The sequence below is a fragment of the Melitaea cinxia genome, chromosome 4, assembly GCF_905220565.1.
Source record: "Melitaea cinxia chromosome 4, ilMelCinx1.1, whole genome shotgun sequence".
Taxonomy (NCBI): Eukaryota; Metazoa; Arthropoda; class Insecta; order Lepidoptera; family Nymphalidae; genus Melitaea; species Melitaea cinxia.
In genome coordinates, this window is record NC_059397.1 from 1,265,510 (window position 1) to 1,409,688 (window position 144,179).

The following is a 144,179-nucleotide window of genomic DNA, read 5'->3' on the forward strand; positions in this document are numbered from 1 at the left end:
TACGGATTAACTTTATTATAGGCAACATAATAGCATTAATACCTTAATACAATTGTACTAGCTGGGAATCGTGGTAATTGGAGTGGGACTCTAGTAAGATTTTTAGTAATAATATACAGTAAGTATTCAGACAATAATATGTTGCAAAAATTCCAATTTAATCGTTACTAAAAGAACTAGTCAATAGTAACTAATCTATAGAAATATTGAATCACGTTTTACAAAATAGAGCAATTGAACTATTAGTTTATTAATTGAGGGTATAATAAAATTAACCTAATTCACATAGGGTTAAATATTTGAACAACGCCATCTATTGACAACTAATGGTGTAATAACCGTTAATTACTTGAACCGACCTGCGACGCTTGAAGGGTTAAGCTCTGTCATTTTTCATACGGCTTTGTACCCTTGCGGCCTTTATCGGTGTCATTTGTACGCGATTTAAAGTATTTATTTACATTATCAGTGTTAAACTTGATCATTTGTTTGGATTGGGTATAAAATTTATCGTTAGAAAAACAGTGATCAATCATGGTTAATATTTGAATGTTTTAATGTTATTTAAGTTTTTTAACAAATAGAATTAGTAGCTTATCTTAGTGCTTCTATGACTAGACCTAGTATCGTCTATAGTCTATTTGCGTTAAGAAAACAGTCACTCATCGCTGTCACATAGCTCAGCCAGGCCATTGATCAATTGAATTGTAGGTAGTAAATCAAAAATATTATGTAAAGAAAACAAAGTGTCTGAGTAAGGCATGATAATAATTACGAAGTTATAAACAATGTTACTAACGTTTTGGTTTTGCTTGTAAGATATTCAAGGTATAGTTGGCTATATCTTTGAAAATATCTTTGGATACTCATGGTTAAGAAAATATCCTCTTAAAATATCAACCTTCAATATATTCCTACTTTCCCTATCTGAAGAAGAGTCCTTTACATTGCAGTAGACTTTTCAAAGAATTATTCAGTTCAGATGAGCTAACTACCCGCTACATAAAATATTATTTGCCCTAGTAAAATCAACGAATACTCTGTTTGATATAATTTACAAATAATAACTGGATAACGTTTTCGAGAAATAAAAATGCAAATAACCATTCGATAAAATAACGAAAAGACACTCACACAGCCTAACCTCGCGACGATGAAACTTTTTTAGCCTTTATAATAACAAAAAAGCTGAAACCTCCGAAAAAAAGAGCCGGTCCTTGAAACAATAGACCGAGGCGAAATTTTTATGGTAAAAAAAAAACTTTTACCGCAGAATATTCATTGGCCAAACTTCTTTGTAACCAAATAAACTCTCGGTATAAATCTCCATAATATCTGAAATTAAGTCCGGTCTTAGTTGATTGGATAAAAATTAGACCGATTCCTTTTTCTCTTTGACGATATTTTTTTTCACGAGAAATTGTTGGTTAAAATGATTTTAATGGTATTTTGCCTATTATCTTTATTTTTTATATTTTCAGACAATGCGATGCCATTGATGACTGCCAATTCTTGATGTTTCTAATGACTTTAATACACTTTCAGCACTTGTCATTGGCAAAATCATCGGCAAAAAGCTGATGGAGCCATAGTCTTTAAAGAAGAAGAAGATGTTTCAAATGAAGTAATGATTGATTGATGATTGACATGATGTATTCAACAAGATACCTATTTTTGTGTCGTTGTACAATAGTAGTAATCACTTTACATGCAGCTGTTACGTTTTCGTATATCCTTTTGAGGAATATTATTTGGCAATTATTATTTGTAAGGCTAAGGTCCAGTTAGGGTGCTTCAGATTATTATTATAACATTTCCAGACTTACCTTAACGAAGAATATCGGTTCAGTCTTAGCTAACCAAGATTTGAAATACCATTTCATAAGATGGTTTAAAATGAAAGAAAACACAACAATAATAAAAACTATAACAATGCAATCTGTATAGATATACATTAATACTGGAATTATAAATACGTGTTACTTATTACGTCTTTTGTTTACATTAACAAAACGCTGTTCTCTTGACTCCAGAACATTAAGCACGTTAACGCTAGTTTGAAGGCGTGTTAGCGACGTATTTTTAAAAAAGAAAAATTTTCTACGAACACGAGCGGTTATACCGTGAATTATGTCACTTAAAGACGTCGATTATGAATATTTCCTGCACCACCTAACATCTTTCGACCTATTTAGGTCAATACTTTAAGCTTAGTACTTCTTCAACCAATTTCAAAATAATTGTGTTTGCAGGCAAACGAAGAAAAACCGACTTCAATTATATCGACAAGTAATACAACCTTGTACCTTGGTACGTACTTTTTAATCAGCATCAAGTAAGTCATTGAAACGGTCCTAAAATATACGTACAACATTATATCAATCAAAGAGTACTTAATGAAAAAAAAAAATAGATTGTGTTTTTATATTTATATTAAATTATTTTTTAAAATGTAATAGTAAATATAGAATATCAGTGTTTAGAGGACGGAGACAAGCTATATACATTCATTTAAACTATATATAATTTTTAATCTGTGTACAAAATAAAACCCCAATATGAAAGAAGTATAAAGCAGCTTGAAGACAGAAGTCTTTGAGAAATGTGTCCTGCCTGTTTTAACATACGGGGCGGAGACGTTTAATAAAACAGGCTATGCTTGGGGTCTCTCTCAAAGATAGTATCAGAAATGAGATTATACGCAAGAAAACGAAAGTTACCAACATAGCTTACAGAATTAGCCAGTTGAAGTGGCTTCAGGCTGGTCACCTGTGTCGCAGGACCGATGATCTGTAGTGGAGACCGCTTGTTGGCAAACGCAGTGTAAGACGTCCTTCGGCCCGCTGGACCGACGATCTACGAACTTAGGGAGGCCTATGTCCAACAGTGGAATGCGATAGGCTGAACTAACTGACTGATAAAAATGTTACACATTACGCACAAATTTTTTATTTTCATTTTTATTTGTCGCATCTCGTCTTTATTCAAGGCTGCATTTTTAGAAATAGAAAAATATGATATTCAAAACTGAATATCGAATAATCCACACATCACTCCTATATTTTTATTTATACAAAATTGAATAGAAATTCTATAAAATTTCATAGTTACAAAACCAGAGGTCAGCTGTTGGTTCGCTGGTCGCCGCATTGTTGCAAGCTGTGAATAATAAAAGTTCCCTTTTGTTTGGTTTGCGTTTGCCAGCGTCTAGGTTAGATAACACGGCTTATTGTTCCCACGTCTTCTATCCTTTTAAGGTATTATTGCTGTGTAAATGTATTATTTTATATAATCTCCATTTGTATATGATGTAAAAAAGCATTAATAAAATTTAAAATATTCTTAAAATTTTATAGCGAAATGGTGAAATCTTTTTCTACTTTGTTGTCTCGTTCTGGTGCCTCATTGATATCTATACAAATAAATAAAATAGGAGTGTCTATTTAAATGCGCATGGATATACACTATGCGTATACACGGTGCACATATACCAAAATAACATTTTTTACTATTTTTGTTTGTCTGTCTGTCTGTCTGTTTGTTTGTGCCGGCTAATCTCTGAAACGGCTGGACCGATTTTGACGGGACTATCGCTGGGAGATAGCTGATTTAATAAGGAGCAACTATGGCTACATTTTATTTTGGAAATTTATTTATTTTATAACTCTACGAACTGAACAATAACTTTTTGTTAAATTTAACGCGGACGAAGGCGCGGTTAAATAATTATTAAAATGACTATAGCGTTTAACAGCATGGTTCAATCAGCTCAATAGAATTTTTAAATTAATATAAGTATTATTGTGTTAATAAACTGTTACAAAAAGTCATTTTACAGTCAATCTGTGAAGATTTAGTTTTAGTTCAGTTTTTTAGTATCAGCAAGTAAATTGTTAATTATTTATTGAATATACTCGTATATGTTTCAGATGATAATAAAGTTCCACCCTGCCGCAATTCTTTCATTTAATTTAATAGTTTTCAATAAAAATTTCGCCAATGGCATGTAGAAGTTTACCCTAGTTTAGTTAATGTCAATAGAGTAGGTCACTTTTTAACAAAAAAATAAACGTTTAAATATTTACAAAACGAAGAAAATTTCTGTAAACATCAAGTTGCCATTATCAGAAAATACAATATTAAAGTAAGAACATTTCAAACTTCCTCGTTGGCCCAAGTGACAAATTGCCAAACAAAACGTTACATCTCGTAACGATCAAAACAAAAATCACCCATTACACAGGGACGTGCTCTATCGCTCGAAATGGAAACTTGTTATCAAAGCGAAAGTTATTAAAACATCTCTCAATATTTTATACGAGGTATCTCGCCGGGGGTCGATAGAGAACTTCCCGAGGACAATTCGTCTAAAAGTTGGCGGCGTACAATAAATCAATGTGTCGAATAATTGCTCCTCATCGGAGAAACTTGGGAAGTCGAAATCAAAAGTTACTAATCACCGACTGAGTATTAATAAGGCGTGGAGGGAAATACATTCCGGCGAAGTTTGTGAAGGCTTCCGAAGTTGGGGCCTTCGAGACCCCGTTCACGGGCTTAGATTGAGTGGGTCGCTTTTACCGTTTTTATAGATGATTTCGTTAATCGATTTGAATGTTGCATGTGATATTTTAAGTGAATACATTATAAATATATAGTTTTTAGTTTGGGTTGTCTGGAAGAAATGGCTAAATAGCCATAAGTCCGCCCATTGTACTTCACAGTCTGTAAATGTTTTTTAAAATGTGTTTATTGTTTAGTAAATGTAGTTGTGGATTACAATACAGTATAAATAAATAAATAAATAATATTGTTTTCGTTTCCAAGTATTAGATTTATCCTCCTTACAAAAAACACATACACATATCGAGCTAGCACTGTCCTAGCACTCTTAAGATTTCAGGTGGTTAATTAATACTTAAACAATTTAAAAGGTGAGAGTTAAAAATAATATTGAATTGGGATACTGCAGGAAATATTTTGCGCAAGGTTTGAAATAGTCTGACTTGGGAGGTCCTAATCTTACAGAAGCTCTAGGAGATAGGGTTAGCAACACGCTTGCAGTACCTCTAGTGTTGTAGGTGTATATAAGCTTTTTTTTTATACAAGTGATATACATCCACGGCCTTATGAACCCGTGTCCTTTTTTATTCTAAAAACATGCAATTTTTATTTTTATTTTTTTTTATTTCAAGGTAGGCGTTACACAGCAACATCGCTGTTCAAGTTAGATTAACTTAATGTCTCCAAAAGAGACGTGAGCCCACCGACCGGTTCTTATTCTAATGTATGGTACAATTTAGGTGTATATAAGTTAAGGTACCGCTTACCATCAGACAGGACTGTACGCTTGTTTACCACCTTTGAAGTAAAACTAAGGACATGAGTCTCTTCATTGCACAGCGGTGGAGCTTGGCGCATTCTGCTCCATTGTTGTCCAATGGTGATATATTTACTATCCTTTATCGAGCTTCATGTTTAATCTAAGGTTCTCTTTTGCTTTTTAATTTTTTTTAGGTAAGAATTAAATAATTAATTCAATTATGTTTCAACTTTAAGTAAATTTATAAAATTGATAAGAAATTATTTTATTTATAAACAAAATATATTTACTTTTAAATGTTTAGGTAGTGTGTAAAATGAAGAAAAACATTCATGACAGTAAAATTTGTCTGATCAAATTTAGAAGGTATCTCATTACACCGCAGACGCTGGTTTTCTTTTTAATCAATCGTAAACGTCAAAGACTCGGCGCTTTTCAGCTAGGGACGCAATTAAAAATTGCTTTGTACGCGAGTGGCGCGTGTGTCCCGGCCTTTACGAGATTAACGCAAAACCGCCTGCAGGAGCGCGCCGCCTTAATTAAATTTTAAATTTCAAACATTCACGCTCTGTGCGACAGCGCGGGAAAGGATTGTCACGTTAGTCGATGCGCCATTTTTGTTTTGTTGCTTTTTTGGTACTAGGCCTAAATTTGATAAGTGTTTATTTTATGGATGATAACAGTTATTAAGAAAGTGGATAGCTGAGGTATAATCCACCATGTTATGGTCAGCTGACTTTATTTTTACTTCAAGATATTAGGTAAACTATAATCCGACTAATTTTAAGGTGGGAGGAAGTAAAAAAAAAACTTTTTTTTCTCCATGCTTGGGAAGCTGCCCTGCCCGGAGTTGCAGGTGACGGTTGCGAATATTCGTAAGATAAATCCCTTATGCATTTTACGAAATTTCGATAGGAGGAAATTGGTCATAAAAATCTGTCACTGGCTCCCGGAACATTATGTCTGGAAGCAAATAATATTAGCACTAACGCCAAGACAAGGACAAATATCTATATAAAATTGAAAATATTTTGTATAATAGGGATTCAAATCCGCGTTCGTCAGGTGTCTGAGCTGTGAACACAGAGCCTACCTGACAAAATTTAATGTATGCACTTTTAATATAATTTCTTTACATAGATTACATAGAATTACTGTTTATTTAACGTTATTTTTTCGAAATTTACAAGAAACATATAAATAAACTATGTTCAAACTTTCACAGATATAGAAAATTTTATACGAAAATTTTGATTGCATTTACATTTTATAGCAATAAAAGACGACGCGACAACAAATAGCCTTTACACAGGAGGGTAGTTTTATATTTATATATGCGACTTTTAATGTTTTCGAAATAATCGTTGGGAAATATCTTTGTTATAATTCACTAGATTTATTTTGTTTTATTTTATGACTTGCCTATTGACGTAGTGCATGCATTCTGCCTCAGGATTGCGGATTCGATTTCAGCCCAAAGTTAAGTTAGGGTTATTAAAATATCTATTTATATGTTTGTAAAGAAATAGATAAAACTTTTCTTTGGTTTGAATGTTACGTACTGGCCGTAAAGCAGTGCTGTCAATGCAAATGGAGAGATTTCATTTAATGTCGTTTTATAATGTTCTAATATATATCTAATATAAATGTCGGTTTATAATGTTCGGATCTTATTGACAATGAAATAAAACGGTGTGTTGCTCTGTAAACAAAGAACTATTTCTTTGCATGTGATCTGTCACACGAAATGTATTTACGACAGCCGGCTGTTACCAAGCCTGAAAAGGCCTGTGAATTAAGTTGCTTAAGTTTGGAAAAGACTATTGTGCGTTTAGATGTATATACAAATACTACTGCAAAAGCTAAAATGGGTTCCGAAATCGTGAAAAGTATTGGTTTTCAAGTTTGAAATTATTTTAACATAATTGTGTTTTCTCTCAAACAAAAAAAAAAACAACTTAAATAATTAATAAACTTTTAATAAACGCTCCACACTCAACGGATCTCCCAGTAGGATTTTCTGTGGGGCCCGGATCACATCGACAAATAATACAATATAGAGACGAAAAAATAGTCAAATAAATACGCTTTATCAAAGATAACTCAAAATGTAGTTATCACATCTCGATCAAATTTAAATGGGACAAGCATCAACTTTTGATTAAAGCAAGAATCATCAAAATTACATCACAATCACGTTAGACGTAGTGAAAAGTAATGCGGTATAATACAACGTAGGTCGATGAAAAAATAGTCAAGTATATACGCATTATTAGATATAACTTAAAGTACTTGTCAAATCTCAATTAAATTTAAACGACACATACCAAAATTTTGATTAAAAAAATCATCGAAACCCAGTCAAAAGTTCTGAGGTAGGTCTATACATTAAAAAGTCATCGGTTAAAATATAAGGTATGTAACATAATATTTGTAAATGGTAATTATATATTTCTAACTTTGGTTTATAAATTGGCTGATATGTGAAATAAAAAAAAATTGCACACCTAAAAATAAATAAAACAATTTAAGTGAATTATTTTAAACTACAAAAAAAAAACCTCGAAAGTTAAATTAATACACGATACAAGAATAATTTAATTAAAACGGTTTTTTTGTTTTTAATAGTAAAATGCTTATAATTACTTAACAAAACGCCACTCAGACGTATCTCAGACGTCACAGATAAACGCGCTTTTGAGACAATGCGGGGCTAACGCGTAGAGTGCGTTAATCACTAGAAGTCACGTATGCCATATATAATTTGTAAGGTATCATTAAAAAGTAAGGTACGAAAATGGATTATTTTTTATACATTTGCTACAGAAGTACGAAATATTATCAACAGCTTTCTGTATAAGAGTATTAACTCTACTATCGCGTAATTTGTTTCTATATTTTCAAGCGACAAAAGCGCTGTTTTTTTAAACACGTACAAGTATATCTTAAGATAAATTCTGACATATGTGAATCAATAAATTTGGAGACAACATTTTTAATTTTTTTCTGTATTTTTTGACATAAATTATAGAATGTGTTCTAAAATATTGTAAAATTAAATTCAAAAATTTCTTTTGTCGAGTAGGCCTTAGCGGCATTTTGAAACATCGATTTTTAATATCTAAGATTTTTATTTTTGTGTTACCCACATTAGGAATTCTAAACATTTTGAATATCATATCAAAAATTGACCGCTCCAGCGGGGTTCGAACCCGCGTCTCCGACTTACCGTGTCGGCGCTCTAGCCAATTAAGCTATGGAACGATGCACCCGCTCGATTTTTAAAATATACTTTGATAAACTTAATAATGTACCACTTTAACTTAGGTTCTACTGAGAAGAATCGGTAACACAATCAGATACTACCTACCTACATTGCTTTACGTGTCAACTACGAGAGATTGGTGGTGTACGCTGAGTGAGGATTGCGGAAAACCGGGATGTCTGGCGTGAACTTGAAGAGGCCAATTTCGAGCATTGGACTACGACAGGTTGATCTGAGTGACTGACTGACTATAGATAAAAGCTCACTCAAGTGAAGACAAGCTTTTTCTTAACTAAAATTAGACCTTGTTGTCCAAGTTGTTTAACTGAGGTAGGGCACAGCAGGAATTTCCTGCTCAAATTATGGAGCAGCCCGACTGGGGTAGTACCTCGACCTTACAGAAGATCACAGCTAAATAATACTGTTTTCAAGCAGTATTGTGTTCCTGTTGATGAGTAAGGTGACCAGAGCTCCTGGGGGGATTGGGGATTGGGGATTGGGTTGGTAACGCGCTTACGATGCTTCTGGTGTTGCAGCCGTCTATAAGCTACGGTAATCTCTTACCATCAGGCGAGCCGTACGCTTGTTTGCCGACCTAGTGATATAAAAAAAAGCAATCACAGAACATGTTCTTTGAGTTTACATAGGTATTCCAAATAAAAAGTGATTTTATAATATCCTAAATCTCTTTATTCCATTATGTATTTGATGTCTATATTCAAAAATGTCAATGTATCAACGTTCACGTTTACTAGTAAATATCAGCACCAATCATTACCAAGAAACGAACAAATCATTCGAATCGTAAGATCGATAAAAACTTTTAAAAACGTCAACTCAATACCGTTAAGTATATTACGCATACCTGTACAAGTAAAATGCGACACACTCATACATTTACACAAAACGCAGCGAAAGGAAACCCAGAGGCTGACACGTAGCGTTGGCGTCACGCTGAAAACATTCTAAAGTTTGTACTGAAAGCGCAGCCTCGAGCCACGTACCTATTGAAAAACTAAAATAATACAGCCAGCTTCGACCGGTCTCGTAATTACGGAAACACATTGAAATCTGCTGTGAGATGCGAAAATATTCATATTTATTCACGTACGTGTTAACTGTTATTTTTTATGATAATTTTTTTAAAGTTCATATAAAATATATATATATGGATTTTTGAAGTAAGACTTCTTTACGCATGCTTGACTTGGGGAATAAGCTGGTGAATGCGTGACAAGAGCGTTACGAAAAGTGTGGTCGGGTGAACGGAGCAAGAGAGCGAGGTGTGAGCACAGACCTCCTTTCACTTTTTCTCTCATAGCCAGTTACGTTTCGTGTATCTAAGACACAGTGCAGGCTTATATTGTGCAGGAAAATCGGTAAAGAAGTTTTACTTCAGTCGTGTGGTCTAAAGCACATTCGATTTTATTTCTTGTGGAAAAGTAAACGTAATGTATTTATTATAATCGTTTTCATAATATCAATTCATGAAAAGTTAAGTCGATGTGAGTGTACCGGTGTTCAACAGTGGTTTGGTGAATGAATACACGTGTTTAAGTTTTTTTTTTTAATGTTATGTTGGTCACGATATTTTTCTTCATTAATGAATTTCGACAACAGACAGGATAAGTTTGTTTTTAAATCTTCCCTGCAAAATTAGATAGACATCAATGATCATCGCTTATACATTCGTTAACTGTATTCACCGAATTACCTCGGTTTTTAAAATGATACACATAATCACAGACAGCACATAATATATTGAATAATTTAGATATTTTTACTCTTTACCCAAATGTACATTCCTTTATTGTACTGTGTGGCTACGGTACTAAAGAATATAGCCACACACTCTCTTCCCGTGGGTGTCGTAAGAGGCGACTAAGGGATAACACAGTTCCGCTACCACCTTGGAACTTAAAAAGCCGACCGATGGCGGGATAACCATCCAACTGCTGGCTTTGAAATACACAGGCTGAAGACGGCCAGCCGCGTCTTCGGTGCGACAAAGCTAACCCTGCGGTCACCAACCCGCCTGCCCAGCGTGGTGTTATTTTTGGTGTAAACTTGTGGAGGCCTATGTCCAACAGTGGACTGTATAGGCTGTAATGATGACATTCCTTTAATTTTAAATTCTTCAAAGTATTTTGTTTTTATTTTAAGTTCTTCCTGTCTCTTTGTAAAGTGATAAAGGGTTGTCTTTACTTTGTATCTTCTAAATTATATAATCATTACAAAAAGTTTGTCCAGCACTAGGACTATAATAATGTCTCAAAGACCTTGATTCCTTACGTCAAAGAATGTAACACGTTGCCATATAGGTCAAGATCCCCGCAAAAGTCACGCTTTGAAAGCTAAGTGTTGCTTTTTAACTAATTTGTGTTGCTAACCTAACTTTAACGTAGCCTTCAAAACATACAGCCACTCTATCCGGACCTATCATATCCCTCATACCGATACATATTACATGCAGGTTACAGATCAACGTATAGTGGAATCGTCGCTCGTTAACCTCTCTCTCGCTCCGAAGTTGAAACGTTGAGGGTGCCTTTAGCGAATGAAAACAGAATTGCAATGGGATTGAATAGTAGTTTGCAGTACGGGAAGTAGTTGTTCTGCGGATATGTGAGGCCTTTGAGGGGTTTTTGTTTTCTTTTCATTCTTACATGAATGCGAGAACGGTTTGAATTAAATTAATATATGGATATTATACTGTTAGTGTAATAAATTTTTGGAGTTCACTCCATAAATCGGATTTTCATGTAAGTTATGAAATAATATGAGGAGTAAAATCTACAGGATGAATGACCTCGTTACGTTTTTGGCAACGCCATCTATCGGAACTGTTATTTGATTACTTTAGTATTGGTATTTTTTATATGGTATTAATCTTTCTCTTAGACTAATAAGCCTTTTGTGTGTCTATTTAGACAGTCGATCTGAAGGAGTAAACTCCAGTCGTGCGTCAAAACTGACACACACACTTTTTTTAATTCCTTTTAATTCCTATGTTCATTTTCAAACTTTGTAGCTTATTAAAACGGAAACTGCTACGTTTGATTTTCAAGCAGTAAATTTGACTGATTGAAGCTCTTTTTGTAAGCTAGGGTTAAGTAAAATAAATATCATAAAAATTCTTAGAGATTTTCATGATCACTAAAACTACCCAACCAAAAATAACCTTACTTGTTTTTTGTTTTGTAATAACAGAATTGTATTACTAAGAAAAAAATTATGAATCATTTCTAATCATCATACTGACATAGTGATTTTTATCTCGCCAAGCATTCCTTAATGAACACACTATTAAAACACTGTTTATGCTACTAGAATTATTCTAACAATGAAATGTTTTTGAAATATAAAATTTTATATAGAAAACTAGCTGACCCCGAAAACGTTGTTTTGCCATATATTTTATTAACCTAATAGATGTTGTTCGATTCTCAGACCTACCCGATATGCACACAAAATTTCATGAGAATCGGTCAAGCCGTTTCGGAGGAGTTTAACTACAAACACCGCGACACGAGAATTTTATATATGAGATTATAAACCGGAAACTCAACAAACGGTGCAACGTAATCGTGCATTCAATGAAACGATTCGGCGCCGAATATTCAGAATTCATGCCTCAAGAAGCGATACACGAACAATTTCACTAATTCGTCCAAATTCCCGAAACTAGTACTTCATACAAAGTTATACGGATTTATTAAACTCGAAAACAACGAACTCGGTGTGTTTGTCTTTCCCAGTCGAAACTGTTTAAATTCTCGTGCCATCTGTTGCCACGTTGCACCAAACTTTACGGAGACTTTGTTACTTCTTCGCCTATGATTTCGGGTCACCTCGGCTTATTTAAAATTTAAATGATTTTATAAATAAAATACATATGTTTAACCTATACATAGACTGATCTTAACGTTTGTATAATTAATGTATTTTTGTTTGTGTTTTGTTAACATTTGACAGGTATTGTCAGTTTGATCCTTTTGATATTGAACGAAATCGTTTTACAGCATTGATAGCTTTTAAAATATTTAGATTTTTTTTTTAATTGTATTTCAAAAGCGAGTACTAATACTACAAATACTATTAACTAAAATATTTTAAAGGACTAGTGCCTATAGCAAGTGTTAATGTTATGTAATGACATTACATGTTTCGATTATACTCGTATACTTATATCTACAAAAATACTAAAGTATAAATAAATGCAATTTTATCCAAGGATTTTTTTTCAAATTATTTTCGATGATTTATAACAAAAAAGTGTGCGTGTAATTCATACACGGCAGACACGTGAAACTTCTGAAAAATGAATGAATGAATCGTAGGAAGGTAAGGTCGATGCGATTTTTTCTATCGACGATAATCACGGTCTCGTGAAAAAGGTCGTAAGCGCCATGCAAAACGCGTTTTGAGCAGTAATCTATTCTATCTCATTCTCTCCTATACATTTATGTGTTTCTTTCTTTATTGTGACGCACAAAGATTCTAAGGTTTCACTTAAAAAAAAAAAAAAATTAAAACACTATCTTAAGTAACACTTGAGCTGACTAAAACTAATTTCACAATCCGTGTACAGCTCAACGAAACTCAACGGCACCAAGCTTTTCAAAGCACAAACTCACTTACTCAATTGTGATTAAGCGGGATATCTGTGTAAAAAGAGGTTGTTTAAGTAAGTTAGTCAGACGACTGCAGCGGCTAGCTAATTCTAATTAAGTTAGTGCGATACCGAGGTCAAGATAGGGAGATAAAAATTGAATTATGGCTCGCTTCTTACCGCGCGTAACTGTTCTTATTATTTAAGAAAAAAAATATTACAGCAAATGTCTTTATTACGTAATTGCTGTTGTATGAAATTATAAGTTATTCGTGTGTTTAAAGGCAAGGCAGGATATTATTTATTACTTTCTAATCTACATTTTTGAAGTAAAGCTTTTTTACCCACGATTGACTTGGGGAGTAAGCTGGTGAATGCGTGACGAGAGCGTTACGAAAAGTGTGATCGGACGAGGCGAACGGAGCAAGAGAGAGAGGTGCGAGCACACATTTTCTCTTTCTCCATAGCCAGTTTCGCTATATCTAAGACATAGTACAGGCGTATTTTGCAGAAATTTTACTTCACATATGTGGTCTAAAGCACACTCGTTTTTAACAAATTTACAATTTATTTTTGATATTAATTGAACTATATTTTTAAATTTTGTAACACTGAACGAAATTATATAATTGTGTTTGCTCGCAAACGAAAAAAAACCGACTTCAATTACATCGACGAGTAGTACAACGTAGATCGACAAAAAATAGTCAAGTAACTGCGCGTTATCAAAGATTACTCAAAAAGTAGTTATCAAATCTCAATAAAATTTAAATGTCACCATTGTCGATGTAATTGAAGTCGGTTTTTTTCGTTTGTCTGCAAACACAATTATTATATATGATGTTTTCTTGACTACCGTCGAGCATTACTGTGACTGGGCCATATTATATGTATTTACAAAAAAATGTATAAAAAATATATATTAAAAAATATTTGAATCTCTCGTTTTAAATACAATAATAAAACGAAATGAACATTACACAAATTAATTGTAGCTTCAATATCTAAGTTTAACTTATTTATAAGTAGACAGGTTAATCACATACAAAGACATCGTTTATACATATCAAATAATAGTCACGTATAGCCCGAGCCCACGAAACTTGGGAAACCGCTAAGCACATCATTTAATTCAAAGTAAACACAATAATATTTCATTATACATTCGAAACGTACCACATGTCACCGTCAGTTGGGTTAATTATAATCAAATACATCTTATTAGCTTGTTATTCGAAATGTCAATTAGGACGCCTTTAGACTGACGACTTCTGAAAATACATAAAAAATTTAAAACTTAAATAAAATTTCAATGACGATTAACATTATCTGTAGGATGCTGCTGCTGCCTCTATATAGCTCCGCGTCGCTTATGTTTGCTGAGGCTCAAATGGATTGGCTATAAAGTATTAATTTGTATAAAGGTTGCTTCATTATTAAGGCGGTTGAGGGACAGCGGCAATGGCATCCTCAGGATGATTGCTTCACGCACATATTGCCTGATCCAATACAGAATTATGTGTACAATAATAGGACCCACAACGACTCATTGTTACGTGTGAGATTGTCCTTATTGTATTTTATTATTTCATTTATAATGTTATCGTTATTTTTCTTTTCTTGCATTCAGCCTGTCCCGCTATTGGACATAGGCCTCTTTCTCCATGTAGGAGAAGGGTTGAAACTTAACCCACCACGCTGCTTCACTGCGGGTTTGCGGATATGTTCCCAACTATAAGTAACGATCACTATCAGGTATTTATGATAACAACCAGAACCCATGGCCTACCATGCTCTCCAAGTCACGACGGAGAGACCCACAAAAACAGATATCCAAACCGGAAAGAAATATTTGTACAAACACAAATATCGGGAATCGAACCCGTAAGCCGTCGGTGTTTTAGGCGACTACTCGCAAGACTTCAACAATGCGGTGTTTTATTTTCTACTTATTGTAACTTTGATGTAATGGAATTTAATTATTAGTTATTTAAAATAACTGATTTATATCGCTGACTATTGACATTACACTATTTATTTACTACGAGTATAGCGTTTAATTATATGTTTCATTATGTCTTTGCTTTCTTCTTTTATGTATAATGTTTAAGTTTTTTCATTTATTTACTTGCCCTTTACTTTTGCTATGCTTCCTGTAAAATACTTTTGATTTTTATGGACTTGCTGTCCGAAATAAAAGTTTTTATTATTTTTTTATTAATATAAGTTCGGACATATTGTTATACATGTCATAAAAGTAATGAAAATATCTGTAAACTGAGTATTTATATTCAAAAAAATACACCAACAAATTATTATCAAAAATATTACTATAAAAGACTATCTCGACATTTATTTAATTACTCATATACATATGTGTCAGAGCAGAAGGTCTGTAGCACTTCAGACCGAGGTCTGCAGTTGCCCTTAATCATAATCGTGTTGTGTGATGTGGTAGCGTGATTGCTTTCTAATTTCGATTGATTAACACTTGAACATTAAAGTGACATTAAACTGTTCGTACTAAGAATGTTTACAATTTTAAAGTTTATACAACCGTTAAGTAATTATTGGCCCTTTTTATCTGATATTTTAAAACTAAAACTAAATATATAATAACTAGCTGACCTCGTAAACGTTGTTTTGCCACATATGTTATAAAGCCCTTTAATCCCCCCACCCCCCCTCATAACTAAGAGATATGAAAAGTAGATATTGTTCGATTCTCAGACCTACCCAATATGCACACGAAATTTCATGAGAATCGGTCAAGACGTTTCGGAGGAGTTTAACTACAAACACCGCGACACGAGAATTTTATATATTAAATATATAATTTGTGAAAAGAGAACGACATAAGGATACAACGAATATATAGACAATGAATATTAATCAGCTTTAATTTAGTTAAAATATATCAATTTTCATATCACACACGAATATGCTAGTATTATAAATGTAAAAATCACTTTATCGGTCGATCTTTCTGTCTGTGTACAATGTCCAAATGTTCCGAAGTGTTGAAAATGGATAGAGTTTACAAAGAGAAGTATATAGACTTTTGAATACCGTCTTTTGTATCTTTTTTATTTGGGATGTGCAGGAATATGTTAATATGGTATGAGTATGTTATCAGCACAAAAATGAAACAGCATGAAAGAGTATCAATTGTGTATTTCTAGTTCAGTAATAATACTAATCATTAGTGTTTGATTCAGTCAAAAATTTTCATCTGTGACGATGTTGGTGTCACGACTAATAATGTCTTTAATGTAAGTCTGTATTTTTTATATAAGACTTTATTGTGAATACTGTTTGTCAACCTAAATAAATAAAAAAATAAAAAAAGATTCATTTCAACAATCTTTATATGTTCCAATGGTAAACAAAAATTCTTAACATATGAACGAAAATAAGTGTAACTACTTTGGTGTTAGATCATCAGCACTTGAGAACTATGCAGCGCTTATAAGAACTTCAAAATGTTTGTAAGCTTTAGGTATCGACTCATGTGTTTTAGTCAATGGGCCATCTCTGCCCAAAGTAAATGATCACTTGCTCTATACTCTACTACTTACAACAGAAGTTGTACTTAAAAAGTCTAACAGCGCAATTAAAACTAAGTCAGTTAGAAGTCAGTTAACCGCAATCTTATCATGTAATCCCAGCGTCCCTAGGTCTAAACACCGGCTGATATACTGAGGACTTAGAGGGGATAAAGCGGCATTCGCTTCGTAGTACTAACCTAACGTTAATTTCTATTTGAGGCTATGCAGTAGGCGACCATTATTTGTTGCGACTTTAAAACTGCTCTTTCTTATATCTCAATAATTAAATCTTCGGTTTCTAGTCTGCAGATGGGTTTGAGTGAAATTTACTGTTGCAGCTATAGGTTATCTTAATGAACACGTTGGTATACGAAGTTTGGGAGCGTTATTGCTGAATTTGTCCTTTATTACAGAAACTTTTTTGAGTGCTGCTGGTCATTGAAGTCTTTTTTGTAGATTTCGCATTAAGTACGACACGTTTTATTTTGTAATGATATTGCTTAAGAACTTGAAAAGAGACAAACTTACAAAAGTTAAGAAACATATCCAACTATTCGTAGTGAGATGGAAACGCAAAAGCAATTTCAATAATTTTCCTTTCTAGTGGAGGAAGTTTTCGCACAACAGTGGAACAGTTACATATTGTTATAATACGAAGAAACACTTCAGCTATAAATTTGGTATCTATAGTTTTGGCAATGCTTAAAACTGACGGTGAATCTTCGCTCATGAACAATTTCATGACTCTGATATCTTCATCAGAGTCTTTATAACAACGTCCATGTCCAATGTTAATTTAAAAGTCCCATTCACGTTTAATAACTGAGATATAAAGCGTCTGAAACTCACTCCCAGATTATCCCATGATAACGAGGCGTCCACTCTGTTTTCATTACTACAATACTAGTTTTCTCGCTCTAATGGCCCATAAACATCACCGCAAATAGAGCGGGAAGGAACAAAGTTGTTCGCAATAATCTTCGTCCATATAACCTTTCTTGGGCAGATGTATAGACCCTAGATGAGCATTGTTTTCATTAATCGTGCATTCTTACGGTGTGTAGTTAAAATGTCACAGCAGGGTTAACGTTGCGGACTGTATTGTATTGTACTAGAAAAATCTATAAATTTTACGCTGGAAAAGGATTTTATGCGTATAAATAAAAATGTACTAATACTTTATTTCTTATGATTTTTAACTTCAAATTAAAAGGTAGGAAAATATAATTTTTATAATTATACTTCTACGAAATCATTTTCAGAGATAAAGAAAAAATAATTTATTGAAACTTGAAAACTCAGCAACGCTAGATACGATTTTAAACCATTATTAGAATTTGTTTGTATTATTTTTTTGTCTAATACCCCACATATGTGTAGTTACGGGTATGAATAGTTATGGGTGCTGTAAAGGAATCACTATAGGCGGCGCCGCGGTCTCTTAAGACTGAATAAAAATTCATCATATCTTAGATTTCGACCGGACGTAAATCGTCCCATATCTTAATTGGCTAAGAGCGCCGACACGGTGAGTGAGATTCGGGTTCGACCCCCACTGGAACGGTTGGTATTTTTGATATGATATCAAAAATGTTTACCGTTATTAGAATATGTATATTATACTCATAAAGTATTCTTAGTTCTTAACGATTTTAATGAAAGGAGGGACTAATTTTATTTAACTTACCATGTTAAAAAGAAAAACACAATTATATATATGTTCATATGATTCTAACCATAAAAAAAAATACTTTTCAGAAGCTCATCTTAACGAAAAAGAAATAAATTTTTAGCTATATACTAACGCCGCTAAGCTATATTGATTAATAAAATTTAACTGAGGTAAATATTTTGTTCAAAATCAGGAGAAGCCCGACTGGGGAAGTACCTCGATCTTACAGAAGATCACAGCTAAATAATCCTGCATTCAAACAGTGTTATATTCCTGTGATGTATCAGGTGACCAGAGGTCCTGGTAGAATCGGGGTTAGAGTCGGCAACCGTGCTTGCGATGCTCTGGTGTTGCAGGTTTCTATAAGCTACGGTCTTCTCTGTCTGTCAAAGAATCTTGGGCTATGGTAATAAGATATTACAATAATAAACACGGATAGGAATGTAGATGAAAAATGTGATTTATAGCAATTATTGTTAAGTGTTTAATACATCTATGCCAAATGTTGAAAAAGATTGCTAAATTTCTTCATCAAAAGAAAAAATAACATGTTATAATTGACCTTGTTTCAGTTTAATTATCTGTAGAGGTATGATAAGTTTATAGTATTACTAGCCGTCCGAACTCGGCAAAGAGCTGTCTTGCCGCCAAACGTTTTTAAAAAAATAAGGGTTTTTGGTGGAAGGGTAAAAATTAAGAATTGTATATAATTTTTAATGTCAAATCATAATGAAATAAAAATAAAAAAATAAAATGTAAAAAAATAAAATAAAATAAAATATTTAGGGGTGGGTCACCCTTATCATTTAGGAGTATGAAAAATAAATACTGGATGGTTCTCAGATCTACCCTATATGCACGGCATACGTGCAACGGTCATAGTGGCTGTGGCGCTAGCGGTCGCGAGCTTGATCCCAGCACATGAAAACATGTATTGGCCATATAGATGTTAGTCATGGTCTGGGCGTTTGTGCTTGTGTGTTATTTGTGTTTCTGGACCTCCGACACAGAACCGAATCCTACTGGAGCGGTTGAGTCTAAAGCATTTATTTACTTATTTATAGTTAAGTAAACAAAATTTACGTCATCCGTGGAGTATCTAGTTCATCTATAGCTGTCTTTAAACTCGTAAAGTGAGTTTTCGTTGGGATAATCTGACAAATTTTACGCGTCTTTGATTACTCTATTAAATTCACGTGCTAGCCTTTTACTTCTTCCGAGTTATAGTTTTACTTATCACATAAAATACACACATTATACTTATTACATGCCAACTGTTTATTTATTTCCTTGCTATCGTCTTTTTTATTATATATAAAAAGTATATTATTACACACAGGAAAATTATTTTATTCATAAAACCTCTAATTCCTGGAATTCGAACAGGAGAATCACTTTACAAAAACATCGTACTTATAGGAATATTATTACCAATAATGGTATTATTGGAAAACATGAAGATTTACGAAAATAATTATAATACATTTGAAAATTTGCTATCAATAAAATTGTTGATATTTATTTCGACGGAAAACACTCAAACAATATCGCTGTTTATGGTGAAGCTTGAACTGAAAGTACACAATAATTACTTCAAAAGTTTATGCACGAGCCAGGATTAGAGGATTGGCGAGTTCCACACTGAGTTGAGCTACGGATCTATTTTATTGACCATTAGCTGGATAAACGGGGCACTGTCGTCGAAATAGTTAGCGAGTTCACTGTTGATATTATGATATTTAGTTAATGATCATACGGCTTTTTGAAACTAGATTGAGCGTGAATTTTAATGATGTTCAATTAAAAATCGGTCCGCTGATCGTGGCCGTGTATGAAGCCGCGGATTAATCGGTTAGGTTAATTATAACGTTAGTTTTAATCGCTTTCCATTATTTTATTCAGTCGCTCGGTAATTTCTGTGACCAATTTTAATTAGGGTATTGATGGTATTTGTATTTATTCAGCTTTTAATGAATTTGATGGATCATTTTCATTATTCTATATTTATATTGTCAAGTCGTGTATAAAATTTGATACGGCTTTGTTCTTTAAAATTATATTATTTTAATTATATAACTAAATTTATTTTAAGTAACGTCTCATATTTAACAACCCAGGATCATCTTACCAATAAACTTGAATATTACTTATACAAATATTTGTTATCGAATCCGTGACAGCGCTAACTATTCGAGACAGTATTTTCAAACTTTATTATGTCTCATATTTTATTTTAATAACCAACTTTACACTTAGGTCTAATAATCAGGACCTAATAAATTCTGCGCAAGGGTTTCTTAATTTCGTGGTTTCATTTGTCACCGAGTGTGCGACGATTATGGCAAAGTTCCAGTATATTTCATTATTTAATGTGTAGTTTTGTTCATACAGCTTCATTATATAATAATTGGATATGTATTAGTAGCTTATTAACTGGCTGTAATATGTATAATTTTTAATCTGAAACTTCTTAAGGCGCTTATGGTAAAATTTTAACAGACGAAACGCAATAATAATAATATTAGCGTCACGAAGATGTGCAACGTTTTTGTCGAACAACAGAGCCACCTTGCGTGTACAGTAGAAACTGCAAAGATTGTGAGATTAATATCGATAATATTACGTAGCAAGACTAGATTTGTATAAATATAAACGAGACTTACAAAATAGTTTGTCCTAGAAGTTTTACTTCTGACATATCGTGTTCTTTGTACGCGCGCACTTTTTTTTCTTTTAAGACTTATTCATCTGAACTATTAGTAAAATGTGCAAGTATTAAACGCACATATTAGAGCCTTGTAGATAAGTCACCGGGACATAAATACTCATATAAAAAGTATGAATGAGTGCAATTCACACGGCAGAAGTGAAACTTCTGAAAGGTCGTGGGAAGATAGGCCGTTGCAGTTTGCTCCTTCGACGATAATCACGGTTGCTTAAAATAGGTCATAAGCGCCATGCAAAACGTGTCGCTTACTTGTTTTGAGCAGAAATATATTCTATTTCATTCTCTCTTGTATATTTATGCCTTTTTTCTTTATCATGAAGCATTTTTGTTTCATCTAGTTTCAAATCACAACGATTTTTAAGAAACAATTCAAAAATCGTAACGAACGTGACGCCGATATAATCCTACTATATATAAAAGTTTATGTAAACATATTTTTATGCGTAAACAAAACACTTGAACAGTGTATTATCACTGAAGTGTGTTTTCGTTATTACTCATATCCATAAAATTACACTTAAGGCAACACAAACAAATGGGACCTACGTTTTTTATTTCCTTTTATTCTACTTTATAACGTCAGTTCGCAACATTTCAGCTAACGCAGCAAGGTGTAGTGCCAGAATCACATGTTATGAAATAAATACGGGAGGTTCCTTCATACCGTTCTTCATTTGTCATACCGCACCTGCCAAGCCTCGCAGTGTTAATAACCGTCCATGGCAACGTTCCAGTATAATATGAGAAGTAAAATATTTGGCTTTGTTCTAGCTGGATATGAAATAGAAACAAGGGACGGTGCGATATTATCTTAGACTTATAAGATTAAGGTGCTGAGATCGGTCTGAGAGCGTTCGTTGTCAGCGTTGACGTCGGCTTCACGTTCGTTCTCTTTATTGTGGATTAAATTTACCTTTTCAAAGTCTTCATTAAATTACGTTTAAACGAATTTAGAATCAGAATAAAGAAATTTTACATGTTTATTTAGTTTTAATAAGCTATAATTTATTAAAACAGCATAAGAGCAAACTTTACTGGGTTTACTTTGAACATGCAAATTACCGTAAAAAATTTAATAACATCAGGTTTGGTGTATTTTTTCACTCAACAGCCCTCACTAGACGCTTCTTTAAAAACGCAATACACTAGCACAAATCCTAAAAAGTGAGAAACATTTGTACAAAAAAAAAAAAAAAAAAATTTAAAATATAATAACTTTACTCCAGTCAATAATAACTTTCTACATAAACTGCGATTACTATATAGAATAAACTCAGTTTGCTGCATTGTGACGATTTTACATGATCTGTGGACTGGAGGTGGAGGTTTTATGCCATTGTCCCTCCTCTCGTTACGATTTCCAAGGACGCCTGAAAGTAAAAGTTTTCCAGTCAATCTAGAACGTAAAATTTTATCGTAGAACTTTTTATGCGTCCCAGAGGTCCCTTCCGAATGACGAGTAAAGATTTTTGATTTTTTTTTCTTAGTTTCGGTTTAATTTAAATTTTCTCGTACGTGACTTTCGTTTAACTAAATTTGAAGACAATTATGCAGTGTTAGGTAAACTCTTTTGTTTTTTTGTTTATGGTTGGTTCGTTTTTTTTTATTGTATTTTTTTTCTAGCTTAACGTTAGTATTTTTATTCAGTGATTTTTCCATTATTGTTTATTTTTTACCGGTTTATGAAGAATTTTATTTATTTAAACCTAAATGATTACCTAATTATAATTATCTAAGGGTTTTAGGATTTGTTGTATAAATTTGGTTTTTTATATATATTTTTTTTTTGATAGAATAAAGCTTGAAGTATTTATTTTTTCATTACACTCTGGTTCTGTTTTGATCAATGTTTCTTAATTTGATTTTGATTTAAACTACACAACGCTTTACGCTTCAGCCTGTAATATCCCACTGCTGGGCATAGGCCTCTTTCCTCATGTAGGAGGAGAAGGATCAGAGCTTAATCCACCACGTTGCTCCAATGCGGGTCGGCGGATATATTTTTTACTCTGAGTAACGATCGCTATCAGGTGTACATGATAACATCCGGGAACGACGGAAACTACATATTTATTTTTTATTTTGATCGTTTCAATTAAGAGTGAATAGGCATCTTCTAGGAAACTGTCAGGTCAGATCGCAGTCAGTATGCATGTTGAATTAATAGAAATACACAATAAACCATATCATTGTGTTAATAGCAAGAATAGACGTATTAGAATAGTGTAGATACTATTAATAGTAATACCGTCTCGACAGAAATTATTAGTTATTTAAGATAGTAAAGAAAAACCCCTAACCCCGTAACCTCATTTAAGGAGCATGTTAGGGACGTAATAAGTAAAAAATAATAATGTATTTCTTTGATTAAAAAAATCCTAATGTATTTCATTGATTAAAAAAATCATAATGTATTTCTTGATATAATAATGTATCTCTTTGATTTATTACAGTAATTTTAATCTTTGACTTATTTTTAAATTATATTTCTTTCATTTGACATAATTGACACATTCGACTCTTTTTATGACATTTTTTTTTAATTCATATAATTTTTATATCTAAGTGATTTTTTTGTCTCTTTTTGATAGTTAATTTAATTTGTATTCTGTTAATTGATTTAAAATTACGACTTTTCAAATGACATGTCTGTTTAGTATTGTTAGTGGAAACTTTATTGATAAATGTGTTTTTGTAAGAATATTAATTGTATGTGATGTTTATATTGTTTGTTTCCTAAATAAATAAAAATAAATAAAATGTTTTTAAATCCAAGCTATGCTCAAACAAATCACATATAATTACACGCAAAACCGCCTGCCTTAATACCATCCAAACTCTCGGTCATCCATTTCCTCTATAGGAGAAATTCGCCCGAGTTGGCAACAACTTTAGTCCATCGGAGACGCTTTTTGTTGGACACTAGTTACTCCCTGATTAATTTCTGAGTTTCATGGCTTCATCAGAAGTTGAAATCGAAAGTTTGTCTTTGTGATGAATAATTATAGTATTTTATGGTTGTAAAAGTTGATGTTTTAAGCTAATTTTAGATTTCTAGATTGTAATAAATGTATTATAACTGTGAAAAAGTTAAGTTACTAAATTTTTATCATTAATTTTTTTGTACATTACGTACTTTTCTTCTGATTTTAAACTCTTTTTTGTTTGGAAATAACATGAAATGTATAAATATAGCACAATTAGATCCAAATTTTCAGAATGTGTTTAAAAATTCGTTTGCAACGTTACAAAATTACAAGTTCGTTGAAATGCATCTGACACTATCTAATATCATTAAAAAAGATATTTATTATTTGTAATCCGCCAACCCGCATTGGAGCAACGTGGATTAAGCTCTGACCTTTCTCCTACACGGGCAAAGAGGCCTATACCCAGCAGTGGGATATTACAGACTGAAGCTTATTATATGTAATTGATAAATTATAAATATATGAAAGATTTTTTTTTAATTTAAGAATATCACTATTATGACGTAACCAAACATTAGTCTACGATCCACGAGAAATGAGCTGCAGAAAAAAATACCACCATCGCTACCACAAATAACACTAAACATTCAATAAAAATGCGAACACAAAACGACACTTTTTAATCACAGCACTCCAACCCCACAGCGCGCAGTTTTCGAGGTTTACATGAATATGTATAGATCAAGTTTCGCGCACACCTGGGCTAAAATCTTGGATCGTATTTTAAATATTAAACTGGGGTGCGATGTTTAATTTTCCCCGGATTAACGGATGTCTGATTGTGAATTCAGTTTTTGGTTTTGGTGTCGTTTTTGGGACAAGTATATTAAATTCTTATTATTATCAATTTTTTTTTTGTACGAGATGATTGTCTGTCAAAGTTTCAGTCTGATTGACATTTAGGGATGTTCCACAAAACTAACATTTTTTCAATAATCGAACACCTATATTCTTTTGAATTATAAAAATTAATTTATTTTGATTTTAATAATAATATACCTATTTAGCTGTAACCGAGTTTACGTAAAACCGAATTTGGCAACAATAAATATCTCATTCATCGATAAATAATTAATAAATCATTTTACAAGTACAGTACATTTACAGTACATCATTATCATTACAGCCTGTCACAGTCCACTACTGGAAATAGGCCTCCACAAGTTTACGCCAAAAATAGCGTGAACTCATGTGTTTTGCCCATAGTCACCACGCTGGGCAGGCGGGTTGGTGACCGCAGTGCTGGCTTTGTCGCACCGAAGACGCTGCTGCCGTCTTCGGCCTGTGTATTTCAAAGCCAGCAGTTGGATGGTTATCCCGCCACCGGTCGGCTTTTTAAGTTCCAATGTGGTAGTGGAACTGTGTTATCCCTTAGTCGCCTCTTACGACACCCACGGGAAGAGAGGGGGTGGCTAAATTCTTTAGTACCGTAGCCACACAACACACACATTTACAGTACATTTTACATCAATTTAGCAAAAACACAAAATTTAAGTAAAATTACGAACCTTTTTTGAAGTATTATTTCTTTGAACAAGAGAAAACTAAATAAATGTTGATCCACTAGTTATTGCAGTCATTTAATAATTACCTTTATTTAGTAAAATCTAGTGTCACGCTTATGCTGTTACAATTAACTATTTTAACGGTGCATTACATAGCAACAAATAATTTTAATGTTAAAAATATACAAACTATTTATTTAAGGCAGCGCCATCTATCGGCACGTCGAGCAAATTAAACGTGCTAGTTTCATTACCAGCCGCTGCGGCATGCAGCGCTAGTGCATTTTTATGCAACGTAAACTGTATAAATTTTACAAAGGCAAATAATTGCAATATTTGTTTATTTATTTTTTCTTATTTGTTTTTATATTATTTAATTTTATTTTTAATGATTTACTCTGATCAAACAATATTGATTACACAATTTTAATCCATTATATTTAAATATACTTTTAACTAATATAATACTCGTATTTTATCAGACAGAATGTTCCATTTTTAATTGTTTATTGCTATGGCTATTTTAGAGATAAATAAATAAATAAATAAAAAATTTCATTTAGACCGGTTTCGACCGGTTGTACTGTAGAATTAAATTATGCATGCAGATGCTCCATCACGGTAATTTGTCACCTTTGACCTATGTAGGTCACAGGTGACGAATTGCTTACAGCCATATCTTTGTTAATGTAATTAGATTGTAAAAACTTATGGAGTGTGACTGCAATAGCCACTATCTTGAACCATTGATCTTAAGATATCAGTTTGATTTTGCATAGTAAAAAATATCAAGTTTTTATCACTTTTTTTTATACAACTAGTGCTGAATGGGCGATGACCGCTGCTTATTGACGCCCGCAACACCAGAAGCATCGCAAGCGCCCTACCGACTCTGGTCACCTTACTCACTATATATTATAGGAACAAAACACAGCTTGAAAGCAGTATTATTTAGCTATGATATTCTGTAAATTCGAGGTACTTGTTCACTCGGGTTGCTCCAGTTTTAAGCAGAAGGTTTCTGCTGCGCCCTACCTCAGTTGATATATTATTTACATAAGGATATAGGTATTATTGTACTAACAAAATTAAAGAAATAAAATCTTAATTCAATTAGGCTTCAAAAGAAATTTGAATTGTAATTTTATAGTGTTTATAAGGTTTTAATTACTTGTCGTCAATGAAAAGAATTTCAAAAGTTCGCCGATATGATATACGTATGATTACGCTGTGCTGTGTGGTTACGGCAGTAAGGAATATAGCCTCCCTTGTCTTCCCGTGGGTGTCGTAAGAGGTGACTAAAGGATAAAACGGTTCACCTACCACTTTGAAACTTAAGAAGCCGACTGATGGCGGAATAACCATCCGACTGCTGGATTTGAAATACACAGGCCGAAGACGGGCAGCTGAGACTTCGGAGCGACAAAGCCAGCCCTACGGTCATCAACCCGCCTGCTCAGCGTGGTATGGGCAACACACATGAGTTCAAGCCATTTTTGGTGCGAACTTGTGGAGGCCTATGTCCAGCAGTGGACTGCGATAAGATAAAGTGAGTGAGTGATAATTACGCTTTGGATATTAAAAACTTTTTAAAATAAAATTCACACCTAGTATCGTACGAAAAGGTTCGCTAACATAATTGTAGTTGTAAAATTATATTTTAAAGATAATTTTTCGTGTAATCTTTTATGCATTTTACAAAAATCCACTAAGAACCGACCATATCCGGATCATTCCAGGCCAGCAACATAAACTTTTAATGGCGCTTGACGCTAGAAAATGGGGTGAAAGTATATTAAAGTACTTTATCCGGATTCTTGGTCCATATGGAGTCAATTCTCTGAGGTCTTCCATGCGAAAGAAACATAATGGTGACATAAGTAACACGCTAAATGTTTGATGGTAAATATTCCTAATTTTATATAAAAAAAAAAAACTTAATATCGTAACTTCATTTCATTTTTGTTTTTAAGCTTTACTGGTGTTTGTTGTAAAACTTAAGTAAAAATTACAAAAGAGACGTAAATTTTCACGAATGTTCGTGAATTAAGTGAGTTAATAATAATTAATTCTTCTTCTATAAGTTGATAAAAATTGACCAATCGTAAAATTTAGTATAACCAATAGTATTTTATATAACCGTAACACAAACTTATAAGAAAAAGTAGTCTCAATCGACTTTTAAGAAAAAATACAATTAAGAATTTTACGTCCAAATAAAATGGAGAACCAACTTGAAAACAACCTCATAATAATTTTAACAACATCTTTTCTAAGTAATGAAGCATAAAAATCTAATTTCATTACAACTTTATTCAATCAATACGCGACTTAAGAGATTAAAGTAGTTAACGCCAATGATTAAGACCGAAGCAACACGAGCGAAGCTCGCGTCAATAAAACTAAACTAAACAAGAGTAAAATTAAAACTCATAAATTCCGACGTGACTGTCAAATTTTAGACACGTGTCAAATTATCGAACATGACAGCGGAGTGAATCAGTTTGCTTTGACGCCACGAAACACTATTGACCATAAGGCTTCATTTGAATTAGCACCTAACGATACTTCAAAGTTTGAAACGCTACGCACGAAAATAAACCTTACTCGTATCGATATACAATTAAATTTTAATCAACAGAATGATAGCTCATAAGATGTTTTAGATGTTTATAAGACGGTAGCATGATCAATAAATGTTTCAATTTGCCTTTTATAATTTAGAACCAGACGACGGAGTTACGTTGAATGCACGCGCGCAGTCCTTTAACCTTTTTTTTCATTTCTCTACAAACCAGTTTGAGATAGTATTTGTCATGTTCGAGCACGATTGATTTAATATAAGCCGAGAGGAATAGATATTGGGTGTAAATTGTCTCAAGTGTAAAAGATTTTATTGTAAGGACGTCACCATTTTTGTATGGTTGTCATCGATGATCTACGTAAAATCGCCAATAGAGGCTGGATGAGGACTGTGATGAACCGAAAAGTTTGGCACGAACTTGGGAAGGCTTACGTCCAGCTGTGGACTGCGGTAGGTTAAAGCGATGACTATAATTTTAATATCATCCATCCCCTTGAAAGTATCGTAGTCCTTACTTATAAAATAACTTTATACTAAAACTTTTATAAATATGAATTTTAGCTTTCTAATAACGACATTACACCATAATTAAATACGAATAATAGTAATTTACATAATCACTTCAGCCTGTAATATCCCACTGCTGAGCATAGGCCTCTTTCATCGTATAGGAGAAGGATCAGAGCATAATCCACCACGCTGCTCCAATATGGGTCGGCGGATATATTCCCTACTATGAGTAATGATCGCTATCAGGTGTACATGATAACAACCGGGACCGATGGGGGGGAGACCTACAAGGACTGCACAAACACCCAAACCACGGCAAATATTTGTATGGCCAATACAAATGTTTGTCATGTGCGGGGATCGAGTTCGCAAGCACCAACGCAACAGCCACAAACCAGTGCTGTGACCTTTCCAACGCGGCGTCAAGAAAACGATAAATATACATTTATATATCGCGGTATTTGCTCTTAGGGAGTTAACTTCACTCGCATCTGAGACAGACATACATACTTTTTTATAAATGCAGAGTAATTTAACATCTACTCATAAATATAAAATCGATCAACAAATCAAACTCTAAAAATCAACCAATTAGTAATAACTTAAAATGTATATAAAAATCTCTCGTAAGAACATTCGATTTCTAATGAGTCATTGAACACATAGATAGGATTCTCGTGAGCCATTAATTGATTGAACTCCGTTAAAGTACTTCAAAAGCAAAAAGTAAATGAATCGACAATGTACAGAGTCAGCTTTGACTGGTTAAGATTCGTTGAATAAGAATCATTTGTTGATTCAAAGGATGTACGCTTAATTAACTTAATTTGTACCGTTTCTTGAAGTAATTGTTTGTAATAAATTTATTAAACGAAGATGCGGTGTAATTTTACTAATTTTCATAATATTCCATTATTTTAAAATTTTGAAATATTTTGTCATGTAAAATGAATGTAATATACTTTCCCTTCACTTCACTTCAGCCTATCGCAGTTCATTGCTGGACATAAGCATCCCCAAGTTCGCGCCAGACATACAAAATAAATAATACAAATACATATTTTACTGTACATCAAAGACAAATAAAAAAATAAAAAAGTTATAAAATACAATAAAAAATAAATTAAGTAATGTCGTATAGGTAATCATCTTGCCAAAGGGCGATTATTTAGTCTTTAAAAAGACACGCTTTACATTCTCATTTATATGTATAAAATATGTGATGGAATAATACGTAAAACGAATAAATCACAAAACACGATATTGCTAAGCCCGAAAATCAAAGAAATTTCTAATGAGATGTATTGTCTTGAAATACCAAAGACAAAAAGTAACGAAAACCAATTACGAGCATAATATACAAATAACGTTTAAAATAAATAAAATTGTATGCGATCCTGTATCTCGACTTAAAGGTTAACTAGCTCTGACACTTGATAAAATGCAAAATTGTTGAACATAAAGTGCAAGATAACTTCGGTCATAATCTTTATCACTTACACTGTCTCGGAGACAACGCAGCATCCTATCTTATCATTCTTCTCGTCGCGTCTCGATGCCCCTATCATTGAGCTAGATTTCGTATCTTGAGGCTATGGAAGCTGCGAGTTTTGTTTCGAATACATTTTTTTAAAATTGTGTTTGTTAAAGGAAAATTTTGTGCGATCTCGTTTTTGATTATGATGATAAATGTTGCATTGCACTATAAAGTAAGAAATCTTGAATAAATTTAAAAATAATTTACATGTTATAACGCCACTATGTTTACTATCAGAATTTGAGTTATAGTATAATACTAGCAATATATTATTATCTCATCGATGTGCAGTTAATATGTAATAGAATTTATTTCAAAATACTAAAACAATTAGCTTTACTATAGGATACAATGATGTGATTTGATAACTTCAAAAAGAACTCAAGTATTTATTACCTGCATCACATCACTACTGCAGTTACACTTGCTCAGCCCAATTCCTAAATAAAAAAAAAAAAAAAACGATGCGTTATGCTCACTAAGTTCCATATTTAAAAAACAAATAGTTTACTTGAATGCAGTAGCGGGGCTTAAATAAATATACATTAAAGATCAGTATATTGCGCATCCTATCCGCTGGTTTCGAAGCTCCATACGACGTCTTTATTGATCGCCCACCACACAGCCTAATACGAGAATATCCGTTAGGCAGGGACGTGTACAAATGGTGCATCCAAAATTGCCCAACGAGTGATATGTCTTGATACGTTATCGGTTTCTGACTATCATCGATAGCGTTGATTATAACTATCTCCTATCGTCCATCATTGTAATTGCCTTCTTTTATCGTTGCTATGAGTATATCATTACACGAAAGATTTTCGAGTTGAAATTTAATCTTCTCGTTTTAATAGCATTCTGGCTTCGAGGATAAATGTTGTTACTTAATCAAGTACAGCTTTTATCGAAGTTACTATTTTAATGTAAATCTGACATTTTTTTTATTGATAAACTATTTTGTGTACGACATTTAATGAGTATATTTTATTTAATTGACTTTTAACAATTTCTTTGCGTGCAACACAGTATTCGTTTTTTAATAACAACTATCATTTTTTGTCAGAAGTAAAAAAAATAGGAGTAAATGACACCAGGTGATAACTCTGTCGAACAAAACGTAGAATTCAATTACATCGACAAGTAATACGTAGTCAGTAAAACAGTAAATTAAATAGGCATCATTAGAGATAACTCAAAAAGTACTCGTTCGATCGATTAAATTCAAATGGGACAACATGAAAAGCACCAACTTTTGAATAAAAACGAAATATCAAAATTGGTCTACCCAGTAAAAAGTTATGAGGAACAAACTAAAAAAAACCAATAGTTTTCGTAAGATTTTTGATAATCTGAACTATCTACTTTATTAATCAATTAGAAATTAACAATATGACATGATCTGTATTTCATCAATTACTGTTTAGTTAAAACGTGTTTTGAACAAAAATAAAAATCTAAAAAACTTTCTAACAACGGTTCCTTTGCATATTCTTCGTATTTTTTTTCCTATCAATTGAACTGTTTACTAACCATCTGCGTCTTAAAAGCCTGAATCGATCAATTGACCGCGCGGAGGTCAATCGATGGACCGCACAATTAGTGGACCGGGACAATTGATCGGCTTTAATCTAAAATTAAGTATTCGCAACCAGTTAATTACGCTCTTCCCGCGTTGAATAATTCTTGTAATCTGATGTAGTTTCTTTTTCTCTATCGTTTACTGTATTTTCTTGCTTTTATTTATCCTTTTCTTTGCATATACTAGGGATTCTTTGCTTAGCCTTTGGTATGATATTATTCAATCTTCAGCTTAGTAGAGTGATAAGTGGTGAAGTAAGTAACAAATCTTCTTCTAAATAGAGAAGGTGCCTTTACCTAGAATTTTAATATTACTGGCTGGTTGATAAGGTTGATCGATCTGTGCAATCAGGTACAACAATACTTGGATATGTAAAAACTATTTTTTTCTTTGATTAGTTAACCCGGTGATTTCCTACCGCTACATATATATTTTTGTGAATAATGTCGATGTTTTTAAATTTTATTTTACACAAACCAATTATGAATAAAAAAAGATTGTCCAATTTAGTAGAGTCGTTAATATGTTATACGTATACAGATGTTTTAGCGAATAATTCTTTTTTATATAGATTATTAAATAGTTCTTTTTCATAGTTCTACCAAAATTAAAAAAAAAATCTCTATTCAAAACTAAAAATAATAGAAAAAAAGAACCGTCTGAACATAGTTGTAAAAACGTTGCTGGATAACTGTAAAAAAAAAACTAAAACAATAAAAGAAATTCAAACGTAGATAGGACTATATCTGTTAATCCTGACTTTCCACCTCTAGGCTGCATCGCAGACACCTCTCACAATGGGAGGGAAGACAATAGACCTGTCTGCACGCGTTACTCCGGCACAATACGCACGTTGCCGAGTTCAATGCTGGTTATGCCGTAATGAACACGACTGGTGACTAGTGCGTTTGAGAAAAAAAATTGAAATGCTCTCTGTGATATATTATATTTGTAAAGTTTAACTTATGTGCGATATAATTACAGTAAATAGCGTTAATATATAAAGATTTATACATGACCATGTCGTACGAGTATGTTATTTAGAAAATATTTTTTAAATCTTGTGTCTTTTTTCAATTAGATAAGAGTTTTCTTTAGAAACTTGAACTAAACTTATTTAATAACTAATTTGTTCGTGGAGGAGATAGTAGTACAGGGGGAATAACATTGCTTTATGTTCCATGATTTAAGATTTGATACATGCCCCGATTTTGGATATAATACAAGTATATTAGTTTCTATGTACATTTATTACGAATAAAATATTTATTCATTCATGTTAATAAAAAAATATTACAATTTTGTATATAATTACGTATGATGAAAATGTATAAACTGTAGATAACATAATAATAATTTAAAATTATTGGAAATATACAATCACATAATATTTCAAAATCTAAATCCACGCCCGCAATTAGTTAACAGCATTTATTGAAACTGGTAACAAAGCGTCGAAATGGAATTTAACTAAAAACTTTTTATAATAGAACTTTTTACTTGCAATTTAACGACATTTGGATAGCCTGCAATCAAATGTCCCCGTGCAGGATTGCGTAGCGTTGCAGCAAAAAGTATAAAATGACCGGTCTTCCCATAAACAAAATAGCAGCAGTATTGGACGTGGCAAAAAGTTGCAGTTATGGTTGGGAGTGGAGGTGAGAATTTTTTGATATGGTAAAAGTCGCAGCAACAGTTGGCAATGAAATGAAGACATTTTAACAACCTAAATGCAGTTTTAGCTGTAACAAATATAAGCGATTGTGTTTATTGATTCAGATTTTCCAATCAAATACTTAAGAATATTTTAGGATTTATCTTTAAATTTTAAAAGATTTGTAATAATTACGTTTAACTTTCTTCTTCTTCTTTAGGGTTAATTAATGGCTAATCAATGGTACCAAATGAGCACAGATGATTTCATCAATGTCACGTAGAATGGAGACGGTAGATGGTACGTTTAACTTTATTATATGTGTCATTATTGTCATCTTCATCACTTTCCAGAAAAAGGCTAGCTAAAATAAAATCAGGCGAATATCAATACTATATTTTTTTGCTACATACTCCAGACATATTGTTTACGTTTTATACTTCTTGATCATTATTTTCTTTTTATACGATCTTGCTTATTTTAAGCAAAGTCTAAACGAAAATAAAAATTATAAAGAAATTAATGTACGTAATATTTTCAGTTTTCTCTTAATTATTAGGTTTTTTTTCTGTTTTTCTCTTGTAATACATTAAAGTTTTGTACTACATTAATGTGATATTGAAAAGCAGACTTATCATACGATAATTCTATACATACATGTATAGAATTGTCGTAGATTCTATTGTTATCAGTATCGACAGCGGTTGTTTTTCCATTTCCTTCGTTATTCCTTGCTATGTCCGTTCGTTCTAGTGACCAGAGTCTCGCGTTTATAGCGATGGTATTACCATACACGACCGACTGCTGATTCAATTTGCAATAGCATTTGCCTCTTTGTTTCTTTCATTTCGATTTTGTTAGCTCAGCATCACGTTTTATGCGTTACTGCCAACTCGTTGGTTTAATTCGTTTATTTCATCCGCAAGCATTCGTGACTATTTGTTTTCATCAGTGAAATGTTTTTCATCTTAATTCTTTTCGATTATTTTTTATTTTAATAATCGATGTTACGTTCATTTACTAGTTTTTTTATTAACTTTTATTTTTGCGTGAAAGAGCAACATAAATCTATTTATCATTTAATTTAATCTTTATAAACTTGCGTCTTTATGATATTAGCAGAAGTATTTGAAATCTGCTAAAATCAATAATTTACGCTTGTTTGAAGACGCTATTTTCAAAGTTTAACAAACATATTTTAAAAATGCTTTTGTTTGTGATGGATGAAATTGTAAAAGGTCAACAAAAGTTAAGTTAAATCGAGAAAACATAAAGTCCATATAGTGTACGTTTTTAACTTGTATTACCACTTGAGACCTAGTTAAAGGCAAAGTTGAGCACATTAATTTTATTATAAAACGCAATAAGTATTCCCATTAATCTTTCTTGTTGGTTGATAACGAAATATAATCTTAAGACTGAAGTATGTAATAAATCAATTAAACATAAATATGTCATAATTTAAACATGCAACGTTATAGGGTGAGTTTACATTCGGTACTAAAGCGATTTACAGATCTCTAAAATCGTTTAATTGCCCTATTAAATGTGAGTGGTCGAAGGTGTTGCAGGTGATTTATATAGCTATAAATAATTTTACACGTCAAAATATAATAAAACTATTCAAATATTATTATTTTTTTAATTTGTGATGTTTCTGTTATAATTGGATCAGAAATGTTTTAACTGTCGTTGTAAGTTTATTTTTACAGACCTTAATTAAGTGAAAATTAGTTCGAGATGATTCTGTGATAAAACTTTACATCATAGATATATCATCAATATCACTGATTATAATTGCATTAGAGAATATTAAAAAATATATATTTTTTATTTTTCTATTATGAATCTATCTATATGAATGTAATTTAAAATCTGAGAAATTGATTAAATACCTTTCAAACTGATAATTTCTAACAGCGAAATAGATATATTATTAATACAGCTAGATCAAACTTTTTTTTTATTTGACTTTTTTTTGGCTAAGTCTAAATCAACAGGGTATCCGCAAAAATAAGATTTTTTTGACACTGATTTAAAAATTTCATAAAATAGTGCCTTAAAAACCCTAATTTGGCAGTCCGAAATACACACTACAAATGCAACCAACATCGTTAAATAATTGTATGGTATAGGTCACACAATTGTTTGCACATACCAACATTTGTCGATAAATACTATCAAATCGGTGACCGATACTAAAGTAGTAAGTTCCTGTAACAAATATGTCAACAAGTCTTTCACATAATCTATGATGATGTTAATCAAAGACATATTTCATAACAGCAGCAAAACTTCTAAACAACACAAAAAAATTGAGAATTGAGAACCTCTTCCTTTTTTGGAACTGCACTAAATGAGATGATTCTTTTCATTATAATTGTTAATGTTTGAAAAAATCGACATATTTAAAACATAAAAAAAAAATGAGCCATATTTAAATTGCCATCTGTGAAGTTCACTAGATATGCTAGTTTAATTAACCGACTTCCAAAATAAGAAGAGATTCTCAATTCGATTGTATTTTTTTACATATGCTATATCAAAACTCTTGACTGGATGGACCGATTTTGATATATTTTTTTTTAATCGAAATATCCCATTTAAATTTGATTGAGATCTGGTAACAATTTTTCGAGTAATCCTAATGATTATTTTTTTGTCTACTTACGTTATATTACTTGTTGATGTAATTGAAGTCGGTTTTTTTTCGTTTCCGAGCAAACACAATTATTTAAATAAAGAACTTAAGAGTCAAAGAGAAAACCACTGTTAACTTAGCATTTTCTTGACATTTTCGTGAAACAACCTTGTTATACAAGCACTTGACTCTATCTAAAAGTCTAAATAGTCGACACTAGCATAAATTAGTTCATATTATTATTCTAGTCTAGAATTAATCGCTATATGCTAATGGAGTTGAAAGTATTCCCTTATCTAGTAATGTATGGAGGTTGGGGACACGCGAGCTCACGACTTGTCAGTTTATTTGGATATTTATATCTCGGGTAAAATCTTAATATTTGGATATTAAAATTTTAACTGAGGAAGGTATAGCAGAAAATATCCTGCTCTAAGTCTGGAGCAGCCCGACTGGGGTAATATCTTGACCTTACAGAAGATCACAGCTAAATAATACTGCTTTGAAGCAGTGTTGTGTTCCTGTGGTGAGTAAGGTGATCAGAGCTCCATGGTAGTGGGGGTAGGGTCGGCAACGCTTGCGATGCTTCTGGTGTTGCAGGCGTCTATAAGCTACGGTAAACGTTTACCACCAGCTGAACCGTACGATTGTTTGCCGACCTAGTTGTATATATAAAAAAAAAGAATTATGTATTTATAATGTTAAAATTAGTTTTTGAGATATCACAGTTAAAAATTTATATAATTTCACTAGAGTTAATTTAAGAAAAACGTACTATAATATTGTCTTTCTGAAAGTAGACTATCCAACACAAAACAAATTTTTCAATTCAAACTGGTAGTTTCTGAGATTAGCGCGTTTGAACAAATAAACAAATAGCATAGATGATATAAGATATTTCACGTTTTTAAATAAGTTACAATTCCTAAAATTTTATAAATGTGAATGTAAGTTTGTTTGCTACGCTTTCACGCGAAAACTACTAAACCGATCATCATGAAACTTTGTACACATATTCTTGGAGCTATTAGAAGTAACATAGGATAATTTTTATAAAAAAATTCAATGCGAGCGAAGCCGCGGGTAAAAGCTAGTATATGATATGTTAGCTATAGTTAACATTAAATTTAAATTTTACTTTATTCTGTATTCGTAGTCTTTGAAAGTAAGGATTTGATGCAAACATATAATTATATTTAACATACAACAGTGACGTAGTGAAACGACGAAAATTGTCTGACTAAGCTATTTAGCAAAAAAATATAAAAGTCCCTACGTCCTAAAAAGTCACCATGTAGGTAGAAAACAATAAATATAACATTATTAAATGCATTCAATATTGAACTAAAAAAAAGCTTAAAAAAATTTATAAAAACAGTAAACGAGTGAAGTAAATAAACAGTGAACTTGTCATTCTACAAACGTTCACTGGCTCTTTTTCAATCTCATTCAATATAAGACGTTAAAAAGAATGTCAAGTGACAATACAGCCGTCGAAGCCTTCATAAGTTTTCAGTGGCGCGGCTCACGGTAAGGCGGTAGTAGGGCGGCAGTCGTTTCTGTGAGCCCGAGGCGGGCGGTGTGTGTGTGTGTTAACTTACGTGTGTTGTGTTACGTGTTTTGTTTGTGTCCTGTAGGTAAGTTTGTTTGTGTGTGTCTAGCGACTTGTTGGTATTTAGTTAAGTCACAATTTATGTACATATATTTACAATACATGGAAATGTGTTTTACGTGTTTGTTTAGCGTTATTACAAATTAACTTTTACTTCTTTGCATAAGTTTTTCTTTGACCTTTATATTTTCAATTTCTTCGATTATTAAAAGTTTATTTTAAGAAGATTAATTATATTCATAAATCGAGGGTAAATATTTCTCTCAAATTTTCATACTCACCAAATTAAATAGGAAACCTCTAAATATCAGAAGAACTTTGTTGGAATATGAAATGAAATAAATAAGTTTAACAGACCTTAACATTACAAAAATATCATAAATTTATTAGGTTTCTTATATTTTCTGATAAAATTGATCCCATACTTCCAAGTAAACGAAACTACGTGCGACAATGTAAACATCCTTATACATATATACATATCACTCACATCACTTCAGCCAAATATACTCCACTGCTGGACATAAGCCACAAGTTCGCGCCAAAAATGGCGTGAACTTATGTGTTTTGCCCATAGTCACCACGCTGGGCAGACTGCACGTAATTCTTTCAGTCAAGTTTTTATGATTTAAAACATTATAACTTTAGTTTTACAATGATGACATAGGTAATAATATTATTAATAATAAACTTTCAATTGAAAAAAAAACTATGTGTGTCTACTTATGTATGGACGTATGAAGTTATACTTCATTGGCTAGCTTCACGTTGCTAACTTCTTTTTCGTTCACCAGCTAACTTCAGGGTGTCGGTTTTTTGTGACGGCGTGTATGCGCATTCATTGGCTAGCTAAATACGCGTTGCTAACTTCTTCTTCGTTGACTAGCTAACTTCAGGGTGTCGGTTTTTTGTGACTGTGTGCGTGTATCGTAAAAATTTACTCACATCATTTTTCCCTAACGCGCCAAAAGCTGTATGACTTTAAAAATTTGAAAAAACTTCAATCGAAATTTGAATCAAAATTCAATTCAAGTTCACTAAAATTTAATATGAAAAGTTCATAATATGATCTAACTTATTTTGATTTGAACTAAATTAAATGCATAACAAAATACAAACATAACTTAACATACACGAAAATATACGTTTTACCAACTCAATCAAGACAGGACCACCAACTAGAAATCACAACACATTAAGAATAAACGCTACCGGTTTTGAATGAAAAAATAAACGGAGCCGGTCATCGACATCGACATTAACGTAACATCATTCATTAACTTATTCACTCATAATCGTTCGTTCACTTGAGCTCGTTAAGTCAAACAATAAACACAATCCCGTCCATTGATCAGCATTCATATTACGATAATTTACTTGTTTTTCATGAATATCAACGTTGACAGTTATTATTTTATATGATTTAAAAATAAGGAGATTATGAATTTGATAAGTTTGTGTGTACTTGTTAGATAAAATAGTCGTATTGACATATTTAATCTATTGAGACATAGGTATGTTATTCAATTTGTCATGACTTTGGAACTAAAATGCAAAAATTTATTCCTATTTGATGTGTGTTATTTGTAATTATGATTAATTTCTTTTTAACCGACTTCAAAAAAGGAAGAGGTTAATCAATTCGACCGTATATATATATATATTTTCTTTTTTTTAATGTATGTTCGGGGATAACTCCGTCGTTTATGAACCGATTTTGATAATTCTTGTTTCATTGGAAAGAAGATATCCCTAGTTTGGTACCATGATAAGAAAACCAGGATCTGATGATGGGATCCCAGAGAAGTCGAGGGAAAACTCTCGAAAAGCCGCATAACTTTTTACTGGGTGTACCGATTTTGATGATTTTTAATTTAACCGAAAGCCGATCTTTATCATGCATTTAAATTTCATCGAGATCTGATTACAACTTTTGGAGTAATCTTTGATAATGCGTATTTAATCGACAATTTTTTTGTCTACCTACGTTGTATTACTTGTCGATATGATTGACGGCGGTTTTTCTTCGTTTGCCTGCAAACACAATTATCTCTGAAAGGAACGGAATTGTAAGAAATACTTTTACTCAAAGATATATTGCATACATTTAAATTTAATCTTATATAGCCGTCCGGACATTATCAATATCAGAAGATTTACAGATGCGTTGCCACGCTTTACTCAAAAATATACCTAATTAAGTACACACAAATATACACGTACAAAATATAATTAAAATGAACGTGTCACAGCTTAGTAATAAATAAATGAAATAAACATAACACATGCGCAAACCAATTGCCAGTTGATACGCGATGTTAATAAACATGTACATGAATCATGCGCATGCGACATGTGATTTACGTCTTCGTTTTTAACTCATTCGTTCGTATGTATCATTCACTCATGCTAAATCTGTTTTATGTTCGTGAGTAATTTGAATTAATTTATTTAATGTCCTTTGTGACATAGAGGTGATTTGAGTGGAAAAAAATGAATGGAGCATGCTATATGGATTTTTTGGATTTTAATTTTTTTTTTTACTAGATGCGAGTATTGATCGCATGCTTTTTGCTATCCTTACTAGATTTAATTTTCTGGTGTTGTAGCCTTTTACTAGCTATGGGTACAACTTACCCTCACGCGGGTTGGACACTTGTTTGTCACCCTAATGGTATAACAAAAATCTTCGAAATATATCTCAATAAATAATCTGAACGTAGAGGTATAAATATGTAACGGTAATTATAAGACTCAGAGCACATAAATGAAAAATGTCAACCGATTGCTCAAGTTGTCACAACACTTTGAACCAGGGATATTCCGGTATGGGTTATTTACCTTTATAAAACGGTACTTATCGAATCAAAATAACGGTAAGAGAATCATTCGGTAACCGAATCATATCGGTAATACAGTATCGAAATAAACCGGTAGTAGACGTTCGCGTCGTAAGTTTAAGCGGGCAATTCCCGTTCTTGTAGCTGCGCTGCGCTAGCTCGGGTTGCGATCCGAACGTACACCATATCTCTATCTCATTCGCTCCCGTGTGTTGCGTGATTTTACTTAAAACTTATTTATTTGTGACAGACGACAGGACCCGGGCGTGGCACGAGCAAGTTTTCATCTCTTTTTCGCGTTAATGTTTATATTGCATATAACGAATAATTCAAAACAAAAAACTTAATTACTTGCATAGTTAAAGAAGCCAGTCTTATGAAAAACCAAGCATTATCAATAAAAGCAAAGGAACATTACAGATTCTTCATTTTAAACGATGGCTCACAGATTTTGTCACCCTCTGTTACTTCTCCGAATCATTTAAAACCGAAATACATAACGTTATATTTCGGTATTACAGTTTAATCGGTAACCGTTTTATTACGGTTTTGGAACCGAAATAAAACGGTAACCTTTTCAATCGGTATCCGATTCACACGGTAACCGTCTCAAACGGTTACCTTTATGAATCGGTTTGGCGAACCCTGCTTTGAACAGTCCCGTTGTTCTATTGGCAGTGACCTTCCACATCAGTCTTGTGGATTCGTTTGGCGCCCCGAATTTGAGGGCAAATTGTATGTATGGTTTAGTTAGTTTGTATTATAACATGAGAATTAAGTTCCCTATCATACGAACAACTGACTCTATGTATATAGTAGGCATATGAATAAATATAATTATTTATTTTTGTTTAAGAAGCGTGACTAATATTTTATGAAAAGGGCGTATTGTGAACAAATATAATTATTTCACCAAAATTATAATTCAGGGGAATAAAAGTCATATCTTTATAAATTTCTCAGCTAATTCTAACACCACATTATAACCCGACGTATTCCCTTTTTCCGGGACAGTATATTATGGTAATAAATTCCCCGGGACAACGTTTCGGGATTAATTTAGCCCTATAACTGTTCAGTTCTGAGCTTTATTATTTACATTTCTGGTTGGCTTTGTTTACCTCAAATTGATATAAAACGTGTAGTATCGTAGCTTTTAAATTGACTCAGTTAAAGCCTTATATTTGCCTATTTTATATGAATGTAGTATTACGTTGGCTTCAGCCTGTAATATCCCACTACTGGGCATAGGCCTCTTTCCCCTTGTAGGAGAAGGATCAGAGCTTAATCCACAACGCTGCTCCAATGCGGGTTGGCGGATATATTCTCTACTATGAGTAACGATCGCTATCAGGTGTACATGATAATAACCGGGACTGACACCTTAACGTGCTCTCCGAGGCACAGTGGGGAGACCCACAAGGACTACACAAGCACCCAGACCACGGCAAATACCTGTATGGCCAATAAAAATGTTTGTCATGTGCGGGGATCGAACTCGCAACTGCCAGCGCAACATTTACAATCCATGGCTGTGACCGCTGCGCCAACGCGGCGTCATAGTATTACGTTATTGTTTCATGATTAATTGTTGGTGACGGTCGTTAGATGAATGTCGGACCGGCAGTGAAAAATTAGCACAAGCAGAATTCAATATATGTATATATTCTCACTGAATATCCTGATTAGTATTGTAAAAAAAAAAACATTTTTTGACATTGTTCTGAGATTCTAGTATATTATTCACTAACCCGGAGTTCAGCAGTGTGGAGATAAAGCATTTTTTTTATTTTTTAAAAAGTGTTGGCGCAAAGGAGTAGCAATTACAGGCCAATGTATCAAAAGAAATTTTGTTATAAATAAAAAAACGAACATCAATCTACAACCCGCAGTATAATGACATCTTGTATCTTTTTTCTATGCATCTATCTGATATTATTGAGATGGTTCTAGTTTTTACTGAGGTAATGTCAAAATCTGGAGCGACCCGACTTGGATATTTTTTTACACTGCGTTATAGGCTACGGAATATGGCAAAAAAAAAAATATATTATAAAACCTAAAACCTTAATAAATCATTCGATAAACAGATTTATAATGTTATTTAGTACGAAATTTAAATGAATAAAAAATTCCACAGTTATTACGAGCTCAATTAAAAATATAAACAGTACTTTGACGACTAACTAGAATCCAACTTTCGTTGCACAACTTTTTTTTTCAGATTTAAAATAAACTAGAGATATTTTCAGCGATGTCCAATACACACATCCGGTCTAAATTGATGCCAAGCTTTCCGACGACGAGCGAAATGTCTCCAAGAATATATATTTTATTTCGAGTCTATCACTTTTGAAAATATTATGTCAATGCTCATATTCAATTCTGTAGCACGAACATACTTTTAGTTGGGATCCAAAAAATGTAAATGTATATTACTAGCTGTGCCCTACGGTTTCACAGGCGTTACTTTGAGGATAAAAATAAATTGTAGCCTTCGTCAGTAAACAGGTTAGCAGGTAATCCATCACAAAAAAAATAATGCGGACTAGTTGATCCTGAAATTAACCTGTTCAAACAAACAAACTTTTCAGCTTTATAATATTAGTATAAATAAATGTATATTGGTGACAAGTGTTTCACCGCGGCTTCGTCCGAGACTAGGCTATTTGATTACTCCATTTTCTAAGGTTAAAATATAGCCTCTATCACTAAGTTATAATATACTCGAAGCATTCAACTGGTGAAAGAGTTTAAAAAATCAGGCCAAATTTTTTTTTATTCAAACATTATAACTACATACATAAATAAACAAAAAATCAAAACTAGGAAAGGTTGTCAACTGCTCAATATTAAGGTTACTAGGTGACCACTTCCTATCAGTTGTAATACGATATTTTATAAAATATTTATATAGCCTTTAGTAAATTAATAAAAAACAAAATTTGTCCTTATTCAAACACTTTTCTTCGCACGTTTGAATCGTAAATATTAATGCAATATCAATTAAAATGTGCTTGTTAAAATAGTATTTTAATTGTACAATAAATATAAGATCATCAATTCGGATCATAATTGTTATTGAACTCCAGCCAAGACCTAGGCGTTGTCGTACTGCGACATTGAATGGAGATGAGACTTCGCGCGATACTTCACAATTTGATTAATGTTCGATGTTAATTTTTATATGAAAAATTTAAGCGTTAATAATATTTTTAATCAAAAAAAAAATTCTTTGGACAACCTTGATGACAACTGGATATAAAATGTATTATATAGATAAAAATGAATCCCTAAATGTGCGTAAAATTCGAGAACGGCTGGATCGATTCTGCTAATTTTTCGTTTAAAGTTTCGTAAGATTTTATGAAACGTTCCTACGAAATAATAAGTAAGTTTTAAAGGTAGAACAGGTTTGTCGTATAAAATACTTTTAAGTATGATTATTAAAAAGTAAAACGGGATATTTTTGCATTTGTTCTTAATCATTCTGACTCCCTTGTATTTCGCCATAGTTGCACGTGTTTTGTCAAGTGGATACATACATCCTTGTTAACAGTGACCATATTATCAATATTATAAAGTTTTGAGTTAAGAGAAGAGAAGAGAATACGGTAATCTCAAACACTAAGTAGTTGTAAACCTGATTGGGAAAGTGGAAATTTTCTTTAGTGGTGGATTGCTAATTTATCAAGAAAGGCTATGTAATGTTACGCTACAATCAATAGGAGCGCAGCAATGAAAAATATTACCAAAAGGGAGGAAACTTATTCCTTTTTTTAGAGTAACACATAAGCATAAGACCACGTGAAATCTCTGTGCAAATGAAGTCACAGACAACAGCTAGACAAATTAAAAAAAAAAACAAGCTTTAAAATATAAGCACACTAAATTAGCAAGTTTATCAAGGCGAGTTGAACATATTTACATATATCAGATACAAACCTGCGGACATACGTAAACTAATAAATCACTACATTCATGTAGAACGGTGTTTGTATGCGATAGTGAGAGATTAAGGGCACATTTGTCATGCGAACACATGGAGCCGATTTTGATGGATCGCGACAAACAGCCAGTGAACCTGTTACAAATGCAGATATTTTAAAGCGGCGGGGAGTGATTGAATTTTAGAAAAAAAATATATAATAAATATCAAAATCATGTTACTTTTCTTTTCTGTTGACGACAGAGATCATTACAAATAAAAAAAAATTGTAATATTTAAACTAATTCAGGTATTACATGAAGACATTTTTAATGTAAACAAAAACTGCCTGGTATAAGGTAAAAATTACAACAGAATATCTCTGAAGAGTAAAACGAAGTGCATAATGGATTGAAAAATATTTTTTGACAAACATATCGTTTGTCGATAAACATATTTGCTTAATTTCATATTGTTTAAGATTATTTTGGCTTAATATAAACACATAAACGACAATGGACTCTCAAGGCGAGTTAAGCTCCAATTATCGTAAGGGCTAAGGTAAAGGGCTAAGGTATTCCTTAAATATTTCAATATCAAATTAATTGAAAAGAAAAAATATATAAGTATAGTATTGACAATCTTCTCCTTAATTGTGTAGTCAAAGGTCGAGTAAAGACTTTCTAAGCATCGAAAAGAATTCGAGGTAAAAAAAAAAACGCTTGCCTGACAATTTCAGGATAAACGGAACGGACGTAAAACCAGATTCTGCTTATTTTCAATTTTTATTGTAATTCAGATAAATTGAAATCGGCTTCCATTTTGGTGAGACTTGTTTCTTGTTCGGTTATACTTTAGTTTTTTTTTTATAAAAATGAATTGACACATAACATATTCGCTATTTTATTTATATAATTTATATTATATAATAACTTCTGTAAAGTAACTTCGGAATTGTTTAGCAGATTATTTTTTTTTAAGCCAGCGATATCTATTTATTAACCGACTTCAAAAAAGGAGAAAGTTACCCAATTCGACCTTATATATATATATATAAATATAATGTATGTTCGGGGATAACTTCGTCGTTTATGAACCGATTTTGATAATTCTTTTTTTGTTGGAAAGAAGATGTTCCAAGTCTGGTACCATGATAAGGAAAGCAGGATCTGGTGATGACATCTCAGAGAAATCGAGGGAAACCTTCGAAAATCGTAGTGACGACCAGTACGTTATTTTTTTTCCGTCTAATTACGTTGTATTACTTGTGGATGTAATTGAAGTCAGTTTTTTTTTTTCGTTTGCGAGCAAACACAATTATTAACTGTTAATATCGTTATTGAATGCTAATAAAAAAGCTTGAATGCTAATAAAATCTTGATTCTAATGTAGATAATTCTTTCGTCATTTCAAAATGATGATCTGAAAAATACGAGACAGTTGTGAAAAAAAGATGTGACGTAGTAATAGTGTTTATTAAAAAAATTGAATAGGCAAAAATCGTGTTATAACTCACATTGTTACCTAATTTGTCACTCGGCAACCCATTTGTCGACAATCTGTTCAATTTAAGTTGCAGTAGTTCAGTAGCATTAGTTAGTAATAATAAAAAAGAGTGGTCCTATTATTTATTAAAATAACACACTTTAACCTCTCTAGATGTAAGACAGAGTATAAAAATTAGATTATCAAGAAAATAATTGTTGAATATTTAAGATTAATATATATATTTTTTTTAAATTAAATATTTATTTTGTTACTAAAATTCAACGAATCGATTATCTGAAAATCGGATCAGGAAGTCAAATTTCCGACTATTCATAGACCTCCAAGTTTTTGGTTAATAAATTTGATAGAATGTATAAGTATACAAAATAAAAACTTTTTAGTCCAATACAAATACCAAGTTGCCAAATGTTTAATCTTTCCCAAATTTTAGCATAGCGAACCTGGCAACATTAAATGCAACTGTAATAACACTGATGGATCGGTTACGGTTCCAATAATGGTATCTGATGGCTCCTGCACAAACACAAGATACGTTCTGTTTACGATTCACGCTAATATAGAATTAATACACTCGTATTGTGGATTTGCTTGCTGGCGAAATTTTAACATTAGTTGATTTCAAATAAAGTGTCTTCAGGGCTTGTTTCAATGGGTGTTGAAAAGTTTATGTTTGTTAATGTTTATGTTTATAGATGATAAAAAGTTTATGTTTATGGATGTTTTACAGCAGGTAGAAAACAATAAGTTTTCGCAGTGTACTGCTGGACATAGGCTTCCATAAATTCGCGCCAAAAAAGGCGTGAACTCTTGTGTGTTGCCCATAGTCACCACGCTGGGCAGGCGGATTGGTGACCGCAGAGCTGGCTTAGTCACACCAAAGACTGCCCGTCTCCAGCCTTTGTATTTCAAAGCCAGCATTTGCGGTGCTTGTCCCGTCATCGGTCGGCTTTTTAAGTCTCAAGGTGGTAGTGAAACTGTGTTATCCCTTAGTCGTCTTATATGTATACTAATATTAAAAAGCTGAAAAGTTTGTTTAAATGAGCTAATCTTGGAATCTAGCGGTTCGATTCAGTGTTAGATAGTCAATTTCTGGAGATAGTTTATAGGCTATATAATATTGTAGTATCTTTTTTATTCAAATTAACGATAATAACGCGGAGTTGCTCCCATCGACCTTAACCGTACTGCAATATTATATCTATTTTCAAAGCCAAACACTCTTTGGTACTGGGGTCACTGCAGCAACTGTTTTTTTTTATGTCACTAGGTCGGCAAACAAGCGTACGGCTCACCTGATGGTAAGCGATTACCGTAGCTTATAGACCTGCAACACCAGAAGCATCGCAAGCGCGTTGCCGACCCAATCCCCAATCCCCCCAGGAGCTCTGGTCACCTTACTCACCAACAGGAACACGATACTGCTTGAAAACAGTATTATTTTGCTGTGATCTTCTGTAACGTCGAGGTACTACCCCAGTCGGGCTGCTCCATATTTTGAGCAGGAAATTCCTGCTGTGCCCTACCTCAGTTAAAATTGTGGTTATTTGCTAGCCATCATAGATTCGATAAATGTTGATGTTTTTGATAAATGTCTATATAGGTCATACAGATATATGACGTAGTGTATTTTTTGTTATTGTATATGTGCTTATTACCGGACCCGATAACACATTCAACATAATATCATCTTACTTAAAGGTCGTGTATGTCATACTCGTTATTTCAGAAAAACTGAAATAGATCTACGATTCAGCGTCTAACATCCCACTTTTGGGTATAAATCACCGCTGTTGGGTACTATGAGTAACTATTGCTATCAGGTTTTCAAAGAAATATTCATACAAATACAAATAACCATCCCGAGCAGGAATCGAATCCGGAATCGCCAGTGTTTGAGCGTATACACGGCACACGCATTACGTGTAATAATTGACTGAGAACTAACAAGTACCACGGAGCAGCCGTTTGCTCATGTCAGTTCCATTTGACATTCGCAGAATATCTTAATATATATAAATCTCGTGTCACAATGTTTGTCCTCAATGGACTCCTAAACCACTTAACCGATTATAATAAAATTCGCACACCACGTGCAGTTCGATCCAACTTGAAAGATAGGCTATATTTTATTTTGATATATTAATTATTATATTTAAGAAAAAAATAAAGAAGGCGGTACAAAGTTCGCCAGGTCAGCTAGTATTATATTATATTTGCAAGTATTTATTTCTTTAATGAATAACCATCACTCAGTCATTCCTTTTATAACGTGCATTAAAAGATTATACAAAATTTGCAAATATGAAAAAATAATCTGGGATTAACATATATAATTCAGGTCTATTTCTGTTTCATTTCGTAAAATATTACAATAATTCCATTTCGTTCTGGCGCTTGACGTCATTCACATATACAAAAAGTCTACTTAAGGTAAACTATTCACATTGTACAGCAAAATATAAAGAAAGGGTTTACAGCTAGCATTGTTTAAAGAATATATTTTGCTAAATATATATTTTGTTGTTGCTGTGCTGTGTGGCTACGGCACTAAAGAATTTAGCCACCCCCTCTCTTCCCGTGGGTGTCGTAAGAGGCGACTAAGGGATAACAAGGTTCCACAACCACCTTGGAACTTAAGAAGCCGACCGATGGCGGGATAACCATCCAACTGCTGGCTTTGAAATACACAGGCTGAAGACGGGCAGCAGCGTCTTCAGTGCGACAAAGCCAGTACTGCGGTCACCAACCCGCCTGCCCAGCGTGGTGACTATGGGCAAAACACATGAGTTCACGTTATTTTTGGCGTAAACTTGTGGAGGCCTATGTCCAGCAGTGGACTGTATAGGCTGTAATGATGATGATGATATTTTGTTGCTATATATCACTAAATTGTTCGCTTCAGCCGGAGTCTACTGCTAGATATAGAACTTACCAAGGTCGCGCCAAACTTCCCAGTTCCCTTCCCTGTAATAATTTACTACGCGACTGTCAATGATGTTTATATTAATAAAAGAATACGAACTTGAATCATAACAATAAAATCTGTAACACAAGTCTTACAGCGCTTTCACTGATGCTTGAATATTTCAAATGAATTCTAAATGCATCTCGGTGTAACTTCACTAAACCACATTAAACTTAGCAAGTCTCGAATGTAGTTAACTAGTTAAAGTTTAACTGTAACGTCGTTTGTCATCATATTTAGTTGGTCCACTGAAGCTATGGCTCGTTCATTTTTATTTTAAAATGAAATAAAGACAAATCGCTTCTTCGCGACTTTCCAGCCGTGTCCCGTTTATAGTTGCGATTTACGATATAGCTATGAAATGTTTAATACCTTGTTTTTTGGACAATACACTATACTATAAGGTTAAATAAGAGCGTATTTGTTATTTTGAGCAATGCTTTTTTTTAATAAAAAAAAAATCTTCAATTGAAATAGACAAGTATAGAATACATATAATTAGGAATAACTCAAAAAAATACTCGTGAGGTCTAATTTAAATTTAATCATCACCACCTGACTAAATCAAATGAATATATAATAATCATCATAATCTGCACACCAAAAAAGCAATGAGTTAAAAAAGATAAAAAAGGGCAAAAGTAAAAATACAGTTAAGTTGTGAACCTTCTCCTTATTTTATCAATCTCCTTCAATTATAAAGAAAGGAAAAGAGATCTACCAGCCCAGGAGTGGGATGTTATAAGGTGAATCGTGATCCTTAATTTTGAAGTCAGTTAAAATTTTAATGGGTCCAAATATTAAGTTTAAATTTTTTAGTTAATATACAAGACTACCGGCGCATAATTTACTCGACATGAACACATTTATTTTGAATCGCTGTAACTGAAAACTAGTTATTGATACAACATTTGAGAAGTTAATGAAAACTTGAAAAAAGATTAGTTCCGTCACACTTAAGTAAATTACTATATCATAGTATTTATGGGAACTAATAAATACCGATTATTCTAAAGTTATTAATATTGAAATAATTTTTTTTAATTAAAATCGTAAACTTAGAATTTTAATTAAAATGTAAACTTTTAGTTCCTTTGAAAGCAATTTCATTGAGATAGAAAAATCCGGTCGGAGATAATATGAACGCGATTTTTACGTGGAACGCATTGCAAATTTTAGTTCTAATTTAAAATATATGTTTTATACGAGCAGATGAGTTTTACAATTCCTTTTGATTTATTAGAAACGTTGTTTTAGATTTTTTTGCTTTTCATTTCTAAGCAAATTTTTACGTGCATTTATTTCCATAGATGCTGTAAGATTTACAACTTCCTCGTTTTGGTTTACTTAATGTAGAGCGTGAATCTTTATTAATTTTCCACGGTCTTATTGCATAAAAATTAATTAAACATCGTAAAAATATATCTTATTCCAACACACTGACCATTATATCGATTTGTAGTCGGATGTAATAATAATAATTTATTTATTAAACAAATTCCTTACAACAGCACCAATGATTAGAGCCTCCTTTTAGCATGCTAGGAGACTCTGCTCTTACATTGACACAACAACAGTTAAAAACCTTTACTACAACATTATCATTACATAAAATAAGTACATTAATATTATATAATTAATTATTAGTCATTATTATTATTATTCTTTTCTGATACCAAAAAAAACATTCAACCGCAGCGTTTATATATCTTTTTTATTACCAGTAATACTGCCAAAAGCTTTCCAATTCCAAATATCCGAAAACGAAGAGATCATTTAAATTTTCAGAAATCCCATTCACATTTCATTCATAAAATGGCGTACTTTAAACACGACTAGACATCAATAGACTAAGAGATTACGCGCTTACCGATAATAGAAGTAAAAAATGTTTCGAATACGTTTTTAGCTGAAGCAGCGATGAATGGTGCATTTGATGGAATCCCCGCTAAAGAACGGCCCGGTCGGTTCCATTACATGATTGGACAACCGCTGGCCGACTGATTACGAGAGCGGAAGCGAACCGCATTGCGATACAGTTACGATGTAAGAACGATGAAGATATACCTTCGTGTGTTTGGCTATGATGATATTAGTACTTTTTAACCAACTTCCAAAAAAGGAGGAGGTTCTCTTCTCTTTTGACTGGTGGATCGATTTCGACGATTTTTTTTTTATCGAAAGGCGGTGTGCGTCATTTGGTCCCACTTAAATTTATTTGAGATTTAACAACTATTTTTCGAGTTATATCTAATAATGCGTTTTTACTTGACTATTTTTTCGTCGACCTACGCTGTATTATACCGCATATCTTTTTACTGTGTGTACTGATTTTGATGAATTTAAATTTAATCGAAAGCTGATATTTATCATGTGGTTACATTTAAATTTCATCGAAATTTGATAACAACTTTTTGAGTAATCTTTAATAACTCGTATTTACTAGAATATTTTTTCGTCTGTCTACGTTGTATTACTTGTCGATGTAATTGAAGTCGGTTTTTTTTTGTTTTCGAGCAAATACAATTATTAAATCTGTTTGTGCTTTCACAAATTTAACAATTTATTTGACGTTACTATATATATGTATGCATATTAATGAAAAAGTATTTTGTTAAATTCTTGCCCGAAGTTTACAAAATGGGGAGTAGGTATTTCGTCCTGCAGATTTTCTATTTGTTTTTTTTTTTCTTTCTTACTAATTAGAGTCGTTACATTTTCGCTGTTCATAAAAATAACAGATACACAAGTTTTATTTACTTTTGAAATATATTTATTTTATGGTTATATAAGCAAGACGTCAGAATAATCATGTCGTTGGGTCGTTTATAGGACTTCTATGGTAAATATATTTTTCGTTGGAATCTGGGATCCTAATTGTCAATCAAAAATTACAAAAAAAAAATTGACTTAAAGCAATAAAACTTATGCTAATAAAAAAATCTTTTTAATTTTATACCGAATCATTTCTCATTCACAGCATAGTTTTGATAACTGCTTAGAAATAATATGATAAAATTATCATATGCCAACTTTTTAATTCAGCCGCAGTCCACTGCTGGACAAAGGCCTCTCCAAGTTCACGCCAAACGCTTCAGCCTGTAACATGACACTGCTGGACATAGGCCTCATAAATGGGAATTTAGGAGAAGGATAAAAGGTTAATCCACCACGCTACTCCAATGAAAGTTGGCTGATATATCCCTTACTATGAGTAACGAAGTACGTAATAGTTAGTAATAGAGTACGTAAAAAAATAAATGTAATGTAAAAATAAATGTACATGATAACAACGAGGATCGATAGCTTAACGTGCTTACCGAGCCACGGTGGGGACCACCCACAAGGACTTCATAAACACCCAGACTACGGTAAACATCTATATGGCCAATACAAATGTTTGTCATGTGCGGAGATCGAACCCGCAACCGCCGGCACACCAGCCACAAACCAGTGCTGTGACCGTTGCGCCAACGCGGCGCGCCAAAGTTTTCAATTTTTTTTTTTACTGTAACTTAAAACAAAAAAATATTCATGCTAAGTATTTAACTCAAGGACGTTGTGTGTATTACTTTGGGAATATCTCGTAAGCCATAAAATATATTTCGTAAAAATTTCTTTGAATGAGTCGTCTGAAGGTTAAACAAACGAAGGTCATATTGTATCTTTTGTATAATGCTATAAATTACATAAAATTTTGAATATCTTTGCGAGTGATAGTTCTTGTGTAATTTCCAATATGATTTATTTATTATTGATGTACCTAAATATCACACGTATTGTAATAAATCTCAAAAAATTTGTAAAAATTTTTGAGACAGCAAAAATTACTTTTATTAAAAAAATGATTTGAGAGATATTAGATTAACTGTTTGGGCGTCTGACGTTGGATTATCTTTCCACTGGGGACTATAATATCTTACCATTGAAAAATTTTATTTCTTAAAAAAAAAATCTTCACAAAAATGTATAGAAACCACTTTTTACTATTTTTACAAAAGCTATTTGTTATTAAGAACCGTTTTCAATAAATTATAAACATTTTCTTGCTTCTATTTAACTTTCATATAATTTGTATGCAATATTCAGTCAACAATTGTGACACCAGGTTCGTTTTAGGTGACGTTGGAGTTAAAAACTGCCGCCTTTTCGTTAGGAGTCTTCATTCATTTGTTTGAAATCATAGCAATACTACTTAGTCAACCATAACAAGTTTGTTTCATCGTGGCAAGGTATTATATTATATATCCATTGTTTTTTTAACATTAATTTGTGTTTGTAATATATATGTATTAGACTACATTCGTAAACATTTTTAATATTGTTGCGGACTAACGCAACACCACGGGCGCGGTGCGCAGCGAGGGAGGGAGGGACAGCCCCACCATCGGATCGGAGCGAGGATATCGGCGGCTCGACCTACGACACGTCAGCGACCTTTTGATCCGACGCCTAAGACTGTCTATTATATATTGCTGCATTCACATTATTGTTCCTGAAACGGCTAATAAACCAGATATATGTATATACAGTCCACTTGCTATTAATTTAACGTTCACCAGAACACTAACAAATATCATATCAAAAATTGACCGCTCCAGCGGGAATCGAACCTGCATCTGTGATACATCGTGTCGGTGCTCTAGCCAATGCTATGGAACGATGTACATAGTTCGATCCCCGCTGGAACGGTCATTTTTTGATAAAATATTTTAAAAATGGTTAAAATTCCCTCATGTATGTGTGACACAAAAATAAATAATAAAATCGTAAATTTATAGATAGCATCTCTATTGCCGCTTGCCTGGTGTGAAGGTGTTAGAGCGTAGTCACTGCTGTCAGCTGAGAACTTATAAAATATTACTGAATTTGTGTGACGACGTTTACATGTACCTTTTTTTTGTAAATTTAGTGAATTTAAAATTCGAACGAGTTAAGCCGAAGAAAAAACTTATTAATAAAAAATTTAAGCCTATAGTTCCTGAGAAACAACTGAAGACTGTCAATAGATCGGCGGATACAGTTACATTATACACACAATAGAAAAAAAATTCCCAGTCCCAGATTCAACCCAAAAATTTTGGTCAATATACTGATAGCAATATATCGTGCGCGGGAGTGTTTTTATTGAACAAAGACGCCGCTCGCTTTCAATCACTCGGGAACACGGAGCTTAATTCAGTTGAATCCGTTTCGTGTTGAGTAATATTCAATTACTTATGGTTTTGATTTACGAAATAACTTATGATAAATGCATTTGTATGGAATAATATTAATAAAGTAACGACTGTTTGGAAAATCGTAATATTTTTTTGACACTACCAGGTATGACTGTATATTTATATACTAAATATGTTTTATATAACCAGGTATGACCCATCTTTTAGTAAGCGGTTACTGAAGTATAAGACACCTGCAACACTGAAAGCATCGCAAGCGCCTTGCCGACCCCTACCTTGACCCTCCCTGGCTTTGCTTACCATAAGAACACATCACTTCTTGAAAGTTGTGTTATTTGGCTGTGATCTTCTCTAAGGTTGTAGTACTTTCCCAGACGGTCTGCTCCAGATTTTTAACCGACTTCAAAAAGGAGGAAGTTTCTCAGTTCGACCGTATTTTATTTTTTTATTTTTATGTGTGTCCGCGGATAAGTTTGTCGTTAATGAACCGATTTTGATATTTCTTTTTTTGTTGCAAGAGTTGTTCTGTGATAAGGAAACCAGGATCTGATGATAACTCAGAGAAATCGAGGGAAACTTCGAAAATCCTAGTGGCGACTAGTGCGTTTGTTCATTTTTTTCATTTACTTACGTAGTATTGTCGATGTACAACTGAAGGCGGTTTATTTCGTTTGCTAGCAAACACAAATATGAGCATGGTATTTCCTGCTGCGCCCTACCTCAACGAAAAAAAATATGTAAATGATATCAACTAGCTCTTGTTCTAATGATCGCAGTTTCATTCTATTTTTTGTTCTACTGATGGCCGTAAAGTGTGAAACGTTATTTTAAAGTTATTTTTGTAACTATAGGGTGATTATTTTATATAAATATAACATACCTTGTTTATCTAATAAGTATTTTAAAATACGAATGAAAGCATAGTTTTCTACAGTCAATAAAACTAACTAATAAAACCAAAGTAAGACTTGTAGGTCTTCTAGCATGAATCATAAATATACGCTAATAGCTAAATTGGGATCTGACCAGTTGTCAGTCATAACACATTGTTATCAATTGTCAGCTCTCATCCTTTGACGATTGTTTAACGACTTGCTCAAATTATGTAGGGCTAGAATGAGAAAAGATTTACGAACAATTTAATACGATTACGATTCAGCCTGTAAAATCCCACTGCTGGGCAAAGGCCTCTATCCACATGTAGAAAAAGGATCAGAGATTAATCATTAAAATTATTTTTTAGCGAAATCCTTTAAAGTATTTTTTATCCTCATGCGATATTAGCGATGACCAGACACATTAACACTTGTGATTACTACGCTACGGTAGGTGATTTTTCTTTCGTCAAAGCTCAACGCAAACTATCTTGGAGCATAACCTGGAAAAATGCATCTATAAGCACGACATGTAGCTGGCAAGGGCTTAGCTCAAAATGAATTTATATTTTTTCTTTTTTTGCGTATATAATATGGGCCTACTCTTTGTTTATAACGTGTTTTTTTTACTTTATGTATACACATATACGCTTTCACATTTATACATATATATTTCTATAATATATAATCATTTACTTTTATATATATACAACTATAGCTAGCTTTACTAGGCAGTTATTGGACTGTCGATCTGTACTTAAAGTAATATATCGCCTGTAGGATTAGCATAGTAATAATGCACTAGCTTTAACCCGCGGCTTCGCTTGCATTGATTTTTTTTTAATAAAAAGTATCTAATACCTCCAAAAATATGTGTACAAAGTTTCATGATGTTCGGTTAAGTAGTTTTCACGTGAAAGCGTAACAAACCAACTTACATTTGCATTTTTAATATTAGTAGGGATTGTATTTCATAAAAGGCATAGGTATGTTAGAGCCCGTATTTTAGCCGTTATATATACCAACTAGTGTCACATATAGATTTAAAAATATACATCTAGATTTCTGTCCACAACATCGTACTGACCTATTTCTAGAAATGTTAAATCTAGGCTAAAAGGCACTCAGAAAAAACTAAACTATAAAAACATATATCAATCACATAAACGGTGCCACATTAAAATATTACTGTGGTAATAAATGAGGTACGTATTTCGTAGAGATTGGGTCAATGGAACAATTAAATAATTTTCTTTCTGATGTTATGTTATCGATAAATACTAATTATTTCAGCTTCAATAAAATCAGTGACCTAAATGACTTTTGCATAAAGCTATAGGTATTAATACGCTTCAGCGTATAATATCCCACTGCTGGGCATAGGGCTGGGCATACACCACGCTGCTCCAATGTGGGCTGCCGGCCTATATTCCTTACTTTAAGTAACGATCGCTATCAGTGATACATACATAATAACGTGTTTTAACACTGCACAAACACCCAGACCACAGCAAACATGTGTATGACCAAAACAAATGTTTGTTATGTGTGGAGATCGAACCCACAACCGCCATCGCAACAGCCACAAACCAGATCTGTGACCGTTGCGCCAAGGTGTTGTACTGTTTTAACTAGGTATTAAAGTTTTTTAAGCGTTAATCTTTGCTCTAATATAGAATATCCTATACTTTGATATAGGAAAGGAATTGAATCTCAATCCGTTTTAGGTCGATCACAAAAATGTAGTTCAACTTGATAAATACGTAAGTAACGGAATGTTCTGACACAGTCAGTTTGCTCCAAATCTACGAGACCGATTAATTTATTTTTCATGTGACCTTGTGTGACCTAAACACGGACTTAAAACGTTAATGAATGTTGAATATGAGATTTATTTTTTATTTAGGTAAAGATCAATAGTAAACATATTTTTGCTACATCAAAATAGGAACATTGGGATTTGTTTTAGAAGGCCAATTTTAGAAAAATCAACTCTTATTTTATTTTATTATACCGAAATTAGTTACGTAAAGTTTTGAAACCAGGCATTAATTGGAGCAGCACCTATACGAAATCTATAATCCTGTAGTATTTAGTTGAATTTTTCGGACAATTTCTTTAGTAAATAATCTGACCAACATTTCAAATTAACGGTAATGATTCTTTAACTATGGAAATTAGCACAAATATCTTAGACGTGGTACGATAAGATATAATAATTTAAAGACAATAATTTTACATAATACATCTTGCAAACCAGAAGTAAAGTAATATGGTAAATTTCAATATCGATCCCTTCTTGGAATATAGGTCTTTGATCAGCATCGTGACACACATAGTTCTAACTTTCATAGAATTGGAAAAAGTTTTAAAAATCAACTTGCATACATTTTGATGTGTGCAAATTCACGACACAGTCGGGTATCATTTTGAATACAATACGTACGCGACGTCTGTCTAGCGCAAAAATTATACTTCAATGTGGGTGAAAATATGTTCTTTTTTGAAATATTTTTAATGATTTCATGTGTGTTACTTGTGTGTATAGTTTTATTTATCACGGATATTATTTTACATACAGATATATGTAGTTTTGATTCAGGGTGCTTGTTTCGAGGGTTCAAAGCGGCTGAAACATTGCTAGATACCTGCGTATTTAATTACTGTAAAGTATTCATTCACCGGTCACATTCGGTCACCAACCCGCCTGCCCAGCGTGGTGACTATGGGCAAAACACATGAGCTTACGTTATTTTTGGCGTAAAATTGTGGAGGCCTATGTCCAGCAGTGGACTGTATAGGCTGTAATGATGATTCATATAAGATTAGATGAGCTAAAGTTAAGGCGAACGCTTTTGATTCCTGATCGAAGGTGATATTTGCATTTGTACAAACATTTAACTGTCCTTCCCGTACTTTGATAACTCTCATTTCTAATTACAGACGCTTGGTATTCATCTTCGATTTTAATGCTCGAACAGTAGCCTGCAATTATTCGTCTATTGAGTAATAGTTCCGTGTTGCAGTAAGAGGAATTATGGTTATTCAATCAAACTTCTTCATTGCGAAAAGGTAATAATGATCGTTTCGAAATTAAATCGCTTTTATTAACCGACTTCAAAAAAGGAGGAGTTAGGTTAGGTTAGTCAATTCGACAGTATATATATTTTATGTATGTTCAGGGATAATTTCGTCGTTTATTAGCTGAATTTGATAATTCCTTTTTTTTGTTCAAAAGGAGACATCTAAAGTGTGGTGCCATGATAAGAAAACCAGGATCTGATGATGGGGTCCCTGAGAAATCGAGGGAAACCCTCGAAAATCCGCTTTAATTTTTACTGGGTGTACCGATTTTAATAATTTTTAATTTAATCGAAAGCCGACTTTTATCATATTGTGGTCACATTTAAATTTCATCGAGATTTGATTACAACTTTTGTAGTAATCTTTGATAATGCGTATTTACTTGACTATTTTTTTTTTTGTTTACAAACGTTGTATTACTTGTTGATGTGATTAAAGTCGGTTTTTTTTTCGTTTGCGAGCATTCACAATTATTATGACTGGCATTTAAAATACAAGTGTTTGCTGAAACATAGTCAAAGCATGAAATGTTGAAATATTTCCCGCAATTTTGCTTTCATATTGAATCAAATTGTGACCTGGATGTCAAGAACTATACAGATCGCAATTGACTGATTTGACTGGATTTAAAAGTGACATTTAGTTTTTTTTTTTTTTTTTAATGGACCTATATCGAAATATCAAAGGAAGTCGAATAAATAATATCTTGCGTATATTTTTTAGTGTTTATAAAATAAAACTGTGGCTGTGGAAATCGGTTAAAACCAGAATTTATCCTTTGTTATTTGTTATGAAAAATGCTTTTCAATAGCAGATTTAATTTGACATTGTACTCGTATAGTAAACATTATTTTACGTTGTTATTATTTACACAGATGACTTCTTCAAGATAAATGCTCTCATAAATAGTCTTAATGGTCATAAATTATTAACCTAATATTATGTGTTTACACATAATATTACGTACACATTACACATAATATTACGTACATAATCCACATAATATTATGTACACATTACACATAATATAATTACACACGTAACTTCTGACTAACGATTGTTACGACTATTGTTTGGCCGATTTCTAACATCGAATTGGTGACTGACTAAGGTACGCTTATCTTCCGGTTTTTGTAACTAACTTGACAAACACATTCTTAACTTTACCAACAGCTATCTTGAAAAGTAAACGTTATAAATATACAGATGATTGTATTTTTTTACCAATTTAGAAAATTATACAAAAAAGGAGTGTATTTAATAATATATTTTAGTGGCATCATTAACATTTCTTTTTTCGGAAACAGGTCTTTTTAAAATTTATCTATTGGAGTAGAGGCACCGGTTAGTTATTATCTTAAGTAGCTAGATGAATACGAGAAGTTTTATACTGTTTCACTAATTAAGTTTTGACACGTTACCATAAGCCATAGTAAAATGTTGTACTATCCATAAGCATCCCCTAAAACGGCCTATCTTACGCAAATATTTATAGTATCATTCCCGAAGTTCCTGAGATCAGCACGCTCAAACGAATAAACACTCCAGCTTTATTATGATAATAGTATAAAAAATACGAATATATTCTTATCTCTGTTGATTTTCGTCTCATATTAGCCGACTACCCTCAATCATCCAACACAGCGATCATATCTAACCTCTACAAACAAGGTGTAAGTAAATCGAGAAGCGGGTTAAAATAACAATCCCCATGAAACCCAAGATAGCTGACGTCATCCATCAAGATATTAGACTGAGCGCCCGCGGATGATTCTGCTAGACAAATATTTGGATTCGTCTCCTCGGTACGGCTTGTTTCCACTGCGTGTTCCGAAACGTGTCCCTAGACAAAAGTGTACGCAACAAATACCAAAATTCTACATACGCAAAATGAATGGTAAATATTTTATCTATAAGCTAAGTAACTTCACGAGAAGTATTGGTCGCAATTATTAGTGACATTGTTTCGCATTGATTCGCGTTGCTACGTACCGAATTTCTCATATTTCTAAAATAAAATTTATTGACTTGTGTTTCGAATTCCATGTCAATCAATAAGTATAGCCCTTGGTCCTAGTGGCTTTTATTGTATATTTACAAGCTTACAAAATACAACGCACATACATACACATATTTACATACGCACTCATGTACACGAACTTATTTAAATATTGCCATTTCATTATACTGATGAAAACTTATATTCGAGTCTGTTGGGTGATTTCTGTTAGTCTGTTGTTTTACTTTTTACATTACGCTGTCTGATGGTTTTTTAAAAGGATTACTTTTGACATGAAATTCTTGGGTCATGTGTTTTGATTGTAGACGTTGACGTTTAGATAATTGACTTAACTGACTCGATATAAAATAACCTTATCCATACAACAGTTGACTAAAGATCATAAAAACTAAATTTTTATTTAAGCTTTCTTTTAAACCTAACAAAAATGTGGTAAGATTTATTTATTTTTATTATTTCCAACCTTCCGAATTTAGTTTTGGCCTTTCGTTCATACGGTTACTATTTTGACTTTATCTGTTTTTGAAGCTCAAGCAATAAGTATCGTGTTGTACGTAAACATTTTGAGATATGGCAATACAGAGCGTAATAAATATTGCAAGTAAAAATTATCTACTTATAATATAGGGATGATAAATATTTCTCAAAAACAAAAGGTAATTAATAATTTAAATTATTTTAATTTTAATATCGTATGTAAGTGGAAACGATCTTCTACTACATATTTACATATTTAGTACGATGCGAAATTACATTATTAACTAGACGCTATTTTTATTAATATCACAAAGTGAATTATATTAATTATGTTTTATTAATATAAAGAAAAAAAAAACAGTATCTGCATTATATCAATGTAAAAAGTATTTTCACAATAGCTTTTTTTTTAATGAACCTTAAAATTATCCTGTTGAATCAAATATGGCGGAAAAGTATAATAAAAGTAATTATACATATCATATATAATTCAGGTAAGAATGTGACAAAACAAATGGTTTAAACACCTACAATAGAATAAAATATCGTACAATACATACATATATATTTAAACATACACATTATTCAAAACTAAGAGTCCACACTAGAGATGAATTTCAAAACCCTTATTTTATTTATTCCTGTTTATAAATTTCTTGTTTTTATACATAATAATGTACATTTTCAAATAAACTAAATTTTAATACAAAATTATTACTAGATCTTAACTTAATACTATACAATATAAGCGTTGAAAGAATAGATTCGAGTAATATACTATTTCTAACAATATTTCAACATTAAAATACGACATCGCACAAAAACATTGGTCTAATTCGATTCTATTTCCAAAACATTCGATAAAGATATTTGACGAGTTAATTGTATTTGTATAATTTTAAAACACCAGGCGAGCCGCGGTCTGTGTAAATAGAAATCAATTCCGTTAATGTTGAAATAAACAGATTAGGAAAAAATGCAATAATAGAGCTGATTAATGTAGACATTTCCTTGTTATTGTTGACTAAGGGAGAATATACACGGGGGACTATTTAAGATAGATAACAAAGTTACTCTAAAATAGATGGATAAAATTATTTTTTATGGAAGTGCTTTATATTTGAAATGTGATTTACTTGATTCTTTATTGGGATAAATATAAATTGTGATTAGTCTACCTAATGGATACATAGGCCTTTCTAATAAGAGATCTAAGCCGTAGACGAAATTATGATGATGATACTAGTATGTTAATATACTTTTAATTGTATAAAGTGTGTTAATACAACACATAGCATGTTTTATAAGTAATGATAAAAAAACACCGCTTAAAATTGTATTCTGTATCTTTATGCGTATTATATGATTCATTCATACAATTTTGAAGTTATAAATTTAAAAACACGTGAAAAATCGATACCAAACAAAAATAAAAAAAGAACAATTTTTTCGATAAATTATGCTATGGCAGTTTTTTCATAATAATAATAATTTTATTAACATAATTTATGGAGAACTTTTTTATATCTTCATACATCGCTGTCCCATTAAGCATTACCTCTTACATGTATTCATTATTTATTGTGATGTAGCGGGACTTTTATAGCTGGAAATACAAAAAGATTACAGTCCAATGATACTCTCGAGAAGTGTGTTTTCATGTGGTAAGTAAAGTAGCCTGAGTCGAGGGACGCCAACATACTTGCGCTGGTTCTGATAATGCAGGCGTCCAAAGGCTACGATAACCGCTTATCGCCGGATAGGCCATATGCTTGTTTGCCACCCTTGAAGTATAAAAAAGGACTTAAATTTATCTGTCTTTTTAATCGACTTCCAAAAAAGAGAACATTCTCAATTCATGTGTATTTTTAACCGACTTCAAAAAAGGAGGAGGTTACGTTCGTTGGTTTGGTTCGTCGTTAATAAACCGATTTTGATAAATATTTTTTTTGTTGGAAAGGAGATATCTCAAGTGTTGTACCATGATAAGGAAACCAGGATCTGATAATGTAATCTCAGAGAAATCAAGGGAAAACGTCCAAAATCGTAGTGACGACTAGTGCGTTTGTTATTTTTTTTCGTCTACTTACGTTGTATTACTTGTCGATGTAACTGAAGTCGGTCTTTTTTGTTTGCGATCAACCACAATTATTTTATGTACCTATGTTTCCTCAAAATTTTGACTGGATGGACCGATTTCGATGATTTTTATTTAAATCAAAAGATGGTGTATGTCATGCGGTCATATTTAAATTTAAATGTGATCTAACTAGCATTTTTTGAGTTATATTTAATAATGCGTATTTACTTGACTATTTTTTCGTTGACTTACGTTATATTTATACCGCATATCATTTTACTGGGTGTACCGATTTTGATGATTCATAATTTAATCGAAAGCTGATGCGTATTTTGTAGTAAAATTTAAATTTGATTGAGATTTGATTACAACTTTTTGAGTAATCTTTGATAACGCGTATTAACTTAACTAATAATATAAGTTAAGTAGTCCTTAATAATATTAAGGAACTAGGAGAAAAGTTGTGGATTCAAGTGTTCTCTTCAAATGAATGTAATGTAATGTCTTCTTTAGGGATGTATCCCGGAACGCTACGAGATTTCTTTAATAACCTCATTCCGGGGACGCTTTTAGAAACAGTCGCTTCAGCATCCTCACATATATATCTCATTTATCTCATCAGCTCCTGTTTTAATTGGTCACTCTACTTCTAAAAGACTTTATATTCATTTGTTATGTTAAGTTTTCGTTATGTGGAATTTTAGTTATAATTGAGTTTTGGTTAGAACGTGAACTCATGTGTTACTCAGTATTTATTCATTAAATCTTTTTTCATGGCTTTAGGACAGATAATTGAATCTGTAATTTTTTTAAATTTTATCACTCGACTTTCGAGCTTTTTACTTAAAAACAAATCATTTAGTTTCTATTCAGTTTTGTGTGTCTGTGTATATGTGTGTGTGTGTGTGTGTGTGTGTGTGTGTGCATTTGGCCAATGAGCCCAGATACAGCAGTGAGCTTAACTAGTTAAATAGTTTCAATGTATAAAGTACTAAAATAAAAAAAAGTTATGATTATTTCAATCGCATTAAAAACTCTAATTCTATATTCATGAGACAATTGTTTTTATTTAACGAACAAAAAGTCGAAACATCGCTTGTTACTCGGGCGGTGGGAGTCAAATTAACATTCTAAATTATCTTTAACGAAACACCAGCGCGTAACAAAACCAACAAACAAATGCCTATTAAATCGAAACCGGACTCTCTGTGAATGAAAAAAAAAAAATGGAAAAAATTGATCTTGTCGCGTATTAGCCGCGTTTTGGGGTAGTGACTTTTGTTACAGAAACGAATGGGGTCATTTTCTATATGGGGTAGAAAGCCCTAAAACTATTCTTTTGCATGGACGTCTGTAGGCGTTAGTTTGCTTAATGATGTACGTTGACTTATCGATAATTGTACTTATATAAACAATAATAATAATCTCATCATATATCATAATCTCACGACATATTACTAGTGCCCAAAATTCACCACCATGAGCTTACTCTTATATTCTCGGTCTCCTGGAACAAAGGATGCCATATAATCAGTACTCACTGGTCCTAGTACTCGAATGCAATGGAATCAGCTTTACTGTGACCTGCTTATCGCCACAGAGAGGAACCATCCTGTATATATGCTAGTTCTCCAGTATCAACTGGCAAACTAGCCTAATATCGTGATGATGGACAGGGTACTCGTAGTTAAACCCATAAACTTCTGATAATTTGAACTGAATTTTGGGACAAAAATAGCATACACGTTATACGGGATCTTCATCCTCCAATGCTATTAAAAAATAATAACTTTATATTGAACAATTAAAAATTAAAAATGTAATGAACATTCATCTAAGCTTACGCATTTTGTAGTATAATAAAACCGTGAAATCGTCAAACTATCGATACCACAATCACGTCACTACTCAACACGCGACGGGGATGAGCCAAATTGATTTTAACACAATAACGAGTCCCGTTCAATAGACGACCCCTATTTGTAGCGATGACACACGAGCGATCCATCATAGCGAACACTGTCAGCAGACTGGGCTTAATGTGTTGAACAGTCACTGGTGAACAGTGCTAGGTGAAAATAGCGATAATAACTCTAATAAAGTATCCATAGTGGTGTACATCACTTTGAGGTAACACTGTATTGTCTGTATTTCTTTTATCATTACTCTATATATCTATTATCTTAAGCTATACATGCATAAGGTAAGCATACTGACCAGCTGAATGACCTATTGGTTGAAGTCGAGATTAAATTATTAGTCTACTAGTACTAATCTAGTAATATGGTCAGTATTTTTTACGGTGTATACAGTTGATAATTTATAATGTTGTATACAGTGTATAATATTGGTTTTGAATATTTATTATAATACTGATAAGATAGATAAGTAGATAAAATATACTTTACTGCACTGCACACAGATTTTTTTTAATATAAAACAGCTATTTATACATAGAGATAGTAGTACAAAGGCGCTTAGTAGATCGCTTAGTAGCAATCTCTACCAGGCAACCTTTGGAAAATATGCACACCTTTTAATTCTTTTTTTTATTATTTATATATTCGATTAACTTTATTCGCATCAAATCACCTACCCAGTCTAGGCAGCAATAGCAAAATCTCATAAAATCGGACAAATATTTACCATTAAAAAATTATTTGCTTAAGATAGTCTGATTCTTACGTGTAATAAACGGCAATAAATGAGTAATGAGTAAATCAACGAGACCAATATAAACAAAATAACACGAAGTTTAAGCAGTTGACAAACATATCATTGTACTTAAGATCGTATGAATGTTGTATTGTATACGTGTACATGTATACATTGTCGAGTGTTGTCTGCAATAATGACGAAATTTACTCCGGAAGCAGGATAGAAGTGCAGTCTAGTTGTGCTAATTAGTCTGGTTAAATAGTCAACAAACGTTGATGATTCTGCGTTTGGTATTCAGTCGTGACACAGAGTACCTTCTAGAAAGTGGCATACAGTAAATGGTGTTGAATATTGACTTGTCTTAAGACTGAGTGTATTTTATCAAAGATCGCAAATACGTTAAACTAACACTTTGTGTAAAATACTGTCAAAAAGTTACCATTTCTTAAGAAAAAAAAATGATTATTTCAGTTGGTATTTTAATTTTTAGTACTTATAATAAAATCAACAAGACTTAAGTTCTAACCTCCTTAATTTAAAACAATAAAAAAAAAAACAACTTCAAGAAGTATACTAGGGTAAGGGGGTTTAAATATAATACTTCAACGCATGATATTATTATTAACCTATTAACTGCCACATACAATAATAAACTATAACAAATGAATACTTTGTGAGTTTTGTGTAGTTGTTCTAAGTATTTTGTGCAAAACCTGGTACACAACCAATCTCTCACCAACAAAGACATTAAATAAAACTGGCTTGTCATCACCGAATAATAATTTTTCAACTTACATCAACCCGTAACGTCCCTTCCATATAAAATATCAACTAAATTACGATAATTTGTTGTTAACAATGAAACGCAACTATTTATGTTACATGCAAACCCCATGTACGAATTGTCCTCGCAGAGGTTACATTTCATAAATTACCGTCTGTCGTTACAATGGGACCCCATCATACAAGTTCCATTATAAAAAGGACCCCCTTATTTATAATGTAGCAATTTTAATGATTCTTCCAAGCGTACGCTGATTGTTCGACCTGATTGAAATTCTAACCTTGTTCGAGATCTGTTTGATAAAAATATTTGGCAATCGGATTATTTAAGGATTCGATAATTTAAATATGCACAACTGGATCCGCGGTCTGTAACGTAATTATTGGTAATAAAAATTTCTATTTGTTTAGATTGTTCGTATTCGCTTTGCTTCTTTTTTGTTTGAACAATGCCGTTGAATTATTTCTTCAAATAATTCAGTTTGATTTTCATCTTCCTCATCACCGTCATGTTGTCTTTGCTCGAGTTCAACTTAATGTAGATTTTGCATAATATGTTATCTGTTGTCGCATTTTTTTAAATTCCGTTAATTTTTTATTTACGTCACAAAATTTCACAAATTTATTTAATCAACTACTATTTTTTTTTGAATAAAATCATTCACATTCACATTTAAAATGTTTTTGGCTAAGTTGCATTTCAAAAAACAAACAATTCTATTATTATTTAGCTACTATACATTTATATATCTATTATATTATATATCTAATGCCGAGTTTATTTCTTATATTGAGTAAATTTATTATTATATCTATTTTTAATATAAACAGTTATTGCGTGTCTTGCATATGCTATAGCAGTTACATTTCTAGGATTAATTGTCTTTTATCCTGCGATTTACTTTAATGTACCTAAATAAAAAAGCAAATTAAATTAATTACAACTTTTACTTCAAGTCATTACTTGGATTCTTATTCATAACAGGAGCAGTAACGTGTAACATCAACCTAGATAAAACCCCGCCGCTCCTCTAGTCTAAGCTTATCCATCCTATACCATCAACGAGTCAGTTTGAGGGATGTGCGGTTCCCGCTGATTAGAATCAGGATTATCTCTGCCCCGCGAACGTAATGCTTATAAGATTGTCGTCACTCCATTAATCCTTCGCCCGTTTAATAACGTCACCCATATTTCCTATTGTTGTCATTGCGTGTTTTGTATAGTCTGTGTGTGTACATATACATATATATAAAAAATACCGCTTCTGTTTTGAATATAATATTAAAAGGGACAACAACTTGAGGACTATTATACTAGCAATAAAAATTACTTTTTTTTTTTTTGCTTATTTACTGGTTATTTTCTCATGTTGTTCAAAAAGTAATGTAGTAAATTATTCTGTTTCTACTTCAAGTAGACATATCTTGTGTGGTTTTATAAAAAACGACATATTTTTTTCTATGTGATTTCGGCTCAAAAATTTAATTAGGTACCTATCGTAAATATAACTTTATCCTCACATTTCTATTATAATAAACACAACGTATATATCAGTATTTCGTTTAATTCTTTGTTATTAATTATATTACAAAATATTCTTACGTACGTGTATAACAAAAACGAATATCACAAATACCATTTCATCATGATTAAATGAGACATAAAGTAGGACTACAATACGCTGGGGACGTCTCAAAGAAATTAGCAAGCTTCCCCTAAATATTGAGGATTAAGAAAAGAAATCAATATATACGCAATGAATGTATCGTATCATCCCTTTTATATTAATAAAGTAATTGGATACATTTTTCGTCTTCGCCGAAAATATCCGTCATTCTCATACCTTACGGAAGTAATAACTTTGATTATTTATATATTTCTTATATTAATGTTATCATGTACACCTGATAGCGATCGTTACTCATAGTAGGGAATATATCCGCCAACCCGCATTGGAGCAACGTGGTGGATTAAACTCTGCTCCTTCTCTTATATGGGGAAAGAGGCGTATCATCAGTGGGATATTACAGGCTGATGCGTTATTTCTTATAGACTCAATTTATTTAACTATTTCACCATTAAATGATATATATCCTAATTATATGTACTTCTAAAACTAATATCTAAAGGGATATAGGATAATCTAAAGGGATAAGGGACAATATTTTTTTTCTGGTAACATGTTTTAGATGCTTCTACTGTAAATTGGAATCATTCATTTTTTTATCTCTATTATTTTTATAGTATCGACGACAATTTTTTAGATTAAATGTCTTATTTGGTTTACTGCTTTTAAATAAAAGTATTATGTTTAATTATATATATTATCTTAATATTTCATTACGAACAGGCCATTGCAATACAACCTGTAACATTCCACTGGCCTTTTTCTCAATATAGGAGAAGGAAACGAGCTATTGTCTAGTAAAAAAAATACTTCCCGAAAATGTTACACTTGATTCTGGGGTTCGTCTGTAAAAAAAAATCCAAGTGTAATGTATCTATACTAATATTATAAAGCTGAAAAGTTTGTTTGTTTAAACGAGCCAACCTAGGAACTAATGGTTCGAATTGAAAAATAACTTTTTGGTTGGATAACCCATTTACCGAGAAAGGAATTGAAGAACGAGCATAGCTAGCTAATATACATATTAGCAGTACAGTAATGTATTATATTATTGCATTTATTATCACCGATTTAATATCAACCACTTAATCTATGTACATACTACAATTAATACATTTCTACTGACATATTATGTCAAATTGTACATAACGCGGCGATGTACATAATTAACAATGTCGCTACGCTATAATTAGATAATGCATCCAATTTCCATACGACCAGTACATGTATGCAACCAGAGATCTGTGAATTCAGTTATCCTTGCAAAATTGTATAACTTGTCTGCTTCTTACCAAACTTTGCCCACGTACGAGACGAGATTGTTTTCACCTGAACTTTGAGTTCAAGGGTACAAAGTTTATATTCGCTTAATCGACTCGCTTTAATGTCATGTGCTCAAGCAAGACACAATCCGAATGCTGAACATTCGTAACCGCAACCATACGTGAGATGTTAGGCGATTAAGATTCTCGCTGGATATTTAATTCGCTACTTAGACTGGCTAACTTGATAAGTGCATCAGTTGCACTTTCAGCTCTGCTACGTTTTATATTCATATTATATTATGCATAATCTTCTTGGAAGTTTCGTTGTTTTCAGTTTAAATGCAAGTTTGTAGTGTTAGTTTTTTAACTTCATTTTAAGTGAGAGGTTTGGTTTTATATCTATATGTATATCTATGTCTTACCTTTATTCGCTAATCCATAATGAAGCAGCATGGTGGATTAGGTAATCAGCTGTGTGACAGAAACAAGCCAATACATTACAATGTCATCCATGTACCATTGTACATATATATATATATATATATATATATATATATATATATATTAACATACGCAGCCGAGACGTGGACACTGACGAAAGGACTGGTCCACAAGTTTAGGGTCGCTCAACGTGCAATGGAACGGGCTATGCTTGGGGTTTCTCTTAAAGATAGGATTAGAAATGAGACTATCCGCGAGAGAACGAAAGTAACCGACGTAGCCTACAGAATTAGCAAGTTGAAGTGGCATGGGCTGGTCATTTGTGTCGCAGGACCGATGGCCGTTGGAGTAGACGGGTCCTAGAGTGGAGATCGCGTCTTGGCAAACGCAGTGTGGGACGTCCTCCGGCCCGTTGGACCGACGATATACGTAAGATTGCCGGTGTCGGCTGGATGAGGATTGCGGAAGACCGGGATGTCTGGCGCGAACTTGGGGAGGCCTATGTCCAGCAGTGGACTGGCTAGGCTGAAGTGAGTGAGTGATATATATATATCATAACATATATATAACTAAAGGTTGTTCTAAATGATCTATTGGAAAGAAAAGTTCTCGATCTTCGGCACCGTTCGGTTTACACGCGTTTGTATTTCAAGTGTGCTTGTTGTGAAATTTGTCGTTTACCGTCTTTCGTGCAGTGAAGAAAGACATCTTAAGAACATTTTTTTTTTTTGGTAACTTAAATCCTATGTAAAATTATATATGGGCAGCTGATGGTATTTTCACAGACAGACAAATAAATTTAAACCATTGCTTATAGTTAAATATTAACCAGTTGAGATAATTCAAAGAAATTTTGACAAATATTATGCAATTTTAAGTGTAACATGTGTAGCTGAAGCGTAAAACAATATTACGAATATTATTTTTGATCTACAAGTGTGACAATGAGTGAGTGGTTTTGAGTGACACGAAAAATTCAGTTCAACTACGGACCGAGTCACTTGAGTTGCACTGGATTGAAAATTATTCGAACGAACGAAATTTTACCCAAATTAAAACAAAATATAACAATTATAAACTAACAGAAACAAAAATATCAAAAAGATTATAGTGTTGGTCGACCCGAAATCTCTGAATCTTTATTTTGGTCCAATGTTTATACATTGTTTCGTTAAATATTGTGGACGGCACGAAATATTTTGTTTTCTCAATCTTTAGTTCGACATACATAAATCTAATCAAAACTATTTCGAATATTTTAATAGAGGCTAAATCTAAACCGAAACCAGGAAATACAGGAATAAAAGAAAAGAGGATTGGTGTAATTAATATAGATTAGCGTACAGCTTATTTTTATTCGACTTAGTTGCTAATCCTCGGAGTATTGTGGAGGAAGCGAAACATTTCTCTCCAGCAACAAAAACAGAAAGCATTCAGCTTATTTGTGATAATAAACTCTCGGAAACGACTGGACACGTAATAGTAAGTTCTAGATGTGTTCGGTTTTTACTTAACTAATATAGTATGCTAGTGTGCTGTGTGGCTACGGCACTAAAGAATTTAGCCACCCCCTCTCTTCCCGTGGGTGTCGTAAGAGGCGACTAAGGGATAACAAGGTTCGACAACCACCTTGGAACTTAAGAAGCCGACCGATGGCGGGATAACCATCCAACTGCTGACTTTGAAATACACAGGCCGAAGACGGGCAGCAGCGTCTTCGGTGCGACAAAGCCCGTACTGCGGTCACCAACCCGCCTGCCCAGCGTGGTGACTATGGGCAAAACACATGAGTTCACGTTATTTTTGGCGTAAACTTGTGGAGGCCTATGTCCAGCAGTGGACTGTATAGGCTGTAATGATTGATTGATGATTAGCCCATAGTAATAAGTCTCCCATCATTTGCACAGAACTAAATAAATTTTAAAAATAAGTTTCTTGGCATTAACCGCATAGCTCCGAAAGCCCATCCGAATGCCCGGTTCCGAAAATCTATCTCAAGGATACAAAATCTAATTTCTATCCTTTCCAGATATTTTTTCATCTGCAATAAGATAATACGAGTACAATGTAGGCGCTGTGGTGCAGGGCCTAACTGTTACTGACTACGTCTAATGTGAATGCAGCGGTCGCATCTAAATTGACCCTCAGAGGGATCAGACAGCGTTTCTGTAGACGTGTTTTTAGCTTCTAGGGTCAATTTTAGTTATGATGAGACAAACATAGCTATTTGTAAATTCAGTTTCTTGGAACATACAGCTATATTTGATACTTGTAAGCTATCGCTATACCGAGTAATATATGTACATCACGATCATCACTTCAGCCTAGCGCAGTCCACTGCTGAACATAATATATCTACTTTATTGTTTATTGATCAGTTGGTAGAATATAAGCCTTATGTTAAATGTTGATTTTCCTCTATAGAGTTAAGGCTTAACTATAGTTACCACAATAAAAAAAGTTTGTGTGCAATTCACATCCGGCAGAGGTGAAACTTGTGAAAAGTCGCAGAAAGGTAGGCCGTTGTGATTTGTTCCATCAACGATTATCACGGTCTCGAAGCGCCATGCACAACGCATCGCTTACACGTTTTGAGTTGTAAATAATTTTATAACTCACAACTTTTACTAAAAATGACTGTAAATAAAAAAAAATATTATAATACATTTAAAAAAAAAATACTAAAATATGATAGCGCACAACGTACTGCTGCCTATTGCCAGCTCATATAGATACGTCTGACTCGACAGAACGTTCAGGGTAGTAGACTCTTTGGAAGTGCCGATTCATTTCATTTATTCTTTATTGCACACGAAAATATAAACATATTAAACGTTTGATATAATATCGAGTGACCTGGTTAGTTCAAAATATTTTATATACCATTATAAATTATACTGTTTGAAAAAAAATTCAAGTGCTACGTTGTAACGAAGAATAATGTAGACTTTTACTCAATTTATGCGTTTCGAGACGTAGGTTAATTAGTACGGGTAGGCGCGCCATTCACTTCCCTATTAGACTGAGCATCTGTCTTTAGAAAGCGATTCGTCTTCCGTTTTAGTCTAGAATTTAATTTCGTTGGTCGTATAATTAAGCACTATTGGAATTAGATGGGAATAAAAATGTGTCTTCGAACGTTTATTAACTTTGTTTTTTTTATCGTAATTTTTTTTATGAATGTGGCTGTCAGATAAAAGGTCACAATTTTACTGAAGTGAAATTGTAGCTAAAATGTATTTATATGTATTTAAATTCAACGCAAGTGAAAAAATATGTGTCAAATAGTTTAGTTTATTTATATTTACATTTTTTATCTCTGAATTAAGATTGATGTGTATGGTTTTTGTCTTTCTATTATTATTGAAAAAGATTTACTTGAGCTCAAGACTATGTCGTATGATCATACTAATTAATTGAGATCAGAAGTCTGTCTCCATATCTATAGCCGTCATTTACTATTACAATTTTTAATAAGAAAAATTTTACTCTTTAATAAATAGACATTTTTGCCGAAATGAAATAAATAAAATACATACAAGAATAGAATAATAAATATATAATATTACTTCTTCAGTTATTGTACACAAATAATAATTACAATTTGAAATATACTATAATATTCAATATACCTCTATATAAAATTTAATAACTGATACATTATGAGAATTTTTATAAATGTATTAACAAATTGACGGCTTTTGGTCTCGTATTAATTTAGATATTAAAATTGTACTTAAATGTTACATTCAACGGTCCCTAGTAAGACGTGTCAAGGTTATGGAAGCACATAGCATAAACGTCCAGATTACATCGACCTCTATGCTTTTTATGTAATTTGTCATGGCTGGAAATCGAACACAACAAATGCGTCGTCAACACATTTTGGCTTTCGAGTGTTGAATAAAATTAGAAAATTCAAATGACTATAGGCGTCAGATTTAATATCACAATCCCACAAATAATGTCTCAAAAAGTGGACCACTAATATTTTATTGCATGAACACCAAAGTAACATATTATAAAAAAAACTATTTTAATATACTTCTTGATAAAATGAATAGTCTATTAATTACAATAGGATAGCATATATACAAGGAAAGCAAAATATATAATAGGGGATCGGACAGTAATCAGTTTAAAATCTATAATGTACTTAAATAAAATAAATATACTGTATTGCCATTATTTATCGAATAATAATTTAATAAAATTATTTTCAATATTTTTAAATGAAGAAATAAAATGTTGTCATTAACAATATTTTTAATCTGTACTGAAGCACCAACTACAGTACGTGACGTCATTTGTAGATTCAAGTATTAGCCGCGTTCCACTAAGCGTCCGCACGCCCGCATGATGTTTTCACCATGTCGCCGTATTGTGAGCACACAGCTTACGCCTGACACTTAATAGCGCTCAAATATGCGTTCTAATTATAAAATTCGCCCACAACACCCGCGGCGTTTTTTACTTTAGTGGAACGGCAACTTTAGCGGTCGTGATCGATGGCGTTGTGGTCCAAAGGTGGAACGCGCACATTGTTATTTCTCCAAATGACGTCAAGCACTCTCAGATGACATAACGTGGCTTTTTGGCGGGATTTTTAAACAAACAATATTAAAACATGATTTTGAGTACCGAAAAGACTATAAATAAATAAAAGTTTATTTTTTATGGAAATAAATATCCATAAAGATTAATTTATAACACTTCCTGAAAATTTGTCCGATCTCTTATTGTCAACCCATGTAAAATAAGAACCATAATAAATTAAAAGAACTTAGGTACAATCCGCAAAATATTAATGGAAATAAGTAAACTAAGCACATCCATGGTACGCCTTATCGAACGTATAGCATTTTTTGCCGCCGTTTTAACAAAATTTATTGTTTTTCTTTTTGCAGTCGGAACTCGGCCGTTTGTATCTTTCTTTCGGCTCACGTAGGTCACTGCTTTTATTTCGACTAATGTTACGCGTTTCTCTTTTACAGGTACGTCTCAAACGTTACGAGATTTACATTTGAGTACTGTGAATCTGATGTTGTAATGTAAGTACTGATTTGCATTTATTTTTGTTCATTGAACCATAAAAAAAACTAGTGTTTATAGTAAGAAATAGTAGTTTAAATTTTGATACTGTTGATAATCAAAATGTACAAGGAAAAGAAAATGCTAAAACGTACTGTAATCTGCTGTCATAGTCGATCACGATTCAACTGCTAAAAAAAGATACCCATATTCCTTTATCAATTCTATTCCATAAGAATTTGAATTTATAGAAGTGTCGAAAAGACAAAGGTTTTTTTTTAACTCTAGAAGGAAAAAATAATGTCAAGTTCTATACGACACCTAATAGTAATATCGGTTAGGATAAGCAAAGAAAATAAAAATGTGTTGCAACACTTTTCTTTTTTAAGTTATGAAATAGACAAATAACTTCCGCAAGATACCGGATATGTTCCAAAACGCATTAACGATTTAAGGATGAATTTACACAGTTGTATTAATGTTATATAAAAAACGTCTTATCTACATCTTTGTATTTCTATCGTGTATATATTTACGTATCTGAGATACGGTAAAATTGAGCGGTTGTATATGATACGCCTATTATCATATTTATACCTTCGATAACTTGTACAAAATAACGCATACCTTAATTACCGAACAGTGTAGCTCAAAACACTTTAAATCTTCGTTTACGTCACTTTTTAGGAGATTAAATATTCGACGTCAGCGTATGCGATGTATCCTCCCTAATTCAGAGCCTGGCTTAATTTTAAACAGCGTCTCCGTCCTGATTGATCGCTCGCTCCTCGTAATTTATAGTCGACGGTGGAAATGCGACAAATTATGAATAATGCCATTATGTGAAAACGCTTGTTGCAACTATTGCGTCTGATTTTGATGGATCGTCCGTGGCAACGATACGAAAATTTTTAACAAAAAGATCGGTCACGGATTATCTTCATAGTTCCTTTGTATTATTTTGAGGGTGTGTGAGATTTGAACAACTTAATAGAAACTAAAAATTTAAGTATCCTTGCGGCAGCTGTTCTTCATTGATTCATTTGTGATCAAATAAATAAAACTAAAACATCAAACTCAGTAACTGATTTTATCAAATTAGCAACAGTGTATTTTTTTTGATTAAAACATTGAACTAGATTCGGAAACTACGTTATGGACAAAAAAAAATACAGTTACAGTTTTGAAAATTGCAATTACCCATGGCATTTAATAATATAAATTCTACTTACAAGTCTTACATGAAAATCTACTTAAACTTTACTAAAAGCTTTACTAAAAACCAAGATTTTTAAATAATAAAATAATAATTAAAAAAAAAAAAAAACCCGCCTGCGTGAAGAATAACTAATAGAAAATCAACTGAAAAAGCTGGAACAAGATAAAAATTCAATATGCACACAAAGTCAGCGAAATAAATAGAAACAATATCAAACATTTTGTGCTGTACATTTAAAATATATTAATACGGTAGTCCTTCGAAACTTTATGCAACGTCGTACATAACATGCAGTCGGAGACATGCACAAAGAGAGAATGATTTGACTTATCCTTCAATTTCATGCCTCCGACTGCATATTATCTACGACGTTGCATAAAGTTTCGAAGGACTACCGTATTAATATATTTTAAATGTACAGCACAAAATGTTTGATATTGTTTCTATTTATTTCGCTGACTTTGTGTGCATATTGAATTTTTATCTTGTTCCAGCTTTTTCAGTTGATTTTCTATTAGTTGTTCTTCACGCAGGCGGGTTTTTTTTTTTTTAATTATTATTTTATTTATGTCTTTTTAGTCAGACAAATTACGTAATCGGTTCAATTAATTAAAACAGTTTACATCATGTGGTTGATTAAGTAAATTTTTAGGGTCAAGAGAACTGATAGCAAGCCCGGAGAAAGATCTCACTCTGCTCAAAGCAACGTAAGCCTGACCTTTAGCAAATAGGTGACTGCTTAAATCAACAACTATTAGTTTTAATATAATGAAATTATTATTAAAATTATTTGTTTGTATTTGGTATTATGTATTTGTTATTAATTTTATTAATGTAATTGTAAATTGGTGTGACATTTATTAATTTTTATTTGTAATTTTAATTGTATGTTTTTTTTAACCATTGTATTTTATTTGAAAGGCTACACCCGAAGTTGATCGTCGCCTAGGAGGCGAGTTTGACATGGCATAGGCGTGCGAAAGAGCAAAGTCCACATTTTTTAAACTTTAATATTGTATTTCTGTCTTAGTATTACGGTAATAATAATCATGATATACCTTTTTAAAATCCTTGTATTGTGCCCTTCAATTTGATACCCATATTGTAGTATTCGAGAAAAAAATTTTTTTTTTCATTAAATACAATGGCTTCGCACAGCCGCCATGTTTGATTTTTTTTAATGTCACCTATCTAAGAACACTTGGGCAGCAAAGACGAACCTAACGATACCTCAGTTATGTAAATCCGTTTAGTGGTTCTGGAAATATGAGGTAGTAAAGAATATTACATACATACATACATACAAGATACGCGCGAAAAACATAACCCTTCCTTGGCAGTCGGGTAATAAGGACTTGGTGATCAAGTATTGACGCCGCGTTGGCGCAACGGTTACAGCCATGGATTGTCCCTGTTGCGCTGGCATTTTCGGGTTCGATCCCCGCACATGACAAACATTTGTATTGGCCATCCAGGTGTTTTCCGTGGTCTGGGTGTTTGTGCAGTCCTTGTGGGTCTCCCACCGTGCTTAGGAGAACACGTTAAGCCGTCAGTCTCGGTTCTTTTCATGTACACTTCATGTATACCTGATAGCGATAGTTACTCATAGTAGGGAATATATCTGCGAACCTGCATTGGAGCAGCGTGGTGGATTAAGCTCTGATCCTTCTCCTACATGGGGAAAGAGGCCTATGCACAGTAGTGGAATATTACAGGCTGAAACGTATAATCAAGTAGGTAAAACATATTTCACCATAAATCAGGTTTCTGTTGTAGTAAATATATTTAAAGAAATGTCTCTGTTAACTTTTACCTAAAACACAGGCATTAAAATTCCGACCTTAGAAACCAAAGACTCTATGCGTATACTAAAAAGAAATAAGGTTTACTTATCAACATGGTATATTGTTTTTATTTACCGATTTTATCTCATTGATACCGAAGTCCGAAGCACTGAATTGATTGAATAAAAAATAGCTTGTCGAATTGTCAAAACTTTATTCTGGAGGTCGATAGCTCCGAGCCATGTCGTGCTATTGTTAGATTGCAGTGGAAGTAACGGTGCGGTCACATGAAAAATCATGGTTATTACTTTAAAATAAATATTTTTATATTTTTCATAGGGTAGGCCGCTGTTTCCAGGTTTTTTTTTAAATAATACTCGGTCAGCAAACAAGCGTACGGCTCACCTGATAGTAAGCGATTACCGTAGCTTATAAATGTCTGCAACACCAGAAGCATCGCAAGCGTATGCCGACCCTATCCCCAATTCTCCACAGGATATCTGGCCACCTTATCCGTCGACAGAAACACAACACTGTTGAAAGCAGTATTATTTAGCTGTGATCTTCTGTAAGTTCGAGGCACTAACCCGTATGTAGAATCATTTTGCTACATAAAAAAGAGGCCTATGCCCCAGCTGTGTAATTTTACAGGATGAATCAACCAAAGTCAATGGGTTTAGGCCATACGGATGTTAATATGTGTGTTTCTGGACCCCCAGTACAGAACACAGATCCTAAAGGAGGTCTTTGTTGATTTTTTATCCCACTGCAAATGGTTAAAATGAGAGCTATGTTTGAAAAGTTAATGTGCGTTCCTGTTCTCTCATAAACTACTAAACAAAAAGAAATCGATAGTAATCATACTAAATTAGATCCTGTCAGTTTTAATATTTATAAAAAAAAAAATATCTTTTATTCTAATAATTAAATTTTTTAAATTGTTGGATAGAGTTAAAATGCTTAAAACTGAAAAAAAATGTATATTTTTAAACTAGTCTCTTTTTTTGTAGATGAATTAATTTTTAATTTATTTATTTCTAAATTAAAATAGCATAACGTTAGTCTGTACACAACTTTATGGTCAGCGGAGTTGTGTCAACGTCAGCCCTGAGGCCACTGCTACACTTTTCCAATGAAAAAATTTAGTTAAAAAAAGGAATGAAATTTTCTGATAAAATATTGAATTTTTTTTTTTTTTTTGTTACTGTACCGTTTTCCACAGTATTATTGTTTTGCAATACTTTTGTTTTCAAAAATAAATATATTTAAAAAAATATACATAAAATTAGATAAATTAAATTATTAATAAAAAAATTGTATTTAGTTGCAATTGTATATCTGTAAATTGCAGTATCAATATATCACATATTTTAATTATAGAGAAGAAAAGTGTGAATGATTCGATTATCAAAAACTTTCTGCGTCAAATTTTATCTTTTACCCCTGTTTGTATTAAAAATAATTGTTATGTTATCATTGTGTTTCTTGACATCGCGTTACATTTTTAATCATTTGCAAATAAGTAGTGGAAACTTCGCTGGCGTTTGTTTTTAATGTCAATCAAATTTTCTGTGCGCGCTGTGTTTCAGAGTGCGCTCTATTTTTTATACGACATCAAAAAAAGGAGGAGGGTACTCAATTAGACCGTATATATTTATATATTGTTTTATGTATGTTCGGGGATAACTTCGTCATTTATGAACCGATCTTGATAATTCTTTTTTTTGTTGGAAAGGAGATATCCATAGTTTGGTACTATGATAAGGAAAGCAGGATCTAATGATGGGGTCCTAAAGAAATTGAGGGAAACCCTCGAAAATCGTAGTGACTACTAGTGCGTTTGTTAATTTTTTTATGTAATTGAAGTCGGTTTTTTTCGTTTGCTAGCAAACAATTACTGTAGTACATATTCCCTCGTCGCGAGATCAAACCTACGGTGGGCAGGTAAGGTATTCCTGTGTCCAGCTGTGGGACATTGATAGGCTGTTACAATAGCAAAGCTTATCATTTGGTCCAAGATTATATAAATAATAGTGAAGTATGGACTTAGTGACGATGTATTTCATGCAAGATATCACCAATTTTGTATTAAAACAAATATATTTATTAAAAGTGTAACTGCGCAATTTCTTGTCTATTCTTCTCTGAATCTAATTCTTCTTCTTCTTCTTCAGAATCTATATCTTCAAAATCTATATTCCGAATCGGTGGTTGCTTACTTTTAACGATAATTTTTAAATCACAATTCGAATGTTTTTTTGAAGCCTATTTCAATAAGGCTGTTTTTTTGAATTGAATTTGAATGAAAATTTTGAATACGTACAAGTTGATAAGTGAAGAACGTGTTTACTATTTAATTACAAGTAACGTATAAATTTGTTGCAATAAAATAAATATCTTTTTTTCTGCCAAGGACAAAAATTACAAATGAATTTACACTGCACATAAAAATCCCAAATAGCACTATTAAAATGGTGATAAAAATGTTCATAACATTCTTTCTAATTTAAAAATAATTATGCGTATGACATGCTATGGAGGAAAAATTTACAACGCAATCACCAACAACCCAGTCAATTTAAAACAAGCATTCAGACTTGGCGTGGTTACCCTAGTAGTTAACACTGATCCCAAGACGCAAGTCGTAGGGCTAGGGTGTCCATATCGGCCAAAATGCACCCTATTTGTACTTGACTGTGCAATGTACATCGCACACTTAATTTTTAAGAGATGGAAAGATATGTGAATTATCTGTTTAGTATGTATTTCTAGCTGAGTAATAATAATAATCACTAGTGTTTGATATCAAAAAATTATGTATATAATTGTAACTAGCCCGTTGGCGCAGTTTGTAGTGACCCTGCTTTCTGCTCCGGAGGTTGTGGGTTCGATTCCCACTCCGTGTCTGGGTTTAATATATATATATTTATTTATATATGTATTATTTGTTTATGAAAAATAAATGTAGCTATACGAGTCGGCTGCCCAGCGTGGTGACTATGGGTAACACTACATGTGTTAATGCCATTTTTGGCGCAAATCTCTGGAGGCCTATGTCCAGCAATGGACTGCGTTAGGCTGAAGTGAGTATGTCATCTATTAAGGTTGACTCACAGTAAACATTTTTATTTTTAAGTAAGTAGTTTCAAAATATTAGTTTACTTGCAAAGCTAATTTCTCTTTCCCATTTAATGCAGATCTAAATTGTCTTTTACCATATTTCATTTAAGTAAATAGTTTAGAAGTTATCACAAATTAAAAACTACAAATAACCAAAAAAAAATCCTTGCAGCGGTTGGCATCGCATCGCGCCACCTCGCGCCGCGTCCTGCCCAATCAAAGGCGTATTGCGTTCTGCGCCTCGCTCTAAAGCAAAGCAGTATTAGGCACGTATTTCAGAGCTCTCCAATTAATTATTATAAGGACGTTGCTTTTCAGCGCGAAGAAGAAACTTTTGTATGTTTATGTTTTAATTTAAAGTATAGTTAAAAGAACTTTTTGTAACGACTTTCTCTCACTGTCGAAGAACCAACAAATTGTTTAAAGGACTTTATGCGAAGCCGGGCTTGGTCACTAGTTCCTAATAAAGCAATAATATTTTGTATATTATAGCTATAACATTTAATGTAGGTACGTAGTGTCCAGTGATAACCCTTAAGTACCACTTCTGGGCAGAAACATTTTTTAAGAAAAGTACTCTTTACCCGACATTTACCATGAACTGTATACTAGACAACCATTTTGGTTTTACTTGCTTTAAATTAGTATTACTATAAGACTGTTTGATGTTTATAATTCTTCTGCACAACCTTTTTCTTCTTCTTCATTAAGTCACCATCATTTACAAACCCGAACGTAAGGCTTAAATGGCTCTGTAAAAATATATTTAATTATTTTTCTTCATTCCATCTGATGGTAAGTGGTAACCTTAGCCTACGCACACCTAAACAATTGGAGTATTACGTCTGTTCGTTGCCGACCCTATTTCTATACCCTGTCCAGGTGCGGTGGCTTCCGCACTCACCACAAGAACACAAAACTAACTTGAGAACAGCATTATTTAAGATTAAAGTACTTCCTCAGTGGGGCAGTTCTGAATTTCGAGAAAATTATTTCTTTCTGTACCTTACCTTAATATAATATACAAAGTTTCAGTTTAGTATTGGATGATTTTAAAATATTTAGTCTTTTTCAAATCGTCCACATTTTTCATCATATTCCAAATCGTTACATGGGATTTCATAGAAGAATTAACTTGTTGGTAACATCGAATGTTTTATAAATTTAGTACTAAGCTGTGATCGAAAGCTTTCACAAATTTTCCTTTCGGGGTAAAACGGTAACCAGAACAAGGGTCCGAAGGCTTTAACTGAAAGGGCCCTGATCATTAATAACAGCCGTTGACGGAATAAGAAATATCTGTCCGTTTATCAGAGAAATGCCCTCGGTTACATGAAATCTGTCACATTGCTAAACTTGGATTTAGGATTCTTTTTGTAAGTATTTATATTTGCTGAACTGACTAAACAACACAGTTTTACTCAATTAAAGGAAATAAGTCTTCTACTTGAAAATTATTCGAATTCTGTATTAAGACAGAATTTAAGACTGCCTTATTTTATTTTATTATTTTTACTTTATGTGCCTTTATCGTTTTTCTAACACAATTGTGTTTGCTGAATGCGAGATAACCGCTTACAGTGGTAAGATATACGATTCAGCCTGTAACATCCCACTGTTGGGCATACGCCTCTTTCTCACGTACGAGAGAGCCTGACCTCAATCTACAATGCTGCTGCACTGCGGCTGGTTAAATATTTAGTTGTAAATATAAAATGAATTAAATAAAAATAAATAAACGGGATAACGATGATATATAAAAGCATCCGAACAGAACTACACGACATACATGCTATAACTACCCAGATAAATACCAAATTTTATTGGCATTCAAGAAAAATCGTGAAAACTCTTATAACTAAAGCCTTGAGTTGTTACAGCCAAACATTTCCAAACACAACGTTAATAAGGAAACGAGCAATCCATCAAGTTGCGAGGTTTTTTCTACTCGTCTGATGGAGAAGCGGAACGTGTCTGGTATTTGAAGACGTTAATGCGTTTTTGCTTTACCGAATGATATTTGTTCATGTAAGCAATTTATACTTGTATTTATTTGAATTTGTTAATAATAATTTACCTATACAGATTAAATTAACTTACAAAATACACAAAATTAAATTAATTACATGATCAGCGTCGATACTCACATGTGTGTCAGCTATACTACTTTCGTTTACATACTGTACTCTTACCAATGCTTTTTGTACTGATAATGTCCCAAAAAATTAAATTTAAATAATATTTACTATACTTGAAGAATAGCAACTTCAATTCTGTGCATTAAAGACATTTTGATAACAAATTTTTGTTTTTTTTTTTTTTGTTATCGCAGGGGAACCCATTTACGGGTGAAATCCAGGACGCCCGGGTAGGCATTCCTAGACAGTATGTCGGCTTCAGCACTTGGGGGAGCACTACCGACCAAACCCCTGCGGGAGCCTTCAGCCGCTTTAATTGGGGGGTCCCGGGATCTGCAGGCAACAGGATCCCTCCAGCGACAGGCTTTGGCAAATTTTTGGTGTCCACACTGAAGCCAAGCTATAGTTATACTGTGTGTTATATTTTTACCTTTTTTGAATGTTTTTATTCAATTTATCGATTCGGTAACAATACTCGTATAGTGAGTTACCCTATACACAATCTGGTAATCAAATTTTCGGTCGACCTTAAAAAACTATTCTTAAATATGGCCCGCAAAATAAATTTACCTTACCTACTATAATATTCACGTTACACGCTTTAGTCTGAAATATTCCACCGCTGGGCATAGGCCTCTTTCGCCAGGTAGGAGAAGGATCAAAGCTTAATTCACTACGCTGCTCCAATGCGGGTTGGCGGATATATTCCCTACTATGAGTAACGATCGCTATCAGGTGTACATGATAACAACCGGGACCAACAGCTTAACGTGCTATAACACTGCACAAACACTCAGACCATGGCAAGCACCTGTATGGCCAATACAAATGTTTGTCATGTGACGGGACAGAACCTGCAACCGCCAGCGCCAACGGTCACAAACAAGTGCCGTGACCGTTGCACCAACGCATCGTTAAGACCGCCAAATTATACAAAAAAAGGTTATTTAATTTCTTTCATTTATTTAGTTTAATGGTTTTAATATATATATTTCAACATCAGATAAAGAGTTCTAACCTTCAAACAGTCAAAAAGCCTACAATATTACCGTTTCAATGAATACAAAATATAATACATATATTATATTTGAATTTAATATAACTCGAACAATAGATAAGTCAGATATAGAGATGAGATAAATCATCACACGTTGTCATGGCAACAGTGACAATCGGGGTTGAAATTAGAAATAAATTACATTCGACATGCAAGGGGGATGACTTACGGCATTTTATTGGTGTGTTTGAATTTCAATACTGAGCATCAGGTGTGAAAAATGTGGTAGTACGTATTTAATGAGGTTTTTTTTCGTCTGAACAAGTGGAATATTCTTATTGAAAACCGCAATATTTTTTGATACGAGACTTTCTTTGCTGTTTTACTCGTACTTTGATACGTGTAACATGTCGTTTACTATAACTGCTTTAAGTTTATGGAGGAGAGGGTAAAGGAGGGGGTTTTTAATGTATGTTCGGGGATAACTTCGTCATTTATGAACTGATTTTGATAATTCTTTTTTTGTTGGAAGTTTTTTATCTCAGGTGTGGTACTATGATAAGGAAACCAGGATCTGATGACGGAATCCTAGAGAAATCGAGGGAAACCCTCGAAAATCGTACTAACGACTCGTGCGTTTGTCATTTTTAACCGACTGCCAAAAAAGGAGGAGGTTCTCAATTCGACTGCTGATGTTTATCATGTGGTCACATTTAAATTTTATCGAGATCTGATAACTACTTTTTGAATAATCTTTGATAACGCGTAGTTACTTGACTATTTTTTCGTCGATCTACGTTGTATTACTTGTCGATGTAATTGAAGTCGGTTTTTTTCGTTTGCGAGTAAACACAACAATAATTTTTTGAATCAATTTCGCAATTTGTGTAATAAGTTTTATAATACTAGTTGAGATAAATTATTCTGTTGTGATTCTTTTCTGTGATATGAATCAAATCATAATTATATATCAAATTAAAAATAAATTTACTGTTTAATGCTAAATAAATTTTCATATTGATACCAAGTCAATAACTTCATCGCGTCGTCCAATTTATCTTTATTACGTGTTGATAAAAATACATTTTTCGTAGGCAACTATAAACAATGAACACGATATCAATAAAATATTAACTCTGATGTTATTACAGCGTGCAGTATGCGTATTCATGAAAAACTGATTCGATTAAAAAACAGATGAACGTCGAGTGCTAAGTGATAATGAGTGAACGTAGGAATGAGGAAATGTTCGATAGGGTAATCTTTTTTTAACATCATCATCATCCTCATCATTCCAGCCTATTGCAGTCCACTGCTGGACATAGGCCTCCACAAGTTCGCGCCAAAAATGCGTGAACTCATGTGTGTTGTCCATAGTCACCACGCTGAGCAAGTGGGTTGGTGACCGCAGGGTTGGCTATGTCGCACCTGCGATGCTGCTACCCGTCTTCGGCCTGTGTGTTTCAAAGCCTGCGGTTAGATGGTTATCCCGCCGTCGGTCGGCTTCTTAAGTCCCAAGGTGGTAGTGGAACCTTGTTATCCCTTAGTGCGACTCTTACGACACCCACGGGAAGAGAGGGGGCGGCTGTATGGGGTGGCTATATTCTTTGGTGCCGTAGCCACACAGATTTCCTAACATTAAAAAATAAAAATAAAATCGTTGTCACATTGATTCATGTCAGGGAACTGACTAGAGGACCGGAGCAGATACGATTCATGATTTCCTCTGGTGACAGAAAAGTTGGTAAAATTTCTGGTAATAGATATGAAAAAATATGGCGTGAATGTATGATGGCTGAATAATATGGTTGGTGGATGGTTTATGGTGTTAAATTAAAAAAAAAATGCGCCGATGCAAGTGCTTTCGTGTTAGCTATCGTCAGTAGAATTTATTGTGTTCTGAAAACTAAATAAATAAAATGTATAATGACCTGTTTTTTCATTTTATTATATTTCATAATATCTTAATAACCAGATATATTACTATTTAACAATATTACAGTCATAGTTACGTTCATCTATAAACAATATCAAAACACATTCGCTGAAAAAAAAAGTGACAATAAATTGCGACTTTTCGACTTTGTGCATTGAACGTGAACTAACACTATAAGGGCGCAATGAATGAAACAGCAATACTGACTGCTCATTGTCATTACGAAATCCCTCCCAAACTCAATAAGGATCAAATACACTTCCTGTGAAATTCTTGTTTGAAATCTTAATACAATTTGAAAGAAAATAAAGGGAGGCTAAGCATGAAGAATTTATAAGTACAGAACAAGTCGCGTTGAAGGTTTACTCCTAAGGGATGTTCGACCTTGGCTCCCTTGCGACGTTAGTTGAATAATCAAATCTCCCAATGAATGTGTGCGTTCCTGAGAGTAAGAGTTCTGTTTACAACACGATACATAACATTCGAGAATGTTCTTGTAAAGATGATTTGTAGATTATATTTTACGCTTACGCTTCAGCCTATAACATCTCACTACTGGGCATAGGCCTCTTTCCCGATGTAGGAGAAGGATCAGAGCTTAATCCACCACGCTGCTCCAATGCGGGTTGGCGGATATATTCCTTACTATGAGTACCGATCGCTATCAGGTGTACATGATAAAAACCGGGACCGACGGCTTAACGTGCTCTCCGAGGCACGGTGGGGAGATCCACAAGGACTGCACAAACATCCAGACCACGGCAAAGACTTGTATGGCCAATACAAATGTTTGTCATATGCAGGGATCGAACCCGCAACCGCCAGCGCAACAAGTACAATCCATGGCTGTAACCGTTGCGCCAACGATTATATTTAATATAGATTAAATATTATTACTTAGAAGACTGCTCTGGTGTAATGGTGCGTTTACCGTGTCGGCGGTACCTAAACACAAACGATCGCGGGTTCGATTCCCGCCGGAATAGATATTCGTTTTTATACAAATATTTTTTCCAGTCTGGTCATTAGTCCTTGTGGGTCTCCTCACCGTGCCTCGAAGAGTACGATAAGCTGTCGTCCCGGTTGTTATAATATAAAACTGTAGCGATCGTTACTTATAGTAAGCGACGTAATTCAAACAGATGCGTCACAGTGCCAACAATATTTAAGTAAACGGAATTGAGATTCAGCCTAACCTAACCTAAACTATAGTTCTAAGGTAGAAAATGAAACATTAATAAGATAGAAAATTACAATAAAGTCATGAGACCAGCAAAATATAATTATTTTTGAAAGTAAAATCAAGAGACACATATAAAAACTATATAAATAAATATTAGGCTTTGTGTATTTGTTCCAGTATAACATAAAAATTGCAGTAGAATTATTGCGGTATTTAGAGTTTTGTTTCTAGATGTCTTTTGTAAAATGTTATTTTTTTTAGCTAATATCTAACGCCAAACAATCTTCGTATGAATTCACCCAAAGCCTTTCGCTTCTATAATCAAAGCTTTTTGAATACGAATGTATACAACCAACTTATTATGATAACTAAAAAAACTACATACAAAAAATTCAGATTTTAGGGAAGATGGAATTTCACTGTATTTTTAAAATATAGTTTATAACATAGTTTTAAGTTTTATGCCATATTTATTGCACTAGTTATCTTTTGTACATTTTTGTGTGATAGGGCTTTACATTGACATTCCGATGTTACTGCTGTATATTCACTTGTTATAGTGAATCGCGTATTATGAGTTCGTTTATTTGATATTTTATCGTTTAGAGCGAAAAATATTTATATTTAAATTAATAATACAGAATTATTATTTTCACGCCTCTTTTCATTAAAAATCATCAGTTTTATTTTAAATTTATAAACACCAGCTTGGATCTTTAACATTTTGAATTCGGTTTAATCGAAGCTCGTTAAGCGATGACTGGCTTTCCTCTTTGGGATTTATCTGCAGGTTACGCTAGATTAATTTTTGGTATTTCGCATTTCGCGTGCTGATTATAATTTCAAATAAAAATAAAAATATATTTTTGATATTTTGACATGTTGTATAACTTGTATAAATTTATAATAAAATATCGATCAATAGATAATTAAGTATAGTCCAATGGTTGTGAATTCAGTTTTCTCTCAGAGCATATATTTACTTTCATGCAAACATGGCGAGAGTAGTGCTGTTAGTCTCGGCTGTTACCATCAGCAATTAACAATTATTCCTTTGAACAATTATTGGCCAGCAGTACCGCAGTACTACTAGTTGAGCTGCAATCTTTCTCCTATTACGGACAAACGACTTTCGGATGACATTAATTACATATCAGCCAATATGAAGGAACAAGGAACTAACGTAGCTTAACATATTACGAAACTAAAATTGGCGTGGTATGTGTGAAAACCTTAGGGAACCTTTGCTACACTAACGAAGATAAACTAATTAAAACTAAGTGAATTAAGACGAAGTGAGAAGATAATTAGAAATAAAGTTACAAAATCGTTGTAATATTAATGAATCGTATGTTTAAAAATAATGGAAGGAGTACGTAGTATAGATGCGATAAATCAATCCTATAAATCAACAAATATCGAAAACAATAAAGCGTAAAGTTATAAATAGAGTTGTGAAAGGAAATTATATGTAAAAAACTTGCTTATGTTCTTTGTTGTGAGTGGATGTATTTTTGTATCCGTCTTTTAAATGTCACTTCTCATTTTTTTTAATTATTTCTGAAATTTATTTCGATTGGGTAATAGTATTGTATATCGTTCAGTACATTCTACGTCAGTTATTATAATATAACTAGCTGACTCGGCAAATGTTGTCTTGCCGCTAAACGCTATTTAAAAATAGGGGTTGGTGGTAGAAGGGTGAAAATTTAGGGCTATATGTATTTTTCAACGCCAAATGATAATAAAATAAAAAATAAATAATTTATCTAAAAATAAAAATAAAATTAGGCGTGGACTACCCTTAACATTTAGGGGGATGAAAAAAATAGATGTTCAAAAATGTTTAAAAATAGATGTTGTTCGATTCTCAGACCTACCCAATAGGCACAAAAAATTTCATGAGAATCGGTCAAGCCGTTTCGGAGGATTTTAACTACAAACACCGTGACACGAGAATTTTATATATTAGATAATAACAGGTATAATATTTTGGAGGCTATAAACAATCATCAAGATTATATTCTTCTTCATCTGTAATGATCATTATTGTACTCTCGAAATATAAATGCTGGACAAATGATTTAACCTACAAGCAGTTACATAGGAAATATATACATGTGTGTGTAAAATTTGGATCTCCAGTGGGAATTGATCCGTAATCGTTTTCCTTACAGATTTATACAAAATGACTGAGCGATTGTCACATACATTTGTCAACTCGTCAAAATACATTAAAACGATATAAACATCTGATATGTCATGAGATATTTTTGAAGTTACTTTTTTAAGTACTTCTTTTGGCATGATGGGGGAAAACGATGAAAGAAAATTTTTACGATGTTGCGCACACACTGTCTCAAAAAAACCGACACCCTGAAGTTAGCTAATAAACGAAGGAGAAGTTAGCAACGCGAAGCTAGCCAATGAAGTATAACTTCTTACTTGCGTAAATAAGTACACACCCCTATATGTATATATATATATATTTCTGTACATTTTAACTTTTCCTTACAGTAGAGCTTAAGTATCTGTACTCCTTTGAAAAGGCATTTCTCTTCATTACACTCACTGGGGATTGATAGACAATTTTCTTGCGAAGAGAGAGAGAGAGAGGGAGACATCAACTATTTATAACAATAACGAAGATCGACGATTTTATTTGATCTTCAAATCACGATAATCAGACATCACCAGAAAAGGTATTCGGATATAGGTATAAAATAAAATAATTATATATTTATCCAATAATACCGCTACGATATCCCTCGCTACGATTAGCGTAAGCTAATCTCTCATTACCAATGTTTCAATTTAAATTCTTATTGCATTGTCTTTACTTACCTTTAAGATCATCATTCCATTTACATGCACAAAATATATAAAGCAAAGAATACAAATCTGTCACTACCTATCGATCAACATCAGTTCCGTTTAACCCGCACCTCGGAGTCAATGACGCGTACTGAATGGCTGAATAGAATTTTGGCCCATTACACGAAAACTAACACATTCGATCACAAAACCGAATGGGGTCCGACGACCGATCAATCATCGCTATCAGTATCATGCAAAGCTTATTTATGTATAATGTATATATATTCGGGATTTACATAATGTGCGAGGCTGTTAAATGAGCCATATTAACACTAGAGTACACGTGTGGAATAGACCAGGGTTTAAATTTTGGTCATAATTATTTAATTATGTTTCATTAGGAGGTGTACTACCCGTAATTAATTTATGTCATATTAGTGTGACTTTGCGCGTTTGACGTTCAAAGACCTTTAAAAACCATTAATAATTTTCGTCTAATACTTAGAAGACGAATAAATGATTCGACATATTTTTTAGTATTTATATATGTGACTGAGGTAATTAAAACACGATAAACTTTTTTTCATATTAAACTATTTTTTTGTTTCAATTGTGTATAAATATAAATTGTAACAATATACACTTGTTATTATATTAGATTAATATAAGAAATGTGTAAAATCTAAATAATATTAACTTCAAACAATTGTAACATTCTAAACGGATATAAATCAAATAGAAAAAAGACGGTGATAGCTTTACCATTACTACATTAGCGAACATTAATGTCTGAAAATTTTAATCATATATATTATACCGCACCATTCGTTTCATAACATACGTAGTAATATTTTTTACAATTTTATCAAACAAATCACGAAAGTAACGCAAATTTAAGCCAACGGCTTTACTTCTTTTAGACTAGAGGATCCTTGATATCAACTCTAACGATGCAAGAAATGAAAATTATTTATAAAGACAACAATTATAAACTCTAAACAGTATCAAGATTATTCAGGTAATTTTAACCGTTATCCTGCTCCGAGGACCATGTACCATTATGTCCCAGCGTCCAAGATGCTCGTGATAACGTTATTATCGGCCGCGCAATAAATCACCACCCTGTCACGGTGGCGGAGAATTCAGATTTCCGATCGAATCTCAATTTTGTGTCCCCGGAAAAAGATCAAAATATTTTCGAAGCGTAATATAAAATTTTTAAACATGATATACGGTTCTTTGAAAAATATTTACGATCGCTTTCGGTTTTGGTTTCGGGATAAACGATTTGAAATGTTGAATACAGTTTCGTCCCATATCAGGAGGTAGAAAAATAAATTTTTAATAAAATAGTAGCGTGATATTTTGCAGGGGGACTAGCTAACATAATAGCGGCTACGTATGCGATTAAATTGAGGTTATGTGTATTCTTGCACGTATAAAGATCGATATTATTGTCGATATTATTGACAAAGAAAACACACAAAAATGAAATGTAACGGATAATTAAGTAATTATTTATCTTACAAATCATAAACTAGTCATAAACTTATCAAGCTTATTTCTAAAGCTTTACAATAAAGTCTACACGAGGTTATTAATTTGACGTCCATAAATATAGCAGAGAAGTTTGTAATACTTTGTACATGATAGGAAAATGATAAAACGATCCAATTAGTCGTAGCTACTGACGTAGGGCACAGCAGGAAATTTCCTGCTCAAAACATGGAGCAGCCTGACTGGGGTGATACCTCGATCTTACAGAAGATCACAGCTAAATAATGCTGTTTTCAAGCAATGTTCTGTTCCTGTTGGTGAGTAAGGTGACCAGAGCTGCCGAGGGAATTGGAGATTGTCGGCAACGCGTTTTCGATGTTTCTGGTGTTGCTTTAAGCTACGGTAATCGCTTACCACCAGGTGAGCCGTACGCTTGTTTGCCGACCTTGTTACATAAAAAAGCTAATTTACCCAACCTCTTTCGAGCACGTTGATCAAGTAAAAATTCAATATGATTATATTCTTGAGATTAGTAAAACTAATTGGACAAAAATTACAGTCCTAACGAATAGAACTAAGCTAATTTAGCATTCAATTTAAATGACGAACTTTTTAATTTAGAAAAAAAAATCGTTACGCAACGTGACGTCATAGGCGGCACGTCCAGACAATCAAAGGGGGATAAAGTCGGGTGCACACGTTTTGTACGATGTATTAGGCAAGCTACACACGTACGACATATTAACGTACACCGCGACAGACGTGACTTGCGACTGGTGCGACTCGATTCGGTAATAACTTGCTGAGTCTGATTTTGGTAGACGCAAAGATTTATTCGATACAAAACGCTCTGTTTTTTTTATTCCTATCTAAATAGGAATGAATCTCCAAAACGTACGCGAATAGTTTCAAAACGACTGCTATAGTGATAATTTTTTTTAGGGCGTTATTTGTAAGACAAAGTTTATATGAAGAAAAAAATGGTTGTCTGTAAAGTTGGTAACTGTGTATTGAAATAATCTATATATGATCTTAATGTTTTTATAATTTATTGATCAAAGGTTTGTTTAGATTTATGGACATTTTCGAGTCGATAATACCCAATGGACAGAAAAACTGTATCGATAGCGATGATCACGATTAAGCCTGTGATATTCCACTGCAGGGTATGGGCCTCTTTTTTGTGTAGAAGCACGTTCGGAACGTAATCCAACACGCTGTTCGACTGCGGGATGGTGGATATGTTTCCTACTATGAGTAACGTTCGCAATCAGGTGCGACAGCTTAGCGAACTCTCCGAGGCACGGTCCAGATATCAAACATCAGACAAGGACACACAGATCGAGACAAGCAGATGGTAAATAAATATTTGTGCAAAACACAAATATCCACTCCGAGCGGTAATCGAACCCGCAACATTATACCCGAAAGGTCGCCACAAATAAATATCCCAATCCTTTGTTTTTTTTTTTTTTTATACCGTGCTACTAGTGATTTTGTTACTAATATTTGTTTATAATTACTTGTATTATATAATAGGAATCCAATTGCATTTTGTGTGACTGAGTGAAGTTTGAGCGTGGTATTCCTCGGAGATGTCAATTTGTTTCATTAACGCCTTGTTTACAAAACAATATAGACACGGAAATAAATAATTCAAACTAAAATACTTCAATCTCCCCAAACAGGTATTAGGTTAGATTTATCCCATCATCCCGGTTCAGGCGCCATTATTAATGAATTCAGCAGACATGACTCTCTTAATCCAGTCAGCTTTCGATTAATTTTAATTAATCCAGTTTTGGTAATACTTGCACTGACTGAATGGTGTAGTTTTGGGATTGGGATATTGAATTATCTTGCGATTATTAATGTTTTTTTCCTTTTAAGGGATATTCTAGATTAATTTTTTAAATTCATTTAAGTTTTAAACTTTATTAATTTTCAAGAAAACTACTTAATACTATTAAATTTTTTATCGACGACGAGTTGGCGCAACGGAGATAGGCCTGGTATGTGGCTGTTACGCTGGCGGTTACTGGTTCGCTCCCCGCACATCACAAATCAAGTATTGGCCATACAGATGTTTGTCGTGGTATGGGTGTTTGTGCAGTCCTTGTGGGTCTGTTCACCGTGCCTCGGAGAGCACGTTAAGCAGTCTTCAATCCCAGTTGCTATCATGTACACCTGATAGCGATCGTTACTCATAGTAGGGAATAAAATATCCGCCAACCCGCATTTGTGCAGCGTGAAGGATTAAGCTCTGGTCCTTCTCCTACATGGAGAATGAGGCTTATGCCCAGCAATCGATATAATAAGCTGAAGCGTATCGCATAAAAGCGTAATCTTTTAAAATAGGTATAAGAAAAATAAATATGTGTAAAAGTCTTATGTTTTTGGTCTAACATAAAAATTATTAGTCCTTGCAACAACTTACAATTATTCGTAATATTTTTTTTTATATTATCTATAAACTGCATTCAAAATTTACTTAAATTTTTATCCATGACCCAAACACTATAACAATTATCAAATAAAATATTAACATTTAAAAACAAATAATTTACCTTCAAATAAAGAACGCTAATGGAATCATCCGCGGAATGTCAAAAAATGTATAAAATTAGGTGCGAAGTCGGCCAAAGTTCATTCATAAGACAGGTTTAATCATCAATCATTGTTTCAACGTCACATCTACTTAATGAATGTGTCCGTGCGTCTTGTGCGGTGGCCGGAAGCGGATGCGGGGCGCTTTTATCGGGTACTGTTGTTTAAGGAGCGGCGTCAAATGACACGCGACGAATCGACGCAGCGTTCTGACGGCTCTGACAAATTGGTCTTAGTTAATTGCATGACAAGTCCTAGAATCCAAAATATAGTGTAGCTATTGACCAACTTCGTTGAATACTCAAAGATGTATGGTTTGACATAGACGGGACCTACTACTAATTCTGTTTTGAAATTCCAGATGTTTTGATGAAGTTAGACGCCATGGTCACGGGCACCCGTGTAAATAAAACTCTTGATAATAGCCGAGTTTTGTGTTATATTTACGAGTATATGCTTTAAACAATTTGGTCCAGCCTAAAGCCAACACCATGTCTCCCAAAAATTTATAATTTCTGGTTTATATATTTAGAAAACGATTCGTTTTATTTACGAACCGTTAAGCTTAAAACCTGGCTTGGTTTTAAATCTAACTTATAAGTAACGCGAGCAAAACCAACCGTTTACTGAATATTGCAGGCTTAAGTCTGGTGTACATACTAACCAACGTTAGGACAATGTTACCAGGAATACATAAAAACTTAGTAAGTGCAGTTTCTTCCTAAGACGCCATTAACACTTACGTCGTATTTAAATTATATGAAGCATGAACTAAGCCTACGCTAGTCGAGTCGTCTCGCTCCACGCTCTCAACTTTCTAATTAAGTTCCGTAACTCTCGAGTTAACATTTAGAGATGTTGATTAACTCAGACTGGATACTCTTTGGTGGAATTTATTGTTTGCTTCTGTTTGGCATATGACTTTATTTAGCTTGTCCAATTTTTTAAAAGTTTATTGTTTTTTTTTTTTTTTTTTATCTTACTTGAATACATTATTTACAGTATTTTCATGTTTATTGTTGTTTACACGACACTACTGTGAATTATTGCTTTACAATATTTATAAGTGACACACATGAGTTCACGCCGTTTTTGGCCCGAGCTTGTGGAGGCCTATGACCAGCAATGGACTGCGAAAGGCTGAAGGGATGATGATGATGATGAATATTTATAATAGATTTTCATATTTCCATCTGTTTAGTACTCAAAACTCTAAATGCATGATTTTCTTGTTTAAAAATAATCAATATATTTAAGTTGTTCACTTGATATACTCCAGCTTAAGGATGATTAGGTACATCCGTGACATATAATTATGTGAACTGAGACAATTTGCCGGAATAATAACATTTTTCGTTAATTATTAAATTGTTCCGTACAGACATATGCTTATGCAAATGAAATCAAAAACAACTTTTTTCAAATAGGATTCAAAAACGCTTTCAAATCGTCACTTAACAAATTAAAATGGTTATTAGTTTTTAAAAGTAAAGCTACCACCAATTCGGAATGTAGATTCGGCAGAGAAGAATCAGCAAGAAACTCCGCAGTTACTCTTTTGTAAATAATACATAAACTGTGTTTTAGTAAAAAAATAGCAATATCATGAAATACAGCGTCACTAAGTCCACACTTATTTATCAACCGATTGTTCAATATCATCTACAAGTATATGATGGTTTTGGTTCTAATAAGATTTGTATGTGCATTGTTAGACTTTTCAAATGAAAATAAAAATATTGAATTTCATAAAACTTATTTCGTTTACAAACAAAATTATATAACAAAATCTATGTTTACAAAACACAACCAAGTTTAACTTTAATAGTTTTACCATTGACCTTGACCCTGTAGAAGGCTTCGAAGGTTGAAACTTATTTGAAAACTCGTGTGACGTCACTGGGGAAATCAGGTTCTGCCTTCAGTCAGCTCCGATGCCTTCGACGGATATTTATGGTGCCCTGTCAGGGGCTGATTGGCCCTAGAGAGAAGGGGGCTCGGGCGGCACCTAAAAGGGGCATTAAAGTTTTTGTCAGGAGAAATCTTAGCGACACCCATTGAATTTAAACGACCTGATAATTGTCCGATGAGTCTGTAGTTACGTCGATGGACTATATAGTAGTATGTATGGATGTATATGTATAATTGTATATACATTACGATAACTAGTATAATTACTTTTAAGATTATAATTGTGTTACTTTTGCCTCATTTTTTGATAGTTTTTAAAATGGTTCATATTTGCTCGAGTTGCGACTAAAGAAAATGTTCGTCTGGTTCTATGTATGACATATGTGATACTAGCTACGCCACACGGTTGTTGTTATTTTGCACGGGCTTTTTTCCGCAACTCGACGTCTTGGTGCGCCTTTTTTGCGTGATTGGCCGGAAGGCACTATTCGTGCCAGCCTAGCTCCTTGAGGAAGCCTAGCAGACCCTTCACGTTGCCGACGACTTCCTGAAGCAACCTCGGTGTCCCGAGGTGTAGTGCCCTGTAGTTCGCCACACCACCGCATTCCAGCAGGATATGTGAGGCCGTTTCTTCTGCCTCCATGCACGCTCTGCATAGGGGGCTGTCTGTAACACCTAGATTGTGTAAGTGCTTGCTAAGCAAGGCATGTCCGGTAAGAGCCCCGACCAGTAGTCGGAGCTGGGCTCTTTCATAACCGCGAAGTTTGCGGGACAATCCTGGGTTGATCGTCGGAAGAGCTTCCTTGGTCTACTTGCAGGCGCCACATGGTTTTAGCCGCCTAAATTCCGATCCCGTAAGAATGTCGGAATAAAATGTAGTAGTAATGTAAAGTAGCCTATGTGTTATTCTAGATCTTCAGCTATCTACGTACCAAGTTTCATTAAAATCGGCTTAGTCGTTTTTGCGTAAAAGAGTAACAAACATTCATAATTCCATGCTCACAAATTTTGGAATTTACATTATTAGTAGGACAAATTATCCTAAAATTTGCAAGGTCAGATAAAAATAAGTATCATTGAGTAGTTGTGTCCTGGAGTGGAAACCGCGTCTTGGCAAACGCAGTGTGGGACGTCCTCTGGCCCGTTGGACCGACGTTCTACGTAAGATTGCCGGTGTAGGCTGGCTGATGATTGAGGAAAACTGGGATGTCTGGCGCGAACTTGGGGAGGCCTTTGTCCAGCAGTGGACTGCCATAGGCTAAAGTGATGATGATGATGATGAGTAGTTACATAGCATTAGAGATTAAATTTTATTTATTATTATTATACTATGTGTGTCTAATGTCGCAAGCCGTCATGATGATGATGAGTAGTTACATAGCATTAGAGATTAAATTTTATTTATTATTATTATACTATGTGTGTCTAATGTCGCAAGCCGTCATGATGATGATGAGTAGTTACATAGCATTAGAGATTAAATTTTATTTATTATTATTATACTATGTGTGTCTAATGTCGCAAGCCGTCATGATGATGATGAGTAGTTACATAGCATTAGAGATTAAATTTTATTTATTATTATTATACTATGTGTGTCTAATGTCGCAAGCCGTCATGATGATGATGAGTAGTTACATAGCATTAGAGATTAAATTTTATTTATTATTATTATACTATGTGTGTCTAATGTCGCAAGCCGTCATGATGATGATGAGTAGTTACATAGCATTAGAGATTAAATTTTATTTATTATTATTATACTATGTGTGTCTAATGTCGCAAGCCGTCATGATGATGATGAGTAGTTACATAGCATTAGAGATTAAATTTTATTTATTATTATTATACTATGTGTGTCTAATGTCGCAAGCCGTCATGATGATGATGAGTAGTTACATAGCATTAGAGATTAAATTTTATTTATTATTATTATACTATGTGTGTCTAATGTCTTTATGTCGCAAGCCGTCATTGGTTAGTATGAATAATACGTTAATTTTAAATGAGTTTTACTGGTTCAAATTCAGAAAAATTAAATATTTCGAAAAAGTACCGTACAAACTCAAATATACTTTCTTTATAATATACCTACTAAATTTGTAAAAATATTACTCAGTTACAAAAAAAGTGCCTCTAAAAGCTACTCATAAAACGCATAATCTATCAATGATGATTTTTTTTTCCACGAAAAGCACCAAAAGAACAAAATCTCTTTAAATATTTATGACAAAGCCGAGAAAAACTTCGGTATAACATCGGCAATATTGATTCTGTGACTTAGGGACTATTGCATAATGCGATCTACTGAATATTGTATTGGGAGTCGGTTCGTGTGAATGCGTTCTTACTTTTCTCTCTATAAATTCTATTAATGTTAATGAAATATTCAGAGAAGGTTTTAAAGAAATGTTTCCAACTTCCACGTTTAAATACTTTATAATAATTCTTGTAAAACAAGAACTACTTATATTTACATCAATAAGTACTCGTCAAATTTCACTCAAAATAAAATGGGACTACACAACAAACACCAGCTTTCTTATACGAAACAAAAATTAAAATGAGTACCTTCAGCAAAAGTTATGAAGACCCAAATAATGCAACCGAATTGCTATCCCCCTTTTTTGGCATTGATTATTAAAACAATCTTAAACAATGTTTAATACTTATAATCTATAAGTGAGTGAAATATAATGTTCAACTTATCCAGTAAAAGTATCAATAATACGTTAATATTAATTTGCGACTTCAATTACATCGACAAGTAATACAACGTAAGTAGACGGAAAAAATAGTCAAGTAAATACGAGTTATCATAGATTACTCAGAAAGTAGTCAGCAAGTCTCGATCAAATTAAATGGGATCACATGTCAAGTACCATCTTTTAATTAAAAATTTCAATTTAAAAAAAAGTAATTATCGAAATCGGTAAATCCAGTAAATAATTCTGAGGTAACATATATTACATATAATTGTGTTTGCTGGCAAACGAAAAAAAACCGACTTCAATTATATCGACAAGTAATACAACGTAGGTAGGCGAAAAATTAGTCAAGTAAATACGCATTATCAAAGATTACTCCAAAAGTTGTAATCAGATAGCGATGAAATTTATATGTGACCACATGATAAGCATCGGCTTTCGATTAAATTAAAAATTATCAAAATCGGGATACCCAGTAAAAATTAATGCGGATTTTCGAGTTTCCCTCGATTTCTCTGGGATTCCATCATCAGATCCAGGTTTTCTTATCATGGTACCACACCAGGAATATTTCCTTTCCAACAAAAACAGAATTATCAAAATCGGTTCATAAACGAAGAAGTAATACCCGAACATACGTTTAAAAAAAATAAAAATAAAATTATATATATATATATACGGTCGAATGTAACCTCCTCCTTTTTTGAAGTCGGTTAAAAATACAGTCGAATTGAAAACCTCTTTCTTTCTTCCAGTCTGTTCAAAATAGAAATAACATTTTTTTTAAATATCTAAATCGTGTTTAAACACTTTTATACCTAATACCATTATATTTTTAATAAAATTGAACGAAGAAAGGATCTAAGGATCAGTTTCTGTGTTATTTAAAATAAAATCACTATTCCTTTTTGTAATATCTAGTACATTTTCAGTAGAAATATAAATTATGTATTATAATTATTATATTTAAAATACAATATTTCCTTGTACTCAATAAAATCTACAGGTGATAAATCGATTTTAATTATTAACTATTTAGCTAAAAGACAAAATATTAACATTTTAACACAAGTAAAACCAACGTACACCTAAAACAGTACCAAAAAAAATCGGCTCGGTTTCAGAACGCTTTGTTTACTTTTGTGTTCAGGAAACGTAAGTCGTTTTTTTTTCTTCTCGCTGCAGTTTCTACACAAGACTTCCAAGTAAAGATCTCGGTGAAACTTTTTTCTTATTTTAAGTTCTTTTTTTAAATACTATTTCGTAAAATTTCATTTCCTTTAAAATGCTTGCGTTTAATTTTTTCAAAACGCACAATCGTCACTCGAGCGTCCCACGAGTGGCTACCAGAAGGTAAGAAGTGGTTTTCTTAGAGAATATTCTCGACATTTCCACAGCGACTAAAGAAATGTTTCCTTTTCCATTTTTACTGGAAAATCGTTAACGCAGATGTTTAGGTACATAGAGCAAGGAGTGAATTGGAAGTGTAAAATGAAAACAACGAACTAATACAATATGACAGGTATATATTATGAAAAGAAAACAAGTTTGCGGTGTGTGTCAAGTTTTGAAAACAAATAGATTTCGAAGACATTAAACAATTCAGCATTTCATTCTTTAACATCCCACATAGGCCTCTTTCTCCATGGAAAAGAAGGATCGGAGCTTAACCCAGCAAGCTGCTCTAATGCGGGTTAACGAATCGTAATACTATATTATTAGATTATTGACTAGCCCGTTGGCGCAGTTTGTAGTGACCCTGCTTTCTGCTCCGAGGGTTGTGGGTTCGATTCCCACCCCGAGTCTGGGTGTAATATAAATATTTATTTATATATTTATATATGTATTATTTATAAGTATGTTTATCGAAAAAAAAAAAAATATGTAGCTATATACCAGTCTGCTGTTACCTATAACACAAGCATTAAGTTGCTTACTTTAGGAACAGACGACCGTGTGTTATTGTGTAAATATTTATTTATTTATTTATTTATTTATTTATTTATTTATTTATTAGTAGTATCTTGTCACATTCAATGACATTTATTTCTAAGGCAACCAATTTGTTCACTTCGTAATTCTTACTGTTAAACTGTTCTTTTTAAAATCAAATTATGGAATGAATACTCTCTGGTACAAGCGGGTCTTTGTATAAGCTTAGTCAAATCAGCAACGATATGTTGTTGGTAAAGGGCAAACAAACAAAAAGTTAAACATAATTCAACAAAAAAAAAATCGGTAAAGCTGTAAAGATGCTAACTTCATACAATTGAATATTAATTACTTATTTTTTCTGTTTTTTATATTTTATTTTGTACTTTTCTAAAGACAGATTTGTATATGTTTTATGAGTTACAGTCATTTATAAAGATACAAAAAAGTTACTTGACACATTTAATATGAAACGTTATTCTTACGTTCGTAATTATAATCTCCAACGACATTCTTTGTCTAAAAAAAGCCTTATCATCAAATAGTTAGTCATTTAAAGACTGTCAAAGCACAGACTTATTTATTTACATAAATCTAACATCATATAAATATATAAAAATATAAAATGTCGGCATTTCTTATAAAATACTAAGTCAATTCAATGCCACATTCATTCTACTTTCCGTTCTAAGGTTGAGACTGTCCAGTGTTAGCTTAGTATTATCTTGTTAAAAGTTAAGTCTAGCTGCGTTATAGCGAGATTTCTTTGCGGTTTCAAATGGGATTTATAAAGATCACTCGCTTTGAACTAAATGATAGCGTCGTGTGCTATTTATTAGTTGAGTGTTAAGATCTAGCGGAGAATGGAGTTCTATTGGCTTATCGTCTAGAGATTATCTTTAAAAGATTAAGCCCTTAATATAGGGTTTTAGTAATATTTAACTTATTGAAAGTGATTTAGTCTAAATGTTTAATAATTTATATTTCACTTTTTTTACATAGTTTTCAATAATTTATGTAGAATCGAACTTGTCAATTTTATAGGTTGACTAGAATTCTAATGATTTCAGATAGTTTATAGATAAGATTTATTTAGATTTAGTATTCAGCGGGGCTTAAAACTGTAATGTAGCATTTTTTTACAACTAGCTCGGCAACCAAGCGTACGGCTTCGAGAGCACGTTATGCTACTGGTCCCGCCTTTTAGCATAAATACCTGATAGCGATCGGTAGTAATGGTAGGAAATATATCCGCCCACCGGGAGTAGAGCAGCATGGTGGATTAAGCTCCAGTCCCACTTCTACATGAAGAAAGATGTCTATGCTAAGCAGTGGGATACTATCCTACTATATTATATTCCTTACTATTTCCAAATTACACAAACATTAATTTTAAAAAATGTAGAAACTGGTCATTAACAGGTCGATCACTTCCGTATATATATGGGCTTACAACTCTATAGAGGAGCAACAAAAAATTGAACATGAATGAGACAAAATTAACATTTATACTAATACGGGACTTATTATCGTCATTTAGAAAGTCCTGATATTTAGGTGACATCTCTCACGCCATGTTCACGGACCTCACGGATACATTAGTAGCACATTACACACATTAGTAACAAGTAAACATGATTACCCAATACAACACACTGCTCTTTTTCTCTTAACCTCCGAACCTTTAAGTACTCGGAGTAAGAGGCCTATGTTACAGGATAAATCGTGGTCGCGATCGATCGAAAAAGTAAAAGTTTTGATTGTAACCGTGAAAAACAGCTTAAAAACTTGCACAGTTTTGTTTCAAACCTATGGATTACACATGTTAGCATACGTCTGAAATAGCAAGTGGTAATAGCTAGTTTTCGATAAGCGTTCTTAGGGCTGAACAAAGTGATGGCACGAGATTGTTCGCTTTATTAAGCCGCGTGATTTATGAACTTCCATTGTTTTAGCGACGCCTCCGCCCTTGGCGACGTTCTCTTGTTATTATTTTGAATTGTAATTTATACTCGACTGTATTTCTGTGTGGTATTATCGCTTGTGATTTAAGCTATTTATTTATTTTTATTGTGGTACGTTATTGAATTCTTAATATGGTGTAGTTATCTTGTTTTGTTTTACGTCTTTCGTATGTGTGTGTACTTGCATTTGAATTAAGCAGCTTCAAGTTAAAAGTATCGATGAGTTTCAACTGTCTATTTGTCTCTGTTTTGTGTCAATTGGAACGCTACGATTTAATTGCAATATTTAATATTCAATTTTTTAGCGATTGTTTTCCATTTGGACCACGTGGTATAAACATTTGTTTTCAAATATAAGTTATGTGGAATTCTCCATGTTCATTGTATTAAATCATAACATTATATATGTTAATATGTAGGTTACTAGTATCTATTATGACTTGTTAAGTATATTCCCGTGAATGAAACAATAGGCTCGGGTACGAGCAGTGTACTCGTCGTTTAAATACTATTAAAATATGTAACAATACTCTGATGTTTTACGTAATGTAATGCTTTTCACTCCATTTAAGAAGTCTTAATTATGTATGTAGATATTGGAGGATGTATTTTAGTTTAAAATAATTTCTAATTTACAAATACTACTGGGTATAAGTGATCGCTTTCTTCATCGTTAGTGTAGAATATTTTCTTCTTTACTTTACAATTCATTTACTTTTAATGATAAACTAAAACTTACCGCATAAATATCAGTTAATTAAGCTAATATAAATCCATTTAAATATAGTAATATCAACGCGACACGCACATTTACAATTTGTTTATCATCAAAATAGTTAATTAGGTTAGCTCTTAATGTTGATATTTCAAGGAATTCTGTTCGTATCATAAAGTTTATTGTAATAATTATTACTGCATGCAATTCTAGATTGTAACCAGCCTGAATTGGTGTGGATTTCTAGACCTGTTAATGTATTAAATTCTATCTTACTGTACGGTATAGTTTGGTAATCCTAAGACTTTATTTGAGCTCAATTCATCAATTTTTTAACAATATTTTACTATGTTCCGCTTCGGTCTGTAATATCCCACTACTGGGCATAGGCCTCTTTCCCCACGTTGGCGGATATATTCCCTACTATAAGTAACGATCGCTATCATCGGTGTACATGATAACAACCGGGACATCAGCTTTAACGTGCTCTCCGAGGCACGGTTGGGTGACTCACAAGGACAGACATCCAAACCGGAAAGGAATATTTACACAGATACGATGGATATTTATCCATCCCGACCAGGTTTTGAGCCCAGAAACCGTCGATGTTTTAGGTGCACCACTACACCAGAAAGGTTGATTAAAAAACAACTAAAACTAAATATGTCAGATCCGACATCGTAGTTCTTGTGATAATCGTAAAAATTGGCCATTATAACTATATGGTATTTAATACCCTGAAGTATATTATGTGTCACTTTTTAACCGACTTATAAAAAAGGAGGAGGTTCTCAATTCGACTGTATTTTTTTATGTATGTTACATAGAAACTTTTGACCGGATGGGCCGATTTCGACAATTTTTATTTAATCGAAAGGTGGTATGTGTCAATTGGTTCCATTTAAATTTATTTGAGATCTAACAATTACTTTTCGAGCTATATCTAATAATGCGTTTTTACTTGACGCTTTTTTCGTCGACCTACGTTGTATTTGTTAAAATTAGTATCAAAATAATATATTTGTTAATACTACTGGCGCCATCTGTGATCTATTGTGTGTAAGCCTGCCTAGCTGTCAATATCAGTTAGTCTTTACGAAGTCACTACGCGAGTTTCATTAGTATTATACCGCATAACTTTCTACTGGATGTACCGATTTTGATAATTCTTTTTTTGTTGGAAAGAAGATATCCCTAGTTTGGTACCATGATAAGGAAACCAGGATCTGATGATAGGATCCCAAAGAAATCGAGGGAAACTCTCGAAAATCTGCAATAACTTTTTACTAGGTGTACCGATTTTGATAAATTTTAATTTTATCGAAAGCTGATGTTTATCATGTGGTCACATTGAAATTTTATCTTATATTATTTTTACTTGACTATTTTTTCGTCGATCTACGCTGTATTACTCGTCGATGTAATTGAAGTCGGTTTTTTTTTTCGTTTGCGAGCAAACACAATTATTTACCTTGTTCACAGAGGGTTAAAAGGATGTAACCTTGACTTGAATTGTATAAAGAAAACATTGTAATAACATTTTCTTTCGACGTTATCTTGTTTCAGCGGTTTCGTTCGTGTAATGGTTTTTTATCTTCCAATTTTGCTGTAAATTTAAAATTGTGATAATAATGATTATGATAAAAAACTATGACTATTTCTCTACATAGATATACAAATTAAGCTCTTTTAAATAAATAGCTATTTGTCCAGATTTTAAATTTTGAAACACAAACGCTTAGATTAATTTTAATTCATTTTATTATTAGGTAATATTTACATTACTAATAATAGTAACTATGTAATTAATATTTTAATAATTACTACATATTGTTGTTTTCTATTTTGAATTTTGTCGAAAGTTTTTGAAGATTAAAGTGTAAAACCTAATACATCGATAAAAAACTAAAGTAAACTTGGTAAGTTTTATATAATTTAGCATTCTTAGTTCGAAAGTCGGGTAAAAACGTTTTATAATGACAACATTAGCATGACAAAAAGAGACATACAAGTTTCTACTGCGACATGTGCTCTCCATTGCGAGGACTTTAAATGTAGGGTATTAAAAAGAAATCCACTATGTAAGGAAGCGCCGCGTCTTACTTCAGGATAGTGAAGTATCTTGGCGTCGGGTCGTGCATCGATAGAGTGTAATAAGCTATTTCGATAGGACGTTTTTAATATTAGCCAGTAACTTTATTGTTTACTAATCTTCATATAATATTAATTAAAGTATAAATAATATCTATTTGTTTAATGATAAAATAATTTTTTATTTTTGAAATAGAAAACGCTTTCGTGCCTTATGGTCTGTTGGAATTATTCCCTATTATTGATTAAATTATTTCAGTTAATATGGCTATTAACTATTAACTTAAATAATTTAATCAATAATATAGCCATATTAGGGCCCATCAGAGAAATTAGTCATGACTCCCTGGGTCGCCGTCATCGAAATCGATGAGGAGGACTACATTTAAGTTAGTTCGTTGTATTGTCTCTACAAATAAAACATGAGAAATTTATAATTAAAAGTGTAAGTCAAAATTATTTAAATTTTAAATATTTTTTAATGAAACAACTTTTTTCGGATTTTATCGCGGTTTATTATTATCTTTTGATTCCCGACGTTTCGGATACTTTACAGCAACCATGGTCACGGGAGGACTATATATAGGAAATATTTATTAAACATTATACATATTTGCAATTCACAACTTAAGAACTAAATATTTACAGATAGTTTTGGTATAAATCATGTCCGCGTGGAATTGTGCCAAGAACACTGGCAGCATCGCTATGCCGATTCAATCAGTATAAAAAAACCCTAATTGTCGATACTTAAAATAGAAATCATCGAAGATCACAACACTAATACGCGTAGAGACGATGAAGAGCTACGATATAATGTAGTGCTTTCAAACATTGAGGCAAAGTTTGCCTACAGAGCGGACAAATGACAACGGGCCCGAGGCGGGGAACTACAATATTAGAAGCCTTTAAGATGGAAAAAATAGCAACTTCTCCAAGTAGGTAGTTTCGTATGTTCTAAGTTTGAAGCGCAGAGAGTTGCTAACCGCTTTATACCACTACTCTCGATATTTGATGTTGTGGAACATCTCTATTTTCTTTTAATAAAAAAATATTTGACTGTTTTTTACAGATTGCTAAATATTAAAATTTTAAGTAATATTGAAAAGTAGTTTTCCTTTTTAAATATGCATATAAAATGTCCCAAACAAAGTTTATATCCATGAATCTAATTTGTAGTTAAATAGGAAGGCAATGAGTGACCTCTTAACTGAACAAGAATTATTTCAAAAAATTGTCTAGTCTATAGACGAACATTATATAATTTAAGTTAATAATTTGTACAATAATAACTACGTATGTTTGTTTTTTTGTTACAATTTTTTCTTTTTGGATCATTATGTATAGCTTACTTTTTCCGATATACGTGTTCTTTGTATTTATAAAATAATTTTTAAATTTAATATGCCACAGCCACAATGCATACTCACAAAATAAACAAACTAAACACCAGTTAAAGATATAAGTTTTCCGCTTCAGGGGTTTTGGTTTCGATTCCTACTCCAAGTCTGGGTGAAATGCTTAAAACTTTTTTTATCTATTGTTTATGTGTATATTTTTAGCTTTATGAGTTGGCTGCTACCTATAAAACATGTATGTTACAGAGTTTTTTGAAATAGATCACAGCAGTAAATATCCAGCTTATAATCTAGAACAGCCCAACTGGGAAATTACGTCAAACTACAGAAGATCAGCTTAGTAATATTACTTTTAAATGGTGTTGTGTTCCTGTGGTGAGTAACGTACCCAGAGCTCATGGGGAGGGTTAGGGGCTTATCAGCTACATGTTTGCAATTCGTTTTGTGTTGCAGGCCTCTATAGGTTACGGTTATCGTTTATCATCAGGTGGAACATAAGCTTGTTTTTAATATGTTGTTTAAATAAAATATTTAAAAATGTGTGTGTTAGTTCCAACGTACGACTGGAGTTAACTCCTTCAGATCGAATGACTAAATAGGCACAAAAAAGGCTTATTAGTCTAAGAAAAAGATTAATACCATATCAAATGGTAAATAAACGAATCAATTAACGCTATATATCGGAACGAAAACGTAATGAGGTCATTCGTTCAGTAGATCTTATATGAAAATCGATACTTAGGGAGTTAACTCTAATAAACGTGTAAACACACATGTAACGCTAGAGTCTATAACATAAGTCGATATATTTCCAGCTATGTTTCACGCGACGCCGTGTGAAAGAATCGCTGTCGACATTTGCAGGAGCGGGGAACATTTTAAATCCGCATGTTCTAAACTAAAGACGAAGTGAAACAAGATTTATGAAAATTGTCGAATACAACTCGCTTGGTATTGAAAAAAATTTCATTTAAATGTTTCGCACAATAAAAGCTATAAATAGATGGAGGGTTGATATTTCACTTTAGATTTTGCCACTGGTGACAAAATATTTCTTAAAATTTCAATCTCAGTTATCTTCAGAGAGTGAGGATTTGTTTTTATGAATTGGAAATAATATGATATAGCTTTTGAAGGACTTAAAGGACTATTACATCTGAGAAATTATTGAGGCTACATATGTATTTCTCTATAAATATTTGTTACATATATTACAAACACATCACATCTACTCTACACACGTTCTTGATTTAATTTAAAAAAAAATTTAATTATGATTCGTTGTATTAGTTATCTTATATTTCATTACATATTATTTAATTTATTGTCATTGTAAATTTTGTGTAGAACTTCGTCTTAAAATATTAAATTAATTTTAAAATAGAAACAGTTTGTGGAGAGAATAGCTTAAGAGACAAACAAAATAACTTATAAAGGGTACCAGCGGCCCTTCAGAAGCAATCAGGGTAAAGATGACGACAAGGCCGGCCGACAAGCTGGCAAACACAAGCCTAGAATATAAGGCAGGCTTCGTACAGGATTGTGCTAGGCCATGAAATAGAGTTAATTCTTTTATTTAATTCAAATATAATCTATATTTTTAATTTTTAGCATAAATAATGACGAAATATAAAAATTAAATTTTTAACTAAGGAATCAAGAATATATAGATCAGAAAATGATAATAATTAATAAGAAAATCACTGAAGTGTTTCTTGTTTATTTTTAATTTATTAACATAAGAATAGGAAGTGAACGTTTATTCCCGTCAAGGCTTGATTTAATCAACTTCCAAAAAAGGGGAAGGTTCTCAATTCGATTGTATTTTTTATGTATGTCCAGAACTTTTGACTGGGCTGATTTCGTTGATTTTTTTTTAAATTGAAAGTCATCGTGTTTGTCATGTGGTCATTAAAATATAATTGAGATCTAAAAGTACTCTTGGAGTTCTATTTTAATAATGCGTATTTACTTGACTATTTTTCGTCGACCTACGTTGTATTCTGCATAACTTTTCAGTGGGTGTACCGATTTTGATAATATTGTTTTTTTTTTATATGATGCTTATTTTTTTAGTCTTTTTTAAATTTGATAACGCATATTTACTTGAATATTTTTTCGTCTACTTACGTTGTGTTACTTGTCGATGTAATTGAAGTCGGTTTTTTTTTCGTTTGCGAGCCATCACCATTATTTATATAGTTAACTTACAAACTAAAATTGTATGGTATAGCTTAAAACAAGGAAATTAAGTAAAAAGTTCGAATCGACAGCAATGAAACAGCGTTAACACTTAAGTCACAGACATTTTAAATTATCAAAAGCTGTTATAACTGTAACTGATGCTATGAGAGCTTTGAAGAGATACCTTAAAGATGTCGACACGGCTACCCGACGGCCAAGCAAACAGAAGGCTACATAGTAAACGTTTGTGGGAGGCGCTGGGAATAAAGGTCTCGACGGAGCTTATTACACCGTTTCGAAATTAATCCGCGATGATATCGAAAAAGTACAATATTAAAAAAAATCGCATCACTAAACAAATATTGCATTTTGTCACATCAAAAAATTATCAATTAAATAACTTTTTAACTTAAGTAAAATAGTTCGTTAAAATATTAAGTTAAATTTTTTTTTTTTTTACATTATTACAGCCTATACAGTCCACTGCTGGACATAGGCCTCCACAAGTTCACGCCAAAAATAACGTGAACTCATGTGTTTTGCCCATAGTCACCACGCTGGGCAGGCGGGTTGGTGACCGAGTAAATTAAATTAGTCAAGGATATTTTGAATAGTTTGAATATCTTTATTTTAATTATTTGGCATATAATGTTAAATGTATTTTTTTTTGTTAATTTATTTTTGTATTTCGATGTACAAATTTTTTAATTATACTTGTTTCAGTGACATTAACATATTGTAGAACCTTGTGTAGTCCGCAATAAGATACATATTGGATGATAATTAAATAATGATTGGATATAATGTGTTATTTGTTTTTTTTTTTTGTTTTTTTTTTTTTTTAATAAATAAATATCTACACAACACGCACGATCGTGTGTTCCTAAAGTAAGCAACTTAATAATGCTTGTGTTATAGGTAACAGTCGACTCGTATAGCTACATATATATTTTTTTTCGATAAACATACTTATAAATAGTACATATATAAATACACAAATAAATAAATAAACAAATATATATATTACAACCAGACTCAGGGTGGGAATCGAACCCACAATCCCCGGAGCAGAACATAGGCTATATAGGAGGCTGGGCATAGGCCTCCACAAGTTCGCGCCAAAAATGGCGTGAACTCACGTGTGGATTATTATTATTGTTAAAATAATTTCATAAAATATTTGAACTAACTCAATCATAACCAAATGCTAGAAAATACATCGAAATGTTTATTATATAGATAACACTGTAATTAATAATAATAAAAATTAATTACGTCTAATCATTATTAAATTAATTTTAATTAAGGCGTAATTAAAATAGTTATATAAATTAGACCAAACCACAACAGTCCAAATATCGGTAAAATAGATCAGTTTTAGTACAAACATAAAACTATATGTGAAATTAAGCGTTTCATTAATAAAAGGCATGTTAAAAACAATGACATAGATGTTAGAAGACGACTTCAGATGTGTCCTGAAAAGGAAACAGCGTGTTGGCAAACGCAGTGTTGACAGTCCTTCGGCTCGCTGGAGCGACGATTTACATAAGATTGCGGTGAAAGTTGGACGAGGATTGCGGAGAACCTGGATGCTTGGAGTAAAGATGGATAGGCCTATGTCCAGCACTGAACTGCGATAGACTGAAGGGGTTAACGTTAGAAGTGATAGTTGTATTTAAATGAAATATAAAAACCAACTTCAATTTAAACCGACAAGTAATAAAACGTAGATCGTCTAAAAATAATCTATACTACAAAACAAGAGCGAGCTTTCTATTAAAAAAAGAACCATCAAAATCGGTCAACCCAGTAAAAAATTCTGAGGTAGCATAGTAGGTAGAATTGAAAACCCCCTTCTTATTTGAAGTCGGTCTAAAGAGTTACAAAACTAACAACAATAGATATCGCTTCACTTCAAAAATTTTCATCAAAATATATTAAAATTAAACATCTCGATGACAGTCGTTTTTGATGAGGCAAATGTAATCGATTTGAACAATGAAAGAAATGACACGCCACCGTGAAGCCGTCGTTGCGTTCGACGTGAGTGATGACGCGTTTTCACGGCCGATTTGGGTCGAGAAATGCTTTTATCGTACGAAATGTTTGTTGCAAAGTTTTTTTTTCGAACGTCTGAAAAAATATTACTTTATTTGATCATGATGTAACGCAAATAGAAATAACAAATAAGCTTTTGTGCAATTGTACCAATCGTTTTAAAATTTAAATTATAGGTATGTTTACGTTTTACTGAAACACATTTGTTTGATCTGATGTTTCAAGAGCTGGTGGGAAATTTCGAAATAAATAAGTATGTTTTATAAATATAACTCGTTATTCTGGTCAATGCTAATGATATATTTAGCCATCAACCGTATCAAATATCAATATGTATATTACACCACCTTAATTTGATGTCTAACGACCAAAGATTCCACCAGAGGCGGCTCATTCTAAAGAGTATTCTTAAATCTTTATTGCTTCATAAATATATTTTACTTATATTAAATTCTTTCTATTCTACTACACTTAGAAAATAGTATATTAGATTACCTATACCTACGCGTACATTTGGTGTCAAGTTGTAACGAGTGGAGTGCTAGCGATTGCGTTTCTATGAAACGAAATTTAGTACGAGAGCGTATTCAATAAGTGCGAAAGAGAAGTATCAACACAGGTCGACGCGTGAAACAAAAGATTTTCTTTTAAATAAGTATTAAAAAATAGTATGTGCACGACATTTTGTGTTAAAAATGGAACAGTGTAAATGTAAGCTCTAGTTTTTCGTTAATATTTTTTGTGAGCCCCTATCAAAAAATGCCAGACATCGCCTAGATTCCACTGTTAAATTTTACTCAAAGAGGCGATTTTAATTTTTTAACACTATTTATATATAAATTATGATAAATCATATGGTATCATAAATATTATCTTTTATTACAATATTACTTGACATTACAAAGTTGAACGTAACCCTCGTACTAATGTAGATTTGAAACGTCACATAAATAATCAGTTAAGTCTCAAACGAGTATAGATCTTGAAAGAGCTTCACATAATCTCGAAACAGCCACGCTCGACTCATATGCACTGCATCTACATCTAGTAGACAAAATAAAGGCAAAGTCTGACACCGGCTTACGTCTGTACGGCTTTGGCGAGACACGGCTAATTGTCATGTACCATTGTTGGTTAAATGAATGTGTGGTGTTTTGTTTCCATATGATCGTGGACAGTTGCTGTCTAGTTTTTATTAAAGAGGGTTTAGGGTTCAAAGCGCCTGATGTTAGGGAGTGACAAAGAAATAGCTAATAGTGGGGGATTAGTAATATCCTTCACAAAGACTGTTGAACAAGTGAGGTGTGATTGAGATTAGTGTATAAATGGATTATTCATTCGTAATATGACTTTATTTTATTTTTGTTAATGTTTTGCTAATGATGTTTGTTTTTTTCAAACGAATTCGGGATTTAGAAATTAAGGAATAAGCTGGATTTGAATCTATAATAATTTATTTAAAATACAGCTATCCGACTGGGCCATTAGTTAAATTTAAGTTTTTAAGTAACTCTGTTTCGCAACATCTTATCTTTTCAATTTTCTTAAAACCTAAAGTAAATTTATTTAAACAGTGAAATTAAAATAGCAATACCTCAAAATTTGATACTCGGGCATCAAGAAATTTTTAGTACTGAAAGTATTAACGGAAGTGAAAAGAAAGACAAACCGAACAATGAAAAAGAATAAAATATTGATACAAACTCTTGTAGCGTCTATTGTATTACTTAAATTGGCGGAGGTGGAGGAATGGAGTGCACAGCAAACTTAGATTGCGACCCGGTAGATTGTTATATAAATGAAAACGCTTTGGGAATAAAACTAAATATTTCTTTGGATTTAGATGAAATTTACATTTTGACACCTTCAAGGGATAGACACTGAAAATGTTATTTTACCGATGCTCTTGGGTGTTATCCATCTTTGGTCGTTTATTGTTAATCATAAACGTCGCCTTATCGTTGGTCACAGCCACTGTCTTACCATCTACAGATTCGTGTTCCACTCATATTTGTTACGTGTGGACTGAAATCTTTGGATGAACAATACACTCAACTCATGTTTTCGTTATTGGTTTTATGTTTCTTAAATCTAAATTTCTTCATATTTAATTTCAATACCATCAAGGTTACTTAACGTTCATGAATTTTCTCTGCAATTTCTTTTAATCAAACACGTAGGTTTATATTTTTGATAAAAAATAGTTTTGATACTTAACTTATTCTCAGATTGCTGCTATTATGTTAGTATGCTTCAATTTGTTAAGCAATTTAAAATGAGTAAAATGTCATGAAATGGTCGTCGTAGCATTGCTAGGATACAGACATTGTCATATATACTTACAATTCATAACTTAAGAAATCATCACATCACATCATCATGATGATGATGATATGATGATATACTTACAATTCACAACTTAAGAACTAAAATTAGAAGAATACACTTAAACTATAAGAAACTAAAAACTTAAATTATTATTATTAGAACTAGCATTTATCACTATCACTGAGAACGGTTCTAATGCCTTACCAACCGAAGGTAACATTTTTGGTTTTATTGTCCAATTATTTTTTGACTATAGAACCTGTGTGCTTCACCCACATTACGCTTAGATTCTTGTGAGATTGTTTAGTATTTTTGATTATGGTAACACTTTTGTAAGACGTTGCTTAGTATTTGAAAGTCATAGCTCTTTGACTTGGTGAGTAAACTGGTGAATGCGTGACGAAAGCATTACGAAAAGTGTGATCAGGTGATGCAAACAGAAGTTGAGAGGGAGATATAAGTTAGTGAAGATAGAAAGTAAACTTCAGTCCTGTGGTCTAAAGCATACTAGTTTTTTTACGCCTTTGATATTATAGTTTATTATAAAGAAAAAAATGAATAGAAAATTATTTTAAAATTATTTTTACAGTAGTAACAAATCTCATAATTTCATCTTTCACAGCCTAAATTGTATTATATAATATTATAGTGAGGTATTTAACTTTAAATGCAGTTTTTCTTCTCTGTATTTTATAATATCTACCTATATTTTTGTATCAATTTTTTTTTAATATGTTAGGTGTTATATTTAAGTAATGAACGTGCATATCGAACCAAGTTTATTTCTAGTTAGGTATAGTTATAAAAGAAATTGGGACATAAAAGGATACAAAAGATGTTTTGTTGAATACCATCCTCCAAAAGACTCACTAACATGAGGTTCCAACCTCTGTTATATTAATATAACGTTCTCAAGGAAACGTTACTGACAACTCCATTGCAAACTATAACTGTACAGTTTGAACGCATGAGCATACTCGACAACAGCAGTGTCAAAGCGGCCGCCATATTTAACTCAACGGATATGCGAAGACAAATAAAATATCGTTCATGATGTAAGCGGCCATCAAATAGGCCCGCAGTTCACACTTAAAGGCACTTCGTATTCAGATACTATGCCAGTTTATCGATTAACGATATGAAGCGCAGTTTGTATACAACGTCGCTGTCACTGTGTCATTATTGCGAAACTGAACTCGGTTTGTGCTTAACAAAACATCCCTATGTAAAAACGTTCACAAATAACAACCTTATTTCATAACGAACAGAGTTCAATATGATCGAAATCTCAGCGGCTTTGAGTGGAGCACTAGTGATGTTACGATAGTCAATACAGGCGGCTTAGCGGCATCGATAACTTTGTGTTTTGCTATATTTATGCCATGCAGTTGGCTCTGAAACACCTGTTTCTGTGTGTGCGTAACGAAACCAATTCGTGTGTTGAAATTAATCTTGTTGATTTTGCAGCGAAGCTTAGAAATTTGCTTTTATGCAATGCTTTTGTATATTTCAAAACGTGCCCACTTAATGTAATTGAATACTAAATTACTAATTGAAGTTAAGTAAAGTTTTGGAGTTTACACGTCTGACATGTTATAAACATTTGTATGTTTTAATGAATTACCACAATTTTGTTTGACTTAAAGTCTGCTTAACTTAAAATAGCTCTACATTAGACTGGAAGCAACTTCTTTAATTGCATACAATGCATGTTTTTTTATTCAACTAGGTCTTCAAAAAAGCGTACGGCTCACCTGATGGTAAGCGATTGCCATAGCTTATAGACGCCTGCACCACCAGAAGCATTACAAGCCCTTTGCCAACCCTACCCCCAATTACCCCCAGGAGCTCTGGTGGAACACAACACTGCTTAAAAACAGTATTATTTAGCTGTGATCTTCTGTAAGATCGAGGTACTACCCCAGTCAGGCCGCTCCATATTTTGAGCAGGAAATTTCCTACCGAAGTTAATTCACAGATTTGAGATTCGATTAATAAAGCTGATATTCTTCCCTTTTCAATGCTTAACCACTTGATTAATAATTCCGTTAAAAAAAAGTTGTGGCTCTTCCTACGCTGTAAGTGTAGCGTACAACCGGTAGCGAAATATTTAATATCATGTGACTAGGCGGATTATGTTAAATATTCCATTGCCGGCTTATTTATGTATGTAAAAGAATTGTAATAATGAATAACAACATATTTTTTCTACGATAGATATAATTATTTTTATTTTATCGATATTATTATTATTAAATTAAGACGAAACACTACTCTCAAATTTGAGATAACTCTATAAGTTAATATATAAGCAGAAATATTGGAAATGTTCTACGATGAGAGATGGCGATATCTTGTTTTTGATGTGAATTTAATTGACTCTTTCTTAGACATATAACAGAACACAGCTCAAGATACCTATCAATAGCAATATGAGACACAATAAGATAATATTTTACTGCTTTATACCCTAAGAGCCGGCGAGGGCTAGAACTTCGTCATTTTAAAAAATGCTTCGCTTATAAAAGGCATGACTTTGGCAGATACCAGGTCGCAAAGACGCTATGAGTTAAACTTCATATTTAGGCTTTAATTCTACCAGTGTTGGGAGCATGCGCTGAGAAATTATTTGCTTATGTAAAATGACACAACTCTCTAGACCTCGCAGGCTCTTGATTTATTACACTTCTGTCATTTGATTTTTTTTTTGACACAATATTTGAAGTAATCACGAAACAAAAATGTAAAGATTAATGGTCGTTTCACTATTATAACATATAACTCGTTTATTATATACAGTAAAAAATATATTTAGGTATTTCTAATTAATCCCGAAATATATCGAATGCTGCTGCTTCAGCCTGTAATATCCCACTACGGGGCATAGGCCTCTTTCCCCATGTAGGAGAAGGATCTGAGCTTAATCTACAACGCTGCTCCAATGCTGGTTGGCGGATAATATTCCCTACTATGATTAACGATCGCTATCAGATGTACATGATAACAACCGGAACCGACGGCTTAACGCGCTCTCCGAGGCACGATGGGGAGACCCACAAGGACTGCACAAACACCCAGATCACGGCAAACACCTGTATACAAATGTTTGTCATGTGCGGGGATCGAACCCGCAACCGCCAGCGCAACATGTACAATCCATGGCTGTGACCGTTGCGCCAACGCGGCGTCGTATATCGAATATATATTATTACTAGCTGTGCCCGCGGCTTCGCCCGCGTTGAAATTAGTGTGTCACAAAGTTTTGCCGGCAAACTTCCCGTGAAATTCTCATCAAAATCGGCTTAGCCGTTCCGTAAACCTTCTTCTTTCCAATGGTGGAGTCCTCTCTACAATGTTGAAACCGCATGAAAATCCGTTCAGTAAATTTTGAGCGAATCGATCACACACACTTTTGGGGACTTATAATACACTAACTGTTGCCCGCGATTACGTCCTCGTGGCTATGAAGATATGTATTACTATTAAGATGTTTAACGCAAATTATTTTTTATTTCAGTCACTTGAAATGCTTATCAAACTGAGTAACTTTTTAAAAGGCACAGTTTAGTATAATTTAATAGTTATTTTTACAAAACCTCTCACCACATCTCACCTCATACACCACATTTTTGGTTTTATTTTCAGGCTGTATATGTTTCATACAAACTATCAACCCCAATTAAAGCCCCTTAGCGATGGAATATCGTAAAATCCGTTCTTAGCGGACGTCTGCTAACTATAATCTACATCCCTGCCAAACTTTATCTTTGTCCAACCTGGATGGATAGACCATCCAGCGGTTTTTGAGTTCTCGTGATGAGTGAGTCACTGACCTTTCTCTTTTATATATATAGATTACGATGCATTATTTGGACACCTCCTCACCATCTATAGAGCATATATTTTAAATTTCAAGTCTCTTACTTCAAAAACATAAGACTTTCATTCAAACTTCCGACTCCCGTTTTATCCCCTTAAGGGTCGATTTTCGTAAAATTAATTCTTAGCGGATGTTTACACCCCATAAGGAACCTACCTGCCAAATTTCAAGTTTGTAGCTGTTATAGTTTCGGAGGTTTCGTGATGAGTGAGTCAACCTACCATCCACTGTTTTAACTCCAAAAGAGAGTTGATTTCTATAGATACATTATTTGGTCACCTTTCTATCATCTATAGAGCATACATTTTAAATTTAAAGTCTCTTACTTCAAAAACATAGGACTTTCATACAAACTTCCAACCCCCGTTTTAGCCCTTTAAGGGTCGAGTTTCATAAAATCAACTCTTAGCGAATATTTACGCCCTATAAGGAACCTACTTGCCAAATTTCAAGTTTGTAGCTGTTATAGTTTCGAAGATTTTGTAATGAGGGAGTCAACCTACCATTCCCCGTTTTAACCCCAAAAAGGAGTTGATTTCTAAAGATACATTATTTGGACACCTTCTCACTATCTAAAGAAAGTACATTTTAAATTTCAAGTCTCTTACTTAAAAAACATAGGACTTTCATACAAACTTCCAACCCCCGTTTTACCCCCTTAGGGGTCGAATTTCGTAAAACTCATTCTTAGCGAATGTTAACGCCCTAAAAGGAGCCTATCTGCCAAATTTCAAGTTTGTAGGTGTTATAGTTTCGGAGATTTCGTGATGAGCGAGTAAACCTACCATCCCCCGTTTTAACCCCAAAAGGGAGTTGATTTCTAAAGACACATTATTTGGACACCTTCTCATCATCTATAAGGCATACATTTTAAATTTAAAGTGTCTTACTTCAAAAACATGGGACTTTCACACAAACTTCCAACCCCCGTTTTACCCCCTTAGGGGTCGAGTTTCGTAAAATCCGTTCTTATCGAATGTCTACAACCTATAAGGAGCCTACCTGCTAAATTTCAAGTTTGTAGCTATTATAGTTTCGGAGATTTCGCGATGAGTGAGTCAGCGTACCATCCCCCGTTTTAAACCCAAAAGGGGGTTGATTTCTGAAGATATGTTATTTGGACACCTTTTCACCATCTATAGAGCTTACATTTTAAATTTCAAGTCTCTAACTTCAAAAACATAGGACTTTCATACAAACTTCCACCCCCCGTTTTACCCCCTTAGGGGGCGAGTTTCGTAAAATCCGTTCTTAGCGGATGCTTACGTCTTATAAGGAACCTACTTGCCAAATTTCAAGTTTGTAGGTGTTATAGTTTCGGAGATTTCGTGATGAGTGAGTGACCTTTCGCTTTTATATATATTATATATTATAGATTGAAAAGAAAGACACAAGAACAATTTTATTCTCTTAACATCCTTGGTTCTATCCAAAGTATTGATAAATTAGACAGTATTATTAACGTAAGTGAAACATAAAATTAAACTCAGTAAGGGTTTTATTTTTGTAAGCGTCCTAAAAGTAATTTAATTTTTTCCAGGTGAGTGGTGCATTGGGTGAAACAGCGCATCTAATGGTGTTTTGATGTAATGCATTACACACAAGGTAAGTAGCTGTTACATTAAAAAAGTGTATAATAAGAAATTAAATAAATTATGTAGGCATTTGTACTTTTAGCAGTGGATTATTTGATATAAATATTGTTTAACATTATCCATACTTTATCTAAATAATTAAAATGTATGAAATACTAGATATACATAATTACATATAGTAAAAAAAATCAGAATTAAGCTAACATTAGGTACAGTTGAGTTTATACAAAGAAAAAATTTTGGAAAGTAGTCATTGACTAACGAAACAATAACTATTCCTCGTTTATCTAGTCTTAGTGTCGGATTTTTTAATTCTAAATTATATTAGAACTTATTTAGTCCAAATGAATCTGGCCATTGATAAAATTTTATATTTCTAAGACGAATACAAAAGTAATGATCAGTTAAAACAGCTTTGTAATATGTTATAAGCGAACGTTCCATTCTTACATTATATCCAATCATTTTAAATAATCTTTATAAAAAATGCGACTATAAACTTGTATAGATATTATATAACCCACTAAAAATATTGACCAACCCGTTGGTGTACTTTGTAGTGGACCTGCTTTCTGTTCCGCGGGTTGTGGGTTACACCTGAGTCTGCTTGTAATATAATATTTATATATATTTTTTAGTTTAGTTATTAAGTACTAACATTAGTTATTAAGCTTTCATCTTTTATTTTTACTAACAATTATGGACCTCTTTGTTGTCTGAATAATAAACATTTTTATTTTATTTTTATTTTTTTATTAATAGAAAAAATATGTAGTTATATTAGTCAGGTGTTACCTATTATAACACAAGCATTGAGTTCTCACATTAGGAACAGATAACTTGTGTCTATTTTATAGATATATATATTTTTATTTATAATATTAAATTACGAGTATTTAGAAACCTTATCTCACTGAAATTGATCTCTGAAGACTTACCTAACTTTTACCACATAATTTACTTGTGATTTTAGTTTCAAGATATTGTCTCGACTTCTACTCAAGACATATTATGTATGTATGCACTCAAAATGTGTCAGGACCTTGACATGTTAAAGGATGAACTGTTCCCAAGACACGGTGTCCTACAGGAAGCAGTTAATTATGGAGAGTTAATTTCGTTCAACTAAAACATTAATAACAATTCATGAGGTTACTTTTGAATACTTGAAATTCCTAATAAAATGTAGTAGGTACGTGATGCATAACTGAGTGTTAATTGGCGTTTAGTTTCTAAATATCAAATTAGCTTGAAAGACGCGTAGGCGGCGCGATGGATAAAAGTTATTCGAAATAAAGTCAGTACTCTATTTAAGATGACAAATTCACACCATAGTTTAATTAACAATAGATTAAATTACACGGTAGTTATATTAATAATCGAGAAACGCTTGTATCGTAAATGTTAAAACATTTTTATTTTGATTAATGTGTATTTCTATAAATTTATTATTTCAACGTTACTATGAGCAAAATGTAAAAGCAGTGTCAACCAACAGTATCCTGAAATGAATACTGGATCTGCAGAAAAGAGTTATTTGTTATTATTGTAAATAAGTTATTAATCTAATTTTACTCACATAAATAAGTCTAGTCACTTAATTATGAATTAATATTATTTTATTAATATATACCTATAAATTTTTCATCATCAAATATTTGTAAGAAAATATTATAAAATAAAATGTTCCAAATTGTCCCAGAAACCTTTTATAAGTTGGTTTATGTTTAAACAAAAATGTCATTATTTTGTGAAGTCGTTAATAAAATTAGATTTAAAATTTTATTTTTTTATTTTAGAGTTGGTTCTCGGTGATTTTTTTATTAATAGTAATTTAAAAAGAGGCAAAATACGACATAAACATTCACTTGTTATGTCTTTTGCTTTTCACAAAAAAAAAATACCAAAAAAATCTGCAAACGATTGGCATGTCATGGCAGATACCAAGTTAAGTCACGGTCGGTCGCTCCGGGCCCGTCCAGACGGCCGTTTTGGTTGATTTCACTCAATCAGGGAGTATATTGTCACAGGGAGTGGACTATAAATTAGATGAAACCTTTTCGATATGGTTTTTGGACAAAAGAGATGAGCAAATGCGTCACCAATGAGTAGTCACGCTTTTGAAAATATATTTTTCCAAATTGGTGGTAGCGAGATTAAGCGATTTGTCCAAATAATTGACAGGATTATAAAAAGTAAATGATACTTTTTACGATAATATTAAATGCTTTGGGGTTTTATATTGCTAAGTAATTAATCTCTTTTAGTCCATGTCTAATCAAATAACTGGAAAAAACTAGAATACCCAATGAAATTTCTTATTTGACATTGTGATTTTTAAAATTGTTAGGTTGTTCGGTGTGACAAAGCGAGTACTGCGGTCACTAACCCGCCTGCCCTGCGTGGTGACTATGGGCAAAACACATGAGCTCACATTATTTTTAGCGTAAACTTGTGGAGGCCTATGTCCAGCAGTGGACTGTATAGGCTGTAATGATTGAGGTTGTTACGAACTGCATGGTACATAATATACCATATAAGTTCAACGTCTAAGCAACGTTTTTGGTAAGCGGTGTTTATCAAAAACAAAAACACCAATCAGTGAAAAGGACAGAATAAGTTTTAAATCCACATGCTTGTTCCACTTAGTGCAGAAATATTAAACATTCTTATATAAATATCTACAGTATTGACATTTTCGAGCGCTCCAAGTGTGACTTGATGTGTACACTCAATATCCAGTAATATGACACGTAACATTTTGATATTGAAAATAGTAACACAGTTTTATTTTTATAAAATTTTTTTTTTAACTTTTAAGACATATTTCAATTATGGATTCATGGATTTTAATCTATATACAAATATATAAAATTGGAATGACTTTTTGTAATATTAAAATAACCGCTTTTTACTAGATGCATAGGAATCCTATACACGGTACATATACCAAAATAACATTTTTTTTACAATTTTTGTCGGTTTGTTTGTCTGTCTGCTTGTTCCGGCTAATCTCTAAAACTGCTGTACGGATTTTGACGAAACTTTCACTGACAGATAGCTGATATAATAAGGAGTAACTTAATTTGATTTCAAAAACTTATTTCTTTTGTAACTCTGCCAAATGAACAATAATTTTTTTAATTCCGCGCGGACGAAGTCGCGGGCACAGCTCGTGCAAGAGAAGGTTTATAATGTGGCCTGACCATTAAGGTAACTAGGATTTGTCCTAAGATTTTTAATAAAAACACAAAAAAATACAAATACAATTTTAGCTGATGCTTATTTTTTATACCACTAGGGTGGAACACCAGAAGCATTGCAAGTGCATTGCTAATTGTACACCCATCCCTCTTCAGGATCCAGTGACACCCTTATTGACCATAGAAACACACAGAACTTAAGATCAGTCTTATATGGTTGTGATTTTCTGTAATAAATTTGTATGGTCCGGCAGTCGGACTGTTTCAAATTTTCAACATGATCTTTTTCTGGGCTGTGTTACCCTATCTTAGTAAAAATATTAAATTAAATATAATAAAATTAATAGACGTATTATAAAAAGTAGCATAAACATACAATGTTCACGTATCTATTACTATTGTCACGCAACACTATCACGGGAGCTCCCCATCAGATGAGGGTTCTGGTTGATTTAACGTCACCGTTACATTGTCACAATTAGAGGGGGAGTCCAGACTGGATTACAGTCATAAAGTTACTTTTTCAGTGTCATTTTTTAATCTGCTGTGTTTATTATTTTTCTTTTGTTGAAGTGAGGGAAGTGTACGTTGTTATGGCGTAAGGAAAGTAGGAAATACAGATAACTGTATAATTATTTTAAACAATCTTATATCTAGTTTTCATAAAATCGTGTATTAAACATATTTCAGAATATTAAAAACTTACAAATTTACCCCAATTTGATTGATTTGACAAAAAAGAAAGATTAAAATTTAATGTGATAATTGAGAAGGGCGAAAAAAACTCTACTTATCCAAGAATTGCATATTTACACACATTTAATATATGAAACAAGGAAATGCATTGTATGCGTCAAATTAAGACTTTACTTTGTAGAATAAACATACAGCAGGTGCTAATGGTTGTATGTATGTTGTATGTAGGTCACGGTTGCATACATGGCGTCCCACTATGACGATGACGACATCGCTTGGCTTAGTAGGTAGTCTGGCACATTCTGACTGTGTTGGGAATTTCACACTCACGTTACTTTTGGCGGTGGGCTTCAGTGCATAAAAAACATTTCCCAACGTTAAAAAAAGTGCTAACCTATTATAGCCTATAAATATATATAATGTATAAACCTATTATATAGTTAAAAATATTTGGAACAGAAATGTCTGAAAAGGTGGGCCCTGTTTTGTTCTGATAAGATAACTTTATTGATCATTAGTTTTTTGATGTGATAATGTCTTATAAATTTATGAACACCGGCTGCACACACGAAAAATTATAAGGTTTCGATTGAGCCTGAGCGTGCAAGCGAGAGCGCGGAACAAGCGATAGAGAGGCACGATCTTCTCGCATGACGTCACAGCTAACAGTTCGAAATAATTCTGTGATTATAATTCAGTTCAATTCACAAAAGTATTCAATTTTTTATCAATGTTTCTTTGACGTTATCACGTAAAACTATTGCCCGCAAGCCGACTTTACAGACAACCAGCTTTTTTTTACTGAAGATTATTAATTTTACTCAATTAAAGTTATACACATTTTCATATAATATATACATTTGATAGATTTCGACACCGAAAGCGTTGAACATTGTGAAACTACCCTCGCACCGAAATGCATTTAAAGGATGGGGACAGACAGGTGGGGATCAATTATCCCCTGATCACGTCCTAAACATCCCCGCGGAGGGGTAACCGAATGGAATCGAAGCCTTTTGTTTATACCAGTTAGGTAATTAGTAAGCAGTTGAATATTGAGTCGGGAGTGATTTGTCGTGTTAAAATTTAATTGATTGCTTGGTAATGGAGTAGTTATTATCGTCGTTTAAGGTTAATTATATCCGAAGTTTAATTTGAAATTGTTTTATTGAACTTTATATCACCAGAGAAATATTTTGAATCACCAAATAATCATTGCCCTTTACGATAATCACGGCCTGGGCAAAAATGTCGTAAGCGCCATGCAAAACGCTCCTATACATTTATGCGTTTCTTTCTTTATCGTGACGTACTTTCGTTTCGTCGAGTTTCAAATCACAATGATTCTAAAGAAGTTTCACTGATGAATGACTTTGTTAAGTATAATTTGGTAATACTCATACACAGATAACCTATTGGAGGTGATCTGTTTACTCATATCACGCTACAGTCTGTCTAAAGCCTTGTCGTATGTAATGAAAAAAATATTGTTGCTAGTTAAATACGTGAAACATCAATATCCCATTTATCTAACCATCTTTAAATTTAATCTCGATAATACTTAGTCTAAATATAAAATAAAAAAATAGAAAAAGATGGAAAAATATCTCTAAATAACAAAATGATATAAATAGAAGTGAGAATTTATAAAAAAATAAATACTTAGTATTAATACTCCCGACCTCATCAGCCTCATGCTGACCCTAAAATCATCTATCTTCATTCGTGCATCACGATTAAAAAAGTTTGATATATTAGATTATTATGTACGTTACTGCTTGTCTTCCAAGTTGAAGATAACCAATTACAATATGAAACATATCCAGTCTGCTTTTTTAAACTTTTACCATAGATCTAAGTTATTACACACATTATATACAGACGGTTTTCCATTAACCATCAAAGGATTTATTAAAAGCGACTTCCGGGTTAAATTTTCATAGAACCACTATCAACCCAGACCACTTGAGACGGCTCGAGACTGCGAGGGTGAGATCTCGACAAGTTCAAGGTTGTATGTAACCAGTTATTAAATAGCGTACCTAACTGCCTATAGTACTTGGGAGTGAGGTAATTTCATATTGAGAATCAGAGAATATTTAATTTGAAGTGTCAGTCGAGGAGTTTATAATGGCTTTTAAATCGAGTAGGTCTAGCAGAAGGTTTGGTATGGGAATATATGAGTTTTTTTCTCTATGGCATTATGAAGTTCAGGTTGTGACAAAAAAAAAAATCTTTAACATTTTTGTAATGAAATAATTTCGATAAAATAATGACATATGATACTGACTGACTTATTTCAAAATGTCTTATTGAAAAACAAATAAAATTACCAGACTACTAAAAAATCAGACTACTTTACATATCAAAAAAATCCGTAATCTGAATTAAAATTGACATTATAATTTCGAGTATTTTTATTATTTTCAATAAGAAAAACATCATTCTTGTACACAATATTATAATCTGACATAATAAATAAATATTTTTAAATACATAATTACTATATCAATCAAATCGATGTATATACATTGGTCGCGAAAAATAATTTTCGTCAAAAAAAGAGCTAAAATCACGTTGTTGCATTTTTGTCGCAAGGGAAACGGGTCGTAGGCCGTATGCATGCATTATTGAGTGGCACTGAGTGACGAGACGCGTCACTGTGGTCCATTTGAATGTGCAAGTGGAATTGAAACGTACACGGTTTTAATGGAGCCTTTTATTCTTTTTAGTTCTTTGGTTTTGTATATCTTTTATTGCTGATGTATTTCTAAAGATTGTCGTGAAACACTAAGCTTTGTAGATTTTGAGTAAAAGTACGAATGCTGGGGTTTATTTCGTTATTAAAATACAATTTCAAAATTTTTCATTATCTGTTTTATTTATTTATTAGTATACAGACTTATCTATACTCTGGCAGTGAATTCGATATACTTGAATATTTAGTAATTATTAAATTGTACTATGTGCTCACTTATTTTAAGAAAATGAAGTATTTTAAGAAATTAGATTTATATTTATACCAACCGTTTCCGCTTTCCGCGTCTTATCTCCGCACCTAATTATGACTATTTTTTATTATTATTTAAGTTAAGTGATTATTTATTTATAGTTCTATAGAATATTTTTTGATTCTTGACTTGCATATGATGTATGGAAATGATCAAATATTGAAAAAATAGTAGTACCTAATGCCTTCTATTGTTCATGAATTTAGTAAAAAAATATTTCAATCTTTTTAACCTTAATAAACAGATATTTTTATATTAATTATATAGAACGTTAATATTGAACTTTTATTTTATATATCTCTTCGAAACACGTATTGAAAAATTATAGTAAATTGTATCCATAGCATAAAAAAAACGAAGAAACCTTCAAGTAGATTACACAGTGTAAACGTTCCTCACACCACTCGACGCCCCATAACGCGAACCGAGCCAGACGCTTTTCTAACTGTATGAGTATCTACATTCACCTATGTACGTGTAAATCTGAAAGGATCCAGTTTTTATATGAAAATGTTACAAAGCAGCCTGCGCCTTCAATGTGTGACTGAATTTTATTGGCTTTAAATAATTATACTTCGTTATATCTGCTTAACAGCAATGTAAAAAAATTGTTTACTACTAATTATCGAAGGATTACGAGTTTTAAAATATATTTAAATTTTATTAGTATAAATTAAAACTTTGATACCGTTTTTAGTTATATAATTATATAGTCTAATTTTAAATAAAGGGGTCAGAAAATCGGATTAAATATCTAGATTGATTGTTGTATATACTCCTTTATATTTGGAAACTATTTTATTAATTAAATTAAAATATTGATATCTAGATAAAAATCGAATATTGGAAGAAATATCAAAACAAAACATTCATTTACATTAGAACGGGAGTAAAAGGAGTTTATATATAATACCTAAATAAAATAGACAATCATGTTAGAACTAAAATTAAAAAAGAAATCATGTTTTGGTACACTAAATGTACTCAATTTTTTCCTTCGTAGAATGATCATGAAGAAAAATGGTCGCTTAAACCTAGTCTGTTACAGGCAGTATAGTATTTATCTTAACCCGTAATCACCTTTATCTTGTGACTGATTTAATTATAAATATCGCAAGTAAAGATTCATTTCCTGGAAGATCTTTAAAATCACGTATATTGCCTAAACAGCGGTATGAAAATTTGTTTCGATTCAATCTCTAACGCCTCTCTTTCTGACAAAAAGAGATAGAGGTCAAAGAATATTTAAAGCAACAATCAAAGATAACATCTTTAGATATTTTAGTGTAAATAGTAAGTCATCAATTGTCCTTATAACCTGAACCATGATGTTATGTGACTAATAATATTATCAAGAAACAATGTCTTCAAAACAATGACTGTTTATGCTGTACACGACACCATTTAGAATGATAACCTTTGACATGAATATCAATACGTATTCTGGATATTCATTTTCTTGTTCCCAATACATTCAAATATGCGATGCTTTTAAATTTATATTTCTACTCTTTGACCAGGCAAACGTTGCATTGGTATTCAAATTGCAACACCATAACCACTAGTGGTATAATGTTTGTATTTGTTTTCAAATTAAAAAAAAAACCGAGTTCAATTACATCGTATTAATATAACGTATTAGTATAATTATTATTATTACTACGCATATTTAATAAAAATATAGTTGAAGAAAGTAATTTAATTATTTCAATATACAGTACACTGTGTCCGTTAATGATTTTTTAACGTAAGCTTTAAGTTTAGAGAGCGGTAAACGTGAAGCAGTTTGCAGGATGTTATTATGGGTGTAAATATCTTGCCACTAAAAAGATCCACTTAGTTTATGAAGACGAAAACAAGTTGCTGCAGTACTGAGCACGTTTTTATACAATGTTTTTAAAATGTATTTTACACTTAAGTTTACATACGTACATTATGATGTGACTGTATATATGTGTGCATGCTCATGTACGCACAAGTGTATATGTGTGTGTGTGTGTGTGTGGGTGTGTGAGTATGTGTTTGAATTTTAACAACTGTTTTATTTAATACTAGCTCACCCGACAAACGTTGTCCTGACTAACTATGAATATTCAATTCGAAACGGAATTTACTTTTGCCGTAAAGATACATTTATTACGAACAATACATGATTTACGAACTATCAAATACACTAACCGTCATCACACACGGGAAGTTTAAACAGCCGTAAAATTTTCTTGTAATTCTTCAATTTTATGCGCAATTTTCTTAAATTTTTATTTCGTAAGACCCGTATAAAAATATTAGGTAACTTAAAAATAAAGATGAAGGCATTCAGTAAATTATTTATCACGTTATGGCATGACCAAGGGAAATAAGGATTCGTTTATATACCTATAGATATGGATTCAGTTTGTAATATCTCACAGCAACGAAAGCTAACAACGAAAAGCTGTCAGTGTCGGGCCACCCTAGCCATTCTAGATAGTTTTAGAACTGCTGGTCTACTACTGGTAGCTGAAGTTATACTACTGCAAAAAAAATCACACCCTATATAGTAACAAATAATTTATTCAGTACAATGGCACGAGCAATTTCTAAGAGCCCGTGGATTTTGTTTATATAAATAAAATAAAAAATCTCAAAGCTGGATTAGGCTTCTTACTCCATATGGGATAAAAATCACCCTTTCTTACTTCTAAAGCTAAACATTTAGAATGATTAATTTTAGAATATTATGGACTTCTACTAGATCTAAGAATTTGATATAATAATACGGTTATCCAATACCCCAGCCCTAAGGTAGCTCAATATTAACAGTCGAATAGGCGTACAATTCTCATATTTGTTGGACTCGAGCTGCTGGCAAGATGCCTATCTGATGCTATTCCGGTCCATTGTGAAGTGTGATAACCCAATTCTAGGAGAAAATGTTTTGTGTACATGACGTCTCCGAGATAGCGGGTACGTGTGGAATGGGCTTAAGCGAATGGTTTTGTTAGTTGAGTTATTCTAGTTTTATTTTCATATAGGAATAATGTATACATGATAAAAATTGTGTAATGTGAATCTGTGATAAGGTCAGTAGAATAATATTTAAAATTATTCTTACCAATAACCTTACAAGTCTATTATTTGTTCATCTCTAGGCGAGCCAAAGTAGAAATGGGTGCATTAGTAGGTGGTTAGTATGAGAAATTATCTTTTAAATAAATTAAAATTTTAAATTTTGTTAACACCATTGGGATTTAAAAATAGAATATTATAATAGTAATCACGATAAAGAGTTGTTTGTCTTAAAACAAACAAAGGTCATAAAAATTAAATGCAATGTCATAAAATACTTTTAAAATAACCTTAATTTTAATTATTGTCACAAAAACACGTTATTTTGATAATGTAGTATTCTTATTTGGAAATAAATTTTATCAATTCTAATTTTAATTAAATATCCTAACAAAAAATTGTACCTTATGTCCACTTTCCTGCGAACCGTCAAAGAATACTTATAACAAATGGACACAACGATAAATAATGAAAAAAAAAACGTTTGTGTCTCACGACTGGAGCAAAACTTACGAAACATTACTTTCTCTCTCTTTCTATCTTCACTAACTTATATCTCCCTCTCAACTCATTCGCCTCGTCCGATCATATTTTTCGTAACGCCCACGTCACGCATTTACCAGCTTACTTCCCAAGTCAAGCGTGCCTAAAGAAGAGTTATTTTAAAATTAAAAACATAATCTAATATTAAAGGATACGCAACTTTGGTTCCATATCATTATATTCAAACTATTACGCGGTAGCCACACTTCATTGATTAGGACCGGACTAAGCCCCGCGGCTCGCTGATAAAACTACAACTGTTGCAATTTGAGAGAGTGCTTTTTGTCTTGTCTCAATAGCTGATAAAACTCTTACTATTATTTCTGAACGTATCTACATTGCCCGAAGCGTTTATAAAGAAAACGGTGAATGGTAGCAGCGCTCGATTATCGACGGAATCTTATATGAATTATGTATTTAGTTGAAAGAAAAATTTGTTCCGCGATACGAGAGATTTATTTCGTAAAGTTTTATTGGCGTTTTATCCGCTTCTTATTTATTGTTGACGTATATGAGACAGTAATGCTACGTAGAGGGCATCTCATTATTTATTCGGCTCTGTGTTATCGTCTTGTTTTCTTCGCGTTTATAAATATTAATGTTTCGTAAGTAAATCTAATATTTTCTGCGGAATGTATATAGTTATGGATACATTAACGGAATAATGCTTCATATATGTTTGTGAACTTCGACTTTTTTAACCGATTTTCCAAAAAAGGACGAGGTTCTCGATGCGATTGTATTTTTTTATGTATGTTACTTCAGAACTTTTGACTGGGTGGACCGATGTCGACAAAAAAATGTTTTAATCGAAAGGTGTTGCGTGTCATTTGGTCCTATTAAAATTTATTTAAGATCTAACGACTACTTTTCGAGTTATATCTAATAATGCGGTATTTACTTGACTATTTTTTCGTCATCCTTCGTTGTATACCGCATAACATTTTACTGGGTGTACTGATTTTGATGATTTTTGATTTAATCAAAAGCTGATATTTATCATGTGATCAAATTTAAATTTCATTGAGATCTAATTACAACTTTCTGAGTAATCTTTGATAACGCGTATTTACTTGACTATTTTTTCGTCTATGTTCTATTACTCGTCGATGTAATTGAAGTCGGTTTTTTTCGTTTGCGACCAAATACAATTATTGAAGTAAAAATTCTTTTCATACGCTTCACCTGGTACTCCCCAAGCTGGTGAATGCGTGACGAGAGCGTTACAAAAAGTGTACTCGGGTGAGCCGAACGGAAGTTGAGAGGGAGATATAAGTCAACTGGAGCTAAAGAAGTTTTAGTTGTGTAGTCTTAAGCACGCTCGTCTTTTTTAATAAATAATTTTTATTTCTATATTTTACACAAGCTTTATATTGATGAAAGTTAAGTAAAATTTATGGTGTATTGTTTTTTTGAGAAAATCTACAACAATGTAACGTACGAACCTCAAAAATAACCTACATTTAAACCATTAAATCAATCAATCATTCAACCTACATTAAAAAAAGACAAAAATTGTGAACATTGTTATTTGACTATCATAATTTACTCAGCTTCGTTTATACCTACAGACCTAATTTTTTTAATGCAATTACAAAAAAGCTACAATACGACACGTGTACACAGAAACGTGATATAAAATATTAATATTATAGTTTATGAAGTATTTTGAATTTAGTGTGACACGAGCGTTATTAGCATCATAACTAAATATACTAACATTCAGCTATGATCATAAGCGATAGCAAATGATGACATTACAAGTTATTACCGACGATATCGTGCTGGTAGTATGACGATACAATAACGTGCTTGTACCATGTGGCCGTTTTAATTATTTATGACAGTTTTACACTGCTATTAATGAATAAATAAATAAATTAAGTTAAATAAAACGCGCAACGGCCCCAAGTAGGATTTTCTCCTGTCTCGGGGTCCAGAAACATACACAACACTCAAGCACACGACAAACAAGAGCACGACAAACATCTACATGGCTAATACAAATATCTGTCGTGAGAGGATATCGAACCCGCGACCACCAGTGCTGTGAACGCTGTGCCAACGCGTCGTCGAAATATTTCCAGCGTTAAGAGTATCACGCTGCCTCACAGTGAATTTGAGTATATGCGTTTCTCCAATCAAATAATTGGAATGCCTCAGTTTTTATTTAGGTTTTCTCACAAATATTTATCTACCGCGATTTCTGCTTCAACAATTTATACACCTAAGGGCTTATCCCACACTTAAATTTTTCACCTAACGCAACCAAAAATTAACATATATGCAAGAAAACGATAGTGATCAGTAAGTATCCCTTGATTATTTTAGTTGAGATTACTCTGTTATTTTTTTTTTTTCATATACTATAATTCACGAAACACCTAATCTATTTCACAAAAGAATCCAACTTTTCGATTAACCTTCAATCTCTCTAATTACTCCACCCTTTAATTCTCCATTAAATTACAATTCAAATATAAATTAGAACAGAGTAACAAGGAGTTTCAGATTCTTGAACTAGCTAGCCGGATGTCCGGCCTCCGTCGAAACTTATTAATTGCCCGCTCTGAGTGAACGCTTGGCTGTGAGACGAATCACTGGTGCGACAAAAGTATTTGACAAACGCTTGAAGAATTTCCAACTTTATTATATTTCGCAAGCTGGTGACATTGTTTGTTAATATATTTTTGATTGTATTTTACTATACTACTCTATGATTGTCTTACTACTGGGCTTATTTTTTTCTTGATTTCGTAGTATGTGCTATTAATCTCACGTAATAACTTTTTTGGTCCAGTGCTGCGTTTTTTGTCGCTCTGTGTGTATATTGCTATTTTTTTTTACAAATATTTGTTTATGGTTTGGGCGTATTTCCATTTAGCTTTAAGACGTAACTTATTAACTAAACTCTTAAAAACATAAATCATTAAACAATACATCAAACATTGTAATTAATGAATTAAATAATTTAAACTTTAAAGATTATACATACACTACGTAAACAAAAATTCTGTTCAATATACAGTTTATTTATTAAGTTAACAATTTGTAAATTATAGCAATAAATACACTAACAGCACACACATATGTATTTAACACACATACGAAAATATGTAACTACATAGCTACAAAACAACTGATACAGTCAGTCAGTTCAGCCTATCGCAGTCCACTGTTGGACATAGGCCTCCCCAAAGTTCACGCCAGGCATCCCGGTTTTCCACAATCCTCATCGAGCCTACACCTCAATGTTGCGTGGACCGTCAGTCCAGTGGGCAGGAAGACGTCTCACACTGCGTTTGTCAGTACGCGGTCCATTCCAGGACCCGTCTGCTCCAGCGGCCATCGGACCTGCGACACAGGTGACCAACCCACTGCCACTTGAACTTACTAATTCCGTGGGCTATGTCAGTTTCTTTCGTTCTCTCGCCGATAGTCTCATTTTTAATTCTATCTTAGAGAGAGACACCAAGCATAGCCCGTTAAATTGCACGTTGAGGGACTTTAAATCCATGGTCCAGTATCTCCATCAGTGTCCGTTAACTAATACATTAAAAACTAAATTAACATTCAACATTACACATAGCAAAAATAAAACACAAACCAGACACGTAGCTCTGTTGTAGTGTACCCAATTATCTCACAACAAATTAGTTTCAAAACGTAATAAAGTGCAAATAAGGGTTTAAACTCCATGTCATAAGAATCTACTTATGGAGTTGATTAAAATCCTAACCACTGAGAAGGCGGCTATCATAATTGGATACTCTATTTCTGATCCACGCCGCGAGCGCTCGAATATATCAAAATGTTGCAGGTTCGCTACGGACGAGGCGTTTAACAACTGCTATATTGACGTTTATAATGTGCCAATTATTATTATTAGTGGGCGCCGAGTGGTCGAAATTCAACCATAATTAATTGAAATTTTAAGTTTGAATTTTATTACGGTTTTATTGTCAAGGACTACTACACTTCTATAATAATAAACAAAAGTATATATGCGTGTGTGTGTCAAATATATGGTAGTATTTGTAATGTTTTTTTTTTAATTAATTTAGTGTTTTTTATGCATAATTAAAAAAAAACTGAGTATGCTGCACTCCTTCTTTATATAAAATATTAGTGTGCGAAATTTCATACTCCTGCATCCGCGGAATGTCCATAAAAAGGGGTTCAAAGTTTTTGCTTCACGTATTAATATATAGATAAGCTATAACTAGTTACAGTTATTACTTATAGATATCATTATAATGTGAGTGCTTTTCGCCTGCGTGGATTACACGATTTTATATGTGTTTTCTCACATAGTAACAAAATAGCATTCTCTTAAAGAAAACTCGAAAACGGAGAGAAAAATTCAAATTATTCTTGTTTGTATGATTACTAGTAATATAGAATTTCAAAGTTATATCTTATACAAATCGGCAACTTATTTACTTTATAATTTATAAAAAAAAGTTAAGTTTCTGAAAATAAACCGCATCTCAGAAACGAGCCTTAATTCATGAAAGATATATTTCACGACACATATACACGTCGGTTTAATTTTTAACTCGGAACTGTCGTGTTTTAATTAATGACTCTGTACGTTAGCTTAATGAAATGTTGTGTTTGATATGGATGGTAAGTTTTTCATCTGGATATTGAATGATATTTTATAACGGATTCTATTTTTGAATTTGATGCTTCTATGTGTGAGTACGTATGAGTGTGTGTTTGTGTGTTGTGTTAAAGGTAAGCAGTTAGTGACACATGTGTGCATTTCACGTTATAACGTTTAGTTTCTGGTTTTTTTAGCAACTAAAGAGGTTACAAGGTGAATATTTTAAAAGCCTTGTTCACTTCACTCTAAATTATAAATATTGCTTGATTTTTTTTTAACCCTGGTACTATAAGTTACTATTTAAGATACTCGTAACTCTCTGTTACATTTTTGTAATACGTCAATGTATTTTTTCTACTAAGACTTGTTGAAATTCAAGTATACTCTTACTCATGTAGTACTCAATTAGATATTTTCAACCATGATTTTTCAACTTTTGGTAGGTCCAAATGAATGGGTAGGTAAACTACGTTTAAAAAAAACATGCCTTTTATTTTATTGATACTAAAATTATAAAACCAAGGAAATGTGAAAATACGAACGCAAAAACTTAACTTAAAATCTTTGGCTTAAACTCAGTAAATCTTATCTCGATATAAGGTGACAATTTATCTCCGAACTTTCAAAGCAATTATAACCCTTGAGTGCACCGATACCATTGTACTCAGACCATGACTTCGAACATCCTACGTATTATTACCAAGTTGGCTATGTATAACTCAATATAAACGGTCTAAAGGGCATCTCAAACTGATAACGCTACGGTGCGACGACTGGTGTTAGTTCGCACTTTGTTTGTAAAATTATGTAAAAAACTCTCGTCATAAGTTCTAATAGTCTAATTTTAAAAGCAATTTTGCATCTTAAATTTCCAGTTTATAAAATTTTAAATAGTATATAGTTAAGAACTAATTATTGATAATGTCCGCGTGGAATAGTACCAAGTATGCTGGCGGCATTTCCCTGATGAATCGCTTACTGATTCTCTGGACAAAAAATGCACCAACCCTAACATCAGTACTATCTATTGATTAATATTAATTTACGTAAAGGTATGTATAATGTCTTATAGGATTGTTGCAATCAATATTGAGTAATTTGTCAAATATCGAAGAAAGAAAGAAGAAATATATTCAAAGCAAATATAGCATTTACCTTTGCTTATTGATGAATGAACATTGGACGCAAAGAAGAGTTCGTGATTCTTTTAAATTTAATTATTGGTCATAAACGCAACCTATGGAGACGCACCTTAACGTACGTTTTGTCTGTAAAGCACCTAAGCGATTTAAGATCAGCCGATGGCTTTGCTAAATTGTTCGCCCTTCAGAGGGTAGTTTTAATTAATTTCAAGGACATTCGGAGGCAGTTTGCTGAGGTCTAACAGAATATCAGACTATAACCGTTCAAAGGTTATAAACTGGACTAGTGTAAAAGTTTTTGATTAACATTTAAACTTTGTTGTAAGTTCAGTTAATTATATCGGTTATCGATACTCTAAGGCGTGTGTACGTGTATACGCAGTACGTATACTTGTGTAGCTGTGTGCTAAAATGTAACATTATAATATTAATATCTTATTATATTTAAATTATAATTTTAGACATTTTATGTAAAGGACTGCGTGCTTGACCTGATTTTGTAACGTTTTAATTTGATTCGTCGGTGTGTCATTTTTCCATTCTCATTTTCTGATTTATTATCAATTTGTGTAAAGTGTAAAAAATACATCAAATATTTTGGATTTTTTTAAAATTATGTTATGGGCTTACTCTTGAGCCCAGTCTAGCTCTAGAGCAGAGACGAGGTCGAAGATGGAGCGAGTTCGCCCAGAAGAAGCCTGTTCACTCGTGCTTTAAACATGTTCAGGTTGTATGAACTCGGAAATACAGATGCCGGCAGACAATTCCATACCTTGGCTGTGCGCATGAAAAAAGATGACTCAAAGCGCTAATTAATTAATTAATTTACTAATTTTACAGACATTTTAAAATCTTTAATAAGAAAAAGAGATCAATACTAAGATTTGCAATTTCAAACATATAATAAGTACTTATTTATCATTACAGCCTATACAGTCTTATTTATAATTCGATGTAATTAATATATTTTAAATTTCTGTTTCATAGTGTCATATTTACAGCTTATAAGCTTACTCAAAAAAGCTGTGTGGCTACGGAAACCAAGAATATAGCCACGCCCTCTCTTCCCGTGTGTGTCTTAAGAGGTGACTAAGGGATAACACAGTTCCACTACCACCTTAAGTTCCGACCGATGGCGGGATAACCATCCAACTGCTGACTTTGAAATACACAGGCCGAAGACGGGCAGCAGCGTCTTCTACTAGCGGGCAACACGCCATTTTTGGCGCGAACTTGTGGAGGCCTATGTCCAGCAGTGGACTGCGATAGGCTGAAGTGATGAATATATGTTAAACTTCTGTTTCATAGTCTCATATTTACAGCCTATAAACTTACTCAATGAAGAAGCTCAACACGTACACAAAAATAAAATAGCACATGTTCAAACATGTGAACAAAATCTCTACTTTCGCAACATAACCGTAGATAACTTTATTCATACTTCCCAGACAGCCAATCAACTCTTTAATTTTCACCGGTTACCATACATTTGTTCTGTGTCAGAAATGCTTCATATTTGGGTATTCAGACCGAGTCTCGACAACGAGCAAACTGCGGTAGATTAGTACGTGACTCGCATCGCCTGTTCGTGTATAGAGACAGAAATAGATGTGAATATATCGCCTTTATAGCTATAGATATAGAGGTCGTTATGCCGGAGCATCCCTTCAACTAACAATGCTCTCATATGAATGAATCTTCATGCTTCATTTGGAGACGCGAGCTTAGGTAACGAAGCAAGAAAACGTTGTCGTGAAAACGTTGAAACAATAACGTTTTGTAAAAATAACACTGATTTACGAGTGGTAAAGTTTTTTTGTGGCTTGATTGGCAATTCAGTAAAAAAAAAATTGATTATTTATTTATTGAGCCTGTAACATCTCACTAGTGGGTATATGCCTCTATTTCTAGATAGGGAAAAGGTCATAGCGTTAAAGGTGTTTAATGCTATACTTATAAGAGCAAAATACATTTTTTGTAATTACATAAAAAGGTTGTACCTATTTAAAGACAAACGAAGCAATCATGAAACTTTTCACATGATCTTGATCTAAGTCATTAAAATCCATTTACTCGTATAACAAAATATATCTAGTTATAGAACTATACTGTTTTATATACATATATATTTTGTGTACAGAAAATCCTTGATTTTGAAATAGTTTTAAATTTCGTAGAATATTCGTAATTTAGTCGAACAATTTCTAAAATTTCTCAATCATCTGTTATTACTTCATAAACTTCACACACGAGCGCTGTAACAAGTTGTAACGTATTAATTACGATAGAATTGACGTTCTATCTCCATGCCGATAACATACCCTAAAACGAAGGACTTAGTGGAAGTGGCACGATAAATATTCTATTTAAGATTAGTACTGTGAAATCAAGTAGTATGAAATAAATATTTAAACCAATTTTTTTAATATTCCGTTGCTTTTATTCATTTTTATTAGACATCTTAATTTGTTTTCAACTTTCTGTGTCCGTCATTAGCTATAAATCTTTGAAAAAAAATTAAATAGTGATTTAATTCAAGATTAAGTCATCTATTTTTTTTTTGTTCTATATATAACACTTAGAAAACTCTAAGCTGACGAGACTTCTAAATACCTCTGTTCTTTGACCTTATAATGTAGTGTTGATCATATCTTATTTATTCATACATGCAAAGTTAGGTTATAGCGTATTTCACAGACAAAGCATTTCATTAATCGCTTCAATTACATGTCTAGAAGTATATAATTACTATAACGAGAACTTTCAAAGTTACTTCGTCAAGTAGACGTACTTGAAACAGACTTTTATTAGTGTTGGTTAAGTTTAAATTTGTAAGACGTATTGATTTTTTCTATTTTTTTTTTTTTTTTTTTTTTTAGATTCAGCAAGTTATTGTTGTAGTAGGCTTGTTATATTTTTACGTGAGGTTCGAGGTTTCCACCTCCCACAGCCGAGGTGCGCCTCGGCACGCGGCGTTGCAATTTCCGCGCTGGGCCGTCACCCGCCTCGACGTGGAGTTGGCGAAGGAAGCGGCGATCGTCCAATTGTGGTCCGCTACTCCTATGCACCCGGAGGTAGACATTGCGGCGGATCACTTCCGCGATGCGGTGACGGCCGTGTGCGACGCGGCCATGCCGAGGTGCCGGCACCGTCCCGAACGCCGCGGGGTCTATTGGTGGAGCTCGGAGATCGCGGAACTCCGAGCCGCCTGCACAGCGGCAAGGCGACCCTACGGACACTGTAGGAGGCGACGCCACGGCCGGACAGACGAGCAGATGCCAGCCGTGGAGTTGGAGGTCGAGCGCCAGCTATACGAGGCGTACCGCGACGCCAAGCGCAAACTACAGCTGGCCATCGTCAAGGCCAAGTCACAAGCCTTCAACGAAGCCCTGGCGAGCCTCGACAGGGATCCATGGGGGCGTCCGTACAAGGCTGCCCGGAAAAACTTCCGGCATCAGACGCCCCCGGTCGCCGAGTCGTTGGACCCCGTGGTCCTGAACAGGGTGTTGGGCGGGCTTTTCCCCGCAAGAGACCCCAACCACACCCCCCCGCTCATGGACGTTTCCCCTCTCGTCGAGGAACTAGACGAAGGCTCCATCCCGCCTGTGTCGGAGGCGGAAATGGAGGTTGCAGTCCGCCGCCTGCATGGAAAGAGGACTGCGCCCGGCCCGGACGGCATCCCGGGCCGGGTGCTGGGAATCGCCCTCCAGGAGATGGGTGATCGGCTTCGGGAGTTGTTCAGCGCTTGCCTCGCCTCTGGGCGATTCCCGAAGCCGTGGAAGAAGGGACGGCTGTGCCTGTTGCGGAAGGAGGGGCGACCCGTCGACTCGCCCTCCGCATACAGGCCCATCGTCCTGCTGGATGACGCGGGCAAACTCCTGGAGAGAGTTGTGGCTTCCCGTGTCGTCCGGCACCTGGAGGTAACTGAGCCCGGGTTATCCGAGGCCCAGTACGGGTTCAGAGCGGGGCGGTCCACATTAGACGCCCTGTTCTGGCTTAAAAGATGGACGCAGGCGGCGGTCCGCGACGGGGAGAAGGCGTTGGCTGTCTCGCTTGACATCGCTAACGCCTTTAACAGCCTACCACACGCGACGATACTGGAGGCACTCCGCTACCACCGGGTGCCTCTGTATCTGTGGACGCTGCTGGGCGACTACCTCCAGGGTCGCGAGGTCCTATTGCCAGGGCGCGACTGTCTGCGGCGACGTCGTGTCTCGTGCGGAGTTCCACAGGGGTCAGTGCTGGGACCGCTCCTGTGGAACATCGGCTACGACTGGGTGCTTCGGGGCACGTTGCCCGCAAGTGTGCGGGTCTCGTGCTACGCCGACGACACCCTAGTCCTGGCAAAAGGAAGGGACCTCGCGGAAGTAATGCGGTTGGCCACGGCTGGCGCAACACTTGTGGTCGGCCGTATACGAGCCCTGGGGCTGGAAGTCGCCCTGACGAAGACCGAGGCCCTACTGTTCCATGGGCCTCGAGGGGGACCCCGTCCAGGTACGCGGGTGACTGTTGATGGGGTTTCGGTCCGGGTGGGGACCCAGATGAGGTACCTGGGTCTCACCCTGGACGGGAGGGCCGCAGCGGGTCATCGCGACGAGGGCGATACGCGGTTACCGGACGGTGTCCTGGACGGCGGCGTGCGTGCTGGCCGGCGATCCCCCCTGGGAACTGCAGGCGGAGATCCTCGCCGAAACATATCATTTTGTGGCGGCGAGGAGATCCCGGGGGGAGTCTCCTACGTGGGAGGAGCTCGCACGCATGCAGAGGCTGGCGCAGGACACCCTGTTGCGGCGGTGGACGGAGGACTTGGCTTCGCCAGTCCCCGGGCAGTGGACGGTGGACGCAGTGAAGCCGGTCCTCTGGAAGTGGGTGAGGCGGCGGTTCGGGCCGCTGACCTTCCGTCTGGTGCAGGTGCTTTCCGGACATGGGTGCTTCGGTAAGTACCTGCACCAAATCGCGAGACGGGAGGCGACTCCAGCCTGCCACGAGTGTGGAGCGCCAGAAGATACGGCGCTCCACACGCTGGAGGCGTGCGCCACTTGGGAACCGCAGCGGCGCACGCTTTCAGCGGTTATCGGACGGGATCTCTCGCTGCCGAGTGTCGTAAAGGCCATGCTTGACAGCGAGAGATCGTGGCAGGCGGTGGTCTCCTTCTGCGAAGAGGTAATGACGCAGAAGGAGACCGCGGAGCGGGCCAGAGAGGAAGACGCCTCTGCTGGCCCACTCCGGCGCAGACGTACGGGGGCAAGGAGAAGGCGGTTTGCCCACCTCCTCCCCCCCTCGTAATAGTGGGGTCGGCGGCCGATAGTCGGGGGACTTCGGCCGGCCGGACGACACGACCCCATACGTCTGGGGGTGGCCTTGTTGTGAGCGAGGCCACCCCACCATCATGCCGGGGCCCGGAAGCTTTGTCCGGGCCTACCGCTGAGGCGAGGTGGCGAATGCTAGCGCGACCCCTCTCGCCCCACCCAGGCGGATGACTGCTAACACGTGGTGGTTTTTAGTCAGTAGGAGTCTGACATAACCCTCTGGCGCCCCCGCGCTGGAGGGTATCCATGATGGATTTTCCCCACGTAAAAAAAAAAAAAAAAGGCTTGTTATATTTTGCATGATTGATGGAAGTTGGAGCAGAAATATACTGGAGTGCAGACAGCGTCTGATTAAAAGCAGTAAGAGGTCAGCAAGAGGTGTCCTTCGGCCAGTGGAGGCGAGAGAGGGTTTGGGTCAGCCGGGGTTTCTGGTGTGTACTTGGGTCACTCCAAGTACACACCAGATATTGTGTCCAGGGGTGGACGCTGTCGATTGAAGTGAAGTGTTTTTTTTTCCAAAGTAAAACTTCTTTAGGCGAAAGTGTCAAAGAAATAACGAAAGTTTTTGGACGCCAACAGTTGTGGGATAACGATAACAATTAGAATTATATATTTTGCATTTATAAAAATTATGTGAGCTCACAACGCATATATTTTTATAGTATTTTTTAAATTTGTGATAAAGTATTTAATAAAGAGTGAAATATCATTTCAAAAGTATATTGAACTTTCACTTAATCATTTGAAATTTTAATTTTTTTTGTTTAATTAAAATAATCATAAAATTAATAATAATAAAAATAATCCTTACTTTTGCATTAACCCACGTCAACCGCAAGGGGTAATTGGATTAATGCGTTTTCTTATTTATTTTAGTAATAAAATTATATATTACTTTTTTCGCAACTACGGAATTATTTTTTAACAATTTTATTGATAGGAAACTGCATATTTAGCATAGGCTATAAAAGATCACGCTATATACTGAACGGTAGCCATAAGTAAGTTAGCCAAAATGTCAACACGTCAAAATCGAGCGTATTGTTGAGTAAAAACGCAAAACGATTCTAGTTAAGTACACAAACTTTTTAGCATGAAAGACCACATCGAGTCAGTGACTCAAGTTTTACGTTGAGCGAATTTTAATGCCATACATCACTTCTGATTCAAGGCCGTTTCGTAGAATTATCGTTTCAAAAACTTCTTCTCTATAAATTCGTTTTGATTTTTTTCTTAATATTCAGCGAGATTGACGTGGTTTTAATGAGGTAGGCTTAAATAATTTTTATTTTAATAGGAATTGAGTTAGGTACTTGATGTTCTTGGAAATGTTCCTTTTGATTTTACCATGAGCTTTTTCCTTTCGCAAAAGTTTATGGGTAAAGGCTTGTATCCTGTCTTTTTAAATATTTTTAGCCGACTTCAAGAAAGGAGGAGGTTACTTAATTCGACCGTCTATACATATATATATATATATATCTAATATATAAAATTCTCGTGTTGCGGTGTTTGTAGTTAAAATCCTCCAAAATGGCTTGATCGATTCTCATGAAATTTTGTGTGCATATTGGGTAGGTCTGAGAATCGAACAACATCTATTTTTCATCCCCCTAAATGTTAAGGGTAGTCCACCCCTAAGTTTTTTTTTTAATTTTTAGATAAATTATTATTTTTTCTTTATGATACAAGATTAAAAAACACATACAAAAAAATCTAAATTTTCAACCCTCTACGATCAACCCCTATAGTTTATTTGTTATTTATTTTTTTGGCAAGATTTTTATTTTTATTTTGTCATGACAGAATAAAAAAAATTATAATACTCTTAATTTTCCACCTCTCTACGATCAACCCCTATTTTCTATTAAGTAAATCCCCGCACACTTATAGTAGATAGTTTATTGGCAAAACAACGTTTGCCGGGTCAGCTAGTATATATATATATGTGTTTGTGTGTATGTATATGTATATATAATGTAGGTTCGGGGATAACTTCGTCGTTTTTGAACCGATTTTGATAATTCTTTTTTTCGTTGGAAGGTATCCCTAGGGTGGTACCAGGATCTGATCAGCCTCGAAAATCGTAGTGACAACTAGTGCGTTTGTTGATTTTTTTCATCTACTTACGGTGTATTATTTGTCGATGTAATTGAAGTCTATTTTTTCGCTTGTTAGCAAACACAATTATTGAATGTACTGTTTTCATATACTGCTGATATTATAAATGAGAAAGAAAGTGAGGATGTGTGGATGTTTGTTACAATTTAACGCAAAAACTATCATACAGATAGATTGTAATAAAACTTGGTACGTGGATAGCTGACCTATATGGTACTTACCGACATTCCCACAAAATTGGAAAATCCGCGGAATAAAATTACGGGGCGTTTCTAGTTAATAACATTGGAATGGTCATTTATCTTGATTGGCATTAAATGCAGCCGTTTTAAGAGATAATAATAAGTTTTAAAATGTTCACCGCCGTTTGACAGAAATAAATGTATAGCTAAACAAGTTCTGCTAACTTCACAATGGTGGGACAGCTTTGGAATGTTCCACATTAGGTATCGGCCACCATTCTTTACTTTCTTTTTACTTAAATTTTTATCTTAAAATTTTTTGCCAAGGCATACAGAGTTGCCCTTATTTACAGTAAGTACGAATTCATGTCTTGCGCGAACTTGGGGAGACCTATGTCCAGCTGCGGACTGCAATAGGCTGAACTGATGACTGACTGATACTGAGGTAGGGCACAGCAGGAATTTCCTGCTTAAAATATGGAGCAGCCCGACTGGGGTAGTACCTCGACCTTACAAAAGATCACAGCAAAATAATACTGTTTTCAAGCAGTATTGTGTTTCTGTTGGTGAGTAAGGTGACCAGAGCTCCTGGGGAGATTGGGGATTGGGTCGGCAACGCGCTTGCGATGCTTCTGGTGTTGCAGGCGTCTATAAGCTACGGTAATCGCTTACCATCAGGTGAGCCGTACGCTTCTTTACCGACCTAGTGACATAAAAAAAAAGTATCTCTAAGGTATATACGCCTATCTCTAACCACAAACTGTTCTAGTTAAACGATAAAACGTATATAACCATTACTTTATCACGGTCAAAATCTCCAAGCATCCCATGCATCCGAGAGGGGTAAATATTCGACGGTCAAATATGCATTTATATTCCTCAATATACCAAACGTTTAGGGATGAAACCACTACGAGGGACCCTAAACTGTAAAGCCCGGTATTTCTTAAATTGTTCCATGAATAAAAATGCAGCAATAACTCTTAATAGCGGTCAAAATATGACCGGATGCGTTTTTTTATGATGAACGAGTTCAATATGCTTTTTCTGGGTACTGTATGAGTATTGTATTAAATGTCCGAAAGGAGGGTTACGTTGTTTTCTTCTATAAACGTACGTTCTTTTCAAAGGTATAAAATAATCCTTAACGCAAACAAACGGTAAAATAAGTATTTTATTTTGTACGATTTTATTTTTGTGTTACGAAATTCTAAAGATTTTTTAATATCATATCAAAAAGGCCACGGTCGCTTAGACCCAAATATAAAATCATCATATCAAAAATTTCGATCTAGCGGGTACATCGTTCCATAGCTTAATTGGCTCGAGCACCGACACGGTCAGTCGGAGATGCAGGTTCGACCCCCGCTGGAACGGTCGATTTTTGACATGATATTAAAAAATCTTTAGAATTTCCTTAAATATTTTATTATTTGTGTTATATATATGTAAAAACATTCCTAAATGGCTCTTTTTTCGATATATATATATATGTACATATGGAGCAATATATTTAGTTACACCATATTAGCCTGAGTAGGGTATGATATCGGACCTCTGGAGCAAAAAGCAACATCACAGCAAAATGTGGTAACGGACTAAGCGAGAAATTTATATGTAGTTAAAACTAGTATTCGTAACATCAAACAAATTGTTTACAATTCTCTTTGCATATTGGCCAATTATACCATTGACTCATTACTTATGAGTCACAAGAGCATACATAGATGTGATTGATAAACAGTTGTCTGTTCAACCACACGACGTGAGGT

The 144,179-nt window shown here is 33.4% G+C and overlaps 1 long non-coding RNA gene across 1 annotated transcript; it reads left to right on the top strand.

Annotated features, from left to right (window-relative positions):
• Positions 1-37,695: 37,695 nt before the first annotated feature.
• Positions 37,696-118,675, top strand: LOC123670005. The gene is made up of 3 exons (XR_006745850.1): positions 37,696-37,782; positions 74,485-74,541; positions 118,492-118,675. It is a non-coding gene; the product is annotated as an uncharacterized LOC123670005 (long non-coding RNA).
• The last annotated feature ends 25,504 nt before the right edge of the window (positions 118,676-144,179 follow it).